General features: G+C 45.3%; 2 protein-coding genes and 1 pseudogene across 7 annotated transcripts; 2 read left to right on the top strand and 1 right to left on the bottom strand.

Moving 5' to 3' along the window:
• Window positions 1–52,565: 52,565 nt before the first annotated feature.
• On the bottom strand, window positions 52,566–119,205 carry XKR9 (XK related 9). 4 transcript variants are annotated; one of them, XM_068237493.1, is made up of 5 exons: window positions 119,187–119,205; window positions 79,896–79,943; window positions 75,822–76,332; window positions 59,870–60,078; window positions 52,566–55,271 (listed from the first exon to the last, which is right to left on the bottom strand). In XM_068237493.1, the coding sequence occupies exons 3-5, from the start codon at window positions 76,136–76,138 to the stop codon at window positions 54,595–54,597; spliced, it is 1,203 nt and encodes a 400-aa protein (XP_068093594.1). In that variant the 5' UTR covers window positions 76,139–76,332; window positions 79,896–79,943; window positions 119,187–119,205; the 3' UTR covers window positions 52,566–54,594. The 4 variants fall into 4 exon arrangements, with proteins under 4 accessions (XP_068093594.1, XP_068093593.1, XP_068093592.1 ...); XM_068237492.1 differs by lacking the exon at window positions 119,187–119,205 and adding an exon at window positions 97,953–98,055; XM_068237491.1 differs by lacking the exon at window positions 119,187–119,205 and adding an exon at window positions 92,845–92,953.
• On the top strand, window positions 98,926–141,166 carry LACTB2 (lactamase beta 2). Of its 3 annotated transcripts, none has more exons than XM_068237495.1 (7): window positions 98,926–99,072; window positions 115,779–115,942; window positions 119,957–120,086; window positions 124,281–124,459; window positions 125,217–125,365; window positions 131,154–131,235; window positions 140,916–141,166. In XM_068237495.1, the coding sequence occupies exons 1-7, from the start codon at window positions 98,954–98,956 to the stop codon at window positions 140,960–140,962; spliced, it is 870 nt and encodes a 289-aa protein (XP_068093596.1). In that variant the 5' UTR covers window positions 98,926–98,953; the 3' UTR covers window positions 140,963–141,166. The 3 variants fall into 3 exon arrangements, with proteins under 3 accessions (XP_068093596.1, XP_068093595.1, XP_068093597.1); XM_068237494.1 differs by lacking the exon at window positions 98,926–99,072 and adding an exon at window positions 113,722–113,884; XM_068237496.1 differs by lacking the exons at window positions 98,926–99,072; window positions 131,154–131,235; window positions 140,916–141,166 and adding exons at window positions 113,722–113,884; window positions 128,255–128,356.
• On the top strand, window positions 120,814–120,921 carry LOC137520048 (U2 spliceosomal RNA; annotated as a pseudogene).
• Window positions 141,167–144,179: the final 3,013 nt, after the last annotated feature.

The raw sequence follows: 144,179 nt of genomic DNA, 5'->3' as shown, positions 1-144,179 counted from the left end.
CTGGGGGGAGGCGGGAGGATAAAGTCTCAATACATAGACAAGATGAGGTAAAAAGACAGTGGGAACCTATCATTATGGAGGGTGGAGAGGGGGGTGGGGACAGTGTAAAGATTAAGGAGGTTGGTAAAAATTCAAGTAGCCAATTTCATGTAAACAAAATTGGTAAATGTGGTGGTAAAAATATAAAGTGCATGGTAACCAATGCTCGGAGCCTTGCAAATAAAATAGACGAACTAGAGTTCATTCTGAATGACAAAGGCTATGACATTGTGGGAATAACCGAGACATGGATGGATGAAAGCCATGACTGGATAGCTAATTTAAAAGGATACAATGTGTTTAGGAGGGATAGAACAGGGAAAAAAGGTGGAGGGGTTTGTCTCTTTGTTAAGAATTCTCTTACAGCTGTCCTCAACGATGAGATGGAGGAAGATTGCGAAGATGTGGAGTCCGTTTGGGTAAATATTCATGGTGGAAATAAAAGTTGCCAATTGCTTATTGGGGTATGCTACAGGCCACCTCTTATTAATGAAGCTGCAGAACTGCGATTACTACAGCAGATTGAAAAAGCTGCAGGTAAAAATGAGGTCATAATTATGGGCGACTTCAACTTTCCAGACATTGACTGGAGTATTGAGGCTACCCATTCTGGTAAAAGCAGCAGATTTCTGGCAGCACTACAGGACAATTACTTGACTCAAATGGTAACTGAACCAACTAGGGGGAATGCGTTACTGGATCTGATCATTTCTAATAGACCAGATAATGTATCAAATGTACAGGTTCAAGAACATTTGGGAAATAGTGATCACAACATGATAACGTTTGAGCTGGTGACTGATAGGCCACGGGGCAGCGGGACCACTAAAACTATGAACTTTAGAAAAGCAAAGTTCACTCAAATTAGGCAGGCACTAAGTTTGGTGAACTGGGATAATGTACTACAAGGGGAAGACACTGAAGGGAAATGGCAAGCTTTTAAACTTATACTCAATCAATACTGTAGTATGTATATCCCATATGGAAACAAAATGTCTAGGAATAAAAAAAGGCCTCTATGGATGAATAGAAAGGTTAAAGATAAAATGAAGAGGAAAAAGAATGCCTATAAGGTCTTAAAACAGGAGGGGACCGAGGCTGCACTAAGCAATTATAAGGAGTGCAATAAAAATTGTAAAAAAGAAATTAGGCAGGCAAAGATTGAAGCTGAAAAACAAATCGCTAAGGATATCAAATCTAACCCAAAAAAGTTTTACAAGTACATTAACTCTAAAAAAAGAAAGGTTGACTGTATAGGACTCCTAAAGGATGAGGATGGGAACTCAATGGTGGATGACCAAGGTAAGGCAGAGTTATTAAATGCTTTCTTTGCTTCTGTCTTCACAAAAGAAACAGCACTGTTGCAAACTACAGAGGCGGAAGAGTCTCAATCTTCTAACTGTAATATTAAATACTTAACGCAGGAAGAAGTGAAGGCAAGACTAAATAAATTAAAAATAGACAAGGCACCTGGCCCGGATGGCATGCATCCTCGGGTCCTAAGGGAATTAAGTTCAGTTATAGATAAACCCCTTTATCTTATCTTTTGTGACTCTCTTGCAACTGGCAGAGTCCCAGTGGATTGGCGTACAGCCCACGTTTTCCCATTATTTAAGAAGGGCAAAAAATCTGATCCAGGAAATTATAGACCTGTAAGTTTAACATCAGTTGTATGCAAACTATTTGAGGGGTTACTAAGAGATACTATACATGACTTCATAGTAGAAAATAATCTTATTTCTCAGCATCAACATGGGTTTACTAAAGACAGGTCCTGTTTGACTAACATGCTCAGCTTTTATGAGGTAGTGAATGCTAATATGGATATTGGGAATGCTGTAGATGTGATATACTTGGACTTTGCAAAGGCCTTCGACACTGTTCCCCACAAAAGTCTGGTGCAAAAGTTGAGGATGCAAGGACTGGGGAAGAGTCTGTGTTCATGGATAGGGAACTGGCTAATGGACAGAAAGCAAAGAGTTGTGGTCAATGGATCATACTCAAAATGGGAGACTGTTAGCAGTGGGGTCCCACAGGGGTCTGTTCTGGGTCCAGTGCTCTTCAATTTATTTATTAATGACCTAGTAGATGCAGTAGTGAGCAATGTTGCTATTTTTGCAGATGATACAAAATTGTGCAGAATCATTAACTCTCAGGAAGATAGTGTCATATTGCAACAGGATCTGGATAGGATGGCTATATGGGCACATACATGGCAGATGAAATTCAATGTTGACAAATGTAAGGTCATGCATTTTGGACGTACTAATGGTCTAGCACCATACAAAATAAATGGGATACAGTTGGGGACATCAAACTTGGAGAAGGACTTAGGAGCACTCATTGACAACAAGTTAAATAATCGTACTCAATGCCAAGCAGCTGCAGCTAAAGCTAACAAAATTTTGGGATGCATTAAAAGGGAAATAAAAACTCGAGATGCTAGCATAATATTGCCCCTGTTTAACTCTCTAGTAAGGCCACATCTGGAATATGGAATTCAGTTCTGGGCACCACATTACAAAAAAGATATTGCAGTTTTAGAGCAGGTGCAGAGACGAGCAACAAAATTGATGCGTGGGATGGAAGGTCTCACTTATCGAGAAAGGTTAGATAAACTGGGTTTATTTAGTCTAGAGAAAAGACGCCTTAGAGGGGATCTAATTAACATGTATAAATACATCAGAGGGCAATATACAGGGGCGTAGCAATAGGGGGTGCAGCGGTAGCGACCGCATCGGGGCCCTTCGGCCAGAGGGGCCCCAAATGGCCCTCCCTCAACTACAGTATTTGCTCTATATTGGTCCTGTGCTCATAATAATCATTTATATATATATACTTTGAATAGTGGTAATCATTAACAAACTATTCCCCATCCCCTTCTTGCACCTCTGACATTGTAGTTGCCATTGGCAGCTTTTAGTGCGCCGTTTCAATTGCTATGTATAGAGTGCATGGGGGGCCCATTGTAAAACTTGCATCGGGGCCCACAGCTCCTTAGTTACGCCACTGGCAATATAATACCTTGGTGGATGAGCTTTTTGTCCCTAGGCCTTCTCAAAAGACTAGAGGACATGATCTGCGCATGGAGGAAAAACGTTTTAGCCATTTATTTAGGAAAGGGTTCTTTACAGTAAGAGTGATTAAGATGTGGAATGCATTGCCACAGGAAGTCGTTATGGCAAACTCTATACCTGCATTTAAAGGGGGCTTAGATGCTTTCCTTGCGTTGAAAGACATCCATGGCTACAATTACTAGGTAATGCCTAATGATGTTGATCCAGGGATTTTATCTGATTGCCATCTGGAGTCGGGAAGGAATTTTTCCCTTTAGGGGCTAATTGGACCATGCCTTGTAAGGGTTTTTTCGCCTTCCTCTGGATCAACAGGGATATGTGAGGGAGCAGGCTGGTGTTGTACTTTATACTGGTTGAACTCGATGGACGTATGTCTTTTTTCAACCAAAATAACTATGTAACTATGTAACTAAGGATCCAGTGCTCTTTTCCACCAGAGTAAGTGTGATCCAAGTGCAGAAACAGAGCTAGCAGAATCCACTGCTCTTTTCCACCAGAGCAAGTGTGGTCCGAGTAGAGAAACAAAGCTAGCAGGATCCACTGCTCTTTTCCACCAGAGCAAGTGTGATCCGAGTACAGGAATAAGCTTAGCAGGATCCACTGCTCTATCCGCCAGAGCGAATGCGATCCAGACAGACAAACAGATGCAACAGTAGCAACCGCTGCTCTGGTTAGCACCCCTGAGGCAGAATACAGAAGGAGGCACTGCCACTACCACTAAGGCAAGTGCGATCCAGACAGATGAACAGAAGGGGCTACTAGTAGCAACCGCTGCTCTGGTTAGCACCCCCAGGCAGACAGAACGATTTCCTGTCGACCACCGCTGGCGACAGGACAATCGCAGCAGAGAGGCAACACAGACAAAACAGATAAAGCAACCTGACTGCACTAGAGGAGCTGCCTAGTGCAGTCCCAAGAATTACTCTAAGATAAACTTTAGCAAACAAACAGGGCTGATAGTCTAGGAGAGTTCATCAAAAACAAACCATGAAGGATGACCAGCAAAGGATTCTGGGAGAACAAGGCTTTTATACTGCCAGCCTTCAAAGGAGGCAGCTAGGCAATTTGCATAACAAATGTATGCAAATTCCTCAGCAGCAGAGCAGGTCTGAAACTTGCAAAGAAAAGACAGGTCTCTTTTCCAGAGACCTGCAGCCCTCAGACTTAAGGAATGGTCAAACAGCTGTCTGCCCGTGCAGCCAGCTGCACGGATCATTACAAAAAGTATCCTTAGTTAATGACCAGTCAAATAAATGTCACACAGTTCTTACTTTGAGAATGAGCAGGACAAAATGTATTTTATATATTGGCTAGTGGCTAACACACACAGGACAGCACAATACCCACCATTCCCCTATGGATTGTATTCTGTAGATTGACTCAGGCAGAGATAATACCTTGAGTCCTTAAAGAGGAACTCCAGTGAAAATAATGTAAAAAAAAAGTAATTCATTTTTACAATAATTATGCATAAATGATTTAGTCAGTGTTTGCCCACTGTAAATTCTTTTAAATCCCTGATTTACATTCTGACATTTTCACTGCTGGCAGGCGATGTAGCTGCTGCTTGCTATTTTGGCAGTTGGAAACAGCTGTGCACAGCTATTTCCCACAATGCAACAAGGTTCATAGACAGGAAACTGTCAGGACCATGGTCCTCAGAGTTTCTTGTGGGAGGGGTTTCACCAAAATATCAGCCATACAGAGCCCCCTGATGATCCATTTGTGAAAAGGAATAGATTTATCATGTAAAAGGGGGTTTCAGCTACTGATTGGGATGAAGTTCAATTCTTGGTCATGGTTTTTCTTTAAGAGTGGATTAGGAATACCTTACATGTAGATAGTTATAAGCACAGGACCTATTATGTCTCAGGCTGACCAGTGCACACATCACAATGTCATATAATGGTGATGAGGGAGTACTCCTGGCCGTGCATGTGCGATGAAGCGGGACTCAGCCAGGCTTTCGAGCTGAATTGCAGGGGACCGGAGCCACCCGGGGAAACACAGAAAGATGAGCAGCCTTAAGGGGTCCGCTTCTCGTCTCAGGTTCCCTTTAAAGCAAACCCGAACTCAGAATAATCTGATAAGGTAAACATTTCTATCTATCCTCCTACTCCTAAATATTACTTTTTTAGAATCATCCAGTTTTATTTTCCGTTTAAAAGCTAAAAAAGTAGGTTTAATGTTTTATCGTCTCAGCTGAATGACGCAGTCATTTTGTGTTCCAGAGCTACAATCTATGAACTATAAACTTTTTGGATCTATTCCCTCTACTCAGAGGTTGTTCTTTTCCAGGCAAGTGTTTTATAGTCTGTAATTAGCTATAAGTGAGGGTTTTCCATAATGAGGGCTGCTATATTCTGAACAGGTCCTGACTAAAAAGAAACTGTCTAACCCTTTCAGTGAAAAAAAGAAAATAATGAACACAGCCTAGTTAGATGCAAAAATGACACTGTCTAGCACATACACATGTTTATTTCATCATGCAACACGTCACACTTCAGTTAAAGTTCCCTTTACACAATTTTGATTGCAACATTTTTGTTAAAGAGACTCTGAAGCGAGAATAAATCTCGCTTCAGAGCTCATAGTTAGCAGGGGCACGTGTGCCCCTGCTAAACCGCCGCAATTGCGCCGCTAAACGGGGGTCCCTTGACCCCCAAACCCCCCACTGCGACACTTGGTCGCAGACTTGGTCGCTCCTGGAGGCAGGGCTAACGGCTGCAGCCCTGCCTCCAGTCGCGTCTATCAGCGGCGCATCGCCGCCTCTCCCCCGCCCCTCTCAGTGAAGGAAGACTGAGAGGGGCGGGGGAGAGGCGGAGATACGCGCTGACAGACGTGCGTGGGGCAGGGCTGCGGCGGTTAGCCCTGCCCCAACCAGGAAGCGCTCCCCCGCATTACGGAGGGGATTTGGGGGATCAGGGACCCCCGTTAGGCCACGGGATAGCGGCGGTTTAGCAGGGGCACACATGCCCCTGCTAACTCTGAGGTCTGAAGCGATATTTATTCTCGCTTCAGACTCTCTTTAACATGAGGTACCCATACACATAAGATTTGTGGTAGATCAGGTTAATAAACTGATCTGATGTTCCAGTTCAAATTTATGCAAAACCTTGACTGTGCACTGCTGCCGCCCAGCCCACAGTCCTTCCAGGATCCACCAGTCTCAATCTGTATAAAGGTGGCCATACACTGGTCGACTTGCCATCAGATCGACAAACAGATAGTTCCCTCTCTGATCGAATCTGATCAGAGAGGTATCGTATGGCTGCGTTTACTGCAAACAGATTGTGAATCGATTTCACTATGAAACCGATTCACAATCTGTGGAGCTGCCGTTGCCACCGCCAGGAAGAAGTGAAGCCTGCCGGAGCCCAGCGTAGAAGGAACAGCGGTGACAGCGGGGATATGCGCCGGCGGAGCAGGTAATGTATTGCCGCTAGCGTTGGTTGTCGGACATTCGAACGCCGCTATCGACACACTCCGGACCCGCCGGCGATAGAGTGAAATCTTCTGCACGGACGGATCGATGGGAACGATCAATTTCGGACTGAAATCGATCGTTCGGTCAGCGTTTGTGCAACGATTTCACAGCAGATTCAATCACAGTGATGGAATCTGTTGTATATCGGCGGGAAAATCGTTTAGTGTATGGGGCCCTTAAGAGGTTACATTTTTGATGTTTATACAATCAATATTTCAATCGTAATATCTATAAAAGGTGCCATAGTTTCAGTAGATTTTCATAAGGTTCCCAATGTTTACATCAAATGTCAATTCTATAAAAAAAAATCTAACAATGCAGTGTGTCCCTGTTTTACATCTAGCAATTGACATGGGAGAATTCCTATTTGCATATAAAGCCATTGAAGAAAGAAAATGATGCAGAGGGCTAGCTGTTAACGCATAGCACGTCAGAGCTTGGAATAGCTGAGAGACTGGGTATTTTTCTTTCCAACGTCTGGGAAGATAAGAGCCTCATAAAGATCTGATAAGATATTTGATAAATCCTCACTTGAGACATTAAGAGCTTGTATGCATGGGCATTTGTTTTTTTTTATTTGCATCTGAATGTTATTTATTGTGAATGTAAAATGTGTTTCATTTGCATGTGAATATTGTTTAGTTTGAATTGGAATAGACATTTCACTTTCATTTGAATGGCATTTAACATCAGTCGGCATTCCATGTGCAATCAGAAAATAACTACCAAATGCAGGATAACAAGACAGGCTGTGTTTAGAAGAACATAAAGCAAAGCATTTCAAACACAACCAAAACACAAGTTAACTTTGCATCATAAGGTCCCATTTCAAATTAAACAGTACCTTTATGTGTAATTTAAAGTCAGTGATGTAGCAGAAGATCTGTGGGCTTCCATTTGATTTTTAGACTGGGCCTTCTTTAGCACTTTATTACAATTGATATGGAGCATGCCAAGAACAGTGTGGTAGCAGGGGAGAAAAAAGCACAGAGAGATCTGGGAGCCCAATCTGGTGCAATATCGTTAGTGGATCAGAGTGTAGTCATAAATCAATAGAGATATTATACTCACAAGGGTGGGTTGCAGTAAAGGCAACCACTCGTATTCATAGGTGGGGAAATACCTTCCCCACTCAGCCATTGGTTCCTGGGTGGTCGCTGCTCCAAAAAAATGATTTATTGGTCGAAAAACCTCAACTAAATCTCCCCTAATACATAGGGGGTATGAACTATATTTAGAACAAGTAGGAGGCGCCCGGGGTAGGTTTAAGAGTACAACTATATCAATAGTGGGTATCTATATAAAGTACTATAAGCGGCTGTGGCCGTGAAACGTGTTGTCTAATGCACCAATAAAATTGACCTTTTAATTTTGAACTTCTACTTGTGTTAATATCCAGCGAAACATCTATAAGGTAGGACAACTTTACATTCATAAATGTTGGATTCTACCATATAGTACTTTATATAGATACCCACTATTGATAGAGTTGTACTCTTAAACCTACCCCGGGCGCCTCTTACTTGTTCTAAATACATGTCAAGAACAGTCACAGTGTCAGAGAGGTGTAAGCAGGGGAGGGGACAGCTTCATAATGGTTACTACTATCCATGATAACACTATCCAAAGCACATTTAGGGGTAATCATTACCAGCATAGCACCAGTGAAGAGCTAATACAGCAGTTGAAGTAGAACGCCTGGTGGGTCACTGTGGTGCGATCACAACCTCTGCATGCCTTATTGCTGCAGCACTCTCAAAAGTGCTTGTTCTTGTCGTGTGGTGACTGTTGCTGCCTGAGTTTTGAGTGTCCAAATTTTATCTGCAGTGTTTAACATACTGAATAAAGATTTTATTTCCTGCCCAAATTATATCACCTCAGACAGGGTTCATATTTGGTACATTTTACACAAACTTTTGCAAAACACGAAACGCCCCAAATCCAACCCAATAGGCTTCACAGCCAGAGCCGGGACAAGGTCCTCCAGCACCTAAGGCTGAACCACCAAAGTGCACCCCTCCATCTCTCCCATTCCAGCCGCCCCACACTGATTGCTATTAGACTAAGAGGCGTCCCAGGGCCCCCAACCCCCCCCCCCCCAACACCTTAATCTCTAGTTATCTGGCTTGCAGTCACTGCCATGTATCCCTTTTCTTATTTCTCTCTGCTTAAAACACAATAGGGGAATGATAGCTGAGTGAGTTGTGCGCCCCCTTCTACACTGCGCCCTGAGGCTGGAGCCTCTCTCGCCTCTGCCTCGGGCCCGGCCCTGTTTACAGCGGTTCACATCAGTTTTTCTCTTTGCATTATACCCGTGGAAATTTTTCAGACCACCTGCAACAGTGTTTTGGACACCGCCCACCTTTTCAGTTTTTACATTGTGCTGTCATGGGCTAATCCATTTCCTTATGGTAGATTATCGGTATTACCTTTTTTCTTTAAAAAAGTACTTCTTGGAAAGGATCTATAAAAAGATGTTAGCCAGCTTCCATACTTGTTTACACACATTTTGTCTGTTGTACAGCAGTTTAGTAAGTGAGTAGATGAACTAGTCCAAAACCTGACAAGTGTGTCAGATTTTAACTACCTACTGTAAGTGACAGAGACACAGAAAAAAAATAGTGCATTTTATTACTCTGGCAATAATGCACGTGTATGTATGTATTTTATAATTTAAAATTTTTGTGTTGTCCTTTAAATTAACTAAACTTTTGTCATGAAAAATTGATAGGAGTGTGAGGGTTGGGACCCACTACAGTCGCTTTACGTAAGTGCATAATCTCGGAAGTGTATTTCCCAAAAGGACCGTGATTTGCCAACTGTAGCCACTAAAGCCACAGCTCTGTTAGTGGGCCCACGCCCATCGGGATCCACTGGCAAAGTTCTTTGCCAATCGCCGGCAATTGGCAAGCACTGCCAAAGTGTGCTTATTGCGTCCCAGCCCTCAATCTGCTTTGACTGTTTGATCCTTTTCAGGTGTGCAAAAAGGACAATAAAGCATCCTGTCATGTGCAGCTACTTCCCCATATAAAAATATGGGAATCTGATACATCAAGCTCTTTGCTGTTGTCATGGTTGCGAAGAATTGCAACTTGAACTTCCTGGCAATTTTAGAAATCCATAGTTTGCTGCCAATTTAAATAGAAAGATCGTTTTTAAATAACATGAAATTACAGAACGATTTGTACTGCAATGATACTGTATGTTATAACCATGTATAAAGAAACTGGAATCACACTTTGAATACTGGAAATCTTGCCAAATTTGGATTTCTTTTCTGCTTAAGACATCCACAACCTGTAACCGGAGACAAACAAACACTTAAAAATAAAATAATTGCCCAGGAAATGGCATCTATTTCTTAAGCTTGCTACCCATGTTTTCCAGTCCCCATGTTGCATCAGAAAACGTTAATTCACAGTGACAAGTCCACTTTAAAAGCTGTTTCTGCTCCAAGTGACATTAATGCTGGAACTCCTGCAGGCTCAAACAGATCACTTTGTGGGAGGGAAATTTCAGTTTGCTATTAAAAAAGTGATACAGTTACATTCGTAGCCAGTTGGAAGGTACTTTCCAGGTTTGTGACATAAAACCTGATTTAAACAGTGGAAAATGTAGGTCATTAAAACCTAATAAAATACAAATGTGACTGAGAAAATGACCTCTGTTCAATGGCAAGGGAAGCTGAAACACTAGCCTATTCCCAGAACTATTCTCCACGCAGTTAAATGGGGATTACAAATCTGTTGTGTTTGTTTGTTATATAGCTATAATGTATATGTATTTCAGACAGTGGTGGAAGCATATACATTTCAAATATTGAATTGTTAGTTCAACGAATTAATTACCGGAATCTGTAATGAGGTAAATCAATGCATCGGAACAAAAGAACCTTGATTACATACACACAAAAGAAGTCGGATATCATTTTTACAGTAATTAGTAGTACTTTTTCAATTGCTAAATGCTGAAAAATTATTTTGTATAAGATAAAAAAAAAACCTATCTCCAGATAGAAAACTCAGGAGAAATTGAATAAGGGCCAATAAGTTTCTCCCAGGTGCTATTTTATTTCACACGCCCTGGGCCCATATGCAAATGACCTTTTCTCCTCGGTTTTCTCCTAGGACATAATTCTTCATCTTTTATTTAAAATAAGTTTTCAGCACTCTGTATATTAAAAAAATTACCAAAAAAGTAAGTAAAAATGTACTGTCAAAATATTTTCTTGCTTTCTGGTAGCTTAAAGTGAACCTCCAGACTAAAAATCTACTCAGCAGCACTGTAAAGGCTTGATGTTTCTTCGTCAGTTTCACAACATCAGAACTTTGTTTTTCATACCCAAGCCTTGTTTTTAGCTGCACAGAAGAAAACTGCCCAGGAATTTTTCCCCTGATGCTGTGCAAAGCATGATGGGATTTCTGATGTTGTTCTTCTCGTTCTGCTGTTTTGGAGCAATTTTTTTTTTATTTGAGATTTGAAGCCTAGCACACGCAGCTGGGAGGGGTAAGGGGCAGTTGGCTGATGGTGTAATGGTTAAGGGCTCTGCCTCTGACACAGGAGACCAGGGTTCGAATCTCGGCTCTGCCTCTTCAGTAAGCCAGCACTAATTCAGTAGGAGACCTTTGGCAAGTCTCCCTTACACTGCTACTGCCAATAGAGCGCGCCCTAGTGGCTGCTGCTCTGCTCTGGTGCTTTGAGTCCGCAAGGAGAAAAGCGCAATATAAATGTTATTTGTCTTGTCTTGTCTTGTCTAATCAGGACACAGGACAGTTGGAACTGTGTCTCATGCTCCCTGTCACCTCCTTTTAACCAAAAGGATGGCTGCCCCCATGAAATCACAAAAATGTGCCTGTTTTTTTAAAACAGGGTCGGTAAGAGATTATATTACCTATCTATTTTAACCACTTCACCACTGAGGGGTTTTACCCCTTGAACACCAGAGCAATTTTCACCTTTCAGCGCTCCATCCATTCATTCGTCTATAACTTTATTATTACTTATCGCAATGAAATGAACTATATCTTGTTTTTTTCGCCACCAATTAGGCTTTCTTTAGGTGGGACATTATGCCAAGAATTATTTTAATCTAAATGTGTTTTAATCGGAAAATTGGAAAAAATGTGGGAAAAAAATATTATTTTTCAGTTTTCGGCCATTATAGTTTTTAAATAATGCATGCTACTGTAATTAAAACCCATGAAATGTATTTGCCCATTTGTCCCGATTATAAAACCGTTTACATTATGTCCCTATCACAATGTTTGGCGCCAATATTTTATTTGGAAATAAAGGTGCATTTTTTCAGTTTTGCGTCCATCCCTAATTACAAGCCCGTAGTTTATAAAGTAACAGTGTTATACCTTCTTGACATAAATATTTTAAAAGTTCAGTCCCTAAGGTAACTATTTATGTTTTTTTTCATTGTATTTTTTTTTTTTAATTACAAAAAATAAATAAATGGGGGAGTGTGGGAGGTAATGAGTTAATTTATTGTGTAATGCTTTAGGGTGTAGTTGCACGAGCGGCAGGAGCGCGGACAGCGGCGGTAGCGCGGAAGGTACGGATTTCTCCGTCCCTGGTTTTTTAGGGGAGGGGAAAAGGGACGGAGAAATTCGTACCGCCAGGGGTAAAGTGGTTAATTAACATAACTAATGTAACTTAATGACAGTATGTTTGTTTAGGCTGAAGTTCCCCTTCAATAGGCATTTTATTGATAAAGTGTGAAAATGTAACCTAGGAGAAAAAGTGAATTGCATACGAGTTCTTACCAGTTACCAATAAAATACCTTTTAAGCCACCAGTAAACAAGAAAACAGCCCACACGCAATTACTTTTTACCCCTGCGTTCTCTCCTAGGTGATATTTTCAAACTTTGTCAATAAAATACCTTTAAAATCGCCAGCAAGCAAGAAAATGTTTAAAATAGTTTTAATCCTCTTTCCCCTACTTTTTGGTACTTTTCCAGTTGCAAAGTGCTGAAAAGTTATTTTAAATAGAAGATGAAAATGTGTCTCCTAGGAGAAAACTCAGGAGAAAAAAGTGAAATGCATTTGGGCCTCAGAATACTACTTTTTTTTTACTTTTTAAATTGCAGAGTGCTAAAAAAAAAGTATTTTAAACAGAAGAGGAAAAAATATCTCCTAGGAAAAAAAGTGAGGTGGGAAAAAGATATTTTTTTAAACTACCTTTATTTTGGTGTTAATTTAGATATATGTAAGATTTACATAAGAATATAAACCGTGCATACATTTTTATGGCTTACTATGAGCTCAGGTTATCTGATGGAAGTAGACTAAAGGTGCTCATACAACAGGCGACTTAGTGGCCGATCGACCATTCAATTCGATTATTATAATCGAATTGGATGAAAATCGTTGCCACAAAAGTCGGTATTTTCCGCAAAAAAATCTATTCACAAAACATTTCCGTCGCATCATTTCGTCGTTATTTACCGTTTTTTTTTTATCACCTACAAGTAGTAGGTGATATATTCCGCATCCCATTGATTTTAATGAAGTCCGGAGGCTTAAGGGCTGTGCTTGCTGGACTTTGAAATTTTTTTAAAAACTATTTTTCATGCGACCTTTTTACCGCATGTTTACCGCACGTTTAATGGCTGTTTACGCATCTGTTTTACCGCATGCGGAACATTTTAGTGAATGCGGAAAAAATGCGGAGTTTACCGCTGGCGGAAATTTTGCAGTAAAATTTTGCATTGAAAAAGTACCAAAAAGTAGGTGAAAAAGTGCTTACAAAAGTATTTTGAGCAATTTTTTTTCGCTTTCGGTTGGTTTAAAAGGCATTTTATTGAAAAGTTTAAAAATATCACCCAGGAGAAAATTCAGGAGAAAAAGTTAATTGCATATGGGCTAGACTTTAATACAAGCTAGAATAATGCGATTAGGAATGATCGGAAATGACCTCCGAAATTCCGATTTCTGCCAATGCTGATTTCTATTTTTCCATTTACCGATTTTCTGATTTTCCATTTTCCAGATTTTGATTTTTGAGCAGTATTTTATTAGTCTTTTTTTTTTTAATCAGAGAATGCAAAAAATGAAACAAAAAAAATCAGAAAGTCGGAAAAATGGAAATTGGAAAATCAGAAATCATAAAGTGATGGTCTAAAATTACGGCGGTGATCCGATTTTGGCAGAAAAATTCTGCACTCTCTGATTGGTTCAATGCTTCCAAGTTCTGTGACTGGGCTAAAATTACTGAGTTGTAATAAATCAGATTGCTGCAGAATTCCGTTTTCCGATTTCCGCGGGAGGAGCAGGAAGGCTCTATAGGACCCTAAGCCTTCCCTCTCCTTAGGTAAGTATCTGGCTGATTTTTTAAAATCGATTTTAATTGGCTTTAATGCCGCCAGTAATTTTAGCGGCATTTGGCTCACCCTGCGGTAAGCTGAATGGTGGCGTACTGACACATACATTGCAGTGCATTGGGATGCCACACATAGGTATTACATTGCAGGGTGACTTTCCGCATTACAATGCTGCTGTTACATTGCACCTTAACCCACAACTGCAGGCATAGCCATAGACTTCCTGGCATTTATTTTCCATCTATGTAAGGATAATGAAACAGCTATGTACATTGGTGATAAACAGTGTTATTCCAGTAAGATGAGGTGCACATATTTAGCAGAGAAGAGAACTGCTATGCAAAAGGAATAAAAACAGGTTAAAGAGGGAATGTCAGCCACAAATTCCATTTAACCACTGCTCTGTGTCTATTGTGTATCTTGCAAGCACTCCGATCTATTCAGAAATGTTTCTGCTTTAATACATCTCATCTGTCAGCCTGGCTCTATTTGGTACATTGCCGACGAGAAGGAAGCTTGTCATCACCCCTCCCAGATTCCTGATCCTCACTGATTGGCTGAGGGCACTTCGGTGTGAGAAGAGGCTGAAACCTGATATTGCTGAGCTCACATGTTTACAAAGCAGATTCTAGGGGGAAAAAAGAATAAGGAAGGAAATTACATCAGTATTGGCTTCAGGCTACTTGCACACTAAGACATTGCGTTAGGTGCCACGTTAAGGTCGCATAACGTGCACCTAACGCGACACCTGGTGCTCTTCTATGTGGACGTCAGAGTGAGCCGCGTTGTGCAGCTCACTCTGGCGTCCGTGATGCCGTGATACGTACTCTTGTGCGCATGCGGCATCACGTGGTCCCGCCGGCCAATCACCGCACAGAGTGGCCGCTCCAGGAAGTAAACACTGCACGTCACAACGTGCAGTGAATATTAATTAGCCATGTGCCTGGCTGCTCTCCGCTCCTCCCCAACATGACTGCGCATGTGCAGACAGTCTAACGCGACTTAAGCCGCTCTAACGCCGTAGCATGCTGCACTTTCGGGAGAACGTGCAGCGTTACATGTAACGCAACGTGGGCTGTGTGAACAGCCCACTTGTGTTACATTTCTGTGCGTTGGGGGAGCGTTACAGGCGCACTAACGTGCGCCTGTAACGTCCCTGTGTGTAAGCAGCCTAAGTCAGAGGGAATCAAGATGGCAAATGATAGGAACAGAATTATCTTTATTTACTATATAACATTCACTGAAATGAACATGTGGACACACTGGACAGTACAATACATCTGTTATACAAGTATAGCAAGTAGTTATCTACTTATATATGCAGTGTTTTTTTTCCTGGCATAGCATGGATGACCCTGCTGCTTTAAAGAGATGGAGCATTTGACTTTATTTTTATCACCGTCATGGATAGTATTGTTGTTGTAGTTGTTTTTGTTGTTCCTACTTTACTTATCACATTAATAATAATTAGAATAATTAGTCATTTAGTAATTAGCAATTACAATTCTCTGTAAACTAAAGTGAATCTCCAATCAGTGATACAAAATTAAATCTCAGGTGTGTAGAGAGACTGTGTTTCATTGTGCTGCATTTCCTTTCAAAGAAGCTGAAATCCATATTTTCCGAACTATAAGACACACTTTTTCTCCCCCAAAAATGGGGGGAAAAGTCACTGTGTCTTATGGTCCGAATACAGGGAGTCCCTGACTTATGAACAGTGGTGCTCAAATACCCCTTTTTAAAATTCGAGTTTGGTCGAATTCGAATAGTAAATTATTCGAGGTCAGTCGAATATTCGAGTCGAATAATTTTTACTATTCGATTCGACCTCGGACTTCGAGCTCACTATTCGAGTCGGTATTCGAGCTCATTATTCGAGCTGACTATTCGAATTGGCCTTAAATAGCTTCCAACACTTGTTTTGAGGGTGAATGATGCAAGAAATATCTTTTTTTCCAAGTAACAACAGCAAGTGATTATGTGGGGATGTTCCTTTAAAAAAAAAAGGTGGAAAGAGAAGTTGTGTCCAGAATTTTGTTCAGTACTGTATATACTTCTTCTTCTTCTTCTTTATCTTCTATATCTTCTTCTTCTTCTTCTATATCTTCTTCTTCTATATCTTCTTCTATATCTTCTTCTTCTTCTTCTTCTATATTGTCTTCTTCTTCTTCTTCTTCATCTTCTTCTTCTTCTTCATCTTCTTCATCTTCTTCATCATCATCTTCTTCTTCATCTTCTTCTTCTTCATCTTCTTCTTCTTCTTCTTCATCTTCTTCATCTTCTTCATCTTCTTCTTCTTCATCTTCTTCATCTTCTTCTTCTTCATCTTCTTCATCTTCTTCTTCTTCTTCTTCTTCTTCTTCTTCTTCTTCTTCTTCTTCATCTTCTTCTTCTTCTCCTTCTTCTTCTTCATCTTCTTCTTCTTCTTCTCCTTCTTTTTCTATATCGTCTTCTTCTTCTTCACTTATTTCTCTTTTCAATTTTTTTTTTAAAGAAATGCAGCTATTTTTGAGCGTAACAAATAGCTGGTGGCGCACGCATGTTGGAAGCGCCATTGTATGTGCTCCCTGGCAGTGGAAACACACAGACAGCAGGAGATAAATTCAGCAGCAGGAGGAGGAGGATGAGTGTGTGGCAGCAGGCAGTCAATGAGGCAGGCAGCGTGACATAATAGCCCTGGTACCTAGCGGTGATACCAGGGCTGTAAATAAACACAGCAGGCAGGAGGTCCCAGACAGCGGTCGTGCAGCCCACATCGTGTCCAATACACAACTGGGACAACACAGTTTTCAACCCGGGCACCTCTGAAAAATTAAACCTTTTTTTTTTTTATGGTTTTTTGGTTTTGTTTGTAAAACAAATTACACAGATATATAGCTATTGTTTGACGTAATAGCTGGTGACAGAGTGGCAGCAGAAGGTAAATCTGTGTACCCTGGCGTTGGGAAACACGGACAGACAGCAGCAGCAGCAGGAGGAATGGAGGAGTAATTATGTGAGCAGCTATTGTTTGACGTAATAGCTGGTGGCAGAGTGGCAGCAGAAGGTAATTCTGTGTACCCTGGCAGTGGGAAACACAGACAGACAGCAGCAGCAGCAGGAGGAATGGAGGAGTAGTGTGAGTGTGGCAGCAGGCAGGCAGCGTGACATAATAGCCCTGGTACCTAGCGGGTGATACCAGGGCTGTAAATAAACACAACAGGAGGTCCCAGACAGCGGTCGTGCAGCCCACATCGTGTCCAATACACAACTGGGACAACACAGTTTTTAACCCGGGCACCTCAGAAAAATTAAACCTTTTTTTTTTTTTTAATGGTTTTGTAGTTTTGGTTTTACTACCAATTACACAGATATAGCTATTTTTTGAAGTAATAGCTGGTGGCAGAGTGGCAGCAGAAGGTAAATCTGTGTACCCTGACAGTGGGAAACACAGACAGACAGCAGAAGGGCAGTACACAGCAGCTCACTGTAGGTGTAAAATGTGTGGCTGCAGGCGACGTAATAGTCAAAGTGAACCAGGCTGGCTTAGTGAGCAGGAGCCAGGAGGTGGTAAAGGGTGGTAAGGCACATTAACGATGGTTCTTCAGTTCATGTCCCCCTCTCGCCAACAACAGGGGCCAGGAACTCGCCTTCCACCCACGCCTGGTTCATCTTGAGAAACGTCAGTCTGTCCACAGACTTGTGAGACAGACGTGAGCGTTTCTCGGTGACCACGCCACCAGCTGCACTGAAGCAGCGCTCGGACAGCACGCTGGAAGGGGGACAGGACAGCACTTCCAGGGCGTACTGCGCCAGCTCGCTCCAGATCTCCAGGCGCTTGACCCAGTGCTGGGCCGAAATTACGCATTAGCGTAATTACGCATCGTAATTCACTACAAATGCACCGTAAGCGTTACGTGTAAGGTTACGGTATTACGCGTAATTAATTACGCGTAGATCGCAGGGTTACGTTTTACGCGTAACAAATTACGCGTAAGATAGTAAACTCCCATTGAAATTACACAGTCTGCCGTAATCGCGTAATATTACGCTCCCGTATAATATAAAAAAGCCGCCGACTTTAAGGGTTAATAGCAAAGCCCCCTTAAGTGCTAAGAGCCTCAAATTTGGAGAATATATTAAGGAGATCAGAAGGAATAAGAGGAAAAATTTTTTTTTTCAAAAAGACCTTATAGTTTTTGAGAAAATCGATGTTAAAGTTTCAAAGGAAAAATATATACATTTAAAAACCCGCCGACTTTAACGGTTAATAGCAAAGCCTGCTTAAAATTTAGGAACACCAAATTCACAGGGTATATTAAGGGGATCAGTGGGAATAAGAGGAAAAAATTTTTTTCAAAAAGACCTTATAGTTTTTGAGAAAATCGATTTTTAAGTTTCAAGGGCGAAAATGTCTTTTAAATGCGGAAAATGTCAGTTTTTTTTGCACAGGTAACAATAGTGTTTTATTTTCATAGATTCCCCCAAGTGGGAAGAGTTTTACTTACTTCGTTCTGAGTGTGGGAAATATAAAAAAAAAACGACGTGGGGTCCCCCCTCCCAGACCTCTTTAACCCCTTGTCCCCCATGCAGACTGGGATAGCCAGAATGCGGAGCACCGGCCGCGTGGGGCTCCGCACCCTGACTATACCAGCCCGCATGGTCCATGGATTGGGGGGTCTCGGAAGGGGAGGGGCAGCCAAGCTTTCCCCTCCCCCTCCGAGCCCTTGTCCAATCCAAGGACAAGGGGCTCTTCTCCACCTCCGATGGGCGGTGGAGGTGGAGGCCGCGATTTCCTGGGGAGGGGTTCATGGTGGCATCTGGGAGTCCCCTTTAAAAAGGGGTCCCCCAGATGCCCACCCCCCTCCCAGGAGAAATGAGTATAGAGGTACTTGTAGTACCCCTTACCCATTTCCTTTAAGAGTTAAAAGTAAATAAACACACAAACACATAGAAAAAGTATTTTAATTGAACAAAAAACATAACCACGAAAAAAGTCCTTTAATATTCTTAATTAACCATTAATACTTACCTGTCCCTTTAAAAGCCAGTTCCCACGCAATATCCTCGGAAATATACTAATCAGTTACAATGTAACAAAGTTATTACAATGTAACAACTTTGTTACTTTGTAACACCACGCACCCGACGTCACTCGCCGCTCACCCGCCGGCCGCCGCATACACCCTAGTCCCCACCGGCTCCCGCCGTCCACTCCGCCCACACCTGTCACTCATATACATGCTGGCACCCATGGGTGCCAGGCCAGCATGTATATAGGTGACATGTGGGAGAGGCGGGGAGGGCAGCGGAGCCAGCGGGGACTTAGCGTCCCTTCACCCGACAGAGCTCTGAGCTATATTAGCTCAGAGCTCTCGAAAGCATCTTTGTATTTGGGCTCCAAGGAGCCCCATTGGTCCTTAGCAGACCAATGGGGTTCCTTCAAATCAGAAGGAACCCCATTGGTCTGCTAAGGACCAATGGGGCTCCTTGGAGCCCAAATACAAAGATGCTTAGAGAGCTCTGAGCTATAGCTCAGAGCTCTGTCGGGTCCTGCAGCGCAGACGCGGTGGCGGCGGCGGCGGTGAGTGACGTCGGGTGCGGTGGTGTTACAATGTAACAAAGTTGTTACATTGAATAACTTTGTTACATTGTAACTGATTAGTATATTTCCGAGGATATTGCGTGGGAACTGGCTTTTAAAGGGACAGGTAAGTATTAATGGTTAATTAAGAATATTAAAGGACTTTTTTCGTGGTTATGTTTTTTGTTCAATTAAAATACTTTTTCTATGTGTTTGTGTGTTTATTTACTTTTAACTCTTAAAGGAAATGGGTAAGGGGTACTACAAGTACCTCTATACTCATTTCTCCTGGGAGGGGGGTGGGCATCTGGGGGACCCCTTTTTAAAGGGGACTCCCAGATGCCACCATTAACCCCTCCCCAGGAAATTGCGGCCTCCACCTCCACCGCCCATCGGAGGTGGAGAAGAGCCCCTTGTCCTTGGATTGGACAAGGGCTCGGAGGGGGAGGGGAAAGCTTGGCTGCCCCTCCCCTTCCGAGACCCCCCAATCCATGGACCATGCGGGCTGGTATAGTCAGGGTGCGGAGCCCCACGCGGCCGGTGCTCCGCATTCTGGCTATCCCAGTCTGCATGGGGGACAAGGGGTTAAAGAGGTCTGGGAGGGGGGACCCCACGTCGTTTTTTTTTTATATTTCCCACACTCAGAACGAAGTAAGTAAAACTCTTCCCACTTGGGGGAATCTATGAAAATAAAACACTATTGTTACCTGTGCAAAAAAAACTGACATTTTCCGCATTTAAAAGACATTTTCGCCCTTGAAACTTAAAAATCGATTTTCTCAAAAACTATAAGGTCTTTTTGAAAAAAAAAATTTTCCTCTTATTCCTACTGATCCCCTTAATATACCCTGTGAATTTGGTGTTCCTAAATTTTAAGCAGGCTTTGCTATTAACCGTTAAAGTCGGCGGGTTTTTAAATGTATATATTTTTCCTTTGAAACTTTAACATCGATTTTCTCAAAAACTATAAGGTCTTTTTGAAAAAAAAAATTTTTCCTCTTATTCCTTCTGATCTCCTTAATATATTCTCCAAATTTGAGGCTCTTAGCACTTAAGGGGGCTTTGCTATTAACCCTTAAAGTCGGCGGCTACCTAACATTGATCCATGCGTCAACTTTTCCGCTTGGCAGCATGACCTTACGCATTAATTGCTAGCAGGATTTTACGCGTAAGCCTATAACGTAATAACCAGCACTACGGTATACTTACGCGTAATTGCGTAAGTGCTATGCGTAATTATGGACATGTACCGAAATTTACTGTCTATGCCGTAAGCGTAATTTCGTAATGCGTAATAGCGTAAAATTACGCGTAATGATCCGTAAGCGTAGCTTTCTCCATTACGACCAGCACTGGCTTGACCCAATACTCCATGGGATCAACAGGGGCATCGCTGTCAAGCCCGCTGTAGGACCCCATGTAGTCAGCCACCATGCGGGTCAGGCGCTGGCTGTGACCGGAGGAGGATGCTGCTGCATGCACCTCCTCTCTAGTCACTGCTGCCGGAGCCTCTACAGTCCTGTAGAGCTCTTTGCTGAGAGACAGCAGGTCTGTGGGGCGCTTGCTGCTGGATGCAGGCACCTGCTGCTGCCTCTGTGCTGGCTGGACAGTGGGGGTGGAAGGCTGGGGGAAGGCTTCCTCCAAGCGCTCAACAAGGGCCTGCTGCAAGCTCCTTATTTGTTGCGCTGGGTCTCCTCCTGCAGGCGGCAGGAACTGGCTCAACTTCCCCTTGAGGCATGGGACCAACATCATGCTGATCCAGATGTCCTCCCTCTGCTTCATCTGGATCACCTTGGGGTCCTTGCGCAGGCACGTCAGCATGTGCACTGCCATTGGGAAGAGGCGGGCCACGTCTGCTGGCACATCGACGGCAGTGCTGTCCTCCTCATCCTCCTCCTCTGCCGCCTCATCCTCTCTCCACCCCCGCACCAACTCAGCTGCGCTGTGCTGATCCCCCTCATCAGCAGCAAGGTCAGGGACCTCCACCAAGTCCTCCTCCTCCTCCCCCTCAGAGGTGGACTGTGCAGCTGCTTGCCGCTCCTGCTGGTCCAAGGCTGCCGCTCCCTGTTCCAGCAAAGCATCGAGGACCCTGTTCAGCAGACAAACCAGGGGCACCCACTCGCAGACCACAGCATGGTCCCTGCTCACCATGTTAGTGGCCTGCAGAAAGGGAGCCAGCACTAAGCACACCTGCTGCATGTGCCTCCAGTCATCATCGGGGACGATGGACGGGATGTTGCTGGTCTTGTCCCTTCTCTGAGCGGCGGAAACAGTGGCCAGGGCAAGGTACTGGTTGACAGCGTGCTTCTGTTCAACCAGACGCTCCAACATCGCCAGGGTGGAGTTCCAGCGAGTCGGAACATCAAGGATCAGCCGATGGCGTGGCAACTCCAGCTCCTTTTGCACGTCTTCCAGGCTCGCACAGGCTGCAGCCAAGCGCCGGAAGTGACGCACAACGTTCCTTGCCGTTTCCAGCAGTTCGCCCATCCCCTGGTAGGTGCGCAAGAACTTCTGCACCACCAGGTTCAGCACGTGGGCAAGACAGGGGATGTGGGTCAGGTTTTCCCTGTCTATTGCGGCAACCAGATTGGCCCCATTGTCGGCCACCACCTCTCCGACTCTGAGGCCTCTGGGGGTCAGCCAAATCCTCTCCTGCTCCTGGAGTTTGGCCAACACATGGGTTGCCGTCAGCTTGGTCTTCCCAAGGCTGACCAAGTGCAGCAGCGCTTGGCAGTGGCGGGCCTTCACGCTGCTGCTGAGGCGGGGGGTTTGGCCAGGTGTGCCGGAGGATGGCAGAGGATCGGAGGAACCTGCTGCAGTTCCCCCGACCCTGCGGGGTGGCACCACCCACTGTGTTGCTGCTGCTGCTGTGCCCGCTGCTGCTCTCCCATCCTCACCCCCTTCCACCAAGCTGACCCAGTGGACAGTGAAGGACAGGTAGCGGCCTGTCCCGAAGCGGCTGCTCCAGGAGTCCATGGTGACGTGGACCCTTTCACCAACCGCGTGCTCCAGCCCTCGCTCCACATTGGCCATCACAAAGCGGTGCAGTGCAGGAATGGCCTTGCGGGCGAAGAAGTGTCTGCTGGGGAGCTGCCAGTCTGGGGCTGCGCAAGCAAGCAGCGCACGAATGTCGCTCCCCTCCTGCATGAGCGTGTACGGCAGGAGTTGGAAGCACATGGCCCGTGCCAGCAAGCCGTTCAGCTGACGCACGCGACGGCTGCTGGGAGGCAGAGCCCTAACCACCCCCTGGAAGGACTCGCTCAAAAGGCTCTGGCGTGGCCTTTTGCTGGCACGGGAATCAGCAGACACAGCAGAGGAGGCCACTGAGGACTGGCTGCCAGAACAGGCCTCAGTGTCGGCGGCAGGAGTTGCAGAGGGGGGAGGAGCAGTGCGTTTCCGCACTCCTGCTGGTGCTGCTGGAGGAGCAGGAGGGCGGGTGGCTGCTGTTGCTGCTGCTGCTGCTGAAGGCTGTGCAGTGATGGGTGTGGTGCCACTGCCAGCAGCAGATGCCTTCAGCCTCTGGAACTCCTCATGCTGGTGGAAATGTTTCGCAGCAAGGTGGTTGATGAGCGAGCTGGTGCTGAACTTTAAGGGGTCTGCACCTCTGCTCAACTTCCGCTGACAGTGGTTGCAAGTGGCGTACTTGCTGTACACTGTGGGCATGGTGAAAAAGCGCCAGATTGGTGACAAAAACAACCCCCTACGGCATGGAACCGCTGCTGCCTGTCTCCCTGTGGTGGTTGGGGGGGGGGGGCTTGGGTGCGGCTGGTGGTGGTACTGGCAGATGCTGCTGCTGCTGAGCCTGAGACACCAGCAGGCTGGGGGACCTGCCTACTGCTGCCAATGCTTGCAATGATGCGCCTCCTTGCAAGGCCCACAAGCGCATCCTCCTCCTCCTCCTCAGAGCTGCTGATGACGACATCCCCTAGAGCTGGTGGCACCCAGTCTCTGTCTGTCACCGTGTCATCATCATCCTCCCCCTCCTGAAACATGTCCTGCTGGGATGATGACCCCCCAAACTCCTCTCCTGATGCATGGATGGGCTGCTTGACTGTCGCCACAGTCTTGCTGTCCAATCCCTCATCCCCCAAAGTGCCCATCAGCATCTCCTCCTCCAAATCGCCAACAACAGCAGACAATTGACTCATCATGCCTGGGGTCAAAAGAGTGCTGAGTGACAGGTCAGCGACTGACGGTGAACTGGCCTCCTCCCCAGGCCCTGCTGGGCGGCTGCTGCGAACAGGGGTGGTGGTGGTGAGGGTGGAGGCCTCGGATGCAGAGCTGATGGCGGGCTGCTCATCCTCCGTCATCAGTTGCACCACAGTGTCTGCATCCTTTTCCTCAATGGGACGTTTCCGACCCGGCTGGAGGAAAATCGGAGCAGGTGCTACACGCTGCTGCTGCTGTGTCTCTGCAGCGTGAGTTGCAGATGCTCCTGCTGGGCGGCGCCCAAGGCGTCCACGGCCAGTGGCTATAGGAGGAATGTTAGCCACTGACGCTGCTGCTGCGGAACTGTGCATGGTGGCGCGGCCGCGCCCGCGGCTTGTCACAATGCTGCTCCCTCTCCTCCTGATTCCCTTGCTGCCCTTCCCCTTGCCCAGACCGCGCTGGCTGCCACTTCCAGACATCTTCTATGTTTTGGGCGTAAACACAAAAGTTTTTTTAAAAGGGCAGGTGAAAAGTGGGGTACTTTAATGGAGTGGGTTGGTGGGCGAGGTGACTGAGTGAGTGTCTAGTACAGTAAGTAAGTAGTAACAGAGTCAGTAAGTACAACTAGAAGTTACAATAATCAGTAGTAATAATCACAAGGAAATAGAGTGTGTGTACACAGACAGTGAGTGAGTGCACGCACACGCAGGAGCTAGCCTATGAACAGTGACTGAGTGTCCCTACTAGTACAGTAAGTAGTAACAGTAAGTACAACCAAAAATTACAATAATCAATCAGTAATCAGAAGGAAATAGAGTGTGTGTACAGTACACAGACAGTGAGTGCACGCACACGCAGGAGCTAGTAGCCTATGAACAGTGACAGTGAGTGTCCTAGTACAGTTACAGTATATAACTATTCAGAAGGAAATAGAGTGTGTGTACACTACAGTACACAGACAGTGAGTGCACGCACACGCAGGAGCTAGTAGCCTATGAACAGTGACTGAGTGAGTGTCCTAGTACAGTTACAGTATATAACTATTCAGAAGGAAATAGAGTGTGTGTACACTACAGTACACAGACAGTGAGTGCACGCACACGCAGGAGCTAGTAGCCTATGAACAGTGTCAGTGAGTGAGTGTCCTAGTACAGTTACAGTATATAACTATTCAGAAGGAAATAGAGTGTGTGTACACTACAGTACACAGACAGTGAGTGCACGCACACGCAGGAGCTAGCCTATGAACAGTGACAGTCAGTGAGTGTCCTAGTACAGTTACAGTATATAACTATTCAGAAGGAAATAGAGTGTGTGTACACTACAGTACACAGACAGTGAGTGCACGCACACGCAGGAGCTAGTAGCCTATGAACAGTGTCAGTGAGTGAGTGTCCTAGTACAGTTACAGTATATAACTTTTCAGAAGGAAATAGAGTGTGTGTACACTACAGTACACAGACAGTGAGTGCACGCACACGCAGGAGCTAGTAGCCTATGAACAGTGTCAGTCAGTGAGTGTCCTAGTACAGTTACAGTATATAACTATTCAGAAGGAAATAGAGTGTGTGTACAGTACACAGACAGTGAGTGCACGCACACGCAGGAGCTAGTAGCCTATGAACAGTGACTGAGTGAGTGTCCTAGTACAGTTACAGTATATAACTACAATACAAAATACAATCAATCAGTACTAAAGGACAGCAGAAATACTGGTATAGATGAGAAATAAACAGAGGACAGGAGAGAACAGCTGCCCACACAGGCAAGGCCCTGAGGCCTAAAGCTGTAAGCCTGCAGCAGCTGTCTGAGTCTCTCTCTATGTAACACAAAAGCTACTAACTAAAATACAATGTCTATCTAACTAACAACAATATAGGTGTATATAGGAGGTGTATGTGAGCAAAAACGCTAGGTAAATGACCACAATAAAGCTCTTGCTAAGCCAACGCACAAAGGAGCAAATCTCTCTCTGTGCAAAGTCGGGGAAGGACGGAGAAACGGAACATGGCGGCCGCTATGTATAGGGTAGGGGCTGGCCAGGGTCCCCCTCAGTGATTGGCCGCCGTCAGAGGGCCTGGGAGCCCTCTGATTGGCTCTAAGGACATCAATCTGGGCTATGACGCTATTCGAGCTCGGTATTCGAGCTCGAATAGCGCTGTTAGCTCGAATAGCGCGAATAGTGAATGGGCTATTCGAGTTCACTCGAATAGCCCATTCGAATAGCTCCAGCTATTCGGAGCTCGAATACCAAGCTCGAATAGCTGAAAAAGAGCTCGAATATTCGAGCTACTCGAATATTCGAGCTCTGCTGAGCACCACTGCTTATGAACGCCTGCCAATACGAACCGCCGTTTCGCCACAATGTTGGGGACTCCCTGTGCAGCCCCTATGTCCTCTCTTTGTCGCCCTGTCTTTCTCTGCCCTTCCCCCTCCCCTGTAAGTAGCAGCAGTATGTACCAATAGCCCCCGCACTGTGTACTTAGTGGCAGCCATGTATAACTTATTATTATAATTAGTGGCATCGGTATAATCTGATTGTCCCTCGTTGAGTGATTAGCGGCATCAGTATAATCCAATTGCCCTCTGCTGAGTAATTAGCGTCAGCAGTAAAATTTGATTGCCCCCCACTGAGTAGCAGCCATGTCTCACGATCCTGGAAGTCCGCGCTGTTCAGAGACCTCTCCTATGCATCATTTTTCCCCTACTGCCGGCCCCCTGTAATGATGCGATCAGGAAATTCAGACACTAGGGGGAAGAATAACGCGTAGGAGAGGTCTCTGAACAGCGCGGACTTCCAAGATCGTACAAGACATGGCTGCTACTTAGCGGGGGGGGGGGGGGCAATCGGATTATACTGATTACACAGGTTATACATGGCTGCTGCTAATTGCACAGCGGGGGCCAATCTGAGAATATGGATGCCGCTAATTACACTGCTGGGGCAGCTAGTGGAGGACATGCAAAAAAGAGAGGGCTCAGGCACAAACGCAAGACACAGGGGGACAAGCTGGGGACACAGGGGGAAAAGCAAAGGACACAGGGGGATAAGCAGAGGACACAGGGAGACAAGCTGAGGACACAGGGGGATAAGCAGAGGACACAGGGGGACAAGCTGGGGACACAGGGGGAAAAGCAAAGGACACAGGGGGATAAGCAAAGGACACAGGGAGACACGCTGGGGACACGGGGGAAAAGCAAAGGACACAGGGGATAAGCAGAGGACACAGGGAGACAAGCTGAGGACACAACAGGACAAGCATAGCATACAGAGGGACAAGATGGGGGACACAGGAATACACAAGGGGGACAAGAGGAGGACATAGGGAGGCACAACAGGTACAAGGGGGGCACAAGTAGTACAAGAGGGCCATAATAATTGGGGTGAGGATGAGGACAGCCACAAGATGCCCCTGGACCATAGACGCAGGGATGCTCAAATTCAGATTCGGGAAAAACCCGGATAGTTGCTATTCGGATATCTCCCAGTAAACCTGTGCGGGCTGGGCGAGGGGGTCAAGCTTACCTGTGTGACATCTTCTTCGGTCCCTCCCTCGGCGCCTCCCATGATGCAGTCCACGTGGCGGTCACATGACTACAAAGACTTCCTCCTTCAGGGGTTGAAGGAGGAAGTCTTTGTAGTCATGTCATGCTGGTGGACCGCATCGTGGGAGGCGCCGAGGGGCAGACCGAAGAAGACGTCACACAGGTAAGCTTGACCCCCCTGCCCAGCCCGCACAGGTTTACTGGGAGATATCCGGATAGCAACTATCCGGGTATCTCCCGAATCCGAATTTGAGCATCCCTACATAAACGCACCAGGTTTAGTATATTTTTTTCCCTGGTTGTTGCCCTCTAAACCTAGGGGCGTCTTATGGTCCGGAGCGTCTTATAGTCCAAAAATATGGTAATTGTTGCTGTGAAATAAAACGACATTCGGTACGACCGAGAGCCGCTGTTTGCCTGTTTATTTTTATGTACTATATTACTCCAATACAGTTAGGGCTTCGTCACGAAGCGGCACAAAAGCGATCACATAGAAGGGCACAAGGTCATTTTGTTTTTCAAGTTCATCGTTAAATATACAGCACTCTCAACAGAAGCCTAATGGATACTTTTATGCTGAAATGTCCCAGTCATATTGGCATAGAACATGCTTGTAGCGTCTGACCTTTAAGACACTGTGCTGCTTGTAGGTAAAATGCTGATTTTTGAAAACTGACAGATAAGATATAGAGATGACATAATAGCTGGGAGATTGTAAGTAGGCTCCTCACAAGCTAACATTATCAGGTTTCAGTAAAATGCCATGTGAATATAGCAAGGTCTGCCTTTACTATCTATGCATCCTTTGTTTCATCATGTATCTGTGTGGACACACTGCCCTCTTCTGGCTGAAACCTGTCACTACCTGCCACCTTGTTTCTGTTCTGAGGAATTGGGATCCCAGGATCACTTGGTGTCACAAAATGTGGAATGAAAAGAAAATAATTAAGTACTACTTCTAAATCTTAGACCTAAAGACTGAGACTAAGATTTTAGGCCTCTTGCACACTACATGCGATTCCGATTTCTAATCGATTTTCACATGCGATTCCAATGTCCAATTTTGAATCGGTACTGCATGCTTCATTTTTCTGCGCTTTTCTTTTGATAGCATCCAGGGAAAATCGGAATCGCAAATCAGAATCGGAATCGCGAATCGGATTTTCAGTGTGCAGGGAGCCTAAGAGTGATTGCTTCCATTAAAAGACTTACAAGGTGACATTTGTAAAAAAAAAAAGTTCAGTATCTGTCTTTGTTCTATATGCACGGAGGACGCCATCTGCGCCCTCCGTTTACTTCCGCCAGGTCCCCCATTCTTTGCTCCCGACCACACCGCCCGGGTCAGGCTCTCATGCCACAGGTAAAATGGCTGCCGGAGTTTGCTGCAGCTGCGCAGTCCGCATAGACGCAAGTGCGGCTGCGCAGTGGGGTCGGGAGCCAACTGGGGGTCTGGCAACGAGCGGGGGACCTGGCGGAAGTAAATGGAGGGCGCGGATGGTGTCCTACGTGCATACATAGAAAGACTGCTACTGAACTTTTTTTTTACAAATTTCACCTCGTAAGCCCTTTAAGTATTACAACTTTATACCTGTATGAGTAAACAGTCCGGTATAGATAGTATGTAGCCAGAGCGAGCCAGGACAAGGTCCTCCAGCAGCCAAGGCTGAGACATCAAAGTGCGCCCACCATCCCTCCCACCTCATTCATCACACACTGATTGCTATTAGACTAAGAGGGGCCCCAGGGCCCCCAACATCTTAATCTCTAGTTATCTGGCTTGCAGTCATAGCCATGTATCCCCTTTTCTTATTTCCCTCTGCTTCAAACACAATAAAGGAATGATAGCTGAGTGAGTTGTGCGCCCCCTCCTACACTGCGCCCTGAGGCTGGAGCCTCTCTTGCCTCTGCCTCGGCCCGGCCCTGTATGTAGCTGTAGAATCTTTAGACAGACTCATCTGCTTTAATACAAAGGGTTCTGAATGAGAATGAGTCCTTCCTAATTTTTCCTCTTTTGAGAGGTTAATCTCTATTTTTGAAATAGATCCTCCTATCCCTATTGGCTATTCTGTTGTCCCTCTTTCAAGTCTCACATGCTTCTTCTCTTCTTGCTTCTTCAGTGAGTTCACTGCCTGTCAGCTGCTTCTATCCACTGTGCAGTGCGTAACTAGAGGGGAGGTGCGCCTGTGATTGTAGGGGGGCCCAGAGCTGTGGGGGGCCCCAACTACTAATCTTTCCTTCCCTTCATGCAGGGCAATATACTACAGATCAGGGGTTCTTGTGGCTACGCTTGTTATAGTTGTGAAGATCATGATGGCCACACTTGTTTTATGACCCCTGTGAGATGGGACCCCAGGCTGTGAAGGGCACCAAGGGAAGGCAAAGGAAGGGGTGTGAACATTGGAGGGCCCATCAAAGTTTTGCTGGGAGGCCTCATGAATTGTATTCACGTCTACCATACCACCGTGTGTAGTAGGCTTAACAAAGGGTGATTCACTAAACTACAGGGTGGTGCACAAAACACCGGCCTGGCTGCCTGTCACAAGTGCAAGTATACACGCTAATCCTTGTGTGCCTCTTCCTGCTACGCATCTCCTCCTTGGATTTAGTGGAGCCTGTGTTTCCTACTTTCGCTGCTGGATAGTTAACATCCTCAACACAGGCTTAATAAAGTCTGTGCATCATTTTCTTGTATTTTTAAGACCATGACAGGCATCCGGGCCGGTCTTTTGTGTGCCATCCTGTAATATAAGTGTACTTTTTCAAAATCTGGTGCTTGCACATTTACCAAACAGAAAACAGCCATGTGCTCTATATGCACGCTATCTGTGATGGCTATTCAGAAATTCACTGGGATTCCCAGCCATCGCTACAGTGACATCTACAAAAGCTTCACTTGGAGGGAGAAGGCGCCCCAAAAAATAACCATGGATGTAATAAATGTGAAATAGCTTACCTCTAAGAAGGGGAAAAGCAAATCTTAGAAAGAAATTGTAATAATCGGACACATAAACGATACCGCGTTTCGCAGAGCACATTTTAGCTGTCCCAGTATGGGCGGTATAGCTTTCCTAGTATAAGGAGTTTAGCTGCCCAGTATGGATAGTATAGATGCCCCAGTATGAATAGTATAGCTGCCCCAGTATAAGGAGTATAGCTGCCCCAGTATAAGGAGTATAGCTGCCCAGTATGGGTGGTATAGATGCCCCAGTATGAATAGTATAGCTGCCCAGTATGGATAGTATAGATGCCCCAGTATGAATAGTATAGCTGGCCCAGTATGGGTGGTATAGCTGCCCCAGTATAAGGAGTATAGCTGTCCAGTATGGATAGTATAGATGCCCCAGTATGAATAGTATAGCTGGCCCAGTATGGGTGGTGTAGCTGGCCCAGTATGGGTGGTATAGCTGCCCCAGTATAAGGAGTATAGCTGCCCAGTATGGATATTATAGATGCCCCAGTATGAATAGTATAGCTGGCTCAGTATGGGTGGTATAGATGCCCCAGTATGAATAGTATAGATGCCCCAGTATGAATAGTATAGATGCCCCAGTATGAATAGTATAGCTGACCCAGTATGAATAGTATAGATGCCCCAGTATGAATATTATAGCTCCCCCAGTGTGAATAGTATAGCTGCCCCAGTATGTATAGTATAGCTGCCCCAGTATGTATAGTATAGTTGCCCCAGTATGAATAGTATAGCTGCCCCAGTATGGGTGGTATAGATGCCCCAGTATGAATAGTATAGCTGCCCCAGTATGAATAGTATAGCTGCCACAGTATTTATAGTATAGCTGCCCCAGTATGAATAGTATAGCTGCCCCAGTGTGGGTGGTATAGATGCCCCAGTATAAATAGTATAGCTGCCCCAGTATGGGTGGTATAGATGCCCCAGTATGAATAGTATAGCTGGCCCAGTGTGGGTGGTATAGATGCCCCAGTATGAATAGTATAGCTGCCCCAGTGTGGGTGATATAGATGCCCCAGTATGAATAGTATAGCTGCCCTAGTATGAGTAGTATAGATGCCCCAGAATGAATAGTATAGCTGCCCCAGTATGGGTGGTAAAGCTGCCCCAGTATGGGTGGTAAAGCTGCTCCAGTATAGCTGCCCCAGTATAGGTAGTATAGCTGCCCCAGCCTGCTCCCCGATCCGTTCCCGCGGCCTTCACTCGTGTATTCTTCTAAGCTGGAGGCCACTACCTCTATTTCTGCCACCTCCTCTCCTGCGTCACAGCCAGGCTCTTCTTTGTTTTTCCCTGCCTCCTCTCCCTCTGTAGTTAAATAGCTACAAGAACATGTCCACCAATGTCTGCATTTGTGGAGATCGGCGGCCATTTTCTTGTAGCACTGATGGAGCAGGGAGAGAGAGCAGAGCGGCGACACAGGGGTGCTAAGGGGGTGTTTTGAATATTTTAGGGGGTGCTTCAGCACCCCAAAGCACCTCCCCTGGTGCCGCCCATGCTCAAAACATTCATTCTACTTTGTAAAAGTTTAAACATAAAATAAAACCGTTGAATATCTAAAAAAAAGTAATTTTTAGGAGTAGGAGAATAAATACAATTGTCTATCTTATCAGTTTATTTTCACCTCTGATTCACTTTAAAAGGAACCCTCGGTGAGAGACATATGGAGGCTGCCATATTTATTTCCTTTTAAACAATACATATTGCCTGGCTGTCCTGCTGATCCACTGCGTCTAATATTTTTAGGCAGAGATCTCGAACAAGCACTCAGATCACAGGTTTCGGACAAAGATCTGACTAGATTAAGTGCATGCTTATTTCCGGTGTTTGATCAAGACAAGTATTCCTCTGATTATTTATAGTGACTGCAAAATTGTTTTTTGTTACTGTTACTTGTGTATGTATGATATATATATATATATATATATATATATATTTGTATCATAATTAGTGTACAGCACAGGTGTGAAGGAAAACATCCCAGATGGGGACATGGACGGCAATGAAAAAAAATAGATGTTCTATATAACCATGCCAAGTAAAGAAAAAATAAAAAGTTGGAGTTTGACTTTAAGAAAACTTGTCAAAAAATGTTTGTATTGTTCTGAGACGTTTCTAGCACTTGTCTAGGCCGTCAGTAATACAGTTCTTTTTAAATTTGATTGTTGGTGTCTTCATCACAGATCAACCCTGCAAGTGCAAGAGACAGAACTACATTTGTTAAACTAATTTCACATCAACACTCCGCCAGGGATCAACTCTGAGACATATAATCTATTGTAAAAGCATTAGATTTTCTTATGTGAAAGCCTTGAAGAACAATCTATAGCATGTAAGGTTGTCTTTGCTACATTTCTTAATGTGATTTTATCGAAATGTGTTTATGAATATTCCACTTCTATCTTGTAACTGGAAGTTTATGTAGATCTACAATGTACCAAAATAGGATCAAAGAGAACCCTTAAAGTGAAACTTCACTATTTCTGACTACTTCAGACTACTTTATACACTGCAGAAATAAATGAGAAAGCGTATTTCAGCTTGCTTACATGTATGTATGCATGTATGTACAGTATGTAAAAAGTGAATGTAAAACACAGGTGGGCCTCATTCACTGGAGAAGCTGAAGGCAGTGAACACTGTGACTCAGTGTGACGGATGCTTCTCCACTAACTGCCAAGTAGTGCTTTCTTAACCCTTTAGCAGCCAATTTATTTAGAGCCTTGCAAGTGCTCCAGGCCAAATTTTTTAAGCACATTTGTTTTATTTATTTGTTACATTTCCTAGCTCCTAATTAGTACTGCTGTAATGTGTATTTATGGCCACTTGTCACCAGGGGGCAGTGTGAGACAATAACAGAGGTCTTCTGCTTTCATTTTCTATGTTTTCTGCTAGCAGAGAGAGAGATCAAAGCATTCCAAGAATTTACAACACAAGTTCTGCCGACTAAGGTCAAAAGCACTGCACTGATTTCAAATGAGATAACTCTATTAAAGCTGCTAATGGGTTAATGACTGGTAACCACCCTTTGTTCCAAGTCCCCACATGCATGGGGTTACACACTTTGCCATTCAGCTGCATTAAATTGCAACTGTAAGGCCCACGACCCAACAAGTGTGCAGTTTAGCCTCCTATGGCCTTATTAGATGGGGTTCCTAATAGAGATTGTGATATGTGTGTGCTAGCAGTTCAGGGACGTGAAATCCACTGACATAACAATTAATCTAGTGCTCTACAACATGTGCAATGAAGCATGCTTTGTATGTATTGTATGATTCACTGTATGCATTGCAACACACATACAGGTATAACGTGCAATGCAACATTTCCCCTCTGTTGCATTTTAATCCAGCTTTTGCAGAGCATACAGTGCAATACCCCACTGCAGCTACCATCATGTATTGCTGACACTATGGTGTAAAAATACCGTATATACTCGCATACAAGCCGAATTTTTGACCCCAAAAAAGTGGCCCAAAAGTGGGGGTCTTGGCTTGTATGCGAGTCACTTATTTTTTGTGCCTATGTCTAACCTTTTGAGGATCGGTGAGTGGCTCGGAGAGTGCAGCGGTGATGCTGTGGTGATTCTGAACAGTGAGCAGGCTTGCAGTGCCTGCAGCGATATGTTTCACCAGCTGATCAGGGCCGAAGGGGAGCGGACAGCTGAGAGATCGAATGCGGAGGGCAGAGAGCATAGCTGCAGCCGTTGGATGTCCGCGGCGAGAGCAGAGCAGGAGCGATGGATGACCACACAGAATAGAAACACAGCAGGAGCGCTCTTCCGTGTTGATAATCTCATGCTTCCTGCTGTTTCCGCACCTTTTAAACCCATTGGCTATTACCAGCTATTACCAGCCAATGGACTCACAAGGTGCAGAGTCAAAGCAGGAAGCGCGAGATTATGAACACGGAAGAGCGCTCTTGCTGTGTTTCTATTCTGTGTGGCCATCCATCGCTCCTGCTCTGCTCTCGCCGCAGACATCCAACAGCTGCAGCTATGCTCTCCGCCCTCCGCATCCGATCTCTCAGCTGTCCGCTCCCCTTTGGCTCTGATCAGCTGGTGAAACACATCGCTGCAGGCACTGTAAGCCTGCTCACTGTTCATCACCGCTGCACTCTCCGATCCTCAGCAGGTCAGTCTGCACACCCCTCACTGTGATTCTGGGTGGCCATTCATTGCTCCTGCTCTGCTCTCCCCAGGGCTTACAATTATGGTGGGAGGGCATGGTAATAGTCACGGTGGTGGGCATGGTAATAATCACGGTGGTGGGCATGGTAATATTCACTGTGGTGGGCATGGTAATAATCACTGTGGTGGGCATGGTAATAATCACTGTGGTGGACATGTTAATGATCACTGTGGTGGGCATGGTAATAATCACTGTGGTGGACATGTTAATGATCACTGTGGTGGGCATGGTAATAATCACTGTGGTGGACATGTTAATGATCACTGTGGTGGGCATGGTAATAATCACTGTGGTGGGCATGGTAATAATCACTATGGTGGGCATGGTAATAATCAATGCGGTGGGCATGGTAATAATCACTGCAGTGGGCATGGTAATAATCACTGTAAAAGCTGCTGTTATACAGAACCCTGGGGTGTGCATAAAAGCCTCAAGAGCTGCTGCACTTCCTACCTTCGGCTTATATGAGGGTCAATCATTTTTTTCATGTTTTTTTAGGTAAAAGTTGGGGGGTTAACTTATATGCGAGTATATACGGTAAATGTGACAGGTAGCTACCTTACTGAGTGTGATGCAGACCCTTTGTGACTACATCGCAACCTTAGTCATGCAGTAAGACGTTTCCAGGCAGTTTATACTCCACAAAGAAAGTATAGATTCTTGCTGTCAAATAAGAGCAATTTTAGCCTCCATTTTAGAAATTCATAGACCAGTGCAAATTAAAATAGAAAGATCCTTTGAAAACATGTTGTTGAACACTATAGCAATTTACAGTAAGGGTGACTTCACACTATGGGAGTTTCTACAAGCTGCATTAAGTGTATATTTCAGCACCTTGTTGAATCAATGTCACGTAGAATGAAGGCAGTTCTGAAGGCGAAAGGGGGTCAAACACTGTATTAATATGGTGTTCCTAATAATCCTTTAGGAGAATGTATTGTTTTCTGTTTCACAGCATTGAAGAAAATAGCTACTAGATGGCGCTGTATGCATTGGCTGTTCAGTATGTATTCTGTTACCTGGAAGCTGTTTGGCTCCTTGCCATTTTGCCATCTAATCTGAAAACCACCTGTACCTGGGTTACAAACTTCAAAGTACAAAGTAATGGATGTCGCCCTTGTTGGGGATCAGGACCAGATCCCTTGCCTTGGGGACATTGCTGAGCCGGGCTGCACAGACGCGAGTCAGCAGTGTAGCCTCAGATACCATGCAGGGGGTGGATGAATGACTGGGCTGCAGGTGATTGCCGGGGGGTGGTGTAGCATGCACAATGGGATTACTGTATGTTGGTCCACCGGGTTGGGGACTGGGAGCCTCTAAACATGCCAGATTGTTGCCTGAGGCAGTTGTTATCGGCCTCCTCAGCCGACTTTAATGAAGCGTGTGTACGAGGATTTATACACACCTTGTGCTACAATGTGCAACAATACAATGCTACCAGACAATAGTTCCAGGCATTGTCATGTGGGTGCCTACTGCTTATGTATATTGTTAACATTGAGGGGCTGTATGCTGCATTGTAGGCAGGCAGAACATGGGAATAAGGCCCGGTTCACATTAGCGTTCGCTATCCGGATTTTCCGGATCTGATCCGGACCGCATACTGTACAAACGGAACGTACGATCCGCATAGCAATGCAAAGTCTATGCGGACATTCACACGTGTCCGTTCCGTACAGTACAGAGCTGGACCGGATTCGGACTCCGGACACTTTTCCAACATGCGCTATTTTTTGGGTCCGGATCTCCAGCCCACGCACCCGGCCCGGAGCCGGACCTGAGCCTGACAGCACCATCCGGAACACAGAAACCAATGGGAAACGGAAGGCACAGAACACATTGCCTACAAAAACCTGACGTTCTACCCCACTTCCTATGCGTATCCAAGCGGCCATTTCGGATGGGGACACATGGGTCAAGCATGTCTGGAGTGGAGCAGCAGTGACAGACGTGCTGGAGCTGCTTGGCAGAATGTCGGAGGTGGAGGTGAGGCCTACAGCGGAGGAACCTGATTCTACAGGTGCACTAGGTGCACCTTCTGCTGACCCCAACATTTTTTTAATTTAAATTTCACTATTTTTTGCCCACGGATCGGGATGGCAGCCTGATGCATGCCTGATACAAACGGACCGGATCCGGATCGGACCTGGATCGGAACCGTACGGTTCTGATCAGGATCAGGTCCTGATCCGATCAGGATCCGATAAGGATCCGGTCCGTTTACTTGCCAAAACGCAAGTGTGAACGGGGCCTTAGTGTCTGCTTCAGTGTAAACAGTAATCTGACGTGTTTTACGTCATACTCTCTTTAAAGCGTACCTGTAGTGTCATGTGACATTGGGGTGTTTGTAATAAACTGCATTAAGCAGAATTATGTGTGTAAAGTTTTACTGTATGACAAGTAGAGAAGAATGCAATACATTACATGCAATGCATTATGCTCTGCATCATGCAGTAAGACTTGTGCAGTAAGTGCAGCTTCTCTTCCTGGTTTAAGTGTACGCAATGGCCGCATGAGCAATAAGCTGTTGAATTCAGTCTGGTTTACTGAAAAGTGAGTAGAAGCTAAAAGGCTTTTTATCAAAGAGTCATTACTTCTGTATCTTTATCAGCTAAACAAAGCAGAGTGTTGATTCTACAGAAGCTGTTAGTGTCGGACTGGGAGGTGGAAAAAGTGAGCAAATCCACCTGCTGGCCAAGCAGCAGAAACCCTGTGTTATCACTCTCAATAGAAACCTGCAGCAAGTCTTCACTGTGACCAGCGACACCTGCTTACTGCTGCTTGGCCAGCAAGTGGATTGCCTCAGCTTTTCCAGCTCCCAGTCCGACCCTGGAAGCTGTGACAGTTTGATGCAATATTAAAAATAAACCAAAAATAAAAATACGAGACTCATTTCTCTGTCACTTATTTATTTTTATTTTTTTTAATATTGGTTTTACACTTACTATTTATTATCTCATATACACACAGAACATTTATATTGTGCTTTTCTCCTGGCGGACTCAAAGCACCAGAGCTGCAGCCACTAGGACACGCTCTATAGGCAGTAGCAGTGTTAGGGAGACTTGCCCAAGGTCTCCTACTAAATAGGTGCTGGCTTACTGAACAGGCAAAGCAGAGCTTCAAACCCAGGTCTCCTGTGTCAGAGGCTGAGCCCTTAACATTACACTATCCAGCCACCACATCTCATAAAATTATTTGCACTTCAGGTTCACTATAATTTTGCACCTTGTGCTCTGTCATTATGAATAAGCTCAGTCATGTCTTAGAACATCTTAAAATGACATACAATGCTGCCCATAATTATTCATACCCTTGACAAATTTTGACTTAAAGTTACTTTTATTCAACCAGCAAGTAATTTTTTAACGGAAAATGCCATAGTTGTCTCCCAAAAGATAATAAGATGATGTACAACAGGCATTATTGTGGAAATTGTGGATTATCAGCTTTTATTTAAATTAGAGCAAGAAGTGTACAGTCCAGAATTATTCATACCTTTCTCAATAATCAATAGAAAAGCCTTTATTGCCTTATTACAGCAATCAAACGCTTCCTATAATTGCGGACCAGTGTTTTGCATGTCTCCACAGGTATTTATGCCCATTCATCTTTAGTAATGAGCTCCAAATCTTTCAGGATGGAGGGTCTTCTTGCCATCATCCTGATCTTTAGCTTCCTCCAAAGATTCTCAAATGGATTCAAGTCAGGACTCTTGGCTGGGCCACTCCAGAACGTTAATGTTGTCTGCTAACCATTTCTTCACCATTTTAGCTTTGTGTTTTGGGACATAGTCATGCTGAAATGTCCACTGGGCCAAGTTTCTCTGCATCAGGGGCGTAACAATAGCCCCTGCAAGGGTTGCAGCTGCAGGGGGGCCCTTAGGAGGAGAAGCCTTAAGGGGGCCCCTGGTTCTGGGGCCCTCCAGGGCCATGCTTAGGTGCAGGAGGTGACAGCACAGCAGTGGCTTATGTAGAGGGCTGCAGATGCCATGCCTGCACTCGTGTTGTGCAGCTGTAGCCACCTGGGAAGTGTCCCTACAACTGAGACACCGTCACAGCTGCTCCTTCCGTCCCCGGGGAAGAATAGAGAGGAGGCGCCACTAGGGGGAGCTCTAGGCAAGAGTGCACTGAGCTCTGAAGCCTCTGCAGAGAGGGGGGAAGCACGTTGAGGACGATGGGGCTGGAACTGCAGGAGCCAGGAGAGTGAAGACAGGGCCGGGCCGAGGCATAGGCTGGAGAGGCTCCAGCCTCAGGGCGCAGTGTAGGAGGGGGCGCAGAATTTATTCAGCTTTCATTCCTAATTGTGTATGAAGCAGAAAGAAATAAGAAAAGGGGATACATAGCAGTGACTGCAAGCCAGATAACTAGATCTTAAGGTGTTGGGGAGGTTGTGGGCCCTGTTGCCCTCTTAGTCTAATAGCAATCAGTGTGTGACGGCTGGGGTGGGAGGGATGGAGGGGCGCACTTTGGTGTCTCAGCCTTGGGTGCTGGAGGACCTTGTCCCTGCTCTGAGACTTGGCAATTGGGACTGATCCTCTCCCTCAGACTCTGTAGGATGGGGAGTTTAGTCATCAGTGTGACATGAAAGGTATGTAGATTAGGTCTGCACAGGAGGAAGGGAGCTGTATATGGAGCACAGACTCTGCAGGCAGCATCTGTTCAGCTGCACTATGAGGCATGTGTAGTGTGACAGACTGCCCTGCAATGTGACCTCCCTGTCTGTTATTGCTGTGTTATCTCCCCCCCCCCCCCCCGACTGTTATTGCTGTGTGACTCCCTGTCTGTTATTGATGTGTGTGTGACCCCTGTCTGTTATTGCTGTCTGTGTGACCCCCTGTCTGTTATTGCTGTCTGTGTGAATCCCTGTCTGTTATTGCTGTCTGTGTGACCCCGTCTGTTATTGCTGTCTGTGTGACCCCCTGTCTGTTATTGCTGTCTGTGTGATCCCCCGACTGTTATTGCTGTCTATGTGACCCCCCCGTCTGTTATTGCTGTTTGTGTAACCTCCTTGTCTGTTATTGCTCTCTGTGTGCCCCTTCCGCCTGTCTGTTATTGCTGTCTGTATGACCCCCCCTGTCTGTTATTGCGGTCTGTGTAACCCCCCCTGTCTGGTATTGCTGTGTGTGTGACCCACCTGTCTGGTATTGCTGTCTGTTATTGCTGTTTGTGTAACCTCCTTGTCTGTTATTGCTCTCTGTGTGCCCCTTCCCCCTGTCTGTTATTGCTGTCTGTGTGACCTCCCTGTCTGTTATTGCGGTCTGTGTGACCCCCCGTCTGGTATTGCTGTGTGTGTGACCCACCTGTCTGTTATTGCTGTCTGTGTGACCCCCCCTGTCTGTTATTGCTGTTTGTGTAACCTCCCTGTCTGTTATTGCTCTCTGTGTGCCCCTTCCCCCTGTCTGTTATTGCTGTCTGTGTGACCCACGTCTGTTATTGCTGTCTTTGTGACCCCCCTGTCTGTTATTGCGGTCTGTGTGACCCCCCTGTCTGGTATTGCTGTGTGTGTGACCCCCCTGTCTGTTTTTGCTGTGTGTGTGACCCCCCTGTCTGTTTTTGCTGTGTGTGTGACCCCCCCTGTCTGTTATTGCTGTCTGTGTGACCCCCTCTGTCTTTTATTGCTGTCTGTGTGACACCCCCCCCCCCCCCCCCCGTCTGTTATTGCTTTCTTTTGGCTGCACTCTGCACTCCCAGGGGGATTTCACCCTCTATACAGTGCTGCAGAAGATGTTAGTGCTACATAAATACATTGGCAGAGTACATAGTCATGTCATTGACTGTTCTCGGAGGAGCTCACAATCTAATCCTGCCATAATCATAGTCTTATGTTCTACCATATTATTAATAAGATGTATTCATTTATGCAAAACTGACAGAGTATAGAGAGGGAATAAGAAGACTGACAAAAACACAGACCACTATAACAAATGTGCATGAGAAAGGGTGCAGTTTTCACAGGGGAGCCTCTGACCGGGGTGTTTGCCATTGGCGCTATATTACCCAGATACGCCCCTGCAATGCAGGAAGGTGGAGCAGCAGGCACAAACAGCAGCAGGGAGGGGGGGTTTGATTCCCACCTCCCTCACCTCGGGCTGCCATCAGCACTCCCCCCTCCAGCAACGACACCTGGGGGGCCCCATCCAAAGTTTTGCGGGGGGGCCCCATGATTTCTAGTTACGCCCCTGCTCTGCAGACTGCTTGATGTTGTTGTTGAGAATCCTCATGTATTAATTGCTCTTTTTTCATGGTGCCGATTACTGTGATTAGGTTCCCTGGTCCATTGGCTGAAAAACATCCCCAAAGCATTAGGTTCCCACTACCATGTTTGACAGTGGGGATGGTGTTCTTTGGGTTGAAGGCTTCTCTTTTTTACACCAAATGAAGGAAACATAATTGGGACCAAACATTTACATTTTTTTTTATCTGACCATAACACAGTAGACTAGACTTGATCTTAGTCCAGATGAGCATTTGCAAAGGCCAAGCAAGCTTTTGTGTGCCTTATCTGGAGAAGTGGCATCCTCCTTGGTTTGCATCCATGAAACCCAGCAGTGTGCAGTGTCCGTTGGATTGTCTGCCTTGTGACATTGACACCAGCAGAGCCCAAAATTTACCAGGATGGCCTTAGTGTTGATCCTTGGATTCTTCTTCACCTCTCTCACTATCCTCCTGGCCAGCACAGGTGTCACTTTTGGCTTCCGACCACATCCTCTGAGATTTTCCACAATGCGGAACATCTTGTATTTTTGGAACACTGGAACTTGAAAACATTTAGAAATGGCCTTGTAGCCCTTTCCTGACTTATGAGCAGCCAGAATGTGCAGCTGCAGGTCCTCACTGAGCTCTCTTGTCTTAGCCATGACAGTCCACAAACCGACTGCAGAGAGCTGCTGTTTTTCACCTGTTGAGTTGATTAAAACAGCTGTTCCCAATTAATCAGAGTAATTAGGATGCTTTAGAACAGCCTGGACTATTTGGAATGGTATAGAACTTTGGATTTTCCCACAGACTGTGACAGTTTGTGAAGGATATGAATAATTTTGGACTGGGCACTTTTTGCTCAAATGTTAATAAAAGCTGAGAATTTTTTTTTCCACAATAATGCCTTTTGTACATCATCTTATTACCTTTGGGGAGACCCGATTTAATTTCCCATCAAAAAAATGATGGGTAAATAAAAGTTACTTTAAGTCAAAATTTGCCAGGGATATGAATAATTATGGGCAGCACTGTATTTATGTTATTACTAGTCACTGAAGCCACCTGGATATCGTATGATGGAAACTCCCACTATAGACTGTGCTTGAGGATCATAATGCTGCTGACAGAAGATCACACGTTTCTTACTATATTGGGACGGCTCCCACCTACTAAAATTCCTGCCTTCATCCTGGAAACTACCTCATTACTGGGGATTCCCTGATTACATCCCACCACTGTCCCTGCAGCTATAACACTCACCCACACAGCGACACACTGTAATTCCAATGTACATCATTACACCTTCAGGGCAGACTCACATACGCTGCATTCCTGTGCACAACAGTGTTTGCTTATCTTTTACCATGACTCAGCTAAGTACTCAGTATGTGTTGTTTCTCCTCAGTATCCTCCCTTTCCTGTAAGGTGGCATAAACTATTGTAATCAGTAAGTTACGGACTAATTATTATAACTGGTGCACATTTTTAATGGCTGAATTGGGCAAGTATCCTCGACATCATTTTAAGTACCCCTTAAAGCATATATATTTGTTAAGTGTCCTCCATAATTGTGTATAAATACTTTTCTGACATTCTGTGACATTTTTGATGTTTTGAATTAACTATAATACTAATCAAGGTTTGTTTATGTTTGAAGCATTCTAAAGTGTACTCTAGGCGAACCTCAGGTAAAAAAACACATACTTACCTAAAAAGAAGGAAGCCTCTGGATCCTGTAGAGCTTCCTATGCCATCCTCCATTACCTCTTGTGGGCCCCCAAAGAAATCCAAGAGCTTGTCGGAATAAAGATCTGAGCTGCACACCTCTTCTTGCACAAGCTGGCTGTACCGCACCTGCATACACTACTGCATAGGTGCGGATCTTCCAGAGGATCCCAACAAGAGGCAGCAACCATGAGAACGACACAGGGCAGGAAGCCTCTACAGGATCCAGAGGCTTCTCGCTTCTTAGGTATGTGTTTTTTGACCTGATGATCACCTCAGATTCACTTTCAGCCCCAGAATGACCATGACAGATTCACTCTTTTCACTCAACTTTAAGTGTCCTTTCAACCCAACTAAAGTACCCCCTTGAGTACATGTACCATATGTTGAGAACCTAAAGATTAGACTTGTGGGACCCTCAGGCACAGGAACCCTGGTGCAATCGCAACCTCTACATTCCCTATTGCTATGGAACTGCTTCTGATGGCTTCAGGGGATATTTTTGACTTAACACAATTAGTTATGCATAAACTCTGTTAATGAACCTGAAGATAGATACTTACCTATATAGAGAGAAGGCTCTGGATCCCATAGAGCATTCCTGATTCCAGCTCTATGCCCTCATTCCACTGCTGTGAATTTACGTGCCTTCATTACTCTTGGACAGGCTTCAGTAGTACTCACATCCAGAGTACATCTGAACATGAGCGGATCCGAACTGAACACAAGAAATTCCAGGCTCGTGCTCTCACAGCATAGATACACTCATCTTCGGAAGCACTCTGGGATGTGACTACTTCTGAACCCTGCTGAGGAATACTGAAGGCACATAACTTCAATGTGGGACACCGCAGGAACAAGGGCACGGAGCGAGGACCAGGAAGGCGCTATAGGATCCAGAGTCTTGCCTCTACAAAGGTAAGTATCTAGCATGCATGCAATTAAGGCACTGGGCAATTGGGGCTCAGGGCAAAGTTGAAAAATATCTCACCCTGCTCCTGAAACAGTCCCGGTGGTGCTAATTACAATTCCCCTTCAGGCCACCATGGACTCATGGGTAATATGCGATTCAGCTGCTAGCTATTGCTGGCAGCCAAATTACACTATTTTTGTAGTAATTTGGGCTCCGTCTTTTTACGGTGCCAAAATTACTGTCTGAGCACCACTTTAACTGTAATTCCCATTGCGACCTATGACGGCACATGGTGTGCCCCAATTTCCTGCACCTTTTTTGCCTGTCTGAAGTAGCTAACCTGAAGTAAATTTCCTTGCTTCAGGTTCACTTAAAAGAAAGCAAATGGGTCGACACAGCTTAAAGAAAATATAACTCTTTTTTACATAAAAACGTCAACAGCATTAACCAACTGCTGTTTCGGACCTTGTGGTCCTTTTTCAAACTGCACATAGCCTATCTCTTTAGTACTTGGCACCTGGGGACTCGGAAGACAAGAGGGTAAGAGCCAGCAGGGAGAGAAGAAACCGGATTCGTGCCATGGACAGGTGAGAGTAGCTCTGTTGGTCATTTAATCGAATACCACTATTGATGTACTCACGATCTGCCAACAACCGACCAAAAGTTTCCACTCTGCATGATCGACTGAATCGACTGATTTTGGCCTAAAAATTTGCATCATCGATTTCTAGCAGATTTGATCAAATTGGCTGGATATCAATGAAAAACAATAAGTGTATGACCACCTTAGTCCAGGTTTACTTAAAATCACATTTATATTGTACAATCTAGATTCATTTTTGAGTGCTAGCTAAAAACTGAGCAAGGAGTCTCCTTTGTACTGTAGATCGGATTGGTTACTTTTAGAAATACTAAGTACTAACATTTACAGAACCTTCTTTCAGTGTTAATATTTGAAGAACATTCTATATTATACGCTCCTGATCTCTTCTCATGTCTTCTTGACTCAGTAAGTCAGGCTCTGTTCATAACACGCCTTTGTTACTGGTATCCAGCCATTACAATTAACTATAGTATTTATGTTTAACTCAGTAAAAACAGTAGCTGGAAGAAATAACAAGATGTTGTTTATTGGTTTTAATGTGTGTAGAGGAAACCTTCACACAAAATATGCTGAGGTTCTTCCAGGAACATTTGGTTTAAGTTTCCACTTATATTAAACTGATTTTGGTTTAGCTATTATAGGGGTTCATTTTCCTTCCATTTGTCCCGAAGATAAGATGTTTTCATGATGACTTTAGCTCAGAATTATTTATTTGGTCTGCTAAAGGGATTCTCTTTTGTTTTTCTATGAAGAGCTTAGGTAGCATGATTTGCCGCTTAAAGAGTTCTCCGATGACCTGAAATAGACTTGAGCTGCTATAAAGAAAAAAAAAAAATAGAAAGGTTCTCAGATTAACTGTCTAAACTCTCTAAAATTTAAAGACAGCTATACACTATTAGATATGCTTAAAAATGGGCCATTTAAGTTTCATGGAGTCAGCACTCTGCTATTTGATAATTAGAGTTTCAGTGTGCATTCTTTTTGTGGAACATCCTGATCTCAACCTGTAACTTAGGCCCTGTTCTGCTAAACTCCAGTCCTGACTGTGGCCTGTGACCTTGACCCTGCTGTGCAAGCCAACAGTCCAGACCTTGGCCTGTAGTCTTGATTCTGCCCAGCAAGCCACCTGTCCTGGCATTCGCCTGAAAACTTGACCCAGCTCTTCCAGCCAACATATCTGATCTCAGTCTGTGACCTTGACCCCACTCTGGTAGACAGCAGCGTACAAGAGAAATCGCCGCCTGGAGACTTGGGCACAGGATACAGCTGATATATGGCTTATCCGGCTGCTGCACAAGTCCTGGCTGCGTTAATTACTATTCCCCCTCCAGGTCCTCGTGGATGGTGAGGAATGATGTAATTCGGCTTCCAGCTATTGCTGGCAGATGAATTACAGTGTTTTAAAAGTAACTTCAGCTCCGTCTTCTGACGGCGCCGAAGTTACTCACTGTGCACCGCTGTAGCTGTAATTCCTACACGGTCTATGGTGGCGCCGGCTGCGCCCAAATCTCTTGTGCTGGATTCCTAGTGTTCGAGACAGCAATCCTGAGCTCAGCCTGTGATTTTGACTCTACTAGCCGCCAGTCCCTGATAATCTGATAGTCATCTGATGCAAAGTAGTCTGCTGCTTGGTAGTGGTGTCAGTCCATCGGCTGGCAGCTAGTTTAGACTCTGTGGGTGACCCATGTCTTCCACCAGTGCTACGATCACCAGGGCCCTGACAGTATTCAAGCCAGTCCACACACTAAAACACTCTCTTATGTGAGTTTACTCCACAGCCAGTATCCAAAGCAAGTTTCACCTCTATCCACCTTGTTTTAATGATCAGTGGTCACTCACCTACTAGCCTATTGGGCAGTGCTTTCATCCAGGGGGGTTGCCCATATGGAGACACCTTACCTTCCTACTGATGTGCTTCTTGAACTTCCTGATGGGTCACCTTTTTCTGAAAAGTGTCCAAGATTACCCCCTTATCTTATATTACATATGGTGGTTTCAGACATCGAAATAAAGAAAACCTTCTTCTGTCCTAACCCCACTCACCAAAGAGGATATACCTTCCACACTACTGATGTCATCAGTGTATCAAGGAAGTATTTACTGTAGCTACTGCTCAGGTACAACATTTTGACTGTCTTTTTGCAATACCTACAGAGGGGTCAAGTAGCCATAAACTTGCCTAATCAGTAACTGAATTCAACAGGTAGTTGCCTGAGCATATATGATGAAAGGCAATTGTCCACCATTTCTGGTCAGCGTATACTTCATAAGGTACCATTGTGCCTTATGAAGATAATTCACACATGTAAAATAAGAACCTCCTGTAATAATAAACTCTCAGTGGGCATTTTTTTCAGCTTTTTGCAAGAGGGTGGGAGGTGTAAAGCAGATCTCCAAGGATTATTTTTCTTTAAAGTGTAAACCCTGTAATGAGAATAATCAATGTAAACTAAGCTTGTTCTCATTCAGCACTATGACTGTTCACACAGACTATGCTGTCAGTCTTCTCACCTGTCTAACATAGCTGAGTATTTCTGGTGAGGTGACAAGCTCCAACAAACGCTTGACCTCCATGCAGTGGCAACCTATGCCCCTCGCTGCCCACATTGTGATAGTAATCCCATGCGTCGTTGGTCACTTCCAGTATGTGAAGTACTGAGCACACTCTCCTCTCTTCTGTCACCACTGATCTGAGGTCTGTGAGGAAAGGAGAGGCAGCTGACTAAGGGGTGCTATCTATACTGGGGGGGGGGGGGAGTGGATCTGTAGCTACTGGCTACCTTGCCTACCTAAACGGGAGGGGGTGGTGGTTACTTATACTGATGACACCTCTCACTATCTGAACTGGAGGGTGGGCTATTTATACTGGAGACACCTCTCACTACCTAAGCTGGGAGGGATGCTATTTATACCGGGGTCGCCTCTCACTACCTAAACTAGGAGGGGTGGGGGCTAATTATACTGGGTACACCTCTCCCTACCTAAACTGGGGAAAACCTATACTCGGAGGGCTACCTATACTAGGGAGCTGCCTCTGGATACTTATACTGGGGCTGGGGGGGGTTAACTCTGGCGACCTATACAGGGGGACCAAACTCTATCCATCTATACTTGATGGTGGGGTGGCAACTCTGGCTACCTATACTGGGGAGGACATCTCTGGATACCTATACTGGAGGGACACCTCTGGCTTCATAATATGGTGGGGTACACCTGGCTACCTATAAGTATTTTCCCAATAATTTTGGGAGTACTTTTAGCTACCTAATACTATTTGAAGGGGACATCTGTGTACCTAATAATGCTAAATGGGCGATTCAAAGGACAACTTTATACTGCTAATTGGGTGACAGCTATGGCTACCTAATATATAAAGGGTACTTCTAGCTACTTGATATACTGCTGATATATAGGGGCACATGGCTACTTCATTCTGTTATCTGGGGAACATGGCTACTTAATTTATGTACAGTATATAGGGCATACTTGGCTATTTAATTTGTTTATCGTGGAGGTGTGCGACTACATAATTATTTTATTGGGCGGCTGCACGGTGGCATAGTGGTTAGCACACTCGCCTTGCAGTGCTGGGTTCCTGGTTTGAATCCCAGCCACTTTGTATGTTCTCCCCTCTCTGTGTGGATATTCTGTGGGCACTCTGGTTTCCTCCCACATCCCACCAAAAACATACAGATAAGTCATTTTGCTTCCCCCTAAATCGGTCCATAAACTACATGATACATACATAGACACATGAATGTGGTAAAGATTAGATTGTAAGCTTCTCTAAGGGACAGTTAAGGGACAAGACTCTACAGCCCTGTGGAAGATGCTGGTGCTATATAAATACTAAATAATAATTGGGTGGCTACTTGATTCTTTTATCTGGAGGCATGTGACTACTTGATCCTTTTATCTGGAGGCATGGGACTAATTTATTATTTTATCTGGAAACATTTGACTACTTTATGTTTTTACCTGGAAGCATTCATTATTTATTATAATTATGAATTGTGGGCAAAAGACATGGTTCCCACCAGGAATAGAATTATCTTAATTTACTATATAAAATTCACTGAAATCAAGACGTGGACAGTACAATACATGTGTTATGTAAGTAAATCAAGTATTTATCTACTTATATATGTGTCTTTTTCCCCTGGCATAGTATGGCTAATCCTACTGCTTTAAATGCAATATGCACATTGCACAAGAAAAAAACAACACTGCAGAGTGATTTTAAAATGCAGAAAAAATGCAAAAGCCTTTGAAATTCATTACTTGTGCGACAAAAGCATGAAATTGCAATGCCATATGCAAATTTAGCTACATGTGACCAGGGCCTAAAAAATACTTTAATCCAAGTTAAAACACAGTTGTCACTAGGGCCAGATTTACTAAATATTGGATCCCTAGGCCAATTTTCATGTGCCTGCATTTTACAATCAGCTGAAGAAAAGAATATGCGTAGTATGGCCAGCCTTATACCTGATATTGCAAGGAGTGCTGTTTTCCAGTGTTTATAATCTGCTGTGAAAGACTGGTAAGACGGCATTCTCTGTTCTTGTAAACTCTGTGGGTCTGATTTACCAAGGCAACACTGGAGACATATTCAAACACTCCCAGGAAAGGTGTACCAGAATTTTGCTTAAGACATGCAGTGTTCAGGAGCACAAATGATTGTGACCTCTATAATGGCGGTTATTCGGCTCAAGTGGTTGTATAGGATTTGCAACAATAAAATATAGTATAGTAACTTGAATTGCACTATAGTAACATGAATTGACCTCTAGAGGGCAGTTAGTAGGAAGGCATAGGGTGTAGAGAGAACGCGTGCAGTGTGAGAAAAAGGTTAACACTAAGGCCTTGTTCACATTGCATTCTGTTCGCGTGTCCATCCGCGTTTGGCGTTTTTTGAGGCAATTTTTATTTTTGATTCCCGGCGATTACCTGCATGCTGTTTTTTTTGTGAACCGCTTTTGTAAGCGGTTTTGCAGAGCGATTGCATTTTTGCACTTCCTGACGTCAATCAGGAAGTGCACTCTTTGATCCCGAAAACAATAAATACAATGTATTTATTCTTAAAAAAACGCGAACACAATTGCTGCACAAAGCAGTTTTGTGAGTGTTTGCGTGTTTCCTATACCTTCCATTGAGGCAAATTCGCCTCAAAAAATTGCCCATGCACCACTTATCTGAGTGGATCAGAAACGAACCGCTCAGATGCAAACTGTTTCATAGCGAATAATGGTGTAAACGCTTTCAGGGCAATTTTGAAAAATCGCCAGCGCTTAAAAAAAGTGAAAAACGCCTCTAGTGTGCACGAGTCTTAACTCTAGTATCCTTGGAGTTGTCAATCCACCAATTTGTTTCTTCAATGATTCAAGACTCATTCAAATAGCCCAGACAGCTGACTATTAGAGATGTCACGAACGGTTCGCACGCAAACTTATTCGCGCAAACAACGCAGATTCGCATTCTCGGCCAAACGCGAACTTTATGCACGCTGTTTTATATAGCAGTCACTGCATACATTTCACTGCATCTGTGTGACCGCACGCTGTTTTATATACCAGCAGTCAGTGCATCCATTTTCACTGCACCTGTGTGACTGCACATTGTATTATAGCAGCAGTCAGTGCATACCTTTCACTCCATCTGTTGATAATAGAGGTAGGATATCATTACGATCTCAATTATCACAAGCCCGCACACAGCGCAGCTCCTCTGCACGCCGTGTGCAGTAAAACATATATGGATCTAAACCGGCAGGTGGAGGGGGCAGAGTTAAGGACGTACAGCGGGGAGGAAGAACGGTCACTTCCTCCCCGCTCATAATAGTTTCTAGAACAGGGCCACAGGGGGGCGCTGGAGGGGGGGATGATTGTGCGGTGTGCTGTGACGAAGTCGCAGCACCAGCAATACAATCATTTTAAAAGAATTTAACACCAGGGTCAGAGGTATTTTAAGAGACCGAAGAGGATGGCTGAGCAGAACAGGGTCCACAGGGGGTGCTGGAGGGGGGAGGATGGTGCTGTGACTTAGTCACAGCACCAATAGTAAAATACTATTAAAAGTTTAAGGGGTGGGGGAAACCGGGTAAGGGGTACTTTAAGTGTGAACGCTGCCTATTACTTTCAGCTACAGACCCACAGTAGGGATGAACATCAGGTGCTGTGATTAAAGTCTGGCCATCTAAACCCTGTGATTGTTTCAGGTGTGTGATCAACACACTGCTGTATCATCATGACAGCCAGGCAATTGGCATTCTTTAAAAAGGAAATAAGTATGGCAGCCTCCACATCACTCTCACCAGTGTGCCTTTAATAAAGCCCTACACTCATCTGAATTTCTTCTCACTGGACTTTGTTCTTTCTTGCTTTTCCAGTTATGTGCATACAGGACTTTCCTGCAAAGAAGACCCTTCTTTCTGTACTGCCTCCTGCTCTACATAACCACTCCCATCCACACAGAGGCATATCTAGGGAAAACGGTGCCTATGGCAAGCATTGAAATTCACCCCCAGGGAGGGGGGTACCCTCCAAATGTTTTAAAGTGTAGTCTCAATTGAATTGGTTGTGTCCAAGCTGAAGTGAAGCATGGCCTATAACAATGAAGTATTGCAATAGGTCAGCCTATACATAACCTCCAAAATAACAGTAAGGCAGATTGTCCCAACCCCCCCAAAAAAGATGGCAGCAGAATGTCCCCCAGATAAAAACTAGAATCTGTATGGAGAACATCAAGGATGCTACAGAGCAGTGCCACTGGTAAGAGGAATCATGGCAAATGCCATACCTGCACCACTGTAGATATACGCCTCTGCATCCACCCACCTTTTCATTCTGCCCACGTCAGTATACAAAAAAAAAAAAAAGTAAGGAAGAGGTGAGGAAATACTTTACAAACAGTGGGGATATTTAAGAAGCACTTTCAGTTCTTAAAATATACTTGAGACCAAAGATTTCTCGGTTTTATACTTACCTGGGGCTTCCTCCAGTCCCCTTGAAACCCCTCAAGTCCCTTGTCGTCTACTCGGGCCGTTCCTGTCTCCCGCTTTAAGGCCCGGTACTCTGCCCAAGTCGCGATTAGGCATGCGCTTTCCTATGTCGAGCTCGTAGTGGGTAGGCACAGAATGCTCCCGTCTGTGGGAGCGCAATAGAGGAGCGCTGATGGCCACACTGCGCATGCATGACAAAGGATGACGCAGGCAGAGTACCGGGCCATCCAGTGGGAGACAGGAGTGGTCGGGGAGATGGCAAGTGGCTGAGCGGCCAAAAGGTGGCTGGAGGAAGCCCCAGGCAAATATAAAACCTGATACCACTTTGGTCTCAGGTTTCCTTTAAAGAGAACCTGAATTGAAAATTGAAAGTCAAAATAACCATACACAGGTCATATTTACCTCCTGTGTACTCTACTCCTCAATCTCTTTCTCCTCTCCTGCGTCCCATTTGACCACTGTGATCACTGGACTTCTCCATCCTCCATATTAAAAATGGCCATTATCCCATAACAGCTTCCTGGTCAGCACACTGTTAAACTGTAATATCACCCACTTGAGCCATAGGGAAACATGGACATTGCCTTGCATATTCAGTTGTAACTGACGGCGGCTGGTATATAACTGACAGCAACTGGTATATTTCAGTTCTGACAAAATATTGTCAGAACTAGAAGGGATCGCTGTAAGAAGAAAATAGTGAGCTTCTGAGAGGAACTGACGGTGAGTATGTAATATTTATTTGCAGCTACGTCATGTGTCTATTTTAAATAATTTTACTCGCTTCAGGTTCCCTTTAACTAGCAATTAGCACACGGGCATACAGGCAGGAGGCTGTAGGGTGACTGGCCAGGAAACCACATTTACTTTACACACATGGGGTTACATGTTGGTGTCTTAAAGCGGAATATAACCCTGCATTTCAACTTTGCTCTAAAACATTATTTACAGCATATTATATGCAACCAGCATTTTTTTTTTTTACTAGACCAGCATTGGAAGGGTTACACACAGAGCTTTAAAGTTCCTTGGAGAGAACTGCTCCCCGCAGCCGAAGTTTAGATAGATACATTTAAGTAAACAGAATGTAACAAGTGTGGAATGTGACTCACTCTCTCAGACTGTGCAGGAGCTGGAGGACAGCCAAAGAGTGTGTAACATTTCTCACTTGTTACATTCTGTTTACTTAAATGTATCTATCTAAACTTCGGCTGCGGGGAGCAGTTCTCTCCACAGAACTTTAAAGCTCTATATGTAACCAATGCTGGTCTAGTAAAAAAAAAATGCTGGTTGCATATAATATGCTGTAAATAATGTTTTAGAGCAAAGTTGAAATGCAGGGTTATATTCCGCTTTTTTTTAAATGATAATGAAAGTATACTGTATTATAATATTATGTTTGATCAGGGTCCTTGTTTAAGACATTAAGCACAAATAAGTATTGGAGTAACTATGCTAACACTTTAAGCCTTCAGCTTCAGCTATCCCTATTTTGGTTTAGCCTGCTTGCTGACCACTCTCCAACATTTACTTCAGTGACAACTCAGTGATTCCCCAAAACCCTACATCTGTCATGTATACGCCTTTTCAATCAACCACACCCACCACAACAAACATTTCTTACCTGTGAGAGTCACATTACTGTACTCTCTGGGACCTCTACAGCAGTGTTTCTCAACAACATGTACCCCTTGGTACCGCAAAAGATTATGATAGCCAAGTACACCGTTTAATAAATAATATCAAGAACTTCTTGAAATAAACATTTATTGATGCTTTTAATTAACTAGAAATGCCTTTTCAGACTTATTTATATATGATTTATCATCCATTTAACCTTTAAACTCATTGTAACAGATAGACCATAATAAGTTCAAGTACCCTTGAAGCCTGCCAAGTGCCCTCAGTACGAGACCTATCACGTGTGGAGAACCTTGGCTCTAAAGTGCCAAATTCATTTTTTAATCCATAACTTCTATGTTTGGTATGCATCAGCTGATATTTATGCTACTATGTGCTATGTTATGCATGCTATGGTATTTTTATTACGTAAACCTGTTAGGGAGGTTATGAATACAAAGTCTTTCCTTTGATGACAGTCACTGTAGAGGAAGCAATTACTTTCCATTGCTGGGTGAGTAGTGACATCTGTGACCAGGTAGAGAAGTAAACAGAGTGTTCTTCAATGAGAGGCGTATTAGATGGGACCCAACCCACAGATTAACACGGGCTGTCAAATCTAATGTATTTTCATGAGCAGGTGCATGTTGTAGAAAGGAGGCCTAAATCAGAACTGATGAAACCACTTGGTTATGAAACATTTTCAAGTGGGCATCAGCAACATGGTGGCATAGTGGATTGCACTCTCACCTTCCCAGCCAGGGCACTACCTGCACTATCTGCATGGCAGATTCTCCCGGTGCCTTTGTGGGTTTTCTCCAGGCGCTCGGCTTTCCTCCCAAAAACATACAGATAAATTAATTGACTTCCCCCTTAAATTGAATCTAGACCAGGGGTGTCAAACTCAAATACACAGTGTGCCTAAGCTAAACACTGGGAGCAAGTCGCCGGTCAACCTCAAAGTACGGTGCCACCCTCCCCCTTCCTTTTAAAGTTCCTTAGTGTCTAATGGCCTCCCCTCCCTTCCTATACAGGTCCCTAGTGTTTAGTCGTTCTCGCTCTCATATCCAGATCCTTGGTGTTTAGTGGTCCTCCCTCCTCTACAGAGTTTCCTGGTGTCTAGTGCCTTTTCTCCCTCCCCTACAGAGTTCAGTGGTGTCTAGTGCTTTTCCCGGTGCAGTTCCCCCTAGTGCAACGCAGATTTGCCCTGTGGGCTGGAGTTTCACATGTACAGTATGCTGTAGACTATGATGGACATAGGACTATGGCAGGGATTAGATTGTGAGCCTCTCACAGCTACTGACATGACTATATACTCTGTAAAACGCTGCAGCTCTATGTACTGTACATCCTAACATAATTATTTTCAGCAACTCAAAACCAAAATGTCCTGTCAAATGTGAACACTAAACACAATGTAGACAAATAAGAACCTTCGCTTCCTTCAGCAGTAAGGCCTTGTTCACATTATAAATTGCTATCGCAAGCATTGAGCGATTTATAGAATGATTTTCCCAGCGATTTTCACTTAGAAAAGTGCTTTTCTAAGCGCTTTTGTGGAGCGATGTTTTTTTTCACTTCCCGATGTCAGTCAGGAAGTGAACTCTTTGACTCGGAAATAAATAAATACAATGTATTTATTCATTTAAGCGCTCTGGAAATCACATTTTAAAGTGCTTTTACAATTATTCTTTCTATTAAATCGCAAATGCTCAGAAAATGGTACAAGAGCCACGTTTGCGATTTGATAGAAAGCTCATCGCTTATTTGAGAGCACTCACATAGAGCAATATTGCACTAACGCTTTTTAAGACAATTTTTAAAATCGCCAGCGCTAAAGAAAACAAATTGCTTAGTGTGAACAAGCCCTTAAAGATTTATTGTGTTAATCCAATATATACTGCTATATCTAAACCTTTTACTGCTTCCATCAGCAGTAAAAGATTTATTGTGTTAATCCAATATAGTCCGTACTGTGTGCCTACAAGACACCAATCACACAACTGCTAACTTACTGACCTTTTAAGCAACCTCCTCTATATTCCAATTTGTGCTGAGTTACAATCCTTTGCCATCTAATAAAAATCAGGGATCACTGGAGATGCCTCCATACATCAGACCCCATGTGTATGTACAACAGTAGAATAAATAATTAGTACCTATAAAAAATATAAAAAATAATATTTTTAAGGCATGATAAATTTTTGTATTCTTGGACTCCTTGTCCTGCTGGGGGAACCAACCACTGCATAGATGGAGGGACCATCCACGGCATCTCCTCCGGACTCATCTTCTATGGTCCCTTCTCCAGATTGGAGGCTGGGATGAAAACATCCATAGTAGAGGATCAGAGAAAGGATCCCAAATCCCAATGCAACCACTACAGCAATGCTGAGAATTGCAAATACTACTGTTTTTACAAAATTAGGTCTAAGGTAAGTTGTCAAAACAAGAATCCCAGCTGTCGTTAGAGTTCGAACAACATAATAAATACTAATGGGGAGAAGGGTTCTTGATCCTTTGACATTAAAGAACGTAAAAATTAGAATAATCCCTACTACAGCCCTGTACAAAAATTCCATTCCAAGAGTCTTGCAGAATTCAGTTTGTACCTTACAAGCCCAGAGAACACCGGCAACAAACAACATGACCAGAAGAGCAGTAAATATGTGAATGTTGCAGTATAGGAGAAGGACGATGGAGAGAATCCATGAGGTCAAGGTGAAAAATTTATAGAATAGAAAGAAAAGCATTGGAGCTCCCACCCCGATTCCTTTCTTTCCTGGTAGGGATTTTCGCAATGACATCTGGTAATCAATAGTGGACCATGAGATACTGGTGACTGATACCAAGATGGATGCATCTGAAATGACAGAAAGACAATACCATTAACTGAAGAACATTGGTATAATCATAATAGCCTCATGCCTATAAAGTCCAGGCCAGGGCTAAACATAGTAAAATCCCCCTTTAAGGATGTTCAGATGAGATCTCCCTCATTCCCTTGCCCCAGCCGCCTCCATCCTCCAAAGACGTAACATGTCAACTTATTGGTAGTGGTACCAGTGGATGTATAAATAATAGCGATAAGTGCTCACACCTAGTCTAATTTGAGTTTGTGGTGGCTCGTCCATCATCTTCGCAGTTTCTTACATTTTTTAAGCCCATTTCTGATTTTGTACCCTCCCTACACTTATTAAACCCCTATGTACAGATTGCACCCAGCACCTTTTTGTGGGAGATCTCACTCTCTTCCAATGTATGATGATTTGTTTCCTACCATATGCCAGCAATTGTTTACGTGTCAGTGTTTGGTTTTTCCAAAATTGTTAAAGTGGACCCAAATTAAAAATTTCAGAAATAAAATCTATTTTCTTAATTATAATAAAAATAGCAGCCTTTTTTCAGCTGCATGATGACAAATATAAAATATTTTACATTTATTGGAGGAACCCCTCCCTTCCTTTCATATTGCAGAATCTGGTAAACTGGTGGAGTAGATGGTGTGCAGCAAAGGAGGAAATGCTAATGGCTGCCCTAGTTATGAAAAGAGAAAGGTGAAAAGCATGCTCTGAAATGCTCATAGGCTTGAAGGAGTGCTTATTTATCTATGTGTCAGAGTGGTGCAACTAAATATTTTGAATTGAAAAAAAATGTTTGGTTTGGGTCCGCTTTAACCCCTCACTTACTTTTAGTATCATAAGTTCGGGACTTAAAGAGACTCTAAAGCGACATTAAAAATTTCTTTTTAACTTATAATCAACATGGGCATGGGCATGTTTGCTCCTGCTAAAACGCCGCTATCCCGCGGCTGAACGAGGGGTCTTTACCCCCCAAATCCCCCCTGCAAAATCCACGACCAACTTGGTGCTCATGGAGGCAGGGCTAATGGCTGTAGCTCTGCCTCCATGCGCGTCTATCAGCCGGCAGATCTCTGCCTCTCCCCACCCCTCTCAGTAAGGGAAGACTGAGAGGGGCGGGGGAGAGGCGGCGATCAGCGCTGATAGACGCGCTGAGAGGCAGGGCTGCGGCCATTAGCCCCGCCTCAACAGGTAGCACTGCCCGGGAACAACGGAGGAGACTTGGGGGTTAAAGACCCCTCATTCAGCAGCGGGATATCGGTGTTTTAGCAGGGGCAGACATGCCCATGTTGATTATAAGGTAAAAAGCCATTTTTAATGTCACTTCAGACTCTCCTTAACGGGACAGTAATATGTAAGATTTTTTGGAAATCTGATAAAATCGAAGGCCAATTAGTAATGGGTCAAAAATCAATATAAATTTTGGGTACGTGAATTTCAAATGTGAATTTCTGCTAACATTTGTGAATATGCGAATCTCCATAGACTTCAATGGGCAGGAGCATTTTAAAACCTACAAAGACTGTTTCTGGCCACAAAAGTGCTGGAAAAGTTGTTTCAGGGCCCGTTTCCACTAGCGCGAATCCGCATGCAGACAACGCATGCGGATTCGCATAGGCAATACAAGTGGATGGGACTGTTTCCACTTGTCAGTTTTCATTTGCGTTTTTGTGTGCAGGATTTTTCTGCACAGTAGACCCTGCAGAATTCGCCTGCGTGTGGAATGCAGGCGAATTGCACGCAATGTATTTAATAGGGAAATTGCATGCGTTTTCCCCATGCGATTTTTGCCGCGAATTCGCATGCGATTTCGCATAGGTACCCATGTTAATTCACACAGGCAGTGACATGGTTAAAATCCCATCACCCTAACCTATGCGAAATCGCATGCGAAATAGCGGCAAAAAACGCATGTGGAATCGCACCCGCATGCGATTTGCCTGCGGTGATTCGCCGGCGATTCCGCAACGCAATAGTGGAAACGGGCCCTCAAGGGGCCTAACAACAGGATGGGTGCATGCCAGAGGGGGATACATAGCAAAAGACCCACAAAAAATTACGGAGTTGACGCAGAGTCGTGTTTTAATTGCTAAAGGGCAGAAATCACATTACATTCATAAATTGGTGGAATAAAGTGTTTTAAAACATCTGGCGTGTGAACGTGTCGATCAGAGTGTAAGGGTTAGGCCCGGTTCACATTAGCGTTTTTTCCGGAACGTAACTGGAACGTATACTGTACAAACGGAACGGATGTGAATGGATCCAATGTTAACCTATGGATCCATTCACATGCATCCGTTGGTACGGATACGTTCCGTACGTTCCGGTCTCCGGACCTAAAAATTGCTGCAGGCTCTAATTTTCCGGACCGTTCTGCTTAGCGGAACGGATCCGGACAAAAATATTGCAGCAATGGAAAACGTTTCTTTACACTAGTGAATAAACGGACCGTTCCACGGGGGATGGGGCATGGGCTGACGCGAATCTAGCGACGGGAGGGTGGGGGGAGGGTGCAGCAGCCGGACGGGTGGGTGAGGGAGGATTTATACATACCTAATCTTCCGTAGTAGCCGGCGGTAGAGGCTTCCGTCTTCTCCCACGTCAAGTGACTACATGATGCGTCATGTGACTAGTCACATGACGCGCTGTGTAGTCACAGCGGAAGAAGAGGAAGCCTATACCGCCGGCTGCTATGGAAAATTAGGTATGTATTGCTGAGTGAAAACGGATCCGAGCAATCATTGATCAGATCCATTTTCACTATGTGAACAGGGACACGGACGAGCCATTCGGACCCGGTGAAGCAGATACCGGATCCGCTCACCGGATCCTTTTGGCTCACAACGCAGATGTGAACCCGGCCTTACACCCGCTTCAAACTGACCGACCAAATGCCGCGTTTAGCACACTGCAGTCAGCAGACAACCGCAAAGTCCTTTAGTGATTACGTCAGGTGAGCATATCTTTCTTTTTACTAGTTGACACCTCCAGGACATAAATGTTAGTCCTCTTGGCGGCAATCTTTGTGTAGTGGTGTGCAGTGGCTGCCGTGCTTGTGCGCACAATCGTGGAATGCAGGGATCGCGGTTAGTCAGGCTGAGGTAGTTCAATGACAGTTAAGTGTCCAAGAAAATACTGATTCTGCATTGAGGCCTTAAGGTGGCCACTAATTCTACAATTTGCTGAACAATCAATTACGAACGATTCTCCGTATGAACGATCATAAATGATCGTTTGGGATCACTAATGAACTAAAATCTCCAAACCAATCTCATCGGATTAATGAAATCAATCCAAATTTCAGTTCAATACGATCAATCTGACCAGATTGGTTAGGAGATTTTTGTCCATTAGTGGTCCCAAACGATCATTTAAGATCATTCATAGGAAGAATCGTTCATAATCAACCGTTCAACAAATTGTATAATTAGTGCCCATCTTTATACAGGGGGCAGCATTGGATACTAGATGCCAGTAGTGGTGTGAAGGATTATTGGGGTTATGGTCGGTGCACTGCTAGGACCAGCAGACCTGTCTCCAACAGCACTGAGGTTTTACACCGGGGCCAGCAGTGGATACTAGATGCCAATAGTGGTGTGAAGGATTATTGGGTTATGGTCAGTGCACTACTAGGACCAGCAGACCTGTCTCCTACAGAACTAAGGTTTTACACAGGGGCCAGTGGATACTAGATGTCAGTAGTGGTGTGAAGGATTATTGGGTTATGGTCGGTGCACTACTAGGACCAGCAGACCTGTCTCCAACAGCTAACTTGTGTACTGGCCACAGAGCAGCAATGCAATAGCAAGAACAACAATGTATCAGCCCTAAGAAGGGCTTAGCTGTTCAGGACAATGTGGTAGCAGCAAGAATCTGCACTGAGATGACACAGAACACAGGCCTACCTAATTCTCTCTCTGTCAGCAACACACTGTCCCTGCTCTCACTAACACTGCAGACACAGAATGAGTCCACGATGGCTGCAGTCCTGGCGTTTTATAGGGGGTGGGGGTCCAGGAGTAGTAGTGTAGTAGTGCATGTATTATAGTCTAGAGCAAATTTAGGGGGGGAAGCCATTTAACTTATCTGTATGCTTTTTGGATGTGGGAAGAAACCAGAGTGCCTGGAGGAAACCCACACAGACAAGGGGAGAACATACAAATACCTTGCAGATGATGGCTGGGATTTGAACCGGGGACCCAGCGCTGCTAGGCAACAGCGCTAACCACTACGCCACGTTGCCTGTGCTACATTTATGCTAAATTAATATTACAGGTATGATAAGATAAGCAGGAGACTTCTACAATGATAACATTTGCTGTCACCTGAAATCGCAAAAACAGTAATAGCCTGATCATTGAACTAAGTGATCCAGTTTAAACGTGCCCATTAATGGCACAATTTTCTTAGACAATCGACATTCCAATCTGATTATGGCAATGGGAAGGAAAAAAATTGAAATCATCGATCTCAGTCATAAATGGGATGAATAATTATAACCAATCAAATCAATTCAGATGCAATCAATCTACTAGACAAATGATCATGCAATTTGTATCATTGTGAAGAGCACTGTAAAGCAAACGCGACTTCCACATACACTGAAATATGGTGATTGTCTTATGCGTCATGAGGATGTAGAGCTGCAGAATAAGTTGTGGTGTACTCTCCAGATAGGTTTTAAAGCACCTCAGCATACTCAGGTCTGTCATAGCTTCCACCGCTCTCGTCTTTGTCTCTTCCCAATTTGTTTTCTTAGCATTGCACTTGCAGTTGACTTTGTATCCATATTTCAAAACATACCAATATCTGAAAGGGAGTAAGGAAACTATGTGATCATCAATACATTTTATAAATTATATGAATGTTAAGGAAATGTCTAATTTTTATATTAAATCCTGTATAATTCTGTATAATTAGTCAAAATGAAAATATATGTAAGGTGTCCAAAACACATTTTTTAATCTTAATTGAGCGTTCATTTGAACAGAAGTCCAAAACTTGTCTTGTTATGGTATCTTACCACATCAAAAAGCTTCCTGTTATCTTTTTTTTTTTTTTTTATCACCATGCAGAAGCATTAAGGCCCATACACACGTCGGATTTTTCTGAACGACCCGTCGTTTGAACGTTCCGTCATTCAGTCGTTCGCACGTCAAATCCGCCGTGTGTACAGACTATCGTTCGGGTGATAAGACTGGTTTCCAGCGATCTGCCGGGCGGATCGCTGGAAACCAGTCTTATTACGCGAACGATAGTCCGTACACACGTCTGATTCCGCGTGCGAACGACTGAACGACGGGACGTTCAAACGACCCGTCGTTCAGAAAAATCCGACGTGTGTATGGGCCTTAAGTCTGTAGGCTCCAGATGTATGTCACAAGACATCGGGAGCCTATGGAGAACATTGTTACATGATAGGCTTCAGTGAAGAGGAGGACAAGAATTGGCGCTGGACTTCTGTTCCACTGTGGCTGCTCAGCCTTCCAGATGTTGTTGGTGCTGCCCATGGGCGTCCGCAGAAAATTTTCCAGGGGGGGGGGGGAGGGAGTTATGTACGCTGAAAGTGGGCATGGTCATGAACCACAATGTGGGTGTGGTCACAGGTGGACAAATTTACATGAACTTCGCAGTAGTGGGACATTACACTAGGGCTATGGCAGGGATTAGATTGTGAGTGCCTCTGACACAGGTGCCCCCCAGTTTAAGTAGTGACAGGGAAACTTAAGCCATGCCCCCTGTGTAGCATTAAGCCACACCCCAGATTTTGCAGGAGGGTGCCAGTGGGTGGGAGAGGGTGACAATGGGCAGGAGGGGTGCCAGTGGGTAGGAGGAGGGTGTCAGTAGGTAGGAGGAGTGTGCCAGCGTGTGGGGAGGACAGCAGAAAGGCAGAGAGAGAGAGACTGCAAAGAGACACAGCTGAGCGGGAGAGTGACAGCTGATAGGCAGAGAGAGATACAGCAAAGAGAGAGAGAGAGAGCAGAAAGGCAGAGAGGGACAGCAGGGAGGCAGAGAGAGAGAGAGCAAGAGACAGCAGAAAAGCAGAAAGAAAGGGACAGCAGAAAGACAGAAAGAGACAGCAGAAAAGCAGAGAGAGAGAGAGAGAGAGAGAGAGAGAGGGGGGGGGAGAGAGAGAGAGCAGAAAGGCAGAGAGAGAGAGACAGCAGAAAGGCAGAGAGAGAGCAGAGAGAGAGAGAGAGAGAGAGAGAGAGAGCAAGAGAGAGAGCGAGAGAGAGCAGAAGGGCAGATAGAGACAGCAGAGAGGCAGAGAGAGAGCACAGAAAGGGAGAGAGACAGCAGAGAGGCAGAGAGAGAGAGAGCATAGAAGCAGAGAGAGCGAGAGAGAGAGAGAGAGAGAGAGCACAGAAAGGCAGAGAGAGAGAGAGAGAGCAAAAAGGCAGAGAGAGACAGAGAGCAGAGAGGCAGAGAGAGAAAGAGAGAGAGAGAGCAGAGAGAGAGACAGCAGAGAGAGAGAGAGTTAAGAGACAGCAGAAAGAAAGACAGCAGAAAGGCAGAGAGAGAGAGTGAGTGACAGCAGAAAGGGACATCAGAAAGGCAGAGAGAGTATAGTTGCCCCCAGTATAGCTAGTATAGTTGCCCCCAGTATAGTTAGTGTAGTTGCAATCTTCTGGTGCTATGCACTCCACTGCGCGCTCAGTGATGACCTGTGTAAAAACGACCTCACATAGCGTAATACTGTATAAACAAAAAAGTACAACACACTCCTCAGTGCAGGTGATAAGGTGCTCACACGTGATCCCAGCTCCCCTAAAGGTTGAAAGGCTCACCAGATAGTTTCCACCGAATCACAGGTGGTAATCTCACATCAGCACATATGTATCACTCAGACCTTCAGTGACCATATCCAATTGATAAAAAAGCAGCCTTTAATAAAACACATACAAATACATCATCGCGCAGTATGTCAGTTCCAATATAAAAAACACACTGCGCCTCTCGCGCACTCAGAACACTTACAGGATCCCTCTGGGGGATAGAGTAGCTTGTCACAGCGGTAAGTCCCTCGGTTCCAGACGCTTGAGAACTTATTCCAGCCGTTCGCGGCGTCCCGCACTGCCGGTTCCCGCGCCTCCGGACTTCCGCAACTCCAACCACGTGACCTGCGTCAGGCGTACTGGCTCCGCCCTACGCGTTTCGTCACCAGGACTCATCAGGGGTCCTGGTGACGAAACGCGTAGGGCGGAGCCAGTACGCCTGACGCAGGTCACGTGGTTGGAGTTGCGGAAGTCCGGAGGCGCGGGAACCGGCAGTGCGGGACGCCGCGAACGGCTGGAATAAGTTCTCAAGCGTCTGGAACCGAGGGACTTACCGCTGTGACAAGCTACTCTATCCCCCAGAGGGATCCTGTAAGTGTTCTGAGTGCGCGAGAGGCGCAGTGTGTTTTTTATATTGGAACTGACATACTGCGCGATGATGTATTTGTATGTGTTTTATTAAAGGCTGCTTTTTTATCAATTGGATATGGTCACTGAAGGTCTGAGTGATACATATGTGCTGATGTGAGATTACCACCTGTGATTCGGTGGAAACTATCTGGTGAGCCTTTCAACCTTCAGGGGAGCTGGGATCACGTGTGAGCACCTTATCACCTGCACTGAGGAGTGTGTTGTACTTTTTTGTTTATACAGTATTACGCTATGTGAGGTCGTTTTTACACAGGTCATCACTGAGCGCGCAGTGGAGTGCATAGCACCAGAAGATTGTGTATACTCTATACAGGAGAGACCACAGCGCACTTAGAGGAACTGGATGGAACTAAGTTGATTTTATATAAAGTTGTGTCAAGGACAAACTATAAGAGAATTGTTATTATTAGCAAGGGCAGCGCAGCAATTTTAAATTAAGTTAGTGTAGTTGCCCTCAGTTTAGGTAGTGTAGTTGCCCCAGTATTGGTATAGTTGCCCCCAGTGTAGGTAGTATAGTCACACCCTGTATAGCTAGTATAGTTGCCCCCGGTATGGGAGAGCTTGGAAGGAGGGACAGCGGCAGGGAGGGGGGCCAGACACCCCCTCACCTGGGTTCCCTCCTTCTGGCGCTCCCCCCCCCCCCCTCCAAATTAGCAGCCGCAAACAGAAGCGGGCATCAGCGGGCGGAGAGGAAATGCTCACCTTCTTCCTGTGTCCCAGGTGACGCCGCGCGCAGCGTCGTTGTCGCGTGACACTGATTTTCGACTTCTCCGCCGCTCACTGTGCTTCCGCTAATCAGGAAGCACAGAGAGGTGGAGAAGGCGGTGAGCAGTGTCACTTGACGATGATGGTGCGCGCCATTACCTGGAACGCAGAAAGAAGGTGAGCAATTCCTCTACGCCCACTGATGCCTGCTTCTGTTTGCCGTTGCTAATTTAGAGGGAGGAAGCGCAAGAAGGAGGGGACCCAGGTGAGGGAGGTGGGGTTCTGGCCCCCCTCCCCGCCGCTGTCCCCGCTGCCCCTCCTTTTGTGTTACTTCCTCCTCCTGTGGGTTCGGGTGGCTGGGGGGGCGCATGCCCCATTTTGCCCAATGTGCGGACGCCCGTGGTGCTTTTTTGTCACCTGAATTAATGGGGGAAGCTCACAACAGGAGGGAAGCATAGGGCAGGGTGCACAAGACAGGGAAAACACAAGATGTGGAAGCGCACCGAGGCTGGGAGAAACAAAGGATAAGGGAGACTAGGACAGGAAAAGCAGAGGACGGGGAAGGGGAGGGGATGGTAACACAGGACAGAGGACGGCACAGGATGGGGGTGGAGGGGGGAGCAGAGGATTGGGAGAACAGAAAAGGCAGCTACTAGAATCCAGGGAGGGAGCCTCTAGACATCAGTGAACTTTACAATGAAAAAGGGCCACAAGACACCATGGGACTGTATAGGGGAGAGAGGGGGGCACTAGATGTAAGAGAACTGTATAGGGGAGCCTGGGAGGGAGGGGGCACTAGATACCAGGAAACTGTATAGGTGTTGGAGGAGGGCATGATTCATACAAAATTTAGGCGTGGCAGCTGTACGGAGGCAGTACAAGGCTTCACAGTGTCATGCTGAAGTAAGAAAGAGGAGGAGCATGGACCTGGTCACCGTTAGGAGAAGTACATTTACAAGCTCTGCTGCACAGCTCTACTTCTTGTCTGAGGGCTAAGGAGTTCCTGAACAGGCCATCTAATAGTGGAGAGTGGACTCCTCAATACTGTCACTTGGAGGGAGGTCGGGGATCACAGGCAGCCTAATACTGCCATTTGGTGGAGGTATGCACACGCAGAGGCTATGAAGTACTGAAGGGGGAGCACAGAGACAGCCTACTACTGACATCTGAGGCAGGAGGGTGGAGCACAGAGGCAGCCTAATACTGCTACCTGGGGGAGGGCATTTGGGTGCACAGATTGCCGGGGGGGGGGGGCAAAGAGGTATCTGAATAATGCCATCTTGGGGGCAGATTAGCGGCAGTGGGGTGCACTCATATTCTGCATGGGCCCGGGGGAGCACTATCATTTGGGGGGGGGGGGGGGGAAGAGACCTGGTTGGAAGTCAGTCAGCTCTGATCACATGCTCAGTTTGTCCCTCTGGAAGTGCTGGCCCTGTATTTCCTCCTCCCAGCTACTTTTTCAGGCCATCTGACTGGAAAAAAATGTAGGGGAGAACACTGCACTTTATAAAAAATTTCACTGATACTAGAATGAAATTGACTGAATAGTACAGTTTCTCTTTATGCCACTCCACTGCACACTAGACAGATGATTAACTAAAGAAAGAAGGAGAGAACAGAATCTAACAGCAGGTGGAAACATCTAGTCCTGATTTGCATTGCACACACAGCTAGCAACGAGTACAAACAGAAACCAGTTTCGTAGAAACTAACCAAACACTTAATGCAGCAGGAAAGAAATCAGAAAAAATAACGCTGAAATGCAGTACAATGATATGAACATTACTGCTCAAAGTAAGAGAAATGCTGGCTACACACTATACATTTTCCCGCCCAATCAGTGGATAGTCTGATGGGATTCTGTATCGTGTGTACATGTCCAAACTGCTCCCAAATCAATAACGGAATTGATTTTCTCATCATAACTACGCAAAATCAATCAAGTTAATGATTGGAAGCACATGGGACGTCGGAAATAATCGCCCGATTCTCAAAAATCGGACGGGACATTGCATTGCGTGGATTTAGCAAAAGTGACACTGCAGCATCCCTATGAGTATGTTCAGGTTGCTTTTGATCCGGTGACAATCTCACGGAAGGCCTGGTGAGCAACTTGCCTGGACCAGTTGTGCTTGTAATGTTCTGGGGTCTCTGGCCCAAAGCAGGAAAAAAGGGCTCAGGAGCCCTTCTGTAAAAATACAGCGCTACCATAGGCGTCTATAATAAAAACCGCATTTTGCAGCTAGAAAGGGAAATTTGGGCGCATGGACGCGGCAGCTATCAGGCATCTCAATATACCTTCTTTGCTGCAAATCATGTATTTTATAACGGCCGCGATGCCCTCAGAAACTTTAGCATGATCCCCCACCCCCGAGATGTGTTGTGTCTCTTCTGTTGTCCAGCTTATAATCACATGACAGGAAGATCAGAGGAGACCCGAAGCTGCACTGGAGCAGTTACCGTAAGTATTCTGCTCTACTCTGAAGAAGGATGAGAAGCGAGCCCCTGACAGCCACTATAGTTAGGCCACTTAGTTTGAGACTGTTCAATAAATGTTAACATTTTAATAACCAGTTTGGCCAGCGACTTAGACTACGTTTTGCATACAGTAAAAAATGGCGCGGAGGAAATATTGGCGCACCATTCTGCCGATTATAAAGCACTATTTACCGTTACATTCAAATGGTAAATAGCGTTTTATAAAACAGCAGAACTGTGTGCCATTGAACAATGCAGGGAGCTAGCAGAGGGGGTCGAGCTGGCAGCGGAGGTCGGGCTGGAGAGACAGTGGGCTGGCAGCGGGGTCAGGGTGGAGAGGCAGCGGGCAGTGGGCTGGCAGCGGGGGTCGGGCTGGAGAGACAGCGGGGTGGAGGGAGGATTACGCAGCATGTGTATACATTACCTCGTCCCGGCCAGCGATCGCTCCTTCACTTCATAGCTTGCACGAGTCCTGCATCCAGCCAATCACCATGCGGTTTCCGCATGGTGATTGGCTGGATGCAGGACTCGTGCAAGCTATGAAGTGAAGGAGCGATCGCTGGCCGGGACGAGGTAATGTATACACATGCTGCATAATCCTCCCTCCACCCCGCTGTCTCTCCAGCCCGACCCCCGCTGCCAGCCCGCTGCCTCTCCAGCCCGATCCCTGCAAAAAAAATATTAACTTATAAAACGATAAATATCGTTATAAGTGCAGCGCTATTCTGACACTATTGGCGCTGTGCGCCATTTTTACCTGTCCCCTACGTTTTAATTACTGGCCCCTTACTTGATTGAGTTTGACACCCCTGCTGTAGACTGACACAATTGGTTGAGATCCATTCCCTTTTTCTCCGAAGTTTTTTTCCTAGGTGATATATTTTGAGAATATAAATAAAATTAATTTTAAGCCATCAGCAAGCCAGCAGGTTCTCAGAATAATTTTTCACCTACTTTTAATAATTTTTCAATCAGAGTAAAAAATAATTATAAACAGAAGATGAAAAATTATCTCCTAGGATAAAACTTGAATTGGATTAGGCTTAATTTGTGTAGATAGTGGTATGAGCGCTCCTCCAGAGATCAAATAAAGTGAAATACCTTGTTCACACTTATCAGATGGATCACTGCACAAAATGGGGGGTATCACCACCCTATCACAGTCAGAAAATAGAAATTTGTACAGCGCTCACACCATACAACAAGAGATAATAAAATATATTAAAGTCCAACTGAGTCCACTTCAAATGTTCCTCAATAATTCCAGCTTTCTCCAATACACAGATCAATGGTAGTATAAAATATGCTCACCTACGGTAGTGGCTTATTTAATTACAGATCAGCAAACTGGCTCAATCAAACAGCATCACTTCAACACTCCTGCTTCATCCTATATAAGACTCAACGACAAGATTGGAATAGACATAGCATAATCTAGTTTTAGATTATTCACCTCTTGCCTCCACCAGCTTCAAGCATCAAGGGTATCACCACCCTATACCATTGGTGAAGGCACTGCTGAGGGAGTGTTGCACGGTGCTGTTTGAAGCTGGTGGAGGCAAAAAATGTATAATCTGAAACTGGATTATGCAATGTCTATTCCAAACTTGTCGTTGAGTCTTATATAGGATAAAGCAGGAGTGTTGAAGTGACACCGTTTGATTGAGCCAGTTTGTGATCTGTAATTAAATCAGACACTACCGTTGGTGAGCGTATTTTATACTACCATTAATCTGTGTATTGGAAAGCTGGAATTATTGAGGAACATTTGAAGTGGACTCAGTCAGACTTTAATACACTATTATTTCCTGATATATGGTGTGAGCACTGTGCAAATTTTGATTTTCGGATCAGGTTGTATGTTGGAACACACAGATTATATATATTTAAACATCAGAAGAAGGTACAGAGATTTTTTTGCAGTGTGGCTGACAATGAGGAAGAGGGGGACAAGCCTCTGGATTATCAAGAGGCTTCCCTCTACTTAGGTAAGTACCAATTTGGGGAGTTTTTTATTTTTCACTACAGATATACTACTTACAACAGGACATCAAAATGGTCCTTGCAAGGATGTTTGCAAATATTTCAAGTGTCAATAATGCCAAGTTCCAGCATGCGCCGGACCTTGACAGCCACACCCTTTTTCTAGGTGTCAAGGAAGAGGTACAGTATGGTCTCAGGCGCACCTGGCCTTGGAGTTCCGTGAGCACAGCATGTTCAGCCAGGTAGGTCTGAGAAAACAAGTGCATTCCTTAGTAGGAAATTTCTCATCTACTGAACCTGTGAAGCAGACAAGGAATCAGACCTAGGTAAATACCTGTTGTCAACTTCCTGCTGGAGGGGAAGCTGGCAGTTTAGAAGCTACTTGTAAGCCTGGTTCCTTCTAAGCTTTAAAGTGGACCCGAATTAAAAATACAAGATTTCAGGAATAAAATCTATTGTCTAAATTATAATAATAAATAGCAGCCTTTTTTCAGCTGCATGATGACAAATATAAAATATTTTACATTTATTGGAAGAACCCCTCCCTTCCTTTCATATTGCCGGGACACAATCCGGCAAAATGCTGGAGTAGGTGGTGTCCGGCAAAGGAGGAATTGCTAATGGCTGCCACCTGTATAACCCTAGTTGTGCAAAGAGAAGGGTGAAAAGCATGCACTGAAATGCTCATAGGCTTGGAGTGTTTATTTATCTTTGTATGTGTCAGAGTGGTGCAACTAAATATTTTGAATTAAAAAAATGTTTGGTTTGGGTCCGCTTTAATCAGATTCACATGGTAAATCTCACATGTTGGTACACCTTATAATTTCGGGATGTGCGAGTTACTGCCCACTTTCACTAAGGGTTAGCAGAACAGGAAACAGGCGACTCAGCAAATGTGTCACTTTTTAAACAGGATGCTGTACCCCATGGGCCTGTGGTCAGTAGTGTAGCTAAGGAATTGTGGGCCCCGATGCAAGTTTTACAATGGGGCCCCCCAAGCACTGTATACATAGCAATTGATACGGCGCACCAAAACCTGCCAATGGCAACTACAGTGTCAGAGCTGCAAGAAGGGGATGGAGAACAGTGTGCTAATGATGACCATTATTCAAAGTATCTATAGAAGTGATTATTACCAGCACAGGACCAATAGAGAGCTTATACTGTAGTTCAGGGAGGGCCCTTTGGGGCCCCGATGCGGTGGCTACCTCTGCAACTCCTATTGCTAGTTTGCTACGCCCCTGCCTGTGGAGATTGTGGAAGAAGACACCTATCTACAGGGGTGCACATATGGATAGTGCCCTGGGCGCAACATCCTTCAAGTCACTATGGGGCGCAGTGCTGTTATGTCCCATATGTCTCGTTTCCATGCTGTGTATACAGGAACTGCCGGGACCTCTCATTTCTCCTGCATCATGTGATAGGTGGGAAAAGCAGAGGGCTGGTGCATGGCTCAGGAAATTCATCTGCTGCAGTGAATACTGCTACTGCTCTGTATGTCTTTATAAGGGAACTCTGCTGCTCTGTTTTCAGCTGCTATGCTTGTGCACGAAGACAGACAGACAGCACACACGTCTCAGCCCATGTGCTGCCCTTATCTGTCCCCCCCTCCTGTAAGCAGCCCTTACCTGACCCCCTGTATGCTGCCCCCCTCCCATGTGCTGCCCTTGTCTCTACCCTGTGTCCTGCCCTTATTTGACTCCCTGTGTGCTGCCCCCCACCCCCCTGTGCTGCCCTCCTGTCACAAACCCCTGCCCCCCCCCCCCTTTCCCCCGGTGTGCTTTCCTTATCTGTATCCCTATGTGCTTCTTTCACTGACCCCCTACAATCACCCCGTGTGCTTCCCTTATTTCACAGATTTACTGGTTTGGTGAAAGGTGTATAAGTAAAAATTCACCCATACTCCATACATTTCTTGGATGAGGAGGTAAAGCACCTCCTCTCTACTTCCCTATAGCTTTTGCTACGTTAGGGTGCCTCTTATTACACAGTACATATCTATATCAATAACTCCCCCTCAGTGGAAATCACTATCTAATTCCTACTGCAGTCATAGCCTAATGCCATTACCATAATCTAACCCCAATTTAGAAGGGGGGGGGGACCAATTTATTTGCCATTCTTTAATACATGGGAGTTAACCAGAGTGCCTGGAGAAAACTTGTGCAAATAATTGGTATTGAGTATACACAAACATCATGCCGACAGTGTCCAGACCAGGTCACAACACCAACACAATACTCCCTACAGGCAGTACCACCTGAGTCCAGCAAGGAAGCACCTTGTCTGCTTACATGCTGTATGCACGTGTAAATTTCATTGTATTTTGGTGAATTTACCTCTGAGAGAGATAAATCATGAATTAATGGATACTTAATAAACTGAAAATCAGGTTAAAATCTAATAATACGGTCTTGTTCCCTTAGTTTAACTTACTTTCCTACCCTCTTGGTTTACTCTTGTGCCGCTCTGGTTGTCCGTTCTTCATGATTAACTTTTTTTTGCAACATAGCAGTTGAATAGCCTTAGCCTGAAGTTCCTAAGTCTCCAGCTGCACTCCCATAGCACAGACACGACCATAAACAACCATACCTTTACTGAGCATGTCCATTAACCGCGCATGTCCAGTAATAGGCAGTAATAGGCAGAATTAAGAAGGTGTGCACAAGTAGTTCCTCTTACTGGGCATGCACAGTTAGTGAACTTGCACATGCTCATTTATGACCGCATCTGTGCTGCAGGAATGTGGCTGAAGACCGAGGGACTTCTGGAAGAATGGATGAGAAGAATCACGAAGAATGGAGAACCTGAGCAGAGGCATAGCTAGAAAACATGGGGCTCCATAGCAGAATTTTGTTTGGGCCCCCACCCCAAAAAACTTACAGGGCACATAAGGAGTGGGGGTGTTGTAGCCATGGAAACAAGGATGACTGGAGATGATAGATCACCAGTTCAGGTTTGCTTTAAGACAGATTAGACAAATCATGAGTTAATGGAGATGAGGAGAAATAAAATATCAGCTTAAAGCGGTTTAAAACCCTGACATAAAATTCAATAAAAACATGTTTTTCTACTTTTTATATGCCATACGGTTATCATATTTGCATTTGTGCATAAGTATTATTATTCATTTATAAGTGATAGGTTCCCAAAAGTACAGTTTTTTGCTTTGTGAGCTGACATTGCATTTTATTAATAACTGGTTTTATTCATTTATTCAGTCAGGCAGACAAGCGTTGACTCTCTCTCTGTGTCCACCAGCTTCTGCACAGTCAAAGAATGTGTCACATTCCACACTTGATACATTTAAAGAGAATCTGAAGCCAGATTAAAAATGGCTTTTTAGCTCATATTCAGGAGGGGCATGTTTGCCCCTGCTAAAACGCCGCTATCCTGCGGCATAACGAGGGGTCTTTACCCCTCAAATCCCCTCCGTGGTGCCCGGGGAGCGCTTCCGTGTGAGGCAGGGCTATGAGCTGCAGCCCTGCCTCACACGCGTCTGTCAGCGGCAAATCTCCGCCTCTCCCCGCCCCTCTCAGTCTTCCTTCGCTGAGAGGGCCAGGGGAGAGACAGAGATCCGCCGCTGACAGCCGCGTGTGAGGCAGGGCTGCAGCTCATAGCCCTGCCTCACACGGAAGCGCACATGGGCAGCAAAATCCACGACGAAGAAAGTTGTGGATTTTGCAGGGGGGGGGGGGAGGGGATTTGGGGGGAAAAGACCCCTCATTATGCCGCAGGACATCGGCGTTTTAGCAGGGGCAAACATGCCCCTGCTGAATATAAGCTAAAAAGTCATTTTCAATGTGGCTTCAGATTCTCTTTAAGTAAACACAAGATTACAATGTTTAACATTCGGATGCGGCAGCTCTACTGGCAGGGGAGCGTTTAAAGCCTGTGATTAACCCTTTGAATGATGTTCTAGTAAAAAAAAATGCTGGTTGTATACAATATGCTGTGAATATTCTATTAGAGCAAAGAAGAAATTCTGGGTTATATTCCGCTTTAAAGGGGAACTGAAGAGAGAGGTATATGGAGGCTGTCATGTTTATTTCCTTTTAATCAATACCAGTTGCCTGGCAGCCCTGCTGGTCTATTTCTCTGCAGTAGTATCTGATTAAAACCAGAAACAAGCATGCAGCTAGTCTTGTCAGATCAGACTTATAAGTCTGAACCACTGAAACACCTGATCTGCTGCATGCTTGTTCAGGGGCTATGGCTAATAGTATTAGAGGCAGAGGATCAGCAGGGCTGCCAGGCAACTGGTATTGTCTAAAAGGAAATAAACATGACAGCCTCCATATACCTCTCTCTTCAGTTCCCCTTTAAGGCGGCCTGTAACGTTTGCGGAATCGTTTTCGTAGTCAGCGCACAAGATGCGCACTGACACAGCGAAAACCCTCCACAAGCGTATAATTAGGTGAACCCAGGCTAGGTGCAATGCACCAGCAGAGGGCAATTCCCACCGGCAGATGGCACTGTGGAGTGCAGACGAGCACAGCCTCTGCACGGCCACAGATGTCAGATGGGAATTGTGCAGGTCTAAAGCAAGGCAAGGCTGAACAGCCCTTAAAGAGAAGAGCACAGAGATAGACTAAATGTGAGTTCCCCAAACTAGTCGCCACCCAGCGACCGAGAACACACATCAGCAGAAGCAAAGCAAGAACGCAATCGCAGAGAATGGCGATTGCCAAGAGACACCAGACAGAGAAGGACAGAGCACGAGAGTAGCAAAGGCACAGCAAACAACAATGAGAAAATAACGAAAATAACAAGCGCTAGCTAAACGCGAACACCGCACTCATTCCCAACAACGATCGCGTTAACGGCGTCGTCTCCGCACGAAAAGCGCAACAGAGACAAGCACGCCACCCTGACTAACCAATGCCAGACAAACACAAAAACAGAGAACGTGAACGTTGCTAAACGGTTACCTCACCGAGCCTACAGCAAGCGTTCGTATCAGACAAGACAGACAAACGGAAACCAGGAATATGAGAGATACGATCCACCGCTCTTCCGCCAGAGCGAGTGCGATCCGGGTTCAGGGACAGGACAGGAAAGATCCATGGCTCTTTCCGCCAGAGCGAGTGCGATCAGAGTTCAGGGACAGGATAGGAAAGATCCACTGCTCTTTCCGCCAGAGCGAGTGAGATCCGAGTACAAGCAGGAACACAGATCAGAAGGATCCACAGCCTCTACCGCCAGAGGCTAGTGCGATCCAAGCAAGACAGACAGATGAGGTAGCCAGTAGCAACCGCTGCTCCAGCTTACACTCCAAGAATGCAGTTCAGAAGGATCCACAGCCGCTACCGCTAGAAGCTAGTGCGATCCAAGCAAGACAGATGAACAGAAGGGTCTACCAGTAGCAACCGCTGCTCTGGTTAGCACCCCCAGACAGACAGAACGATTTCCTGTCGACCACCGCTGGCGACAGGACAATCGCAGCAGAAAGGCAACACAGACAAAACAGATAAGCAACCTAACTGCACTAGAGGAGCTGCCTAGTGCAGCCCCAAGAATTACTCTAAGATAACTTTAACAAACCAACAGGGAAGGCTGACACTCAAGGAGTGTTTCTCAGTAACAAACCATGAAAGGATGACCAGCAAAGGATTCTGGGAAAACATGGCTTTTATACTGCCAGCCTTCAAAGGAGGCAGCTAGGTGATTTGCATAACAAATGTATGCAAATTTCTCAGCAGCAGAGCAGGTCAGAAAATTGCAAAGAAAAGACAGGTCTCTCTTCCAGAGACCTGCAGCCCACAGACTAGAGGAATGGTCAAACAGCTGTCTGCCTGTGCAGCCAGCTGAGCGGATCATTACATGGCCACTAACCGTCAATCTTTCCAGCAAAAAATCATTAGAGCGATCAGAAATTCTGATCAAATTGGTTGTAAATCGTTGATGGGCACTGTTGATTATGAACGATTATAAAAATCGTCCGAATGGATTTTTGTCAAACCAAAATTTGGATTTTCTTGTTGGTTGTAATAGATAGGAAACAAAGATTGGTTCATTGATAGTGTAGTGAACGATTTTTCTTCCAATCAGAAATTTCTGAACGCTCGAACAATTTTTCACTAGAAATTAGATTGTTAGTGGCCACCTTTAGATAGATTAGTAGAGATAATTTATATGTTTTGTGAATCAACTCCATTGTGTAGAAAAACAAACTCAGACCCTATGTTATTATTATTATTGGTATTATTATTATGTATTTACAGTGGCTTGCAAAAGTATTCGGCCCCCTTGAAGTTTTCCACATTTTGTCCCATTACTGCCACAAACATGAATAAATCAATTTTATTGGAATTCCACGTGAAAGATCAATACAAAGTGGAGTACACGTGAGAAGTGGAACGGAGATCATACATGATTCCAAACATTTTTTACAAATCAATAAGTGCAAAATGGGGGGTGCGTAATTATTCGGCCCCCTGGGTCAGTACTTTGTAGAACCACCTTTTGCTGCAATTACAGCTGCCAGTCTTTTAGGGTATGTCTCTACCAGCTTTGCACATCTACAGACTGAAATCCTTGCCCATTCTTCTTTGCAAAACAGCTCCAGTTCAGTCAAATTAGATGGACAGCGTTTGTGAACAGCAGTTTTCTGATCTTGCCACAGATTCCCGATTGGATTTAGATCTGGACTTTGACTGGGCCATTCTAACACGTGGAAATATTTTGTTTTAAACCATTCCATTGTTGCCCTGGCTTTATGTTTAGGGTCGTTGTCCTGCTGGAAGGTGAACCTCCACCCCAGTCTCAAGTCTTTTGCAGACTCCAAGAGGTTTTCTTCCAAGATTGCCCTGTATTTGGCTACATACATCTTCCCATCAACTCTGACCAGCTTCCCTGTCCCTTCTGAAGAGAAGCACCCCCAGAGCATGATGCTGCCACCACCATATTTGATAGTGGGGATGGTGTGTTCTGAGTGATGTGCAGTGTTATTTTACCGTCACACATAGCGTTTTGCACTTTGGCCAAAAGGTTCCATTTTGGTCTCATCTGACCAGAGCACCTTCTTCCACATGTTTGCTGTGTCCCCCACGTGGCTTGCGGCAAACTGCAAATGGGATTTCCTATGCTTTTCTGTTCACAATGGCTTTCTTCTTGCCACTCTTCCATAAAGGCCAACTTTGTGCAGTGCACGACTAATAGTTGCCTTATGGACAGATTCCCCCACCTGAGCTGTAGATCTCTGCATCGGCCTCTTGACTGCATTTCTGATCAGCACTCTCCTTGTTCGGCCTGTGAGTTTAGGTGGACGGCCTTGTCTTGTTAAGGTTACAGTTGTGCCATACTCCTTCCATTTCTGAATGATCGCTTTAACAGTGCTCCGTGGGATGTTCAAGGCTTTGGAAATATTTTTGTAGCCTTAGCATGCTTTAAATTTCTCAAAAACTTTATCCCTGACTTGTCTGGTGTGTTCTTTGGACTTCATGGTGTTGTTGCCCCCAAGATTATCTTAGACAACCTCTGAGGCCGTCACAGAGCAGCTGTATTTGTACTGACGTTAGATTACACACAGGTGCACTCTATTTAGTCATTAGCACTCATCAGGCAATGTCTATAGGCAACTGACTGCACTCAGACCAAAGGGGGCTGAATAATTACGCACACCCCACTTTGCAGTTATTTATTTTTAAAAAATGATTGGAATCATGTATGATTCTTGTTCCACTTCTCACGTGTACACTTTATATTGGTCTTTCACGTGGAATTCCAACAAAATTGATTCATGTTTGTGGCAGTAATGTGACAAAATGTGGAAAACTTTTGCAAGCTGTATATAGTGCTGAGTCTGCGCACAAATTTCTGCAGCATGTTGTTGCGTACACTGAATAATATCACCAGCTGTGTCTTAAAGGAGCTCACAGTCTACACTAAAGATTCAAGAGGTAGTGTACAAATGCAACTCCTTTTTGCTCCAGATAGCATTTAGTTTAATTAGCTTACCTTACAAATGTTCCAAGCTGAAAGACATGAAGAATGAGGATCTTTTTTGGACAAGAATGCTCATCACAATCATCTTGAAACCATGTATAGCTAAATGCCTGAATTATCAGAGAAGCCCAAATAACAAAAAATATAGTCAGAAGGCCAAATGCAGGGACCCCCTCCTGGAAGTATTTGAATGTAATCCATAAGTCCAGCCCAATGTCAGCTAGAAAGGTAAATACTCCAAAGATGGTCATGAGAAAGTTCCATTTTGTAAAGCTCATCCTCCAGCATCCAGGAAGGACTGACTTAAACCAATTGTGCATGAATCCCATGAGAGTTTTTGAATAAAATTCCCAGCAGTCCTTATTTTATCAGCCCATGCTGTCCAACTCTGACTCGACAGCATATCTGCTCGCAAAAATGTTGGATCATCCTGAATTTCGAGTCTTAAAACTGACCATCTTGTAGATACTTTTAATAATTATTTTTCCATACTTTCTTCAGCAGATGTCACAAACAAACAAATCTGAAATAAAATGAGAATATATAGTTATTATTTATAGCTAGAACGCCTTATATGGAATATTATACCTCTACTATACTATCGTTCCATACACATTACAATAAATAGCACAGATACATTTTCAGTTGTGCATTACAGAAAACATGAAACCATTCATATAAATAACTGCCCCCCAAGAGTACACAATTTATTGTCCCCACAATATTCTAGGGACAGCTAGAAGCATGTTAATCAACCACCATGTTTTAAAGATGTGTTGCTGTGTGTTTGGGGCTGAGCAACACAGAGACATGTTCCCTGCTCTATGCCATGGCTCTGAGTCTGCTCCACTCCGCTCTCAGTTACCCTGTGCCGTGCTGTATCCCCCGAATATACTGACATTAAGCTTCTCGGTAAACAGGGGAAGAGGCGTCCCTTTCAGCCTTTCATTGGTAGGCTCAGATAGGCTGCCAAGGCCACCAGCTGGTTTATAACCTGATCTAAGAGTTTAGCTGAACTTTAATGCTGGCCATACATCTAGGAATCAGGGGCGCAACATTAGGGGGTGCAGAGGTTGCGACCACATTGGGGCCCTTGGGCCAGAGGGGCTCTCTCTCAAGTGCAGAATTAGGTTTGTATTGGTGCTGTCCCCATAATAATCCCTTCTATACATACTTTGAATAGTGGTAATCATCAACAAACTGCTACCCATTTCCTTCTTGCACCTCTGGCACTGTAGTTACCATTGGCAGGTTTTGGTGCACCGTATCAATTGTTATGTATAGAGTGTTTGGGGGGGGGGGGGGGGGGCAATGTAAAACTTGTATCGAGGACCACAGCCCCTTAGCTACGCCACTGCTAGGAATTTTGCATCCCCATCGACCAACCAATTCAATATTTTTATCGAATCGGATGAAAATCTGTGCCGCAACAAGCATGCCTGATTAACGATTCGACCAATTTTGGGTTGAAATCAGTTGTATGTATCGATTGAGCATGCTGGAAAATCTCAGAATGAGTGCAATATCGCCATGAACAGGACCCCTGACCGCTGTCCCCCCAAATGTAAATGTGCCCCCCTCAGTGCTACTGCATTCAAGTCTCACCTGCTCCAGCGACTGTCCAGCTATTCCCAGCCTCTTTCGCTGCTTCTCCGACGCCAGGCACCTGTGTGTGATGTCACACACGGCATGTGCAATACATGACAACCCTGTGAAGCACACATGGGGAAGCAGCGCACAAGACTGGGAGCAGCTGGACAGTCGTGGGAGCTGGAACAGATGAGATTTTAATGCTCAGACACCAGGGAGGCACATTAACATTTGGGGGGACAGTGGCCAGACAGCATAGGTGGCTTCACGAGGCCGATTCCTGAAAGTTTTCATGCTGAAATAGATCGGGAATCAGCCTCCGGTGTATGAGCAGCCAATAGGTCTCTCTCTGATTGAATCTGATCAGAGAGAGATCTGACTTTTGGTCAATCTGCCCATACATGGCTAGATGTATGGGTCCCTTAAAGCTAATGAGAACCCGGTTGTAAATACACAAAAGTCAGATACTCACCTAAGGAGAAGGAAGGCTCGGTCCTATTGAGCCATCCCTCTCCTCTCCCGGTGCCCCCGGTGCTGCGCTGACTCCTCCGTTCACATCCCCCGCCGAGAGGACTTCGGAAGTCTTCGGGAGCCGAGTCCCCCAGAAGACAGGCGGCACACGCGCGAGTGCGTCATAAAGGGCGCGTGCAGTGTAGAGCAGCCCGTGCTCCCGAAGCATTTCCGAAGCCTCCCTTCGGACGGGAGACAGCGGTATTTGACCGAAACGGTCGAATACCGCTACGGGGGAGCCAGCACAACAGCGGGAACCGGAAGAGGAGAGGGAATGCTCTATGGAACCCAGAGCCTCCCTCTCCTTAGGTGAGTATCTGACTTTTTTTTATAAGGGTTCCCATTCACTTTAAGCTGCCAAATGATGAAGTAGTGTCAGACGTAGGGTTTCCTGTGGAAAACCTACAAAATGCAGGTAAACCATCCTGGCTAAAATATAAACTATGACTCTATTGCTGCAGATCATGACTGTTAACCACTTAGTAGTCACCACGCAGTTTATTATAAATGTATGTACACCAGGTCGTCCCCTCCGATCCTCCAATGATCTTCGCCTCACCGCCCCACGCATTTCCCACTCCCATGCCCGTCTGCAGGATTTCTCAAGAGCTGCCCCCATCCTCTGGAACGCCCTTCCTCCGCCCATCAGACTTGCTCCCAAACTTTAAAACAAAAACATGGAGCGCTCCATAGTGCATTACCATAAAAACTTCTTTTATTCCGCAAAGTAAAAGTTGTACTTACAATGTATCTGTAAAAAACTCGCTTATCAGCGGCAAGCCCTCCGCTTAACTCCCCGGCGGCTAAGACCCTCGCACTGTGGCCAGCAGCGCGGTCCGATGGTTTCCGTAGCTCGTCTCTAGGGGGGTGGGCGTGGCTTACTCCGAACGTGCTTGTAGCGTCATTACGCGTTTCGGCGCTCTGCGCCTTCGTCAGATGACGCTACAAGCTGGATCACGCCTCTTATCTGGTTGTATGCCCCTGTAGTCATGGCAACACCCAGAGGGCGGATGGGAGGCGCACGGTGGTTTAGGGTGGAAGGCATAGTCGGTATCTAGGCAACCCCCCGCCGGCTGTTAACACATATTATCGAAGCCGCTCTGCTGACCTCCATGCACTCATTAGTATCTGAACAGTTTAAAATACTTAGACAACTTATCTATCTAAAAAAGCACATACAATAAAATATATATATATATATATAAACACTGAAAAGTGCAATATGCTTCCTATATACCTTCATACTTTACATATACATACTGATACATACATGCATCTCTCTATGATTATGTCACAACTCATAACTATAGCAATGTAGGTTTTGCCATGCATTTTGCAAACATTTCGTTCTCATGACGCCATAGAAGCATAAAGAACCAATTTTAAACAATATATGTATACAGATAAAACACATGATGCAATTTCAAATAAACCATGAACGGCCACTTTTATAACCAGCATTTGATTCTTTCAGACCCTACTGCAGCACAATGGGTGAAATCCATATTTTCTGCGATCAGTTCATGCCCATAATGAAACAGCAACATAAACACCAATCTTAAACATCATATGTGTATGAATAAAAACCATAATGTATTCCATATACAAATGAACAACCGCCTTTTGGTTTAATCAGACCCTATTGCAGCAGAATTGACGGATGGAGAACGATGCGCTGCATGGGACTGGAAAGGAATGGAAAACAGGGGGGAAGGGGGGGGGGGGGGAGGGGGGAGAGGAAAACCGGGACACAAAAGGAAGGGAGGGGAGAAGGAAGACATCTCAGGGGGGAAAAATAGGGGGGGGGGGGAGGAAGAAGTGGAGGGGGGACTGGGATGTGGTGGATTTTTTGTGTGTTATAGACCGAAAAATGAAACCATAATTCTGAACATTATTTTTCTTTCCCCTATGTTCTGAGGGCTTGATGAATTATACATTGAGGCTGCCATGCATATACCTACTATCTTATGTCTATAAGGTACTCACCACCCTCAACTGATATGTGCGACTATTGTACAAGGCAGTTAAAAAAGGCTATATGGGAAGAAAAAAGAGAAGAATAGAAACACATATTGGTTAGTACTTTGAGGCCCATTACATGAATGCTATACTTTAACTTATAAATATGTAGAGATCTCTAGTGCCTCATTTAAACCTTTTGGGGTTAGGGAATCCATTTTGAATATCCAGAACGTTTCTCTTTCACAGAGCTTCCTATACCTTTCTCCCTGATGTAATTTTTTAGAGATCGTTTCCAATCCCATAATCGTAAGGCTATCAGTTTCGCTACAGTGGTGTTCTTTAAAATGTTTTGGGACACTGTGTTTTTCGATCCCCTCAAGGATATTTCGTTTATGTTCACCAAACCTTTGGCGAAGGGGTCTTGTGGTCCTGCCGACATACACTTTGGGGCAGTTGCAGGAGAGAAGGTATACTACGTAATCACTCCCACAGTTAATAAATTCTTTGATCTTAGTGACTTGTTGATTACCATCCATTATTTCTTTTGTTCTGTGTCTCATAAAGGGGCAGCAGCCACATCTTTTGACATTACATCTAAAATTGCCAACAATAGTGGGAAACATATTATTACTCTTTGCCGCATTATTTCTAATGTTACTAGGAGCGATACAATTCTTAATCGACTTCGCTTTCCTGAAAATAATTCCAGGTTGGTCTGGTAAAGAGTTTTTTAACAACGGATCTTGCCTTAGAATTGGCCAGCTTTGTAATATGATATTTTTAATTTTCCTGGACTCCTCTGTGTATGGTGTAATAAAGGAGATTTCTGATTTATTGTCTCTAGGGATTCTAGGTTCTTTATTTTCCTTGTTTTCCACTGGCCTTACTTTTCCCACTCCCATGCCCGTCTGCAGGATTTCTCAAGAGCTGCCCCCATCCTCTGGAACGCCCTTCCTCCGCCCATCAGACTTGCTCCCTCCTTCCACACATTCAAGTAAGCCCTCAAAGCCCACCTCTTTAAGATGGCCTACCCACCCCCTACTACACAGTAACTCTCTACTGAATATTTATTTCAAAGCCGAACCTAGTGTTCCCCCCCTCCCCTTTAGATTGTAAGCCTCTGGCAGGGTCCTCCCTTCCCTAGTGTAATCTACAGGATAATGTGCTCCTTAACTTTGCTCTATGTTGTATAACCTTGTTATGTCTGTCATCCTTGTATCTATATATTTATTGTCCAGCGCTGCGTAATATGTTGGGGCATTATAAATACAATAAATAATAATAATACATGTATTGAGGGCCTTGACACATGCATTCCAAAGTACAGCTCTCGGCTAATGTTCCTGCAAATGACAAGGTTTCTTGATGCGTGAAAATTGGACATAAATGAATAGCTGTGCAGCTCATTTCAGATACTTGTCAGTAAATTATTCACCTCACATTGAACCTAGAAATGTTTTATATACTTTCAACTATAGGGTGTAACATTAACTCAATTCACATGCTTAGTGCATACTGGCATATGAGGCATGACTACTGGGGGAACATCCCCTGCAGGGAGTCCCCAAGTCCTTACCTCCCTCCTGAGCAGATGTTCCTGTGGCCACACTTGTTCTGGGAGTCATAATAGCTGCACTATTTTGATAGGGGTTGGATTAACCACTCTTGTTATATGATCCTCGGCCATGCAGGTCACCATATTGAGAATGGTGGTTGGGAAAGTGGATTGAAGGGATAGTGGAGATACACTCAAATTACACATTGATAAGTATTTTGCACAAAGTAAAATATATATCAAGACTGAAGCTGTGCTCCTCCTCTTTCCCATTAACATGGAGGGGATGATGGAATCAAAGCAATTACTGCAATCTCTCCATTCTGGATTGATTCCAGGAACAGAGCAACCACAGCAAAGCAAACTCTCACATTGGCCATTACTAATGTAAGCAAGAGGACAATGGCCTCTGCAGATGTAAGCAAAGGGGCTAATTGCCCAAATTTGCTAGTCAGCTGGGAATACACGGCTCGAATCTGAGCCATTTAGATGGCTCGATAGATAATTTCCTACATGTCCGATCTCCCGTCCGATCGTTTCCATGCTCGATTGTGCTTGGAGGATAATGGGAAAAGATAAGAGAATCGCCTGCAGAATCGAACGCAGAAAACGATCAGGGGCGGAATCGAGTGGCAGAATCGATCCCTGTATGCCCAGCATTATATATCTTCTTGCCACTCCCAATCAGGACTTCACTATCCCTGGAAGTATTTAATTCCAAACTGATAAGCCATCTGTTTGGTCTGGCATTAAATAAATTCCTGACTAATTGCTCTGCAAAGCTAAATACTCACCTAACAATGGATTGGGGAACCTCACAGCGACGCCTCCCGATAAACAAGGTTCCCCGATCCATCCTCCTGCCCTACCTGAAGATACCTATAAAAATAAAAAAAGTTTCACTTACCCGAGGCTTCTGCCAGCCCCCTGCAGCTATCCTGTGCCCGTGCCATCCTGGAAGATCGTCCGGTCTCCCGCCGCAGCTCACTTACTCTTTAGCCGACTTAGAAGTCGATGTCCACTGCGCAGTGGACGGTGACCGCCGAAAGAGAAAGTGAGCCGCGGCGGGGGAACGGAGGATCGTTCCAGGTATGCGCTGGCACAGGACAGCTGCAGGGGGCTGGCAGAAGCCCCAGGTAAGTGAAACTTTTTTGAAAGGTATCTTCTGGTCCGCTTTAAAGATCCAATCCGCCGTGCCAGCCATTTATCGCCACACATCACAAAGCATAGTTCGCCTAATCGCACGCTCGTACCCACCAGACGAGGATGTGAAAACGATCGTCACTCAAAAAAATCCCCGGTCTTCGGAAATATGGCCCTCTTGGAGCCCACCAAGCTCGAGGCTATTGACTAGATTACCTTGTTGATAATTTGGATCTGAATATCCCCATAAGTGATACATTTTAAACGCCGTGATCATTTGTAAATAGCCGTCAGTGCCACTAGACAAATATTTATGAAAGATGCCAAATGGGCTCTTATGTAATTCTGGAAAGTGACATTTTTCCTAAGATATAAGAACACATTTTCTTAAAAACCTTTCCATGTTTGTGTTATCAGTATTGAAGCGAAAATAATGATTTTGTTTATCATAAAACATTAACAGCAATAAATAAAACCTGCCAATGTTTTTCACCCTCTTAAAAATTGTTTCACAACTTAAGGTGCCCATTAATGGTACAAGCAAAAAAACAAACCAAACAAAAAACAAATCGATTCCATGAATCTGATCGGATTGGTTAGCGGGAATTTGTCTGTTAATGGGCACGACCGATAGTTTCCAATTGATAACCATGGCGATCAGAAACGATAGACTGGCCACGGAATTATATCGTTTACAGGGCCGGTTTAAGCAACAATGGGGCCCCAGGGCAAAATAAACCTGGGAGGGCCCCAACAGATACCGCGGAACAAAAATCGGCATTAAGGGACCTTTTTTCAGCTGGTATAGTCAGTGTGTGAAGCTCCAATCGGTCGGAGATCCACATTCTGGCTACCCCTGCCTGCATGGGGGACAAGGGGTTAAAAAGTTTCAGGAGGGGGAACCCCACATAACTTAACAGCCACACTCTAAACATAAAAAAAAAATTGGGAAAATAGGAAAAAATGCCAGGGATCTTCATACAGCCATATTGCGGCTGTATAGCGATCCCTGGCCAAAGCGCTGCGGCTGCGTATGGACCCCCTGGAAACCCCGTCAGGAAATGTATTGCTCTTTCCTTCGATGCATGTAAAATTACACTACCGTTAGGTTTGCTACTAAGGGCTGGTTCAGACGGACGTTTGGAGGCGTCGCGTTCGTTGGCGTCGCGGCAGCAATGCGTTCGGGCTTTCAGCAGCGTTCGCATTGCGTTCGGATGCGGTCACGTTTTTTCTTCCCCTAGGGGGACATTACCCGTCGCGGTTAACCGCCCCTGGAAGCAACATGTAGCTTCCAGGGGCTCCTTGAACGCCAGTGAAAATCGGGACCCGAACGCAGCGTTCGTGCAAACACGCGTAAAAGCTTGGTACAAACGCTCCCATTCACTTGAATGGGAGCGTTTAACGCCAAGCCCCGAACGCTGGCAGTAAACGCTCTGCAACCGTCCGTCTGAACCAGCCCTAAAAGTGACATTTACTGTATTTAAAAGTATACTTTTTTCATTCAAAACTTTAAAATCGATTTTCTCAAAAACTATAAGGTCTTTTTGAAAAATTGTTTTTTCCTCTTATTTCCAATGATCTCCTTAACATATCCTGCAAATTTAGGGTTTCTAGCATTTAAGGTGGATTTGCTATTAACCATTAAAGTCGGCAGGTTTTTAAATGTGTATTTTTTTTCCTTTGAAACTTTAAAATTGATTTTCTCAAAAACTATAAGGCCGATTTGAAATTTTTTTTCCTCTTGTAGCCACTGGGGGCCCCTACAAGCTCTGGGGCCCTGGGGCAGCTGCCTCCTTTGCCTCTATGGTAGCGCCGGCCCTGATCGTTTAGAGCCTGAGCCCACTGATGCCGTTGTATCCGCTTCTGTCCCCTTTTCAGCATCTCTAACACTGATGTGTAACTAAGAAGCGGATACAACTGCATCAGTGGGCTCAGGCCCTAATGGCCATGTTTAGGGATGATCGGAAAGGGCAAATTTCCGATTCTGCAGAAATTTGGAATTCCGTCAGAACGAAATTCCGTAACCGTCACATTCTGGCAGTATTTCGCGGAATTCTGCATTCCGGTGGTACAATTTCAGTAATCTCATTTAAAACCTCGTTTTGAAACATCGTAGGCCATGGGACCTAGTGGCTGTTCCACCAGTCATTTTTTTTTTTTCGGAGCAGCAGGAGTTGTCGTAAAACAATGGAATCAACAATGCCTAAAAAGCAAAAAGGAACTGCGCTCCACAGCACTTAAACAATCTATGTATATATATATATATATATATATATAGCACCAATGTCACCAGCATCTGTCGGGGATCCGCAGACTTTACTTGAGTACACACACTTCAATTACAATCCAGTCCAGATAAAAAAGTTGCGATCACAATCCTAATCTCCCAGCGTGAGTATAGGATTTCCCTGTAAAAAAAATCGGAATATAGTGCAGTATTGCTTTTTATGAACCACCCAGTGATTCACTTCACACAATTGTGTAAGAGATAACCTCCACCCATATACAGAGGGAACACGGGGGGACACTTTTTCACCCCTTTCGTGAGTCTCACTCACCAGATTATTTCTTGTATTCCAGCATAACAGCCCTCCAGCCTGGGCAGCAACAGTTAAAACCTTCAAAGTATAAAAAGCGGGACTCGCATAGCATAAAAACCTTTTACATTTAAGTGTCCCCCCGTGTTCCCTCTGTATATGGGTGGAGGTTATCTCTTACACAATCGTGTGAAGTGAATCACTGGGTGGTTCATAAAAAGCAATACTGCACTATATTCCGATTTTTTACAGGGAAATCCTATACTCACGCTGGGAGATTAGGATTGTGATCGCAACTTTTTTATCTGGACAGGAGTTTTCGTAGGCCATGGGACCTAGAGGTGGTTCCACGGTGGTCATCACAATTTTTGTTTGGGAGCAGCAGGAGTTGTCGTCGGCCACGGGACCTAGAGGTGGTTTTACAGCAGTCATTACAAATTTTTTTTTTAAAAAGCAGCAGGAGTAGTTGTTGGCCAAAATCATAGGGTTAGTGATATTACGTCGGATTGCTGCAAAAACAGATTTTTTTCTTATCTTAGAATGCAAAAATATGCGATGGTGGTGATAGGCAGCAGAGTTTGAGAGGGAGAGCCTTTGAGGCTTGAAAAACAGCACATTGTAATCAGTGAGAGGGGCCTTGTAATTGTCACTGATCCATGACTAGTTAATTTTTATGAACGTTAGTATGTCCACATTGTCTGTGGACAGACGGGTCCGTTGGTCGGTGACCACCCCACCTGCAGCACTAAATACTTGCTCCGAAAGAACACTGGTGGCGGGGCATACCAGAACATCCAGTGCATACTGAGCGAGTTCAGGCCAGGTATCCAGTTGTTTTGTCCAATAGTCCATGGAGTCATCATTACTTTTCATATTGTCTGGAGCACTGGCCGACCCCAAGTAATCATTCAGCATACGGGCCCCTGCTGGCGGCGACCACTTTGCCCGCTGGTGGTGCTGCTGCTAGAAGGAGTATCTGGCATTGGCTGAAAAAATTCCTTCAACATACTCAGCAGGTTCACAGATTGGCTATTGGCTGCTGGGAGTGGGACCACAAGACCTTTGCTGAGTATGATGAGGCTTGGTAGCTTGGGCCCGGGATATAGGTGCAGGAAATGCATCTTCTACCCAACGAAAAAGGGCATCCCGGATCTGGCTCATCCTGGAGTCTGCTTGGGAGGGGGGTATGAACTGCTGCATTTTCCCCTTGCACCAGGGATCTAAGATGGTGGCCACCCACATGTCGATCCTTGATTTTAGAGTCCTGGGGGTCCTAACGGAGGCACTGGAACATATGGGCAGCCATAGGGAAGAAATGTCTGCCATTAATCACCTCTTCCTGGCTGTCAGAACTGTCATCATGCTCCAGCTCCACATCATCAGAATCTTCTTCCCACCCCCAGACAATGGGCTCTTCCACTTCCACAAGCTCTGCCTCCTCATCCAGGACTTGAGCATGCGCACTCACTCCCCCACTTGACTCGTCATCACCACTGTTCAGTAGGGCTAGGGCTTCCTCCCTCTGTTCGAGCAGTTTGTCAAGAGCCTTGTCCAGCATGAAGGCAAAAGGGAGCACTTCTGATATGCTGCAGTGCTCCTCACTGACCACTTTTGTTGCCTGCTCAAACGGCTCCAACACTTTGCACACCTGTCCAATCAGCTGCCACTGGTCCGCAGTAATGTAATCCATTGGCCCTGTTCTGGAGGAAGATGTCTGAGACAGGTATAGCCTGACCGCCATTCGCTGCTCCCACAACCTCTCCAGCATGTGGAGGGTGGAGTTCCACCACGTCGGACAATCGGAAATAAGCCTGTGCTGCGGCAGGCTATGGCGGCGCAGCAGCAGTTTCAAGGCCACTGTGGCGGTTGCGGAGCGATGGATGTGGGCTGACACTTTTCGTGCTGAGGCCACAGCGTCCTTCAACCCATCAAAAGTGCGCAAAAATTTCTGCACTACAAGGTTCAAGACGTGGTCCAAGCAAGGTAAATGTGTGTAGTCACCTTGCGAAATGGCGTCCAGCATGTTGGCACTATTATCAGACACCACTACACCTGTCTCCAGTTTTCGGGGGGTCAGCCACTGCCGAATCTGATCCTGTAAGGCTGCAAGGATTACAGATCCGTTTTGCCTGTTCTCGTCCATGGATTCCAGTTTCAGCACTGCTTGACATCGATGGTGCTGCAGACCAGTGTAGGAGCGGGATCACTTGCTGGGAGGCTCAGCAACGGCGGACTGGCCTTGGACAGAACAGGTAGCAGAGGGAAGTAAAACAGGCCTCCCCTTCAACCCACGTGGCAGCACCACCAGCTGAGATGCCCCAGATCTTACACCCTCCTCAGCAGCACCATGGAGGGTGACCCAATGGGCGGTAAAAGTTAGATACTTTCCCTGCCCATGCCTGCTGCTCCAGCCATCCATTGTGAAGTGCACCTTGCCACCGACAGCGTGATCCATAGACCGGCTGACACACTCCACAGTGTGCTGGTGAAGGGCAGGGATAGCATTCCTGGCAAAATAATGGCGGCTGGGGATACGCCATTGTGGAGCAACACTGTTCATCAGTCTGCGGAAGGGGGCACAGTCCACAAACTGGTAGGGCAGCAGCTGTTGGCCCAATATTTTTAAGAACAAACGGATCACTTGCAGGGAGCACCCGCTTCCTCTGCAACATTTCTGGCACAGAGGCCTGATGCTGGAACACTGGTGACTCAGAGGAAACCAACAAGGGTGATGATGAGGTGCTTGCCGAGGTCTGAAATCCTCTTCCAGCCTGGCATGCAGATGGATTTGAACTGGAATTGGACTGAGCAGGTTGGATTGGGACAGGATGAGTAGAAAAAGAAGAGGAGGGGCCTGTTGCTGCTGCTTTTCCTCCACCCATCTTATTGTAATTTTTTACATATTCAAACTCCCGTCTGTGGTGGTTGCGCAGATGGCTTATCAACCCTGAAGTGCTGAACCCGGTGCCCGATTTGCCTCTGCTCACCGATTTACGGCACACAGAACAGACTGCCCTGAATTCATCCTCTTCCAGAACAGTAAAATAATTCCATGATGGGGACGTGCATGCGTGGTGCGACCTGTTCTAGCACGTCCATGCTCAGCATTGGACTGGTGGGTACTGACAGACGGGAAAGCACTTGCAGGCTGCTGGCCAACTGTCTGCTCTGTTTCTCCATGCTGCTCACGCCTGCTAGTGCCTAACCCACCAGATGGCGACCACGTTGGATCAGCTGCCTCATCATCCAAAATATCATCCAGTTCAACCAAAACACTGGAACCCACAAGTGACTCTTCTGGGCCATCCACCTGGCCACCAAACACCTCTGTAGTTGACTGGTGGTGATGTTGACTGGTGACACTGGATGAAGAAAACACAGGGGCCATTTCTGTCACCACAGAACCCACCACTTCTTGGGAGCTTGGTCCCATGGTCCCCTCAAATGCCTCCTCCCAATCCTTCTGCACATCTCTCTCATTGACGTAGGTGTGCTTTACTTCTGGAGGAGAGTACTGGGAGGAAGCAACCTCGTCAAGAGAAGCAGCTGCGGTCAGGTTCTGGTCATGAGGAACCTGGCGGCCACTACTGGTGCTGCTGCAACTAGCTTCATGTCCCTCAGACTGGGTAAAGGGTTCCTGATCTAAATAATCGACAACTCTCTTCGCCTGCTGTTCTGTCAAAATTTTCCTGCGTGCGGACACAGGGAAGAGATCTCTGACCAGGGGGAGCGCTTCCTGCTGCTGCTGCCATCCTCAAACTGATCACGTACTTCACGTGATCCACCAACACCACCATCACTCCATTTTCTTTTAGGAGTGGCAGGAAATTGCTGCTGCTCTCGCTCCATTGTTTTGGGGCAACAAACTTTATTGGGGAAGGGGTATGAGCGACAGAACAGATAACAAAGCAAGGGGTGAAATAAAGAAAATAAATCAAAAAACTATTAAATAAAAAAAAAAAAGAACTTAGAAAACAAAAATAAAAAAAAACTTGGACTACACTCAACTAAGCAATCACCTAACTCACTCTCACTCTGTCAAACACTAAGCCTGCGGCCTGGCTGGCTCTGTCTAACCCTCTCTCCACACAGCAACTACTAACACACTACACTACAACCTATCACTCAAACTAAAAATCGGTTTGTCACTCTCTCACAAATACACCTAGCTAGCTAGCTACTACTACTAATATACAGTAGCTCACACCAATCTAATTCTCTCACACAGTCTTTAAGACTATTGTTTTATGTTGAAACAACTAATATGGGTCTGTCTCTCCTCTCCAACACCAGACTGAAACCCACAAGCTTCCTAACTGCACACCACCTCTCAGTGACTCACAGGCAGCTCAGAGATCACTGTAAGTACCCGTTTGCAGCCCCTTCATCCTCGAGTGCCAGATCTGGCTGTTTAGTACCCACCAACACCTATGTGCAAACTCTGTGAAGCAGGATGACCGCGGGCTGGCACTGGCTGCTAATGTGTTCACAGTGCAGCACAGCCAGGAACAGGAATAGCGCATTTGGGCGCTCACCCGACTGCTGCAAACGTTCAGCAGGTTTACTGCTGCTGCCTCCCGCCCGGCCTGCTGCTTACAGCCCACCCCTTGCTTTCCTGGTGCCCTAGACCATGGCCTTTGTGGTCTTGCCTGAAATCCAGCCATGATAGTAATTGCAAGACTCAGGGACAACTTCAGGGTGGGTTCACACTGACATTGTTGTCAAGTGAAAAAGTGTGCGGGAAAGTAGTGCGGGTAGTGAGTTGTTTCCCCGCATAAGGGAACCACATTACATGTGATCCAGACCATTGATTAATACGGTGATTCTGCATGCATGAAAACTGTGTGTGATTCCTTCAAGCGTATCCTCTGCATCAAAGTAATAAAAGTCGTGAGACCCTTTTATACCGCAGTGATCCAATTGGCAATACGATTTTGCCTGAAAGCTGAAAATCTTCTGCATTCCTGGCACCCAGAGAAAAATCGCAAACACAATGTGCACTATTCAGAATAAGTAGTTCGGTTTTTTCTCCAAATTCACAAAACTTTTCTCCCATGAGGCAGAAGTTTGGTAATTTACCAAACAAACTGCCTGAATTCACTAAGATCTGGTTGGTAAGTTTCACTTACCAGCCTTCTAGCAGGGCAGCAGGGAGCTGTGTGTGTGACTCAGAGGTTTTCTGGACTGTGCATACAGCCATCCCTTTAGATGTGCTGCAGCCACCAGGGGGAGCTCTTCTATGTGCTCGAATACAAATATGCACATCTAAAGGGATGCAGGGATGTCTGCAGAGTTGTAGCTTGTAGCTCTCTGCACTGATACACTGAAAGTCCCAGTGACATCCATATCGCATCCAATCAGTGTGAGAAGCAGGCTGGGTGGCTCTCCCTATTGGCTGCCTGGCTCTCCCCAGAGGCTGTCTGTCAAGTTACCGCACAGAGATAGCATGGGGAGAGCAGGTTATCAGCTGCTGTGGGCTGGAGAAAATTCCCAAACACTTTTGGCCGGTAATTGACATTTCTTGCCATTTCCCTCACTAGTAATTTACCTCACTAGTCGGGAACTGTGATTTTTTGTGCAGTAACTAGTTTAGTGAATTGTAACTTGGGAAGGTGATCGGAAAAATCAGCTGTTTTGAGCATTACTGAATGTGGTAATATCTTTGTGAATAGAGCCCAATAGCTCAAAAACCGATCAAAAATCACGCTAAAAAAGCAGCGGTGGCATAGCAATAGGGGTTGCAAAGGTTGTGACTGCATCAGGGCCCTTGGGCCAGAGGGGCCCTCCCACAATGGCAGTATTAGCTCTTTTTCGATCTTGTGCTGGTAATGATCACGTCTATAGATGATTTGGATAGTGGTAGTCATTAACAAACTTTCCCCATCCTCTACTAGCACCTCTGATTCTGTGGCGGTCCTTGGCAGGTTTGGGTGCACCACAGGGCCGTAGCATAGCAGCTGCTATGGGGTCCTGAAGTATAGGTGGCCTAGGTGGTACTTAATGTATTCACTGTTAAAGTGAATGGGAACCGGATTTAAAAATATGAGACAGATACTTACCCAAGGAGAGGGAAGGCTCTGGGTCCTATAGAGCAGTGTTTCTCAACATTTTATTAGTATGGACCCCTTTTAAGGCCCTGTACTCACCAAGTACCCCCTAGCATAGTAAACATTATCACAAGTACCCCTTGACAAATATATAAGTAATCGTAGTACATGCTAATTTGTTCTAAACAATTTCTAAGCATTTACTTTTGCTTTTAATTAGCTAATATACTAAGTTGGTGTTGTTTAAATAAGATTTATCATTTTCTAAAACTCTAAATTTGTTATTCTTGGTTAAGTATATCAAGCCCGAGTACCCCCTGGAACCATCCGAAGTACCCCCTGGGGTACGCGTACCACACGTTGAGAACCTATGCTATAGAGCCTTCCCGCTCCTCTCCTGGTCCCCTCGTTCCAGTGCTGGCTCGCCCAGTAGCAGTATTCGACTAAATTAGTCAAATACTGCTTTATCCGGCCGTAGGAGGCTTCAGAAGTCTTCAGGGAGCCCGAGTGCTCCTGAAGAAGGGCGGCCCTGTACTGCACCTGCGCAAGCACGCTCTCTTGCATGCTCACGCCTGTGCAGTATGGAGCCACACGTCTTCGGGAGAACACGGCTCCCTTTTGAAGGGGGAATGAAACGAAGGGGGAATGAAACGAAGGGGGAATGAAACGAAGGGGGAATGAAACGAAGGGGGGGGGGGCAGCACAGGATAGAGAGCACTGAGAGAGGAGACGGAAGGCTCTATACGACCCAGAGCCTTCCCTCTCCTTAGGTATGTATTTGCTTCATTTTTTTAAAAAATGCGGTTCCCATTCACTTTACCTTTGTGTTCCTCCACTCTCAAATGTTGTCTCAGTGCCCATGAACTATGTGCAGTGTTAATTGCATGAGAATGTAAATTGCCCAATCATCTTATATCCATAGGGTTGGGGCAGGTGGCATTGCTTAAATGACAACTGAAGTGAGATGGATATGGAGGCTGCCATATTTATTTCCTTTTAAACCATACCAGTTGCCTGGCAGCCCTACTGATCTATTAGACTGCAGTAATGTCTGAATCACACACCTGAAACAGCATGCTGCTAATCTTGTTAGATCTGACAATATTGTCAGAATGAAACACCCGATCTGCTGCATGCTTGTCCAGGGTCTATGGCTAAAAGTATTAGAACTAGCAGAGGATCAGCAGGATAGCCACTTAACTGGTATTGCTTAAAAGGAAATAAATATGGCAGCCTCCATATACCTCTAATTACAGTTGTCCTCACCTGAGGGCCCCATGAAAGTTTTGCTATGGGACCCCATGATGTTTAGCTATGCCACTGGTGCACCCTATCCATTGTTATGTATAGAATGCTGGGGGGGGCGAGGAAAACTTGCACTGGGGTCCAAAGCTCCCTCGCTACACCACTGTGCCTTGTGATTGTGTTTGCAGATTGCAGTATAGAAAAGTTGGCAGAATCACTCACACATTTAGTTGGCAGAATCACTCACACATTTACTGCTTGCTAGCTCTATAACATGTAAACTAATGCAAAATGAAAATGTACAGATCATAGGACTACGTTTCAATGACATGATCCCCTTTTGTAACATGCTAATTCCAGGCACATATACAGTACAGTGTAGAAGTACGTTAACTGTTTTACCATATAAGAATTAAAAGTATGTTGTGAAAACAAGAATTTCTTACCTTGAGATTCATTCTTGGCAATAATTGATTCGAGAGTGAAACTTGCAGCCTCCTCTAGGCTGAGAAGGGAGGCGTGGCTCATACATAGTGCACACATACTGAAGGAAGTGCTGTGACAATGGGCTGGTCTGGCTGGTTTAATTCTACATTCACAGTCTCTCTGGAAACTGCTTGGGTGAAAGGTTACAGTACTTGCAGCTCTCTCTAATTATGTATTGCACAAGGAGGAAATCCCATAGACATAGGTATTCAAATCTTAAAGAAACAGAGCCTAATTTGGAATTTTTTGAGGAAGGAACTTGCACAATAAGCATGATTCACAAAGCTTTTTCACCTTATCTATGTAACATAGATAGACTATGTTACATTTTTAAGCTCCCAAAGAGCAAAACAATAATATAATTAGGGTAAGAAAAGTAATATTAAAATGAAGTTAATCAAGAACAACTTACTTTGAGTGATTATTTTTCTTGTAAATGTGCTGAAAGGTTATTTTTATCAAAGAGGTGATAAGTCATTTCTGAGAAGTTTTGTGAATAGAGCCATTGTGCTTTAGGCCAGAAACACACTAGCAGCGGTTTCTAATCGCTAATGACTTGAAAAAGCTCTTGCTAATGCAATGCTATGGGGGATTTTTATCACACCCATAGCATTACATTAGCAAGAGTTTTCAAATCACTCCTAGTGGGTTTCTGGCTAAGGCCTGGAACCCACTACGAGCTCTTTTCCTTTGAGATTTGAAAAGCTCTTGCTAATGTAGTGCTATGGCTGTGATCCCACTTGAGCAATGTGATTTTAGAAAAATCCCCCATAGCATTGCATTAGCAAGAGCTTTTCAATTCACTAGCGCTTAGAAAAGGCTGCTAGTGGGTTTGAACCCTTAATCGGCCTGAGTTACACACTATAAATAACTCATTTTTATGCTTGCAAAAATTAAAAACAAAAAAAAACACCAACCCAGCCCAACTCTGCCTCCTGTCACTCTTGAATACATGAAAATTGCATCCTCAAATATTGAATTGCATGCATTACATTTTAGGATTTTCAAGTGATTTTTGACCCTACAATTCGACACATGGGCCTATGAATGGTTGCAAATGGCATGCTGGGTAGAGAACCTGAATATGTATACAATGTGAATTATTATTATTATTGTGTATCACTGCCCTTTTTAGGGGTAGGTGAGGCAGGTCGCTGTTTGGGGTGAAGTGCCAAATGGGGGAGAAGTGCGGCATTTGCAGAGAACGCAGCGGAGCTAGAGGTAAGAGACTCACCATGTGAAAATGGGAGATATACTCTTCTTTGGTGTCCTGGCTTCCATAGCTGCATGACATCAGTCATCATGTGATCTGCCGACACCGGCGGTTTATGCGATGACTTACGGTGACCGGATTCAGGGTCCCCGTCCCAGGCTGCGCTATGTCCCAGGAAACGTCCCGCTTTTAGCCGCGGGACGTCCCGGCCTCGGGACTCTGGCCACCGTACGATTGCATGAACTGGCCGCGCCGTCTCATAGCCCGCATCCCCACTCCAGCCTGCGGTCTTCCGGCAGGCAGAGCAGGGCTATGGGAAGATGGCGTCCAAAGCCCTGTACTGGAGACTATTTGTGTCTCCAGTACAGGGCTTTGGGCGCCATCTTCCCATAGCCCGCTATTCCATTCAGCCCGGGAGATATGCAGGAGCAAGATGGTCCGGCGAGCTGCGCGCCAGAGGCCGGCCGGGAGAGGAGATTTCTGTCAGGTGAGTAAATTCCTTTTTTTGCAGGTGAAATGTTGCCCACTACGTTATTTTCTGGTGAAATGTTGCCCACTGCGTTATTTTCTGGTGAAATGTTGCCCACTGCGTTATTTTCTGGTGAAATGTTGCCCACTGCGTTTATTTTCTGGTGAAATGTTGCCCACTGCATTTATTTTCTGCTGAAATGTTGCCTACTGCGTTATTTTCTGCTGAAATGTTGCCCACTGCGTTTATTTTCTGCTGAAATGTTGCCCACTGCGTGTATTTTCTGCTGAAATGTTGCCCACTGCGTTATTTTCTGCTGAAATGTTGCCCACTGCGTTTAATTTCTGCTGAAATGTTGCCCACTGCATTATTTTCTGCTGATATGTTGCCCACTGCGTTATTTTCTGCTGAAATGTTGCCCACTGTTATGATCGCTTCTGCAGCGTTTACTGCTGACTGCAGTGGTATTGCAAACCAAGCAGTTCTAATGTCATTACATGCATTTGCTTGCATAGTTTGGTTTGCACTTGAACTGGTTGCTGATTCCATCTGCAGTCGCTCTGAGGTTAATGACAGTTTAATATGCTTTTGTGTAAACAGACATTGTCTGCTGCAGTGGAGGGGCAGTGCCTTTCCTGCAGGCTGCATATCATTGTCTGCCTTTTCCTGCTATCAGCCTGTGATTAATTACCATTCACTTGTGTGGGAATCTGCAGGTCTGCTCCCATTGGATGACCTCAGTATAAAGAACTGCTTCCTGCAATGTCTCATGGGCTACCATAGTCTCAGATCCTGTCTGTTACTCTGCCCGTGCCCCACCTCGTTCCTAGTCCGTGTGGACTGCGCTGACTCCTGCGAAGGGGTCAGCGAGTCCTCCTAGTTCTGCTCTTGTTTCTAGAAGTTGTTACTTTGCTTGTCTTGTGTCATATATTGGTTCATCGCCAATATATACGCATACTTGCACGTTTATTATTTTCCTTGTATTCGTGTTACGTTGATACATCAGTGTTGCTGATATATACGTACACGAACTGTTTATATCCTGTGTTCCGTTAGTCAGCGTTCCAGCACGCTGAGCTAGTTATCCTGTTCCTGGTCCTGTTTGTGGATTGCGTTCATCTCTGCGAAGAGATAGCGAATCCTTCTGAGTCCTGTTCCCTGTATTACTCCAGTCTTAGTCAGAGTTCCTGCTTATGTCATATATCGGTTCATTGCCGATATATACATATGTTAGTCAGACGTTACAAATAGTTTCATTGATAGCTGTAATTGTAATACGCTAGGAAATCATACTTATTGTATATTTATCTGTGTTACGTTCATCTATCTTGATCCTGCTATTTCCTGACTATCCTGTCCTGTCTCGCTGCAAACGCATTGGCTACCTCATTCCAGTCTGTTTTATTGTGGACGCTTGCTGTCACTAAGTAGTGGCTAGTTAAGCAAGCGTTCATTCTGTCTACCTGTCCTGATCTCCTCAGTCCTGGTTTATGCGTCTCAGCACTACTTGCGCTGAGACGTTATTACGAAAGTGTTGTTTGTGGCTGTTCGGATCTGCACCGGCTCTGTGCACCACAATCTCCTATTGGAGTCAGTCCTCTCCTCCACTAAACTGGGGATATCCTGATTCCTTGTGCTAGTGTGTGTACCTCCTTCACGTCAGCTTATGTGTTGCATGCTGACTGTGGAGAATACACCTCCAAGCTTAACACCCACTGTGTTATTTTCTGCTGAAATGTTGCCCAAATTGCTTTTGTTTTCTGCTGAAATGTTGCCCAAATTGCATTTGTTTTATGCTGAAATGTTGCCCAAATTGCGTTTGTTTTCTGCTGAAACGCTGCCCACATTGGCTATCATTCATCAACAGGCTGTCGGTAAAGAGAATTAGTGCAGGAAAACACCGCTGGCGGATTTTTAGACTTCTGGGTGGGCATTCATGAAGATGTATCCATGTGCGGTAGCAGTGCGGAGATTCCCGAGCTAAGCTGGCGGTAGGCAGGTGGTAGGCAGGCGGAAGCACAGGAAGCTGCCGAGTTGATACATTTCTCCGTGTTCCGCTCTGCTGCAGCTGCCTGGGGGGTCTGTGTGTCTCCATTCACTTACATTGGTATCGCCACATCAGAGAGAGCGGTACTTCCCGACCTCACACCTCTTGCGGTGATCTTTATGAATGAACATTTTGCTACATTTGTACCGATAATCACCGCACAAAGCGGTGATGTAGCACTCTGCACGGTAGTGTCATTTTTCCATGCGGAAAGAGGCTTTATGAATGCTGACTTTGCTAAGTGGTCGGTAAAGTCAGCTGTTTTAAGCATTTCTGTATACGAAAATGGTTTATGAATGATAGCCATTGCGTTTGTTTTCTGCTGAAATGTTGCCCAAATTGTGTTTATTTTCTGCTGAAATGTTGCCCACATTGTGTTTATTTTCTGGTGTCTGGGGTAACTGTTGCTACATTTATTATTTAATGGTCATAGTTGGCTATATTTGCTGCTTTGGGGTTACGGTTACGCTCCGCCCATACAATGGCATGGTCACGCCTATTTTCCAGTGCGGCACGCCCCCACGCCCATTTTTCGGCGCAGAACACCCAACCCCCCCCCCCCTCCCCAGGTTGGACCCAGAAAAATCTGGTCACTGTAGATGACTGATGCCGCTTCAACTATTAGAGACCAGGTCACTGTAGATGACTTATGCCGCTTCAACTATTAGAGACCAGGAGGACAAAAAGGAATACTCTTCTTCACTATGGTGGGGGTGGGGGGGTGCTTCCTGGCTCTGGATACCTAATACCTAGAATCATATTTCACTACCTATAGCGGAGGGGAGCTCTGCATCTGGCTACCTATACTGGGTGCTACTTCCGGCTACCTATCCTCGAGGGACTGCAGCTGATTACCTCTCCTGATACAATAATGATTAAAGGGAAGGTTCAAGCAAAATAAAAAAATGAGTTTCACTTACCTGGGGCTTCTACCAGCCCCATGCAGCCATCCTGTGCCCTCGTAGTCACTCACTGCTGCTCCAGTCCCCCGCTGGCAGCTTGCCGACCTCGGAGGTCGACGGGCCGCATTGCGTACATTTTTGCGCATTCCCGCTAGTGCAGGAACATTAACACATACATTTTTACGCGTTACTGGTTCAATGCGTAAATTTTTACGCATTGAACCAGTAATGCGTAAAAAAATTTTTTACACGTTAGTTTTTTTACACGTGGCCCTGCTAACTATGAGCTCTGAAGCGAGAATTATTCTCGCTTTGGTGTCTCTTTAAAGGACCACTGTCACGAAAATCATAAAATTTGTAATATATATATAAACATATACATATAATAAGTATGTTTCTTCCATAAATTACTTTTCTCCTATGTTGCTGTCACTTACAGTAGGTAGTAGAAATCTTACAGCACAGATAGGTTTTGAAGTAGCCCATCTCCTCATGGGGGTTCTCAGGGTTTTCATTATTTTCAAAAGCGCTTAGGCCCATTGCACACCGAGCGGTTTTTGATGCGATCCGCCTGCTGCATCCGCCTGTCAAACCGCTCGGTTAAAGTGAACCTTAAGTCAAACAAATAAAATGAGTTTTACTCACCTGGGTCTTTTAATAGCCCCCTGCAGCTGTCCGGTGCCCTCGCCGTGTCCCTCCGATCCTCCTGTCCCCGCCGGCAGCCACTTCCGGTTTCGCTGTCAGGAGTCGACAGGCTGGGAACGCGAGTGATTCTTCGCGTTCCCAGCCACAATACCGTCCTGTATGCTACTATATGCTTGCTATAGCAGCATAGAGGGCGATATTGTGGCTGGAAACGCGAAGAATCACTCGCGTTCCCAGCCTGTCGGCTCCTGACGGCGAAACTGGAAGTGGCTGCAGGCGGTGACAGGAGGATCGGAGGGACACGGCGAGGGCACCGGACAGCTGCAGGGGGCTACTGGAAGCCCCAGACTTTAGGATCACTTTAATGTATCTCAATGGGCTGGTTCACACCGGCGGTTTTAGGATTGTAGCAAACCACAAACGTACTTCCTACTGCACATTTGCAGTTTGTAGAAGCGTTTCTGCCTCAATGTAAAGGATAGGAAAAACGCAAACCGCTCTGAAAAATGCTACTTCAGAGCGGTTTGCCATGCGTTTTTGTTACAGAAGCTGTTCAGTACAGCTTTTACTTTAACAATTTGTGTAATCTGCTACACAAAAACGCAGCCAAAATCGCTAGGCATGTTTACAAATCCGCTCTAAACATGCCTAGAATCGCTCTGAAATCTGCTCCCAAAACCGCTAGCATTTTGCAGATCTGCTAGAGGTTTTGGTGTGCACTGGGCCTTAGTGAATGGCAGTTTCTCTGTACAACTGCCAAAAAAACAGTGAGCAGGGAAGCTGGCCAGCATCTATGTATAAAACTTTTTCAGGGAGTGTCTTTATAAATAATAAAGGCCATGCTGAGCATCCCCTTTGGAGAGATGGACTAGCCCAAAACCTGTCGGTAATGTCAGATTTCCACTATTTACTGTAAGTGCCATCACCATAGGAAAGAAGTAATCTATGGTTAATTTTACTCAGGAAGAAACATACTTCTGATTTGTATGTGTTTACATATATTTTAAATTTTAAGATTTTCGTGACAGTGGTCCTTTAATGTTACTAACAGCCATCCTCATTTGCAGATTCCATTTTATACAGCTATACAGGGCCGGATTTAGCACTAGGCACTGTAGGCACGTGCCTACAGGCGCCTTGTGCACAGAAAGGCGGCCAGGCAGCATCAGTGTGCATGCTGCTAATGTTACTGTGGCCATCCGCTTCACTCCGCAGTCCATGCAGCCCCATACAGCAGCGATTGCCGTATCCGTCTTGAAGTCCCGCCCACCCCAGCCCTGACAAGTGAGTAGGAGAAGCAGAAGACAGTACAGCTCCATCCCGCCCACCCAAGTCTATTGGAGGAGAGTGTCGATCTGCTAGGAAAAGCGCCAAGCATGAAATACTGAAGGCGGCATGGAGGACTGCCCCAGCTGCAGCCGGTGACACTGACCACAAGATGCAGCCACCACCGGCCAACTGCCTCCTCACGCTGTACGTATTCTGACACTAGGCAGCAGGCAGGAGTGTGTCTCCTCCATGTCCCACTCTGCTTCTTCTCACAACATCTCCCTCTCCCTGTTGTCAGGCTCCGTTACAGTGGTCCAGTCCACACACCCCCAAGCAGCACTTCTGACTGGGGAGTTTTACAGTTTCCTGCCTGCCCCACTATTCCATCACACAGAACAGCAGTCGGGACTCGGCAGGAGAAAGGAAACAGGAAAATTGAATACTTACCTTCCGGTAATTTTCCTTTCCTGGAACAGAAGATGGCGGCATACTGATGGGTTAGGCCCGCACCTGACCCCGATTGGACAGTTCATAATATAAATTAAAAGAGCCCGCCCCCCCCGCCATTCTCATGAAAATCAGTCCTCGAATGGACGAGAGGGTGGGTTCGTATGCCGCCATCTTCTGTTCCAGGAAAGGAAAATTACCGGAAGGTAAGTATTCAATTTTCCTGTTTCCTGGAAAGAAATGGCGGCATACTGATGGGATATACAAAATCAGTCAGAGAGGGAGGGAAAATGCATAAACAAACACTTTATTTCTTAACAGTAGACAAAACTGCTTCACCAAATTTCAATGAGGTCAGTGCTGCTGGATTAACATGATAGTGTTTCAAGAAAGTATGTTGTGAGGACCAGCTTGCTGCCTTACAAATAGTGTCCATAGAGACTTTAGCAAAGGATGCCCAGGAGGCTGCCATGCCTCTTGTAGAGTGAGCACGGATCTCTGAAGGTATCTGTAAACCTTTCAATTTATAAGAGAGTTGAATAACCCTCACTAGCCAGTTGGCCAAAGTCCTAGATGTAACAGGTTTACCCTTATTAGGGCCCACAATGTTCACGAACAAACGGTCAGATGACCTGAAGGAGCTTGTAGCGTCTAAGTAAGCTTTAATACTCCTGCCGACGTCTAAAGGATGATGTTCCTGTTCTGATAAGAATGTTGGCAAAGTTAGCTCCTGATTTATATGAAATGCAGATGACACCTTTGGAATGTGCTGAAGTACTGGTCTAACCACCACTCTATCAGGAAAGAATTGCAGGAAGTTCTCCGCACAACTTAGTGCCTGCAGGTCAGATACCCTCTTTGCAGAAGCAATTGCAATCAAAAAGACAGTCTTCAACGTCAGATTTAAGAGAGAAGCACTTTCTATAGGATGAAAAGGACCGTCTGATAACACTTCCAGAGCGGGAAGAATGGCTTTCTAGGAGGCCTCAATTTCTGCACGGCCTGTACAAACTGGATGACCAGAGGGTTTTCTGCCCACTTATGATTGGTTAATGCTGACAGGGCTGATACCTGAACTTTTATGGCTGAAAGGCTTAATTGCAAGTCTACGCCTGTCTGAAGAAATGCCAGTATATTCTGAACTTTCAGTTCAAGAAAGTTAAATTTATTAACTCTCGCAAAGTTCTCAAACTTTTCCCAAATTCTATGATATGCTGAATTTTTAGAAATTTTCCTGGCTTTCAGTAGTGTAGAAGTCACTTTATCAGAACATCCTAACGCTAAGAACTTTTGCCTCTCAACTTCCAGGCCGTTAAATTGAGATTGTTGACATTCGGGTATAGTAGAGGACGCTGGCAGAGAAGATCCGGAATTTGAGGAAGGTTGATCGGTTGCTCCAGACTCAATTCAACAGAGTGAACCAAGGTCTTCGAGGCCAGTATGGCACAATAAGAATGATCGTGCATGGTTCCAGCAAGAGCCTCTGTAGTAGCCTCAGGATTAGCAGAAATGGAGGGAACGCATACCCCAGTTGGAAGTTCCATTGTGTTGTCAAACAGTCCGTCCCCTCTGCTGTCGGATGGAAATATCGGGAGAAGAATCTCGGCAACTTCGAATTCCCTGCTGAAGCACATAGGTCTATCTGGGGAACACTCCATCTTTGCATGATCATGCTGAACACCTCGTTTTTCAATGTCCACTCGTGCGGACTGGCAAACTTTCTGCTCAGCTGGTCCGCTAACTGATTCTGAGGACCTGGAAGATGAATAGCTGAAAGATGATCCAGGTATCTTTGAGCCCATCTCATTATGTGAGAGGATTCCTCGAGGAGAGATTGACTTCTTGTCCCCCCCTGCCTCCTTATGTAGGCGACTGCCGAAACATTGTCTATTTAAAGCAATACCGCCTTCCCCCTTATCAGGTGTTGAAAAGCCTTTAACGCCAGAAAGGCTGCTCTGAGTTCCAAGATATTGGAGGGCACTTGTGCACACGGAAGTCTCCATCTCTGCTGTACCTGAGAGCTCTGACAATGGGCTCCCCATCCTGCTAGACTTGCGTCTGTCGTAATCACCACTGGAAGAGGAGGCTGAATCTGATGACAAGATCTTAAGTTCTTCTCCTGCATCCACCATTGCAGGGAAATTTTGACCTTGACAGGAACCCAGAGTTTCTGTGACAGGTTTCTTTTGTTCCAGCGACTGAGGAAGAATATTTGCAGAGTTCGCAAATTCCAGTGTGCCCACTTGACCATTGGTATTGCTGAGGAAAAGGTCCCCAGCAGACTCAGACATGTTCTTGCCGATATGTGACTGCTGCGTATCACTGCTGACACTCTTTGCTGTATTGATATAATTTTCTGGTCTGGAAGACAAACTTTGTTTTGGGTTGTTATAAATCTGGCCCCCAGGAAGACCATGTCCTGTGACGGTACTAACTGACTCTTTGGAAAGTTTATTAGCCACCCTAGTTTTTGAAGCTCCAACATCAACAGCCTCTGATGACTCAACAGGACTTCCCGGTCTTGACTGACTAACAGTATGTCGTCCAGATAGTGGAAGACTCTTAGGCCTCTCCTCCTTAGAGAAGCAATTACCGGAAGGAGAACCTTCGTGAAAGTTCTGGGAGCGGTTGAGAGGCCGAATGGTAGACTCTGAAATTGCCAATGACTCCCGTACTGAAAACCTGAGATATTTCTGGAAGCTCTGTCTGATTGGGATATGCAGATAAGCGTCTGAGAGGTCCAGTGTCGTCATCCAATCGTTTTGCCTGATGACCTTTATTATCGTCTGTAATGATTCCATCCTGAAATGACGAAGCTTTATGTGGCTGTTCAGAAACTTGAGGTCTAAGACTGGATGCCATCCTCCTGACGACTTCTTGACCAAGAATAAGGGAGAATAAATTCCTGTAAACTCCTTTTGCTGAGGCACTGGAATGATAGCACTGCTTTCGGCTAGGGACTTCACATACTGCAACAGGAATTGCCTTTTCTGCCTGCCTTGGGGTAGGTTTGTTTGAACAAATCTTGTCTTGGGCATCGGCCTGCTGAATTTCCGTGAATGTCCTTAGCGAATTGTTCTGTGGACCCAGGAATCTTCGATTGACTCCACCCAGACGGTCCAGAAGGTGCGCAGCCTTGCCCCCACCTGAGCCGTCTGAGTGGACGCACCCTCAGAACTGCTTTGTATTTTGAGGAAGCCCGGAAGTTGGTTTAGATTTTCCGGATCTAAGAAAGGACGCTTGAGTACCTTTCCAGTCTTTGTTAAACTTCCTACCGGGCTTATAAGAACGGGCCTGCTGAAATCTGGAAGAAGATTGTCTTCTACTTGACTGTTGTCGAGACTGCTTTGACTTCCTATCTTGTGGTAATAGACCCGATCTTCCTCCTGTAACCTTGGCAATTGCACTATCCATCTCTGGACCAAAGAGATGCTTTCCATCGAACGGGATCCTGCACCAGTTGTTCCTGGAGGACTGGTCGGCTGACCAAGGTTTAAGCCAAAGAGCTCTCTTTGCTGTTACATTACATAGCATTGCTCTGGAAGCGGATCTTATTGTATCTATCGCCGCCTCCCCTACAAAGTCACTTGCTAATTTAAGTTCATCCAGAGCTTTGATGATCTCATTCCTATCAGTACCTGAGGTGAGGGCGGTCTCAATGTTATCCACCCAAACTTTAATGGCCTTAGCAAGAGAGGTGAGGGCTACAGCCGGCCTACATGCTGCCCCTGAATGTAAAAAAGCTTTCTTGATATCAGTATCTATTTTTCTATCAAGTGGATTACTAAAGGAGACTGCGTCATCCATTGGCAGAGTCACGTGACGGGCCAGTCTCATGATTGAAGCATCAACTATAGGTGCAGACTCCATAATTTTCGCATCCTCATTGCCCAATGGATAAAGTTTTGTGAACCTATTAGATAATGACGTTTTCTGCTCAACTTTACTCCATTCCTTGATGAATATCTCTTTAATAACTTTCATAAGAGGGAAATTAATGGGCTGTTTATCCAAATGCGGATAATATTTGTCCGGTTCTTGAGGAGTTTCCGAATCTTCCTCCCAGCCTATAGCGGCTTTTAGAGCAGACACAAAAGCTGGCACAAGGGCAAAATCAAAGCCCACAGGAGTCTGATTCTGAATGGAAGAGGACTCCTCAGAGAGAACCTGAGCGGCCGAAGGAGGGGGCTGGTTAACCGCCATCTTCTCAAAGGTCTCCTGCACGGCCTGCTGGATGAAGGACATGACTTGTTGATTTTCAGTGTCTTTGTCCCTCCCCAGTTCACTAAAGCAGGCCTCACAGACCATCTTGTCCGGCAACGGGGGCTGACCACAGGACCAACATAGGTTCTTATCCGGTTGGGTGTATCTTTGCTCCCTAGGTTGCGGTCTAGGAGATCTTCTCCTACTATAAGATGCATAGGATCGTCTCCTGTGCCTGTAGCTATGGTAGTCATAGCCTGGAGAACGTCTCCTGTGAGGAGATCTTCCTCTCTCGGACCTGTAACCGTATCGTGGAGAGCGGCTTCTGTAGGATCTGTAATGATCGCTGGTGTAGTAGCGATCTGAAGAACGCCTCCTACTGGGAGAACGTCTCTTTGACGATCGTTTAGTAGGGGACTTCCTGTCACTCTTGTGGCTTTTCCCAGACTTGCTTTGAGGGGACTTCCTTCTCGATGAACTTGCATCGTAAGAAGTGTTCCTCTTGGATCTCTCTCTTGATCTTGACCGAGACCTTGTTCCCCTTGAAGACTGGTGACTTTTAGACACCTCACGCCCCTTCTCTCTTTTTCTCGGACTGCGGAGACACAAAAGATATGTTTCCACTAAGAAAAAAGTCCGATTTTTAAAAAAAAGGAGAAACAACACTCTTTTAACTTCCCAAAAATACCCTGTGCTGGCATTTACAATTAGTAAAACACCACAGTGTTAAAAAAAAACCCATTTGTGACATGCAGGGAAACCTCCCTATTACCTGTCCTGAGACCCAGAAGCTATTTCAACGGGATCCTGATCCATCTAAACATATACAACAAATTATCATGAGCAAGATATATATAAAAAAAACAATTAGCTTCTATATTACCTGCCCTGGCTGGAACCCCAAAATACCTCTATTCCAGTAGGTTTTGATGTATCTGATGATCTCCCCACGCTCTGCTCTCCGGAACTGATGAAGGGATCAGAGCGATACCGCAGCTCTAAACAGTGCTGCACCCGCTCTGAAGTCCAGACGCGACTGCCGCTCTATTGACTTCCGCCCTGTCTCTTATGCGACGAAGTCTCGCTCCACGCGAGACTTCGCCATGACCTGCGACCAGAGGGGAAGATCGGAAGCCGGAACAGTAAACAATAGCGTCGGCTAGCAAACTCCGCGCAGCCGCCGCCACCAGCACAGAGGCAGCTACCAGAGGGCAGGGACCTGGTGCATATCTAAGCCCCATTTAGAGGCCGCAATGCTCGCTGCCTAACGGGTGAGTGAGGACCCGTTCAACGCCCGGAAAAGGTAAAATTTAACAACAAAAACAGGCGCAATAAGCAAAAAAAAAAAAAAAAAAAACGAACTGTCCATTAGAGGACAGAAAAAAAGAGAATGGCGGGGGGCGGGCTCTTTTAATTTATATTATGAACTGTCCAATCGGGGTCAGGGGCGGGCCTAACCCATTAGTATGCCGCCATTTCTTTCCAGGAAAGAGATTGTGGGTGGTCAGTGGCTGCAGGATTCAACCCTGACAGAATAAGAGGAGCCCTGAGTGGAAAAGGTAACTGGTGCAGATGCACCATCGCCCATCCACCCTTTCCCCGTACTGAAACAGACATGCACTCACTCTCTCTCGCTGTCTCTGTCTCACTCTCCCCACTCTCTCTCACTGTCTCTGTTTCTCACTCTCTCTCCCCCTCTCACTGTCTCTCATGCTGTCTCTCCCCCTCTCTCTCTCTCTTGCTGTCTCTCTCTTTCTCACTGTCTCTTTATCACTCTCTCCCCCCTCTTGCTTTCTTGCTGTCTCTCTCTCTTGCTTTCTTGCTGTCTCTCTCTTTCTCTCTCTCTTGCTGTCTCTCTCTCTCTTGCTGTCTCTCTCTCTCTCTCTTGCTGTCTCTCTCTTGTTGTCTCTCTCTTGCTGTCTTTCTCTCTCTTCCTGACTTTCTTTCTGTCTCTCCCTCTCTCTCTCTGACTGTCTGTTTCTCCCTCTCTCTCTCTCGCTGTCTCTCCCTCTCCCTCTGGCTGTCTCTCTCTCTCTTGCTGTCTCCCCGCTGTCTCTCTCTCTCTTTCTCTACCCCCTCTCTTTCTCTCCCCTTTTAAAAACAGGGCCAATACAGAGGCTTGAGCCTGGGATGGGGACCTAATTGACCCTCCCTACTCTTCCATTCAGTCTCCCTCCCAATCTGACACCTACACCCTGGCTTCAAGCAGTGTTGCCATAGAGCAACACTGCAGCACTGGACAGCAGTCACCTGACATGATCAGAGCAATAAAGACATCACTGCTGCGGCATAGTGCTGCCTCCACACCCCACTATGCACCACAAGGTAATATCTGCATTACCATTGTTGAGCTGCATCAATTTTGCATAATCCTGCATCAACTCAAAATTATTTCCACCTTATACACCATGCCTGCTTAGGAGAACTGAGAACTTGATGACATCTGAGGCCTGGAACCCACTACAAATCGCAAATCGCTACCGCAATTGCTAGTGTTTCTAATTAGTGTTTTGTAAGCGATTTCATGAGCGTTTTTCGGCAATTTTGGTAGCCTCATTTTAGAAAGTGTAAGCTTTTTGGCAGCGATTGTGATAGCGATTTGCAATTAGTGATTTTAATTCTGATTAGTCCTTTCAATTTACTATCATTTTTTTTTTACAGTTAGCAGTAATTTAAAATCGCACACAAATCGCTATGAGTAGCAATTCATGAGCGATATGCTAGCACTTCAATACTTTACATTGAAGAGCAAACGCTCCCAAAATGCTGCATGTCCTAATTGCAATCGCTACTGTGGAATTTGTTACATCTATTTCCATTGGCGCTCAGATAAGCGCTGCATGGGCCATTTTGAGGCGATTTTGCCTCAATGGAAGGTATAGGAAAAACGCAAAAGGCTCACAAAATTGCTTTGTGCAGTGATTCCCTGAGCGTTTTTAAGAATAAATACATGGGGCTTGGTTCACAAAGCGGTGCAAACTGTTTAGCACGGGTGTGCTAAACAGTTAGCAGGTGAAGTGCTTTTCGCGGACTTGTACACGCACAAAGTGCCGCGATCGCGTGAATCGCCGCACTTTGCACGTGTAGAAATCCGCGATAAGCACTTCACGTGCTAACTGTTTAGCATACCCGTGGTAAACAGTTTGCACCGCTTTGTGAATCAAGCCCATTGTATTTATTATTTTCCGGATCAAAGGGTTCACTTCCTGACTGGCGTCAGGAAGTGAAGAAACGCAATCGCTCGGCAAAACCGCATAGAAAAGCGGTTCACAAAAAAAAACCAGCGCGCAGATAATCGCCGGAATTCAGAAACAAAAATAGCGCCAAAAAACGCAAAACGCGGACGGACATGCGAACGGAACGCAATGTAAACAAGGCCTTAGGGCTGGTTCATACAGCAAGAGCTTTTTCTAAGCACTTGTGATTTTCAAAAAGCTCTTGCTAATGTAATGCTGTGTGTGTGTTCTCACTTAAGCGATGTGATTTTATAAAGATCCCCCATAGCATTGCATTAGCAACAGCTTTTAAAATCAGCAGAGCTTAAAAAGCTCTTGCAGTGTGAAAAACCCTCCACAGGCAGTTCATAGGCAGTGAAATACTGTACCTCTCAAATTCTCACAACTGCTTGCTGTTGCCTGGTAACTGCTCACTGCTGCCTGAAAACTGCTTGCTGCTGCCTGGCAACTGCTTGCTTGGCACACAGTTCAACTGGCCATGGAAAAGAAGCCTTAGGGTCCGTTCTCACTTGAGCGGGAATCGCGCAATCCTTGCTCAAGGCAAACCGTTAGCGGTTTTCAAAAACTGCTAGCACTTGTAACACTATGGCAGTGTTCTCACTGCCGCATTTGCGGTTAGCGTTAACCACAAATGTGTTACATACGTTGGCTATATGGCTGCTACCATATAGCCATTTTGCTATACTATGCACTGATTTTATTGTTTTTTGATGTACTTATGCACCTTAGCATTATGATTATCACTCTGTACTTTTATTAACTTTCCCTTGAAAAAGCTTCCTTTAAAGAGAACCCGAGGTGGGGTTCTAAGAATGATATCTGCACACATAGGCTGGGTCTGCCTATACTGCCCAGCCTCTGTTGCTATCTCAATCCCCCTAAAGTTCTCCCTGTGCTCTGCTGTCCCCCATAAATCACAGCCGCGCTGTCGACACGCAGCATGTCGCAGCGGGCTGTGTTTACCTATGTAGTGTCACTCTCGCCGCTCCCCCATCACCTGCATAGCTCCGGTCCCCGCCTGTGTCCCTTCCCACCCCGCTGATTGGAGAGAAGGGACGCAGGCAGGGACCGGAGCTATGCAGGAGGGCCGGGGGGAGCGGCGAGAGTGACACAACATAGGTAAACACAGCCCGCTGCGTGTCGACAGCGCGGCTGTGATTTATGGGGGACAGCAGAGCGCAGGGGGAACTTAGGGGAGATTGAGATAGCAACAGAGGCTGGGCAGTATAGGCAGACCCAGCTTCTGTGTGCAGATATCATTCTTAGAACCCCACCTCGGGTTCTTTTAAGGAAGTGAAACATGTTGGATTTTGGTGGGGGTAGTGTGTAAATATATCGTTTGACAATGTTAGTGGGCTTACGAGGTGATATCCTCTTATACTGACTATGCTTACCTGTATGGAGCCCCACATTGTTAATTCAAATTAGGTACTTGTATAGCAGCCAACCTATGCTTTTAAACATTCCTTAATAAAAGTTTAAATTTTAGTCCTTTGTATAGGATAATATTTGTGTTCAAATCCTCTCATCAGGTTTTGTGTAGCTATGGAGGGATGTCGATCAGCGGACAATGGAGTGGCCTCCCGGCGCTTACCTGCGCTCTGCGATTTTTTTCTTTTATAAAGTGCTTTTCTAAGCACTTTTGCAGAGCATTTATTTTTTCACTTCATGATGCAAGTTAGGAAGTTAACTCTTTGACCCGGAAAGCGCTGGGAAAATCATTATACAAAGCGTTTTCAATCGCTTTGCAATTTGCCAATACCTTCCATTGAGGCAAATCGCCCCAAAAATGGTACAGGCAGCACTTTGGTGAGCGGATCGTAATAGAATCGCTCAGATTTGAACACTCTCAGAGGGAATAATTGCACAAGTGCTTTTAGGCTCCCTGCACACTGCATGCGATTCCGATTTTTAATCGGTTTTTACATCCGATTTCGATTTTTAATTGTTACTGCATGCTGCATTTTTTTCTCCGTTTTTCTGTTGATTGCATTCCGGAAAAATCGGAATTGCAAATCGGAATCGGAAACGGAATCGCAAAACGGATTTGCAGTGTGCAGGGAGCCTTAGGGCCTATTTTGAAATTCACCGGTGCTTAAAAAAAAGGCAAAACTCCCTTAGTGTGAACAAGCCCTTACATTTGTTAAAGGGGAACTGAAGTAAGAGGTATACGGAGGCTGCCATATTTATTTCCTTTTAATCAATACCAGTTGCCTGGCAGCCCTGCTGGTCTATTTCTCTGCAGTAGTATCTGAATAACACCAGAAACAAGCATGCAGCTAGTCTTGTCAGATCTGACTTTAAAGTCTGAAACACCTGATCTGCTGCATGCTTGTTCAGGGGCTATGGCTAATAGTATTAGAGGAAGAGGATCAGCAGGGCTGCCAGGCAACTGGTATTGCTTAAAAGGAAATAAACATGGCAGCCTCCATATACCTCTCTCTTCAGCTCCCCTTTAAAGGAGTCATCAGGGATAATTAAATAAAATAAGTGCTACTTACCGGGAGCTTCCTCCAGCCCCAAGCTCCCAGCATGTCCCTCGCCGCAGCTCTCCCCGCAGCTCTCCCCGCAGCCGTTCGCCGCAGCTCCGTCCCGGTCCCCAGCGATGACGTCAGAGCGACCTCCAGGTCGGCCTGTACTGCGCCTGAGCGAGCGGCAGAAAATGTAGCAATGTTGGTTTATGGGATGCAGAAGGACCTGCGTTCCACCGTATGCGTTCTGCAGATGCTTGCAGTTTTGCATAATATGCTGGCTGGCTGCCAAAATGCACATAATGAAAGTCTATGGCAACGCATATGTGTTTCGTTTTTCTCAGCGTATTTAATTTAAAAGTAAAGCTCTCTGATGTGTTTCCACTTCCTGTTGTTTTTCATATTGATTTGCATAAATTTTGAAAAAAACGCATACAAAAGGCATATGCGTTTTTCATTAGCAAACGCATTAAATCGCATATAAACACAAAACGCATAAAAAAGCATGACCCAAATGCAAATGCACTTGCGAAAAAACGCTATGCTATATGTGAACACAGCCTCAATGAATGATCATCATTCATGATTTAGTCACTACGCACTACAGATTGGCTCCTCCCATTCACCAATTTCAGCTGTAACCGCGGGTTAGTTGATGATGAAGTTCTACAAGGTGTAGATATAGTGCCTACATTTCAATAAGTGGTTAAAGAATACCTCCACCTATCTAAATTCACTATCGGAAGCAAAAGAAAAGAAAGAAGGGACAATAAAAGAGTTTTTTCTCACACAACTGGGCGATAGAGATGGTCCGAACGGTTCCAGGCAAACTTCCGGTGGTTCGCCAGCGAAAGCGAACTTTTGCGGAAGTTCGATTCGCCCCCATAGTGCGCCATTAGGGTCAACTTTGACCCTCTACATCACAGTCAGCAGGCACATTGTAGCCAATTAGGCTACACTCTCTCCTGGAGCCACTCCCCCACCCTTATAAAAGGCAGGCAGCCCCGGGATTTACACTCACTCATGTGCCTGCATTACTTAGTGAAGGGACAGCTGCTGGCAGTGGCACACTCTCATAGGATTTAGATTAGTTAGGTTCTTGTAGGCTTGTCAGCTTGCTCCTGGCTGATTGCTATTGCTAAAATAGCACCCCTCAACAGCTCTTCTGAGAGCTAATGTTCTCCTGATGTTTTATTTTTTTTTTTGTTGCCCACTGATACAGCCCTATCTGTTGCAGCTGGACCTTGGTAATTGCAATTATTGTGCCAGCCTGGCCCTGCCTATCTATACTGGGACACCTACCTTTGCCTACCTATCTACTGGGGCACCTACTTACCTATACGGGGACACCTACCTATGCCTACCTACCTACCTATACTAGGGCACCTACCTATGCCTACCTTCCTATATTGGCACACCTACCTATGCCTACCTACGTATACTGGGACTTCTACCTATGCCTAGCTAACTACTGGGGCACCTACCTATGCCTACCTACCCATACTGGGACACCTACCTATGCCTACCTACCTATACTGGGACTTCTACCTATGCCTAGCTAACTACTGGGGCACCTACCTATGTCTACCTACCTATACTAGGGCACCTACCTATCTATACTGGGACTCTTACCTATACCTAGCTAACTACTGGGGCACCTACCTATACTGGGACTCCTACCTATGCCTAGCTAACTACTGGGGCACCTACCTATGCCTACCTACCTATACTAGGGCACCTACCTATGCCTACCTACCTATACTGGGACTCCTACCTATTCCTAGCTAACTACTGGGGCACCTACCTATACTGGGACTCCTACCTATGCCTACCTACCTATACTGGGACTCCTACCTATCTATACTGAGGCACCTACCTATGCCTACCTACATACAAGAAGATAATAAGGTCATTGTTTCATTGTAGACAGACCAAATTTGATCAGCTGGACAGTCACTGTTGTTCTATCATTGAGCTACCACAGCCCGGCGACTATATGGCTTGAAAACCTCTATCGCCACAGTGCGCACCAGTCCAGCACGGCCATCACTACGCAAACACAGTGAGTTTGGTGTGTCAGTGTGAAGCAGTACTCTAATTACACTCCCTGATTGATGTATACACATGCAAGATGTTTTAAAGCACTTTAGTCCTGCAATTTAGCATTCAATGGGCTTGATTCACAAAGCAGTGCTAACTGTTAGCACACCTGTGAAAACCCCCTTAGCACGTCTAAACCAGATTTTCGCGCGCATAACTTTATGTGCGTAAAACTTTACGCGCGTACTGCACAGAGCGCAGGGCGCTCCACGCGAAGTGCCCATTAAAGCCTATGGGACTTAGCGCGCGCATAGGACTTTGCGCGCGTAAAACTTTTGCGCGCGATCTGATTGAGAAATCCGGTGCTAACCTACTTAGAACCCTGGTTAGCACGTCTAAAGACTTTAGACGTGCTAAGTAGGTTAGCACTGCTTTGTGAATCAAGCCCCATGTGATTTCTGCCCTTAAAACACTGCTTTGCGTCCAATCCAGATTTTTCCCCAGGACTTTTGGCGTCTATCCCACTCATCCTTGCCCTTTCCAGGTGTTAAGACATCTTTTCCATCACTTTTGTGGCCAGCATAAATGTTTCTAGTTTTCAAAGTGCGCATCCCCATTGAAGTCTATTGCGGTTCGCAAAAGTACGCGCGAACCAAACCTTTTGCGGAAGTTCGCGAACCTAAAATCAGAGGTTCGGGCCATCTCTACTGGGCGACAAAAAAAATCGGCAAGCAATGTAGTGTAATTGAGTTAAATGATTGCTGGCCCTTACTATTGACAATTACTGTCACTGTATTAGGGCTGTTTTCCATTAGGAAATGCAATTGCTGCGAATTCCGAATCACAGGTAAAATCGCAAAGCGGTGCATTTGCTATGCGATTTTATGCGCTCCTAAACAAAGTATAGGTGCTGCATTGCACAGAAAAGGCAGCAGGATGGCTATTGCTCGGGAGGGGGGGGGGGGGGGGGGGGGGGGGAAGCACGTCAAACAAATGGAAACAGTGACTGCGATTTCCATCATTTGTTTTTGTACCTAGTGTTTTGCGATCTGCTTGTGATCAAGATCTCATCACAAAACAGAGATATTGGAAAATTGCCCTGAGGCGCTGGTCAGAAAAATGTGTCTGATGTTCATTAAAAGCACAGTTATGATAGTTTTTGCTATAATTTGTTATAAAATATGTATAATCTGTCTGGGTCCTATATTATTTCTACTCAGCCTATTCTAGTGGCTCAGGTCTGGGTTAGTCTTGGACCACGGTTTGCCACCATGCTCCACCAGAAGCAGAGCAGTGAGCATGGTGGGGCTGTGTGTGCAATGCTGGGAATATACAGCTCGATTCTGAGTCATTTAGAATAGATGTCTCGATAGATAATTTCCGACACGTCCGATCTCCCGCCCAATTGTTTCGCCGCTCGATTCTGCATTGAGGACAATGGAAAAAGATAATATAAACAAGCGGAAGATAAGAGAATGGCCTGCAGAATCGAGTGGGGAATTGAGCGGCAAAATCAAGCCGTGTATGCCCAGCATAAGATCTTCATACGTTGGTGGTCACTTCTTTTCTTCTTCCCTCTACTTTCTTTTGTTGTCTCTTGTGTAAACTGGCTGGGATTTTACTCCATGTTCAATTAAAAACTCTATACACTTAAATTAAATTTGGTGCTACAAAGAAATGCTTTCTGTTCCACGCGTTACACGTATCCTTCCTTTACCTGCAGATATAAGACTCAAGTATAACATGATAAAAAACAGGAAGCAGGCAGCAGAATACTGACAGGAACAAACATATACCGGTAGCTGCTACTATGCATCTGGCAGCGAAAGGGTGAAGAATCTGAATCTGTCACGCCTGCTGAAGGCCACGCCCCTCAATGTCCTTTGAGCGGTGATTGGCTAGAATCCCTGGCCCGACAGTGACTTGGTAAAACATGGCGCTGTCGTTCCTTCCCCGTGTGGAGCAGCTGTCTTCCAGGGTGATCCGAGTGCTGGGGTGTAACCCCGGCCCCATGACTCTGCAGGGCACCAACACCTACCTGGTGGGCACGGGACGGAGGTACGCTGAGATCGCCGCCTGGCACCATTATGCGCCCCCTAGCGGCTGACTTTAGTGGTGCTCCCTGGCAGTAATTGAAGTGCACTGGAGAAGTGGTTTTGTATTGACAGTTTCAACATAGCTTGTCTGTGCCTCTGCTGCTTGGAGATCCGAGGAGCTAGCATTGCGAGATATATGGATGCGCAGGTCTGGGGATTCAATAAGGTGCCAGTGTATACTGGACTTAGGATAGGTGTTCCAAACAAACTAGCATGCATTTCAAGTGATATACCCCGCTTTAATGGAATAAAGGTCACTATTTTGTTGACATGCCATACATTGAAAGTGAAATAAAATCAATGTCCCCTTGCCCACTCGCTTTTTATCAATATTTCTTTAACTTTTTAATCTAACTTTATGTCCACTTGGAGTGAGGACATTGCACACTAGGATCCTCACTGGATTAAGCCAGTTAGCAAATTTAAAGGCACAGTAATTATTATTATTTAGTATTTATATAGCGCCAACATTTTATGCAGCGCTGTGCAGAGTATATACAGGGACGGATTAAGACCAAGTTGCGCCTGGGGCAAGATCAGGTTTTGGCGCCTAAAGGTCAGGTTTTGGTGCCTAAACTGCCATTCACTTTGCTGCCTTTTTAAGAATTCAACAAACTGCGCCTGGGGCAAGATACCCGGTTGCCCCCCCCCCCCCCCTAGATCCGTCCCTGAGTATATATTGTCTTGTCACTATCTGTCCCTTGGAGGAGCTCACAGTCAAATCCCTTCCATAGTCATACATCTATGCACGTATCGTGTAATGTATGTATCATAGTCTAGGGCCAATTTTTTAGGAGGAAGCCAATTAACTTATCTGTAAGTTTTTGGGATGTGGGAGGAAATTGGAGTGCCCAGAGAAAACCCATGCAAACACAGGGAGAGAACATACAAACTCCTTGCAGATGTTGACTTTGCTGGGTTTCAAACCAGGGACCCAGTCCTGCAAGGCAAGAGCGCTAACCACTATGCCATTGTGCTGAATCACATTTTCTCCCCAATACTGTTCTATACTGCAAGAAGACCTTTAGTTTCACATAGCAGAGGTAGCTAGTCTCCAGGCCCCCACCTACCTCCAATATGTGACCTGTGGGATGCTAAAAGCTTCAAACAAATGGGGGCAATACAGGAAGGGAGGGGATTATAGATGTAGTATATAGTATTGTACTCTTTGGGCCTTGTACTTGTGGGTGTCAAAAAATAGATGCCTAATAGGTTACTCCACTTTAGTACACAATTCTACGTAAAGCATGTAACTATCCAAGTCATTTTATAGTTTCAATACATATCAATTTTTTTTTTCTGGTGCTTGTCTACTTTAGGGGACTCAATGGGAACCCCCATAGACAAACCACTGCTTCCTGCTCATAGCAAACTCACTACATTTGGTTGCGACCATTAATTTGTAAGAAATGGGGGACCTGAGGGAAATGCACAAACTTCACAACAGGACCCTCACTGTGGCCTCTGGGCTTCGGGCACGGTTCTTGCTTTGGCTACTACCTCTACAACTTTACTAAACCTATTTGGTTGGAGACGTGGATCCTGCTGGTTCCCCTATTTCTTACAAAGGAAGCAGCCCTTTGTCTATGGGGATTCCTGTTAGGTCCTCTAAAGTAGACTAGCACCTTTTCTTTCTTTTTTTTCAGGAAATGAGAAAATGTGGGATATGCTTTAATTCTTGTATGAAGAGGATGTACTGAGTCATATATATTGCTTTGCTTTTGGATGCAGCGTGCTCACACATTGGCTCCATGTTTATATATGAGCCTCGTGTATCTTATGACTGTATATAGAACTCATGTTTTTTCTTTTTCTATTCAGCGTGCTTCATTATAATTTGCATCTTTTGTGTATAGGAGAATACTGATAGATACTGGGGAGCCTTCTATCCCAGAATACATCAGCTGTTTGAAGCAAGTACTGACTGAATCCAGTACTGCGATCCAGGAAATAATAGTGACTCACTGGCACCATGACCACTGTGGTGGTATAACAGACATATGCAGAGACGTTCTGAGTGGTAAGTGCAAGGCCTGCTCTCTATTTATGCTTTATTTAAAGGACAACTGAAGTGAGAGGGATATGGAGACTACCATATTTATTTCCTTTTAAGAAATACCAGTTGCCTGGCTGTTCTGATCATCCTCTACCTCTAATACTTTCAGCCATAGACCCTGAACAAGCATACATCATATCATGTGTTTCTGACATTATTGTCAGATCTGACAAGATTAGCTGCATGCTTGTTTCTGACATGATTCAGACACTACTGCAGCCAAATAGATCAGTGGGGCTGCCAGGCAGCCTACGTATATTGCTTAAAAGGAAATAAATATGACAGCCATCATTTTATTCTCACTTCAGTGGTCCTTTAAGCTTTATTACAAACCCTATATTTTAACTGGAAAAGTTGGGGGGTCATCTTATACGCTGATATATACGGTATATATATTTTTTTAAATATCAGTAAAATTTCTGTTGTATATGTTTTGTCATGTATGTCCTATATTTGAATATATTCTTGGCATAGGTTATAAAGAAATATCCACTAATATCAGTCCTGTGGTATATGTTCTGTCATGTATTTCTATATTTGAACATTTTCTCAGTATACAGTATAAATAAGTAATTGGTAACTTTTCTTGTAGCACAGACTAACCAGCAAGCTCATGGTGACCCAGAACTCATTGGAGTGTGTAAGGGACTACAATGGTCCTAAAAGCCCCCTTACTAAGATGTTAAGAAAAACAAAAGTTTGCTTTCCTAAAACAGAAAGAATTTGCAATAATTCAGGTTGGAGTGAGCTTGAGATGTCTCCCAGTGCAACACTGCTGAATATATGCAAATTAACCATTGTACCCTTAGAAGCTAAACACACCTCCAGAACCGCTAGAATGCAATGATGTGTCAGCTTGTTAATTTGTACAGAGCCATAATAATCCAACATGCATACAGACTGTTTCGGATTTTTTTTTTTTTTTTTTTTTCATCTTTTTTTACCTCAGATTAGTCTTAATCTCTCCATAGAGACATAAATGCCCCCTAAAAGAGGAATCAGTCCAATCATCATATGGCGTTTTATTTTTGTAATCTTTTTCTTAGGTCATAAAAAATCAATATTCTCCAGAAATTAATTTTCCCCACAGTCTTTCCAGTTTAGACACATAATAACCCATTATCCTCACGGTCATATCATCCTGACGATAATCTGACAAATTATAATGATACACCTGCATCCTTCTTACAAGCCACAATGGGAAACCATACCTCCTCGCTGTTATAGCAGTATCTTCTCCAAGCATCTCTCTCACTACCATCATTATGCGTAAAGCAACATTATCCGACATACTATTCCACAACTTATTCGTCTCTTCCACCACCTTCACAATCTCTTTAGCACAACTTCTAGTCTGTATCACACAGTCCCTCTCAAGTGGCTCATAATACTGCCTATCCAGCCGCACACTGGGTATACTATGTTCCAATAACACAGTCTGATCACCTCCTTCTCTCCCAGATACAGCAACACATCGCCTGGGCTGCGGATCAGGGCTATCCGGCTGCCCAGCATCTTCCACCTGAACTTCCATCTCATCATCCGAATCTTCCAGTACAACATACGGATTAGGCGACAGGGGCACCTCTGGAGCACTCCCTACCCCCAACTTCAGCTTCTTACCCCCTCCTACTCTGCTTTCCTCCTCCTCCTTCCTCAACCTCCCCCTCCCTCCATGCCTCATCCTTGACTTCTGTTCCTCCCACCCCATCTTATCCTGCTCCTCCTTTTTATCCATCTCTGCCCCCCAATCTATGGGCTTCTGCGCCTTGGCCACACCCCCCACTCCTGAGGAACTACTACTCCCAGCCCGGCTACTCTGCACCTTCCCGCTGCCCATCCCACTGCTCACCTTACCTTTGCATACTGACTCCTCCCTCCTCTCTGGCTGACCCGCCTCCTCCCGCCGTCTCCCCCGCTCCTGGGTGACCCCCTGCCCCTCACTCACCCCCGCAATCACCTCCGCAGTCTTCCCAACACCGGACCCACTCTGCACAGCTGCTTTCCGTGCCCGGGACTCCTCCTCCTCCTCCCGCAGCACGGCTTGCACACAGGTAGCGTCACCCACCGGCTCCTCCTCCCCAGACACGTCACCTTCTGCCGGTGCAGCTCCGCTCACTCTCCCTCCACGAGTCTCCTCCTCCATTCGCTCCACAGCCCGGACACAAGAATCATCACCCACAGACTCCTCAGCCGTCACATTCCCATCTTCCGCAAACAGATCCGCCTGGCTACACGGACTCTCACCAACCACTCCCACAATCACCCCAGCCACTCCCACACCAGTCACCTCCGCAATCACAGCAGCTGTCACCTCCGCCGCACGCTCGTCACTCACCCCAGTCTCCCGGCGGCCATCCTCCTTACTGGACACATTCAGCAGCCCAACATCCGCCTCCTCACCACCCAGCGTCACATCCACCACAGCCGCATCATCCAGCAACTCCTCCAGCTCCTCAATCACCCCAGCAACAGTATCCAAGGACGCCGAGAGCGGGACCACCTCACTGACGTCACCACTCTCAGCATTCACTCCAGTCACCTCCCCACGCTCCACAGACACCTCCCCTTTCGCTGCAGCCCCGCTCTCCTGACCACGCCCACCACTCTCTTCAGCAGTCACGTGAGACGCCAAGCCGGCCACAGAACCTCCGCCCTCCTCTGCCACCGGCCCGGACGCCTCCATCCGCTCCTCAGCAACATTAGTAGCAACATTATCAGATACAGTATTGTCAATAACACAAACAGAGAACGGAGTCTTTTCCGCCCACCCAGCAAACAATCCTCCCACCTCCCCCTTCACAACCCCAGCATATGAGAACAGTCTGCGTCCCTTGTTCTTAGTACAGTTCCGGGCCATGTGACCCCCCACCCCGCACAGATCACACACTCGGGGTGCAGGGCACGCAGACGCCTGGTGGCCCCTCTCCTTACATATCCGGCAACACATCTTATTGGGACACTCTGATCTTATGTGCCCGTACTCAAAACACCCCCTACAGTACTTAGGCTGGCCCTGATAGTAAATGGTGCATCTCTCCCCAGCCACATGGAAGGAAGCTGGGGGGTGCACCGTGCCGCCATAGCCATCTGCATCTGGAAGCAATTTAACTTTGTATTTCAGCTTGCTCCTGTAGCAACCAAATGGGTTGTACAGCCTCTGAGCCTCGCTGACTTCAGAACAAAATCTCAAAAGAAAAGTCCTCACCACATACTCCTCCATGTAGGGGTTGTAGCAGTGTACAGTAAGTTCCTTCACTCCAGGATCAAAGCAAAGTTCCACCGACATCTTCCTCAGGATGGCATAGTCCGCTGAGAAAGCTTTAAATTTCCAGTTTTCATACACAGCAATGCAGGTTTCCTCTGAATGAAACGTAAAACAAAATAAACCCAAATGAACAAAATCTTGAACCGAATGTAGATCCGTTACCTGGACATTGAATATCTTGAACATCACATCCGACACCACATCTCTCAGGCTGACACTCCCGATCTGGTCTCTAGCAACCTCCACCTTTATGGAGCTGCGCAAATTCCGCCAGTCCGCCATGGCTCCCTCCTTCGCCTCTCTGTTTTTCCTAGGACCCCCAAAAGGAGGTCCTCTCGCTAAGCCCTTCCGACCACAACCAAGGTTTTACCCCTGATCGCAGCCAAAAGGCCGAGCGGCGATGCACAGACTGTTTCGGATTGTTTGATCCTCATCAGTGCATGGCATGGATTAATTTGGCTCTATAGAGTAGGGCTTGTAAATCCGAGAGGCACAGACTAACCAGCAAGCTCATGGTGACCCAGAACTCATTGGAGTGTGTAAGGGACTACAATGGTCCTAAAAGCCCCCTTACTAAGATGTTAAGAAAAACAAAAGTTTGCTTTCCTAAAACAGAAAGAATTTGCGATAATTCAGGCTGGAGTGAGTTTGAGATGTCTCCCAGTGCATCACTGCTGAATATATGCAAATTAACCATTGTTTTCTTGTAGCAGGCTCAGGTTGCAGTATCAGCAAGCTTCCGCGCAGTCCCCACAGAGAAGAGGTCATTGGCACAGGAGATCAAAAGTACATTTACCTCAAAGATGGAGATACGATAACAACAGAGGGAGCTACGTTGAAGTAAGTCACTGACACCGATGTCCATAGATAAAGGAATAAATTACTGTATATACACAACGGGAAGCTATAAGGTCCGTACACACGCCGGACTTTAGGCAACGACGGGTCCGTCGTTGCCTCCCGCTGGGTGGGCGTGCCAGCGACAGTCCGGCGTGTGTACGCTCTGTCGTCAGACTGATACGGCTGTTTCTGAGCGATCCGCCCGGCGGATCGCTCAGGAACAGCCGTATCAGTCTGACGACAGAGCGTACACACGCCGGACTGTCGCTGGCACGCCCACCCAGCGGGAGGCAACGACGGACCCGTCGTTGCCTAAAGTCCGGCGTGTGTACGGACCTAAACACAAGGAAAGATGCCCCTTCTAGAGACATGGTATTGAATAAATCAAGTAACAAATCCTATTATGATGCAAAAAATATGTAATTTTATTAAGGACATATCCAACAACATAGGTTAAAAACCAATTAAAAACCACCTTCTTAATCTGATTGTAATCAGAAATCCCTCCAGTAGCCGTACAATCAAGTGAAAACAAATATATACAGGTGAAAAAAAGAGACTGCCGTTCACAGTGCAAAATAGCATGAATTGCATATGAGAATATTGCATACAATAAACTAGTCACAGAAAGTGCTGGAGGGAGAAGGAGAATATCGCCCTACGCGCTCGCAGCGTGCGGCTGCTTCTATGGAGGCTCAGCCATGAGATGCACTATCAGTACTTTGTCATCGCTTCTCGGCCTTTTGGCTAAGATCAAGTGTAGTATCTGTTCTTGAGGTTTTTGGGAGGCATGTTACTGGGAACCCGGTCTCGTCTCTCCCGGGGAGGACGCCTTGAACGAGTTGAGCAGAGGTCCAGGTCTACCCTCAGCTCCTCCAGTAAAGGTGTCCGTCCTGGTTCATAATTCTCAGGGGCTGATTGAATGGATCTACCATGGTCGAGGCTGAATGGCTGAGGGCTTTGCTTAGGCGTACTGCCCCTGGAAGTGGCGCTCCAGGTGCACCTGAAAAAACCTGAGATGTGGCAGATCTCAGGCGGAAGTAGGGTGCTTTGGTCTGTACTGCCCATATGCATCGCCAACTAACGCAGCTCCCCGGCCTTTTGGCTAGGGAGAGTGCGGAATTTTTATCACTCCGGCCGCAAGGTCGGGGCCAGCTTGCTGGCACCGGGGACTTCGGTTCCCAGGGGACTTCGGTTCCCACCCGGCTCCCTCTCGGGGGAGCCACCCGGACCATGTGGGATGCCACATGGCCAGGCCCTTTGGGTAACCACTGGGCACAGTCGGGGTCCTCCTCGGAGGACCCCAGGATCCTCCAACCCCTCGGGTGTTGGAGGATGCCACCCCCTGAGCCGATGGCAAAGGGGGAAGGTTCCCTTCGGGGAACAACCGGAAGGGCCCTGCTGCATTGTGGGGCCCGTGGCTACTCGTGCACGTTTTGCGGGGGTGCTTTAGGGCACTCACGCTTTTTCCGTGCATGGGGCTAATAGCCTTGCTTACCCGGGACCTCTGTTGCATGCAACAGGGGCCAAGAAAGCTTAAATCAGTACTTTGTCATCCCGATTTTTTTTTTTGCACTACTTTGTATTTTTGTAACTTTTAGCACGCAGCACTTTTATTCTAAAAGGATTGGAATATAATTTTTGTATGGATTTTTTCACGGGTTGTGCAATTCATGCTATTTTGCACTGTGAACGGCAGTCTTTTTTTTTTTTTTCACCTGTATATATTTGTTTTCACTTGATTGTACGGCTACTGGAGGGATTTCTGATTACAATCAGATTAAGAAGGTGTTTTTTTTTTAACTGTTTTTAACCTATGTTGTTGGATAAGTCCTTAATAAAATTACATATTTTTTTGCATCATAATAGGATTTGCTACTTGATTTATTCAATACCATGTCTCCAGAAGGGGCATCTTTCCTTGTGTTTAGCATTTATAGTATCTAGTCCCTTATGATACACATTATTATGTGTAGTCTTTTTGCTCTATTTGCTATGATACTGATTATACACAACGGAAAGGACGGGACATGGGGAAGACCTGTGTTCCTAACGTACAGTTGTATATTCCTGCTACAAGCAGTCTCTGAGAGGAAGTTCATAATTTTGTTGTAGCTCTTTACATTTTTCAAAGAAACCGAAAAATACAATTGGTGCAGTTTAGCTAATATATTACAGGTACCTACAGACAAAAGATGACAATTGCCAAAATCCGCTATTTTTGCTCTCCTGTGTAGGTTCCTTAGAGATACTGCTGGCTGGTAGGGATGGGGCAGGCAATGGGACAGGTTGTAGAAATATGAAGTAATTGGTAATATTTTTCTCCTGGTTAGGCCTCGTTCATATCTGCCTAGCGCAGATGGCCCTGCGATCCGAACGCAGTGCATACGATTGCATGCCATCTGCGCCGCTGCGCTACTGATCCCATCCATTGACAGTGATGGGATCAGCTCTGCGCTTTCCGGGCAAAATGCATGCAGCAGTACGCAAGCGCTTCCTAGCTCATCGTACTGCTGCACAGCGCAGTAGATGTGAACAGTAGAAGGGCTGACTATGCCCTTCTACCATTCCTGCGTTTCAGCACATCATACATGCTTCCAAATGCGCACGTAAGCGCGTATGATATGAACGAGGCCTAAGCCAGTACCACGGATGTCTTTACACGTCTTCCTTCATTTCCTCCTCATGCCAGCTAAGCAGTCCTGTTCAGCGGTGTCCCCTTATAAGCCATTCAAAACACTGTCGTTCCTGGTATTTTCTACACATTTCAGGAGCCTCTGAGAGCTCGTTCACACTAGGGGCGTTTTTGACATTTAAGCGCTGGCGATTTTCAAAATCACCCCGAAAGCGCTTGTGCAATGATTCTTTATGAGAAAGTTCACATCTGAGCGGTTTGTTTCCAAATCCGCTCAGAAAAGCGCTGCATGGGCCACTTTTGAGGCGATTCTGCCTCAATGGAAGGTATAGGAAAACGCAAAACGCTCACAAAATCGCTTTGTGCAGCGATTGCGTGAGCGTTTTTTTTAGAATACATTGTATTTATTCTTTTCCGGATCAAAGAGTTCACTTCCTGACTGACGTCAGGAAGTGAAAAAACCGCAATTGCTCTGCAAAAGCGCTTAACAAAAACATCCAACGCACAAAAAAAAATCAAAAAAGCGTCAAACAGCCAATGTGAACGCGATAGGAGCGCAATGTGAACGAGGCCTAAAAGAAGAAAGATTCTTATACCCACAAGGATAAATTGCATACACTTGCAACCACCCTAAGAGCCTGCCGAGAGAATACTAACGCCAATTTTCCCCGGTCCTATACACAGGAACTGGTTAGTCACACTCCTTTAGAGCACTTTAGGGCTGAACTCAAAAAAATAATCTCCCAAGTGAGGTATGTTACAACTTATAACAAAAAAAAACACTGGTGGAGTGCCCAGTATGTAAAAAAACACTTGCTGTTTAAAAGGCAGTGTTGGTCTTATCTCTCCTGTAGAAATATGCCAGCATAAACTGGAAAGAAGTTTTATCTGAGCACCAAAATAGACAACGCATTTCATGGGATCTTCCCTGCTTGCTCAGGTCAATCGAACAATAGTGCCCTTGAGCACCTCAGACATTATAAGCCAGAGATGTCTCCAATAAGTAAGTGTTAGCATCTGCAGGACTTCCTGCCTATTTTATGGTAGAAGTAGCAGTGCTTGCTCAATCAGTACGTTCATTAAAGCTAGTTTCACAGTGGGTGTTGCGTTTCTGTAACAGCAGGATCGCAATGAAATGGGAAATTGCCATTGCACGTTCTTCACATATTGCGTCACATTAAAAGTATGCTTCACTGTACCTGTTTCCGCACGCTTTTTCCGGTAACTCACTGCATGGAGTGTGCTATAAATCTGCAGGCCGTTATACTGCAACACACCCGCTGACTGTGAATGCTGCATAGGTGGTGCATTGCAGTGCGGCAAGCCCTGTTACAATATGACCGTTCTACCGCAACGCACCATATGTGAACCTAGCCTAACAGGGTCTGCCACCACTTACACAAATGGTTATAAATACAGCTTGAGTTCTGTCTTCCCAAAATGGTATTGATATTGATAGTGGTTTTTTTTTTCCCCACCAGCTCAGTCTTACATAAGGTGTCATTCATTATGTTTGTTGTAATTGTAAGCCCAGTGAATTAATTGCTTGCATTCCACAGAGTCCTGTATACACCGGGGCACACTGATGATCATATGGCACTGCTGCTAGTGGAAGAAAATGCGATCTTCAGCGGGGACTGCATTCTGGGAGAAGGGACCACTGTCTTTGAGGAGCTGTATGACTACATGAAGTCCCTAGAAAGGCTGCTGGAAGTGAAATCTGACAAAATATACCCAGGTGTGTGCAACATACAATCACAGGAGACCTGAAATGAGAGGAATGTGGAAGCTGACGCAATTTTTAAATCCTCTTACCTGGCTGTTCTGATCTCGTCACTTCAATAAATTTGAAGGGAATCACTACTTACCTACAGGGTGCTGCCCCCTCTGGGCCCTGGCCTGCATGATATGCATCATGTTCTCCAATCAACCGGCAGCTTGCCGGTATGCCACTTCTGTAAATTCTGGCGCTGTTATCTGCACCGCGATGCATGCTGGGAAATATAGTCCATGGATGCGAGCACAGAGCTGTACTTGCATCCACTGACTACATTTTCCATCATGCATTGCCAATGGCATGTTGAAGATGGTGCATCTGATTCAGCCCCTCAACAGCATACACAGTTATAAACATACCTTCTGTTTTTAAACCTGGAGCTAAGGTCACTTAAAATACAGACTGCCCAGAATTTCCCTTCTTCCTCCCAAGTGTAATTAGCTGAACATAGAAGGCTGTATTCTACATTGCTGGAGGGGTACACCTGAAGCACACTGACACACCCGGTACTTACTTTTCTGGCAGGAAGGCTGTGCTGTGCATGTATCTGTCTGCAGATACAAACAAGGTAACACATTTGATATGATGCATGAAGAATAATCCCCTGTAATGTATACAGCTGAGCTGCTTTTATGCTATTAACAATAGTGGATTTTGGCTATAGCCAGATTTTTCTTCAAGCCTAACAACTAGACACCTTTTCTTTTTTTACCTGCAGGTCATGGTCCTGTGATCCAAGGAGCAGCCGGCAAAATTCAGGAGTATATTACTCACAGACAGGCACGAGAGGAGCAGATCTTCCTAGCTTTGCAGGAGCATTCTGGGAAACCGCTGACTGCCATGGAACTTGTTAAAGTTGTGTATAAGGTAAATTCTTCTTCTAAAGTTAATGTACTCAGTATACACAGAGTGAGTATCTGTTGTGCTGGTGAATGTAAAAAGGAAAACTTTACGCATTTTACATCACAGGACTTTAAAGAGAATCTGTACTTTTAAATTCTTACAATAAAAAGCATACCATTCTATTCATTATGTTCTCCTGGGCCCCTCTGTGCTATTTCTGCCACTCCCTGCTGCAATCCAGGCTTGTAATTGCCATTTTTATGCAGTGTTTACAAACAAAAGACATAGCAAGTGATAGGCTGAGAGTAGCTAAGTGTGTGAGTCATACAGAGTGTGCAGGGGGCCTGGAGAGGGTGTGTATAGCTTTTATCCAATCACAAGCAGCACAGCACATTCCAGCCTGACTGCCTGAGCCCGACAGAGGAGAGAGGATTAGATCATATAACAGAGATAACACAGCCACTCTGCAACTAGGAAAGGCTGCAGTAAGACAGAGCACATTAGAACAGCTATAGGAACTTATAGGATAGAAGAAATAAGGCTCAATTTTGTTACAGAGTCTCTTTAAGCATGGGGCGAGACTGGAATCTTGCCTATGATCGCCGGTAAGCACGATGGTATAGTGAATAGCACTCCTTGCAGGGCCTCAGGCTGGAATTTCAGCCAGGACAATATATGCATGGACCAGAAATAGTCAATTAAATGCAAGTAATTCCAAGTTGATGCGGGATTATGTAAATGTTATATGCCAATTTATGCAGTTTAAAAATGGGCCAATCAAGTCCCAGCAAAGTTTAGATTGATTGCTCCATTTAGAAGCTGCACATATTTGTATACAATATTTGCATAATCTTGCATCTCATTGACCATCCCTACACATGACTATGGTAAGGACAGTAGACTATGACTGAAGTAGATTAGATTTTGAACTCCTCTAATGGACAGTTAGTGACATGAATAAGAAACTCATGTGCCCACCACCTTCAGTCTCCCAAATTGTTCACAAGTGTGACCTTTTCTGCGCAGGAGAACAATAACGAAGTACACACTAAGCTCTGATTTATATATTCCAAAACAGGGTTTTGCTGCAATTAGATTGCGATGTGAATTTGCAAAGTCCTGCATGCTGCATGTTTCAGTATTTTCTCCTTGCGTTCCCAGCATCCAGTGAAAACTGCAGCAAAATCGCATTGTGATTTGCAGTGTGAAAGAGCCTCAAAGGCCTGTTTCCATTGCTGTGGAATCCGCAGCATTTTCCCTGCATGCGATCTGGTGTGGGGAAATGCGGCCTATTCCACCAATAGCTTTCGGCGTCCGAGTCGCATGCCTGCGCTGTTCGGACAGCATGCTGCATTTTACCGCAGCGCGCACCCGAATCCCTATAGCCGTGTATGGCAGGGCAACAGGGATTCGGATGCGTACTCACATCACTATAAGTGCCGGCGTGCATCCTGCAAGACGTATGCTGGCTCGGTGGAATCCGTCCTTAGGCCTGGAACCCACTACAAAACACTATCTCTAATCGCAAATGCTAGCATTTTGTATGAGCGTTTTCAGTAGCGATTTTAAAAAGTGTAATCAATTTGCCAGCTGTTGTGTAGCGATTAGCGTTTTTAATTCTGATTGGTCAATTTTAATTTTGTTTCAGTGTGCAGTAATGCAAAATCGCTCTGTGTAGGTTTTGACGAGCGATTATGCCAGCGTTTATATACTTTACATTGCAGAAACGCTAATCGCTAACACTCAAAAATGCTGCATGTCCTGTGTTTGCGATTTTGGTAATCGCAATCGCTCCAGTGGAATCGCTCCATTAACATTAGCTGAGCGTTTAGGGAAATCGCTAGCCGTTTGAATCACTCCCTAAATGCTCAGAAAATTGCTCTATTGGGTTCCAGTCCTCATGCCTGGTACACACCATTATCAATTCGACCAGTCAAATTGATGGGAAATTACATAGTGTATACCAGGCATAAGACAGACCGTATATACATGATTTTGCGGATCAACTACTTATACAAAAGGACATACTGTACATTTTAGTATGTGAAACTATGTCTTTATTTAGCAGAGACTGCTATAAACTATGCATTCTAGTTTACATAAGTGGCCACAAGATTGACAGGTATCTCCTTTAACATATAGCAAACATTCAATAGACTTAAAGCGGATCCGAGATGAAAAAGTAACTATAACTTGTCTATATATCTTATCTAACTTTTAGATAGTTTACACAGCAAATCTAGCTGCAAACAGCTTCAAAAGTTTATGCTTATTTATTGTTGTGATACAATGAGGGCAGCCATGTTGTTTGTCACACTACACTGAGGCAAGCTGATAGCATCTCCAGCTCTCAGCCTGTAGACAATTTCACTCCCCCTCCTCCCCTCTGCCTCTGAAATATCTGGCTAGTAACCTCCTCCTGCCCAGACTGAGCTCCCATAAGCTCTTGCTACCTGGGACTGAGTGCCAAGGCTCTCTGAAAAGCGGTGGGCGAGGCTTGTTTAGTTTATAGGGAATAAAGAGTATTAAAACAAAACAAAAAAAAAGTATTTGGCTTGAGGAATGCCCTTTAAACTATATGAAAGGAACACAATTATGCAATGAGTAAAAGTTTCTCTGATCCTCTTTAATCAACAATAGTGAATTACGCTAGGAGACTCTCTTAACAAGTAACAATGGACATTTGTTCTGTGAAGGAGATATTATTTGAGTAAAAAAATGCTAGTGTCTTTGATGGCAAAACATTTGTTCCTTGATTGCGTAATGGGTAACACAATTCATGGAAATAAATAATCCATTCTGAATCAATATATAATAACAAAAGGATAATCAAAAAGTTCCTGTAATTCACATTATGTTAGTGCAAATAAGAATATCGCATAGAGAACTCAACCCTTCTTTTGTGTTTGAAAGGCACAATCACGGCTATGTCACCTGCCACATCGGGGAATGGAATTCTCCAACACATCACAGTAATCAGGGGAAGCAGGAACTTCACATGAACATTTTGATGTATATGGTTATACTGTATATAGTTGTAAGTAATTTGGTGCTATGCACCACCCTGGTTATGCCACTAGATGGCACATGTACCTTATGTTTGTACAAATATTCCTCCAGAGAATCCAGTCAATTCAATGGTGATAGACAGTCCCCTACTGATGGTTCAGAGATACGAAGTTGTCTTCATGTACAAAATATACAATACTGTTCTTTTTCCTATTACATATTTTTGATGTTGAATGTATTTTATAAAATGTTAGAAGTAATTTAAAACCCTTTAACCACTTCAGCCTTTAGTGTTGTTTCACGTTATGCATCCGAGCAATATTCACCTCTCATTCATTTGCCAAAAACGTTCACTACTTATCACAATGAAATGATCTATATCTTGTTTTTTCTGCCACCATTAAGGGCCCGTTTCCAATACAGCGAATCTGCATGCGTTTTCTGCCTGCAGATTTGCATAAGCAATAGAATTGTATGGGCCTTTTTCCACTTGTGCGGGATTCTGTCCGGTTTGTCATGCAGAAAAAATCTGCACAGCAGACCCATTACAATTCGTACGCCGCACACCCGCACGCGACTTGTCGGTAATGTAGCTAAATAGGAAAACCGCAAGCATTTCAGTCTTGCGGTTTTTCCATGCGTTTTCGCGTGCGTTTTCATTTAAAAACCCATGTTAATACATGCCGGCATTGACATGGTTAAAATCGCATAGCGCAAACCGCGAGTGATTCCGCGTGCAAATCAGCATACAAACGCTAACGAAACTGCAACCGCATGCGGATTAGTTAGCGTGACTTTTGTGACGAAATCGCGCCGCAATAGAGGAAATGGGCCCTTCTTCGCGTGGTACATTTTGCTAAGAATTTTATTATAAATCCATTTTAACAGGAAGATTAAGGAAAAAAATGAAATAAATTCATTATTTCTGTTTTCAGCCATTATAGTTTTAGGCTGCTTTCTCACCAAGATGTTGCGTTTAGGGGACGTTATAGGGCACATAACGTGCCCCTAACGCAACTCCTGGTGGTGTTGGAGCAGGACACTACCAAGAGCCGCGTTACAAGCAGCTCTTGGTGCGCCTGCTCTGTCGGAGGCGCTGCGGAGACCACGTGAGCGGAGCTCCCGCATCACAAGGTCCCGCCAGCCAATCAGTGGCCGCTCCAAGAAGTAAACACTGCAAGTGCAGTGAATGTCAAGTAGCCATGTGCCTGGCTACGTAGCGGCCTCTCCCCGCCTCCTCTCCGCTCCTGAAATAAAAAAAAAAACATACTGAGCATGTGCATACAGTCTAACGCGGCTTAAGCCGCTAGAACGCACAGTATGCTGCACTTCAAACGAACGTGCAGCGTTACTGTGCAACGCAACGTGAGCACTGTGAACAGCCCATTGATTTTTCATTGCTGTGCGGTGGGGTGCGTTACAGGCTGCACCAACGTGTGCCTGTAACGTCTCACTGTGAAAGCAGCCTAAAAATAATACGTGTTACCGTAATTTAAACCCATGCATTTTATTTGCCCATTTGTCCGTCATTACACCGTTTAAATTCTGTCCCTATCACAATTTATGGCGCCAATATTTTATTTAGAAATAAAGGTGCATTTTTACAATTTGCGTCCATCACTTATTACAAGCCCATGATTTAAAAAATAACAGTAATATACTTTACTACATACATATTAAAAAAGTTCAGTCCCTGAGGTAACTATTTATGTAATTTTTTTTTTATTGTATATATATATTTTTTTTTTTTTAACAAAAAAAATGTGTACCTATCTGGGAGTGTGGGAGGTAAGGGGCTAATTTTAAAAGTAAAAGATGTCATTATCTGGGAATTTTTATCTCTAGATGTAATTTTACTATTTGCAGCTCACTTCTGCATGTGGAAAGTTCCTCTGCAAAGCGGAACTAATGAGTGGATGGGGCAGAAGGGGATTTGTGAAAGACAGAACAATCTAGTTGACGGTTTTGGTCTTTCATACAGGGATTTAGATCAATTAATGGGAACTTTGTTCCCATTTGTTGATCTCCGGGCTAACGGAAGGCGAAGGAATCGCGTGCACCGGGCAACGGCAGCAGTGTAGCCTATCTGGACAGATATATCCGTCCAGATAGGATTAAGTGGTTAAAGCAGTTATCAATCAAATAATGCTTTCACCCGCTCTACTTACCAGGGGCTTTCTCCAGCCTCTTGCAGCCGACACGTTCCTCGCAGCATCCGCGCTTGCAGCCGCCAGCCCAGGGTCTCTGCCTGTGCTGAGGCCAAACTCCTCTACTGCGCCTGCGCAAGCGCAGCTGTCAATCAAGTCCACGTTGTCCGCAGTGTACTGCGCAGGCTGCAGACAACGTGGACTTAATTTACAGTGATGCTCACGCAGGTGCAGTAGAGGACAACCTCTAGGTCAGCCTCTGCACAGACGGAGACCCCCGGGCCAGCGGCTGTGAGCAGAGATGCTGTGAGGGACGTGTCAGCTGCAAGGGGCTGGAGGAAGCCCCGGGTAAGTAGCATTATTTGGTTGAGAACTGCTTTTTAAAAGCACATTGAAAACTACCAAAAATCATATCATTGTTTATACTATATGTCAAAATCCTGAGTTGTCTGAAAGTAAATAATTTATCCACATTTCATCATATTTAACACAGAACTCGACTTACAAACAATATCCCGGAATGCAACCTGTTTGTAAGAGGGGGGACCACCTGTATTTTGCTTGACTGTATTTGGTGTATTGCATTTCACCTTTTTTTTCTTTTAAAAAATCAGCCCTTTTGTAAGAAATTCACAAAACCCATCTTGTCCTTCTAGGATACCCCAGAGTATTTGCATGCAGCCGCTGAAGTCAACCTTACTCATCATTTGAAGAAATTAAAGCGGGAAGGAAGAATAGGTGAGTTCACACAATGTTACATCAGGATAGGTAAGGCATTTCCTTGTTACTGAAAGGTAGTCCTTACATTTTTATTAGCAAAGTAGGCAAAGGTATGGGCAAATTAATGTGGAGCTTCAGTTTATTTCAGTTTTGGATAGAAGAGTAACAGACAACATACCTGTAGGGATCAGCAGATTCACTGCCATATATCCGTCCCTATGCCCCAATCTACCACTGCAATTCTTCACCTTGTGTGGTGTGGCCCCGCTTGAACAGTAGACAGAGTAGCATCTACCTGGCTTCGGTTACACCCAGGCCTTAATGCGAAAGGTATAAGGACAGGAGGCTTTAAGGCTTGAGGACCACAGTCTTTCTACCCCTTAAGGACCAGGCACTTTTTTTCCATACAGACCACTGCAGCTTTCACGGTTTATTGCTCGCTCATACAACCTACCACCTAAATGAATTTTGGCTCCTTTTCTTGTCACTAATAAAGCTTTCTTTTGGTGCTATTTGATTGCTCCTGCAATTTTTACTTTTTATTATATTCATCAAAAAAGACATGAATTTTGGCAAAAAAATGATTTTTTTAACTTTCTGTGCTGACATTTTTCAAATAAAGTAAAATTTCTGTATACATGCAGCGCGAAAAATGTGGACAAACATGTTTTTGATTAAAAAAAAAAACCCATTCAGTGTATATTTATTGGTTTGGGTAAAAGTTATAGCGTTTACAAACTATGGTGCAAAAAGTGAATTTTCCCATTTTCAAGCATCTATGACTTTTCTGACCCCCCTGTCATGTTTCATGAGGGGCTAGAATTCCAGGATAGTATAAATACCCCCCAAATGACCCCATTTTGGAAAGAAGACATCCCAAAGTATTCACTGAGAGGCATAGTGAGTTCATAGAAGATATTATTTTTTGTCACAAGTAAGCGGAAAATGACACTTTGTGACAAAAAAAAAAAAGTTTCCATTTCTGCTAACTTGCGACAAAAAAAAATGAAATCTGCCACGGACTCACCATGCCCCTCTCTGAATACCTTGAAGTGTCTACTTTCCAAAATGGGGTCATTTGTGGGGTGTGTTCACTGTCCTGGCATACTATAATGTGTTTTGGGGTGTATTTTTACACATACCCATGCTGGGTGGGAGAAATATCTCTGTGAATGACAATGTTTTCATTTTTTTTTACACACAATTGTCCATTTACAGAGTTATTTCTCCCACCCAGCATGGGTATGTGTAAAAATACACCACAAAACACATTATACTACTTCTCCTGAGTACGGCGATACCACATGTGTGGCACTTTTTTGCACCCTAACTGCGCTAAAGGGCCCAAAGTCCAATGAGTACCTTTAGGATTTCACAGGTCATTTTGCGACATTTGGTTTCAAGACTACTCCTCATGGTTTAGGGCCCCTAAAATGCCAGGGCAGTATAGGAACCCCACAAATGACCCCATTTTAGAAAGAAGACACCCCAAGGTATTCCGTTAGGAGTATGGTGAGTTCATAGATTTTATTTTTTGTCACAAGTTAGCGGAACATGACACTTTGTGAAAAAAAACAATTAAAATCAATTTCCGCTAACTTGTGACAAAAAAATAAAATCTTCTATGAACTCACCATACTCCTAACGGAATACCTTTGGGTGTCTTCTTTCTAAAATAGGGGTCATTTGTGGAGTTCCTATACTGCCCTGGCATTTTAGGGGCCCTAAACCATGAGGAGTAGTCTGGAAATCAAATTCCGCAAAATGACCTGTGAAATCCTAAAGGTACTCATTGGACTTTGGGCCCTTTTAGCGCAGTTAGGGTGCAAAAAAGTGCCACACATGTGGTATTGCCGTACTCGGGAGAAGTAGTACAATGTGTTTTGGGGTGTATTTTTACACATACCCATGCTGGGTGGGAGAAATAACTCTGTAAATGGACAATTGTGTGTAAAAAAATCAAAAGATTGTCATTTACAGAAGTATTTCTCCCACCCAGCATGGGTATGTGTAAAAATACACCCCAAAACACATTATACTACTTCTCCCGAGTACGGCAATACCACATGTGTGGCACTTTTTTGCACCCTAACTGCGCTAAAGGGCCCAAAGTCCAATGAGTACCTTTAGGATTTCACAGGTCATTTTGCGACATTTGGTTTCAAGACTACTCCTCATGGTTTAGGGCCCCTAAAATGCCAGGGCAGTATAGGAACCCCACTAATGACCCCATTTTACAAAGAAGACACCCCAAGGTATTCCGTTAGGAGTATGGTGAGTTCATAGAAGATTTTATTTTTTGCCACAAGTTAGCGGAAATTGATTTGAATTGTTTTTCTTCACAAAGTGTCATATTCCGCTAACTTGTGACAAAAAATAAAATCTTCTATGACCTCGCCATACACCTAATGGAATACCTTTGGGTGTCTCCTTTCTAGAATGGGGTCATTTGTGGGGTTCCTATACTGCCCTGGCATTTTAGGGGCCCTAAACCGTGAGGAGTAGTCTTGAAACCAAATGTCGCAAAATGACCTGTGAAATCCTAAAGGTACTCATTGGACTTTGGGCCCCTTAGCGCACTTAGGGTGTAAAAAAAGTGCCACACATGTGGTACCGCCGTACTCAGGAGAAGAAGTATAATGTGTTTTTGGGGTGTATTTTTACACATACCCATGCTGGGTGGTAGAAATATCTCTGTACATGACAATTGTTTGATTTTTTTTACACACAATTGTCCATTTACAGAGAGATTTCTCCCACCCAGCATGGGTATGTGTAAAAATACACCCCAAAACACATTATACTACTTCTCCTGAGTACGGCGATACCACGTGTGACACTTTTTTTGCAGCCTAGGTGCGCTAAGGGGCCCAACGTCCTATTCACAGGTCATTTTGAGGCATTTGTTTTCTAGACTACTCCTCATGGTTTAGGGCCCCTAAAATGCCAGGGCAGTATAGGAACCCCACAAGTGACCCCATTTTAGAAAGAAGACACCCCAAGGTATTCCATTAGGTGTATGGGGAGGTCATAGAAGATTTTACTTTTAGTCACAAGTTAGTGAAAAATGACACTTTGTGAAAAAACCCCAATAAAAATCAATTTCCGCTAACTTTTAACAAAAAATAAAATCTTCTATGAACTCGTCATACACCTAACAGAATACCTTGGGGTGTCTTTTTTTCTAAAATGGGGTCACTTGTGGGGTTCCTATACCGCCCTGGCATTTTACGGGCCCAAAACCGTGAGGAGTCTGGAAACCAAATGTCTCAAAATGACTGTTCAGGGGTATAAGCATCTGCAAATTTTGATGACAGGTGGTCTATGAGGGGCCGAATTTTGTGGAACCGGTCATAAGCAGGGTGGCCTTTTAGATGACAGGTTGTATTGGGCCTGATCTTATGGATAGGAGTGCTAGGGGGGTGACAGGAGGTGATTGATGGGTGTCTCAGGGGGTGATTAGAGGGGAAAATAGATGCACTCAATGCACTGGGGAGGTGATCGGAAGGGGGTCTGAGGGGGATCTGAGGGTTTGGCCGAGTGATCAGGAGCCCACACGGGGCAAATTAGGGCCTGATCTGATGGGTAGGTGTGCTAGGGGGTGACAGGTAGTGACAGGAGGTGATTGATGGGTGTCTCAAGGTGTGATTAGTGGGGGGAATAGATGCAAGTAATGCAATGGCGAGGTGATCAGGGCTGGGGTCTGAGGGTGTGGGCGGGTGATTGGGTGCCCTAGGGGCAGATGGGGGTCTAATCTGATGGGTAGCAGTGACAGGGGGTGATTGATGGGTAATTAGTGGGTGTTTAGAGGAGAGAACAGATGCAATGCACTTGGGAGGTGATCTGACTGCGGGTCTGCAGGCGATCGGATGGTGTGGGTGGGTGATCAGATTGCCCGCAAGGGGCAGGTTAGGGACTGATTGATGGGTGGCAGTGACAGGGGGTGATTGATGGGTGGCAATGACAGGGGCTGATTGATGGGTGGCAATGACAGGGGCTGATTGATGGGTGGCAGTGACAGGGGGTGATTGATGGGTGATAGGTGATTGGCAGGTGATTGACAGGTGATCAGTGGGTTATTACAGGGAAGAACAGATGTAATTAATGCACTGGTGAATTGATGAGGGGGGGTCAGAGGGCAATCTGAGCGTGTTGGCGGGTGATTGAGTGCCCGCAAGGGGCAGATTAGGGTCTGATCTGATAGGTAAAAGTGACAGGTGGTGATAGGGGGTGATTGATGGGTAATTAGTGGGTGTTTAGAGGAGAGAATAGATGTAAACAATGGAATTGGGAGGTGATCTGATGTCGGATCTGCGGGCGATCTATTGGTGTGGGTGGGTGATCAGATTGCCCGCAAGGGGCAGGTTAGGGGCTGATTGTTGGGTGGCAGTGACAGGGGGTGATTGATGGGTGATTGACAGGTGATTGACAGGTTATCAGGGGGGATAGATGCATACAGTACACAGGGGGGGGGCCTGGGGGGGTCCTGGGGAGAATCTGAGGGGTGGGGGGGTGATCAGGGGGGGGATAAAAAAAATAGCGTTGACAGATAGTGACAGGGAGTGATTGATGGGTTATTAGGGGGGTGATTGGGTGCAAACAGGGGTCTGGGGGTGGGCAGGGGGGGGCTCAGGGATGCTGTGGGCGATCAGTGGGCGGGGGGGCAGATCAGTGTGTTTGGGTGCAGACTAGGGTGGCTGCAGCCTGCCCTGGTGGTCCCTCGGACACTGGGACCACCAGGGCAGGAGGCAGCCTGTATAATACACTTTGTATACATTACAAAGTGTATTATACACTTTGTAGCGGCGATCACGGGGTTAACATCCCGCCGGCGCTTCCGTATGGCCGGCGGGATGTTACGGCGGGTGGGCGGAGCCAGTTGCCGGGGGAAGCGCGCGTCATCAATGACGCGATCGCTCCCCCGGCATAGGAAAAGGACGCAACGCCCTAAGGCGTATTGCGGTCCTTAAGGCATCCACTTTGCCGCCGCCCATGGGCTGTGGGCGGTCGGCAAGTGGTTAAACTACCAGTACCCTCAAAGCTATGATACAGGCAAGTTACAGATGTCAGATCATAATTGTATACAAATTCGTAGTCAGCCACCCCCAATCAGTGAATGTTGATTGTGGGGTCGTTCACGGCATTAACGTGTTCTGACGTTATACAAATACAGTATATAGGTCAGTTCGATGTCTGAATGTCTAATTGGGCTAAATATTGGCCTCAATTCAATAAGATCATGCTGGAGATAAGGCAAGAGAAAACGTACCACCACACAGTGAGAGAGTTATCTTATCTCTTCATTCCTTAAGTTAAAGTGTACCAGAGATGACATGTGTCATGGTGAGATAAACGTGTATATACAGTGGCGAGCATACAGACAGTTATGCTGTGCTCCTTTTTTCTTTTTTCCCTGGAAAAGAGTTTATAATTAGCTATGGAACTGACAGTTTTTTCTCCAGTCAGGATTCAGTCGGCTCACTGATAACAAATTACAGATATAAAACCCTTTCCTAAGCAGATACCTGGGCTTTTTACTGTGAGAGGAAGAGATATAAAATGCACAACAGTTCATGTATTTTCACTCTGGGACTCTTGAGACACTGCAATTGAGCAGAGACTATGAAACATTAAAACTGCTTTGTAAATGTTTATACATAAAGTAAAATCTTTAGATATCGAAAAGAGTCATTTTTAGGAGTAGAAGGACAGATCCAATTGTTTATCTCAATAGTTTATTTTCATCTCTGGTTCACTAAGGACCAGCTAACGCCCATAGGCGTCAGCAGGTCTTAAGTGGGTTACCATGGAAACGATCGAGCGGCCTTTCCATGTCAGTTCACGGAGGGTGTCTCCGTGAACAGCCGGAGAGCCGCCGATTGCGGCTCACCAGCAAAATGTAAACACACGGGGAAGAAATCCCCGCTGTTTAGATCATACGGCGCTGCTGCGCAGCAGCGCCGTAAAGCAGATAGGCGATCCCCGGCCTCTGATTGGCCGGGGATCGCCGGCATATGATAGGCTGAAGCCTATCCTACAATGCGCAGGACGGATATCCATCCTGCGCCGCTCACAAGGGGAGGGAGAGGGACGGAGCGCCGAAAACGCTGCGGAGGGGGGCTTTGAAGAGCCCCCGCAAAGCGCAGCAAGCCGGCGGTGATCAGACCCCCCAGGAGGACATCCCCTTAGTGGGGAAAAAAGGGGGTAAGTCTGATCGCCCTGGCTCTATCCTGATCTGTGCTGCGGGCTGGAGAGTCCACGCAGCACAGATCAGGCAAACCACCCCTGGTCCTTAAGTGGTTAACTCCTCTGTAGTTATTTTCACACACAGTTAATTAACAGCCTGTCTTTAACTTTAGAGTTCTGAAGTTATTTTAAGGATTGAAGAGTTAACTTAAAGACAGAAGAGTTAACTTTAGGTTTGCCTGAGGTAAAATGTTTTCTGAATACTACGTCTCATCACCATGGTGATAACTATAGAAACGTTATTCAAGACAGGAGATAAGCTTAGTGAATTGAGGCCATTGTATAGTGTATTGCCAGCTTTAGTGTCATAACTTTTTTTGTACAATAGGAGAAATTGGCAGTGCTTCCAAATACAGGCTGCACCTGAGTTGACCAGCTGCATAGATGTACAGAGCCCAAAACACAGGCAGATTACACAACTTGCATTCAAAGCAGATGCAGCAGTTGTACGACATTGGCTTCCAAAAACAGTTTGCACACAGATTGTTCAATACTAGACTCTTCCATGACGTTGATGTTCCCTCACTGAAGAGACCTAATCACTAACTAACAATTAAAACATAGTGTAAAACTGGGGCTGCTAGCCACAAATGGTCTACACATTTTCTAAAGAACAGCAAAAAATTGGCAGCGCTCCTATTCAAGCTGCAACTGAAATGAAACTAACAGGTGTGCTGCGCCCCCTAGGGACTTAAAGACACTTGTTTTTTTTTGGAAGCTAAGATCCTCCATTTGCTGCATCTGTTGTGAATGCAAGTTGTGTAATCTGCCCATGTTTTGTGCTCTGCACATCTATGCAGCTGGTCATTTGGGTGCAGCCTGTATTTGGAAGCGCTGCCAATTTCTCCTGTTGTACAAAAATGTAAGTCTGCTTGTGGCTAGCTGCATTTATGTGTATGTTTGCATTCAATTTATCTAGTTTAGGGTTTAGTGCATAGTTTGCATCTGATTTGTATTCAAGGTGTGTATTTAAGTCCCTGGGGGGCGCTGCACACCTCTATTGGTTTCATCTCAGTTGTAGCCTGATTAGGAGCACTGCCAATTTTTTACTAGCGTCATAACTTACTGCACTGCAACCATTACAGCATTCATGTTTCCTTAGAAGTCCACTTTCACCCCAACTACTCCAGCACGCTCCAATTGGTGATAACTTTGCATAGAGGCTTCTGGCTGCAGGAGGGGAGCAGTGAGAACCACTAGCTACTGTGGGCCTACAGAGGGAGAACTATAAACTGCAAAGTAGTTCCGGTTAGAAGTTGATCCAATATTAATTTCCAGTTAACAGAATTATTGGATTGTCTATTAATCAAAAATGATTTATTCTACTAATCAATCAGAAACAACGAAAAAATTATTGTTTTATTGGTTATTGAGCATCTGGACAGGCTTGTAAATATTGATAGGTTCTGCAGATATCTGACCATGTGCAAATGACTGACCTACACAATGTGTCAAAAACTGGAAAATATAGGTTGCTGGTAACAAAACATTGGGTGGAAAAGTGTGTATGATGTTTTGGGGCTTCCAAACAATCAAAAGCAACAGCATGAAAGGTCGCCTGCAGATCATTTCGTGTATACTGAGTATACTAGTCCAGCCCATTTCACTGTTTACGGGATTGTACTGTATACTGAGAGATGTCTAATGCTTGGTACACACAATGCAATCTTCCTGTCAGATCAAAATTTTCAGTTGATCAGTAATTTACAACATGTCTTAACTGGTTTATTTTGAGATCAGTACTGCATTAAATCGATCCCTTTATCGATTGGTAGCAGATTGGACACGTTTGTGTCTTGTGCACCAGCCTTAAAGAGACTCCGTAACAAAAATTGCATCCTGTTTTTTATCATCCTACAAGTTCCAAAAGCTATTCTAATGTGCTCTGGCTTACTGCAGCACTTTCCACTATCACAGTCTCTGTAATAAATCAATGTATCTTTCCCCTGTCAGACTTGTCAGCCTGTGTCTGGAAGGCTGCCAAGTTCTTCAGTGTTGTGGTTCTGTGATGCATCTCCCCCCTCCAGGCCCCTCTCTGCACACTGCCTGTGTGTTATTTACTTCTCTCTGCTCTATTATCTTTTACAAGCTGGATAAATCGTCCTCTGAGCTGGCTGGGCTTTCACATATTGAGGAATTACATATGGGGAGAGCTGTCTGCACTCTGCAGGAAGAAACAGCCTGACACTTCAGTGGAAGATAGCTGCAGGGGAAAAGAAACACACAAATGATCTCTTGAGATTAAAAAGGAAGGCTGTATACAGGCTGCTTGTGTGTGGATGTATTTTCTATGTGTGGACATACTGTACATCAACCTACTTCCTGTTTTGGTGGCCATTTTGTTTGTTTATAAACAAACTTTTTAAAACTGTTTTTAACCACTTTTAATGCGGCGAGGAGCGGCGAAATTGTGACAGAGGGTAATAGGAGATGTCCCCTAACGCACTGGTATGTTTACTTTTGTGCGATTTTAACAATACAGATTCTCTTTAAAGTGAACCTAAACTGAGAAGGATATGGATTTGTCCTTTTAAATAATACCAGTTGCCTGACTCTCCTGTTTATCCTGTGTCTCTAATACGTTTTCCCTCAGCCCCTCAACAAGGATACAGATCAGGTGCTCTGACTGAATTCAGACTGGATTAGCTGCATGCTTGTTTCAGGTGTGTGATTCAGCCACTACTGCAGCGAAAGAGATCAGCAGGACTGCCAGGCAACTGGTATTGTTTAAAAGGAAACATCCATATCCCTCTCAGTTTAGGTGCAATATTCGCTTCAGATCCTACTGTCAGTCATGACTAGGCAAAAAAATATGCAGCACACTGATTGCCAAAATTGCATAAGTGTATACATTAGTTCTTCAATATCCAATCAATGGCAGATCTAAATATACTGTAAAGGCAGCCATACACTGGTCGATTGCCACCAGATCGACCAGCAGATAGATCCCTCTGTGATCTAATCTGATCACAGAGGGATCTATTGGCTGCCTACACTGCAAACAGATTTTGAATCTATTTCAATATGAAATCGATTCACAATCTGTTGAGCTGCCACCGCCCCCAGCATACATTACCTGATCCGGCCGGCGTGAGTCCCCCGGTCTCCGCTGTCTCTTCTCCGCTCTGGGCTCCGGCTTCACTTTACTTCCTGTTGGGGGGAAGTTTAAACAGTAGAGGGCGCTCTACTGTTTAAACTTCCCCCGGCAGGAAGTAAAGTGAAGCCAGCCAAAGCCCAGATCGATAGATTTTGGACGGAAATCGGTCGATCGGTCAGCATATCGATTTCACAGCAGATTCAATCACAGTGATCGAATCTGCTGTCTATCGGCGGGAAATCGAGTAAGTGTATGGGCACCTTAAGTCTGATCACTTGCCTGCTTGAATAGGAACTGAAGGGAACATTGCAAGGTGTGTACCAGGCTTAATGTATGAAGTGTTGTCTTGTTGCAGTTCAAGAAGAGAACACTGGAGACGTTCGGTGGAGAAGTCGCTTGTGAATAGGATAAAATCTTGTCTGAGGAGCGCTCTGGCTGAGATGAAGAGGACCTGAAGAGAGGCCTCCTGGCTCGTCGCTGGAGATAAACAATTCCACATTATAGCACTTTACTTCTAGCTGTGAAATTGTAATAATTACAGAGTAATGAGCTTCATTTTGAAATTTTTATAAAATAAGCCCCTGTTGGGTAATTGTTATACCTAAATTATGATCTTCATCATCATTGCTTTTAATGTCCTTTTTCTTTCTTTCTCCCTCCTCCATTACCTGTGTAAGTGAGATTAGTCCATTGGGCTTGACCAGTGATCTGCAAACTTGACTTTAAGAACTACAAGTCCCACAATGCATTGCACGAGTCTGACAGCCACAGTCATGATTCATAAAGGCAAATGCATTGTGGGACTTATGTATATATCTGTGTAGTACTCAACATAAAAGTTCACATAAAATCATAGAATAGTAGTCGAGGTCGGTGATATACAGTCCTAGGATAAACATCAATCCACAAACCATCCACACCGGGTACTCTCACCGACTCAGGTGGCTGATTATGTTACAGATCAGCCAAAAAGGCACATCAGAAAGATCTTTGACCACTTGCATCCATTTGTATTTGGAACTCAGAAAAAATGAAGGCACATAGCGTAATCCAGCTTCTGAACAATGGTATAACTGTCTCATGCACCCTCACAGGTGTGTAAGTGTTCAAACCTGGCAGCCACTCCACCAGCAATGTTGTAAAACTGTTATACGCTCACCAGATGGACGTGTTGATCATGCAGAAGACCAGCTCACAGCTCTTATCAAGTCCTTGATCGTCCGGACTACTCTTAAAATATGCAGCTCCTTAAAAACTTAAAACAAATGCTGCATAGTGTGATACTGCTTTATTTAAAACAGGGGTGCCCACACTTTTTCGCCTCGCGAGCTACTTCAAAATTCGCCGAGGCCAGGAGATCTACCGATGTTTCAAATGCACCACCCCCCCCCCCCCCCCCCCCCCCGGAAATATAGTTAGGTATAGGTCACTTCAGTATAGGTTAGCCGGGTATAGGTCCCTTCAGTATAGGTTAGCAGGGTATAGGTCCCTTCAGTATAGGTTAGCCGGGTATAGGTCCCTTCAGTATAGGTTAGCCGGGTATAGGTCCCTTCAGTAGCAGGGTATAGGTCCCTTCAGTATAGGTTAGCTGGGTATAGGTCCCTTCAGTATAGGTTAGCCAGGTATAGGTCCCTTCAGTATAGGTTAGCTGGGTATAGGTCCCTTCAGTATAGGTTAGCCAGGTATAGGTCCCTTCAGTATAGGTTACCTGGGTATAAGGCCGGTTTCTTCCTGCGGCGGCGTCCAGGTATTCACTCCCTCAGCCGAGGCTCCGGTGGGCAGCGTGAATGGAGTTGCTCTGCTCCCCTGAATGGCTGCGCGCCTCTCTTCCCCTGATTGGCTGCGCGCCTCTGCTCCCGATTGGCTGCGCGCCTCTGCTCCCCTGATTGGCTGCGTGCTCTGCTCCCCTGATTGGCTGCGCGCCTCTGCTCCCTTGATTGGCCAGGCTCTCTCCTCCTTCGCGATCAGCGGCCAGCAGCAGAAACTGCGTTCTACAGCTGCTGGCTGCTAAATTCAATGGGACGCGGCCAAGAGGCCGCGATCTACCGATCAGGCGGTCGCGATCTACCGGTAGATCGCGATCGACCTATTGGGCACCCCTGGTTTAAAAGCATATCAGTGCACTCACATTACTCACGTTACATTGTAATCACTGACACAATCAGAATGATGTTTTATAAAAGGTCATATACCAAAATAAAAGGGCAGGTTAGAAGTTTAATCAGGTGAAAATTCACCTACTCCGAATGGGAAGTACTGTTCCACTCCTTTACTAAACCCTAAGGCCAGGGTCACACTTAGCAGAATCACATGATACCATTCCCCATACCACATAGCCTAAAGCTAACATGAGATAAGATTCTTTGGAAAAGAGTCGGTAAGAGTACCCTGTGTGGATTGTTTGTGGATTGGTTGTTTATCCTAGGACTGTATATCACCGACCTGGACTACTATTCTATGATTTTATGTGAACTTTTATGTTGAGTGCTACACAGATCTATACATATACTATTTAAGGGAGGTTACCCCCTCCCCCCCCCCCCCCCCCCCCCATTGTGTGGCGATCCATTTGTTCTCAATTTAATTATGTTTAGTTCCTTTTTTTTCCCAGACAGAGGAGCGCTCATAACGACATTGTTGTTACAATTGCATTGTGGGACTTGTTGTTCCTAAACAGCTGGAGAGCCAAGTTTGCAGATCACTGGGCTAGATTCTCCTAGGTTGAGCCAGTGACATGCAAATAATTCTGGTTTACGTACAGATATAATGGAAATTGTATTCAGCCTGGGATTAGGGGAAGTGCATTTGATTCGCCCAGTTCCTAGCTGTTTACAATGTGCATTCATTAGGGAGTCAAGTCTTTGTTGCCTGGCTCACAGGTTGCTTCTCAGACCCATGCATTAGTCTTCCCAATACATACAAAAATGAATACAGAATAATATTTTGCATTCTATTAGCTGTTATCCCTGTGGATAAACACAGGTGATAACTACAAAGATACCGCTGTTAAAGAGAACCCGAAGTGTGTTTAAAGAATGTTATCTGCATACAGAGGCTGGATCTGCCTATACAGCCCAGCCTCTGTTGCTATCCCAAACCCCCCTAAGGTCCCCCTGCACTTTGCAATCCCTCATAAATCCCAGCCATGCTGTGAGGCTGTGTTTACATCTGTAGTGTCAGTCTCGGCTTCTCCCCCACCTCCTGCATAGCTCTGGTCCCTGCCCCCGTCCCTTCCCTCCAATCAGCTGGGAGGGAGGAAGGGACGCGGGCGGGGCCCGGAGCTCTGCAGGAGGCGGGGAGAGCAGCAGACTGACACTATAAAGATAAACACAGCCAGGTCTGACAAGCTGTGTGGCTGTGATTTATGAGGGATTGCAGAGTGCAGGGGGACCTTAGGGGGGTTTGGGATAGCAACAGAGGCTGGGCTGTATAGGCAGATCCAGCCTCTGTATGCAGATAACATTCTTCAAATCCACCTCGGGTTCTCTTTAAGCAATTATGGTTGGATTGGATGGCACTTGAATGTTTATAGATACAATATACCCATCCTCCCCAGATCTGTCCCCAACCCTGCTCAGAGAAAATGTGACAGGCTGGATTTGATCAGCCCATCCCTGTT

Source organism: Hyperolius riggenbachi, chromosome 5 (genome assembly GCF_040937935.1).
Source record: "Hyperolius riggenbachi isolate aHypRig1 chromosome 5, aHypRig1.pri, whole genome shotgun sequence".
Classification (NCBI taxonomy): Eukaryota; Metazoa; Chordata; class Amphibia; order Anura; family Hyperoliidae; genus Hyperolius; species Hyperolius riggenbachi.
Note: the sequence above shows the minus strand (reverse complement) of the source record. Positions and strands in the feature narration are given on the sequence as shown.

Bases quoted from the DNA above. Each gene is read 5' to 3' on its own strand.
- LACTB2 (XM_068237494.1), top strand. From the start codon at position 113,760: ATGGCGCTGTCGTTCCTTCCCCGTGTGGAGCAGCTGTCTTCCAGGGTG. The intron at 115,943-119,956 runs GTAAGTGCAAGG...GTTTTCTTGTAG, and splicing joins ATGCAGAGACGTTCTGAGTG to CAGGCTCAGGTTGCAGTATC. The intron at 120,087-124,280 runs GTAAGTCACTGA...TGCATTCCACAG, and splicing joins ACAGAGGGAGCTACGTTGAA to AGTCCTGTATACACCGGGGC.
- XKR9 (XM_068237493.1), bottom strand. From the start codon at position 76,138: ATGGGATTCATGCACAATTGGTTTAAGTCAGTCCTTCCTGGATGCTGG. The intron at 60,079-75,821 runs GTAAGCTAATTA...ACTCCCTTTCAG, and splicing joins CAGCTTGGAACATTTGTAAG to ATATTGGTATGTTTTGAAAT. The intron at 55,272-59,869 runs GTATGTGGAAGT...CTGTCATTTCAG, and splicing joins GACAATCACCATATTTCAGT to ATGCATCCATCTTGGTATCA.